Source organism: Clytia hemisphaerica, unplaced genomic scaffold (genome assembly GCF_902728285.1).
Source record: "Clytia hemisphaerica strain Z4C2 unplaced genomic scaffold, Clytia hemisphaerica genome assembly, whole genome shotgun sequence".
In the NCBI taxonomy this organism is placed as follows: Eukaryota; Metazoa; Cnidaria; class Hydrozoa; order Leptothecata; family Clytiidae; genus Clytia; species Clytia hemisphaerica.
The window spans coordinates 1-142,595 of NW_027103629.1; the positions used below are offsets into that span (position 1 = coordinate 1).

Sequence of the window (142,595 nt, forward strand, 5' to 3'; positions counted from 1 at the left end):
CTTTGAATCCACAATCTTCTGACTTCGTTTGTTCCTTTTTACAGCAATCGTTGTGGACTGGTGGCGAGAGATCTTGACGACGCCCATCAAACGTCCTCACGTCAATGCGGCTACTTTTTATTATCGCCAATGTGAAAAACATTTCGCAAAGTTTTTGGCCATCATTGACTTCTTTGATCTCCTGGAGTAAGTTAATTCATGTCTTTGAACTTAGTGCTTTTAGGTAGATTTTGCTGCTATCATAATTTCTGCACTGCTGAACTTGCTCAAAATGTAAGTTTCTTTTGTACTATTCTTTTACCCTTAGACAATGTGTAAAACGCTTGAAGTACAACGGAAGTGCAAACTTGGAGAAAACGTAAGTCTCAGAAATTTGATATAATTTCTGAACCTTTTTGTGTTCTTTTGATCGAACCTACAACTGTAAGAAGGTCTTTGGTTATTTCTTTAAAGTATGATCCTGATCCAGAAGTTAATAATAATCCATCTTTGCGAATGAAGCCACATTAGCTTCCATTGTCATTCTTTTCCATACAGAAATGTTACAGCAGAATCAACAAAACAGTTTTTCGAGAACAAATACGCCTCTTTGACTCGCCCATCACCTCGATTATCTGTTGGCAACTCGCACCGACGTCAACTAAGTAGCTGTGAGTATCTTTTTCTTCTTGCTGGTTGGTAAACCTAAGAAGTGTCTCGTGTTCTAATTATACTTTGTTTTTGTAGCACATTTTATGCAATTTTGTCCTAGCGTAAGTGTAATTTTTAAATAATTATCGAATAACCTTTAATTTTTACAGCCAGTGCAAGTCAATTTTCCATTTCTGATTATGAGTTGGAGAAGAAATCATTGTTAGAAGCCAACTTGGCGAACGAAGTTGCAGTCACTGTACTCGATATGATTGAACTCTTCATAACTCATTTTAAGGTTTGCATTTTGAATAGACTCATAAACCTATTTTGACAAAATAGAGGTGAAATAAAGCATGAGTAATGTGTCGGTCACGTGTAGATCGAATCTTTTTCAAATAGACAGGTTCTCCAACCCTTTTGTAATGTGATTTCCTCTATCCCAGCTGGTACGTGCATTGTTCCAACCTTTATCTAATGTTCACAATGTCCATATAACGCTGACTCCGGCAAATTATCCCCTTCTTAACACCCCCGCCCAACCCTCGGAGATTTATGATGCCCAATATTTTCATGACTTTTAGTTTCGAAATAATTTTTGACAAAAATGACAAAAAGTAGTATTACGATAAGATTGGCCTAATAATAAAAGAGTTGCGTTGTAAATTGATCAAATTTTCATTTTGAATATACAAAAGTACAGACAAATTACGCTTCATGTCGATCCCCAGCTGTCAAAAGGGATCCCCTTTCTTGCTGCGCCACTTCCTTGAAGAATACTCACAAACCGAAGTCTTAAGGTGCCATTCTATGTTTAGAAGGGGGGAGGTTACCAAACTATAGTTTTTGTTGCACACTTCGGAGATTTACAGTCTTGTTGCATTGTTGCATCCTTATCTTTCAGTTTCACTTGGAGCAAGACGATGGCGACAATGTGTTAATGAAGAAGTTATTTAACGTTTTGATGACGTTCTTACGGATCGGTCAATCAGAAGAAGTGATGAAATATGTATTCGCTTCACTTAGAAGTTTCATGCATAAATTCTCTTCTGTTCTCTTCCACGGATCAGCCAACGTCTGTGGAGTGCTTTGTTATGAGGTACGCTGCTTTTATTTTGTAGTTCTCTACCTCAGCTGAGATAAAATCTGTCTAATGTCTCTTTGTCCAAAAACTTGGCTTTGGTCTAGAGGTATTATTGCAGGTCGCACCTTCAGTTTTTGTAACTTGGTTGTAAAATGTAAAGTTACCAGTGATTGGTTGATTCACAGTTTCTATATTTCTTTTGTTTTAGATTTTACGACTTTGCAATTCCAAAATCGAAAGTGTTCGAACTCAGGTAAATGAATTTTTTATCAATTCTTTTTAAACTGTTTAATTCATTTGATTTTTGAAATATATTCCATGAAAATATATTCACACAACCTCTGATTTAACCATGTTTCCCTTCTTCTATTGACAGGCGTGCTGTTTCATGTACTTATTGATGCGAAGTAATTATGAGTTCAGTGGTAAAGGATGTGCAAGAGTTCATCATCAGGTAAAAATCGTCAAAATGCCAGTAGCAACTTTGAATTCGGTGGTAGTGAATGGAATGAAATTTAACTGTAGTTTTTTTTAATGGGAATGGATTTTAACTATTTCTTCACTGGTTAAGATTCAAATCAGCAATTTAAAAAAAAGACGAATAATTCTGACTTTACTAACATAATAATCTTTCATCTTTCATTTTTCTCTATTCCAGGTCATCGTAGCCGTTTCCAAACTGATAGCAGCTGGTATGAACAGACATTCCATGCTTCAATCACTCATTATCTTGAAAAACTATTCGGTTGATGACAAAGGAATGAAAGTAAGTCATTGTTCGGAAAAAGCATTGAAAATGTGATGTAAATTCTATTCTCAACTGCGTACCTAACAAATTCATAGCTTTTCATAGTTTAAGTCATTTTAAAAATCGCCTTGTGACAGTAATTATGACCAACTCTTATTAATCATTTTCATTCTTTTGGAACAGAGCACAGAGTTTCCAGCAGAAGTTCGTGATTTGATCAAGAAAGTACACACTGTCTTATTGGCAACTGCTCAAATGAAGGTACACTCAAATTTTCTCGTTAGTTATTGGTTCTCATGTTTATTGATACTCTTTGTTTATGTTCCACCTACCATAAAACTCGAGGTTTAAGAAACTAGAAGACAATAGCAGAATGAAAATATTCTCCCGTTTTAGATTCAGCTTAGTAACCGGCCATATTTCTTTCCATAGGAACACGAAGATGATCATGAAGTCTTGGTTGACCTCCAATACAGCCTCGCCAAATCTTATTCCAGTACCCCAGAACTACGTCAAACGTGGCTACAAAGTATGGCTCTTATACACGAAAAACATGGAGACTACTCTGAGGTATGTGTGTGAAATGAAATGGAAATTGTAAGAAATCAAGTGTAAAAAGACATACTTCCCTGCCCTTCTCCGTCGGAAAAAGCTTCTCGGACAGTTTTATGAGCAGAACATTCGATGTTCAGTTAAACTGTTTACAATTATCTAAAGGTAATTATGTTGTTGATATTAGCATCACTTCATAAATTTCTACTTTCAGTCAGCGATGTGTTACATTCACTCAGCAGCTTTAGTGGCGGAATATTTGAAGTCACGAGGCGAATATCCAGGCGGAAGTTCATTGTTTCGAAACATGTCATCGAATATTGTTCCTGATGAGAGTTTGACAGTCGATGATGGTGGAGATAATAGTGAGCTTATCTACAGAACTGTAAGTTTGTTGTTGACCTCTATTTGTTTCTGTTTCCAACCCATTTGCTCCCTACGATGTCCTTTTTCACATTAAACAAAGGCAAAAATTTGTCTGTTCCCAGACTGGGCTCTTTTTATAAACATTTGCATTCCCATAGCATACATCGTGTGTCAATTTAATAAACGAATTTGAGTAGAAAATGGCTTTCTGACCCGTGAATCAACGGTTTAAATGGAATCATGAATCCTCGAATGAATCCTCAAGTATCCTCCCACCCTTTGGTCAACTCATTCAGAAAGGGTTAGTTATTCCCCTAGACTGTACCAAAGTTTGCATTTCTTTTTTCACCAGAAAAACTTGATAGATTTGCTTGAAGTGAGTGCTGATCGAATCAGGATGTCGGAACGTTATGAACTAATGGGTGAAATTTACAAGATCGCTATACCTCTTTACGAGTTGGAGCGCAATTTCCCGGTAAGTTGAAGATTTTATCAGCAAAATGTTGGAGATATCAAATCAGGCGGTGATCCGATATACCTTCGTTTGTCAAACTTAAGATTGAGGGTTATTTTAGAACAAAACAAATTATATGGTCAAAATTTACACCATCAATAGATTCAACATTTATCAATATTTCGTTATAGTTATTAGCGATTGCGTACGGTACATTGAAAGAATCTTATGAAAAGGTGGTTGCCGTCATGGAAACTGGAAAACGAATGTTGGGAAGATATTATCGAGTGGCTTTCTATGGAAGGGTAAGATAGGAAATGCTTTGAAAATAACTTTTATTTTTAGAGATTATAACGTAAAGTATAATGTTGTCGTCTAAAAGAACTTTCTCTTTCTCTCTCTTTTCTTTAGGTTTTCAAAAGCAACGATGGTAAAGAGTTTATATACAAAGAACCCAAGTTGACTTCCCTACCTGAGATTTCACAACGTCTGAATGAAAAGTATGATCAAAAATACGGAAACGTCAAACTAATCATGGATTCTGCCAAGGTTGGTGATTTCTGTATTTCAGATGTCCACTAAAAATTTATCTCATCTCAATTTTCATCTCTCGTCATTTGCAATATGCAGCTAAAGCCGCTTATCCTGCTCATGGTCGTATCAACAACTTTTCATTTTTTAGTTGTGTTTTCTCATTTTGACAGGTCAAGCCAGAAGAATTGAATCCTGCTGTCAACTATATACAGGTACATCTTTTGTGCTCTCATCATCAGAAGAGATTCACCTTCAATCTTTTATTAGGAGAGCTCTTCAAAAGAAACACTAACTTCAAATTCTGAAGTACACTGGGTTTTAGCAGTATTTACCATCACCTCACACTTAGGAGCTATGTTTATCATAATTTGTTTATCACCTTGTTAACTTACACTCCAGAAAAAACTAAAAGATATCAGAGATTTAACAATGCTTTGATTCTTTTCAGAAGGTTTTCATCAAAGGTTTCTTGGTTTTTTCATTCTTCACTGACATATTGTAATCAAAAGTTGCCCGTTCTCACTAGCTACCTACATCACATGGTAAATGTTTTACTTTTACTTTTTGCCAGGTGACATTTGTCGAGCCCTACTTTGATGAAGATGAGTTGAAACAAAGAGTGACGGCTTTCGAACGTGAAAATAACATTCGAAGGTTCGTGTTCGAAACACCTTTCACATTGTCCGGTAAAGCACGTGGCTCACTGTCCGAACAACACAAACGGAAAACTATATTGACAAGTAAGTTTCATTTCTTTTGTCTTGGTGGTACTGAATTAAATAGATACCACGTCATAATATTGGAAATCGAAGACCATTCATTAATTTAGTTATAAACTTTCATAAGATTATTCCATTATCATATGCCTTTAATATTGTATACTTTCGCACGTATTTTAAGCGACACTATTCTACTCACGGGGAAATATTGTACTTCAACCGTTATGATCACTTGTCGTGTCATCGAGTTATGTAGAGAAAGCAGCGGCACTTTAATTATTCTTTTGGATATTTTTCAGCATCGCACAGTTTCCCATACGTCAAAAAGAGGATTTTGGTCGTTCAACAAGAACAATACGAACTTTCACCGATCGAGGTAAAAGCTTTCTCTCAGCACTCTCTCATTTTGAGACTTGATAATGATCGATTTGATCGGGTGGATTTTTGGGGAATTTCATTTCATTTCAATCAGCATGTTTTTTTCCTACAATTTTTTGGTCAAAAAGAGGAAAAGACTAATTTCTTCAATTTATCTACTTAGTCAAGCAAACAAGCTACCGTAATTAGAGTAAATTCAAAAGAAATTGACGTAAACACATGGCACATAACGCAAAATAGCTATGTGACCTAAATCATCAGGGCCACCTTATCTCATTAGGGCACCTAAAAACTTGACTGAAACCATATTTTCTTACTGAGATATTCGCTTTTTATTTCTAGGTGGCGATTGATGAGATGCAAAACAAAGTGATAGATCTGAACCAAGTGATCAATTTGGACCCACCTGACATGAAGAAATTACAACTCAGATTAGCTGGTAGTGTCAGTGTTCAGGTAAGGAAGTTTTCTACTTAGTTTGCTTTGTGATCTGACAAGTAACAATTTTAATGTCAGTTCGGTAATTTTGTCGAAAGAAAATCTCTTGTTATTGAATTGGTAGATGACTATCAAAAGGAAAGAAATCAGTCATATTACTAAATAAATTCATCTACAAAATACGTCAGTTATTTTCTTCTATGTACAGGTAAATGCGGGACCGATGGCATACGCTGAAACCTTCTTGGACAATGAAGTGGTGAAGAATTATATGAGCAAACATGTGGAAGCGCTCCAACAAACCTACAGGTTGGTGCATCAGTATTGCGCTTTAGACGTCGGTCTACCTTTTTTATAGCAAAAACTATTTCTAAGGAAAACTTTGACCTTGTGTGTAGCTAGACATTTATTTTTTAATAATTTCTTACTCATAGTTTTTGTTCAGTTTCGTTTTCAATTTGAGTTTCGAATGCACTGCACTCACAACTCGAATGTTTACTCGTTATTCGTTACTTCCTTGCAGAGATTTTGTGAAGGTTTGTGGGAACGCAATCAACGTCAACGAGATCTTGATTCAAAAAGACCAGACGGCCTACCATGAAGATTTGAAAGAACGATATGAAGTGCTCAAAACCAAAATTGCTGATTATGTCGGCCCCGTAAGTCTAATTCTAGTTCAGGGAATAGATCTTATTGGAATTTTTGATTTTTCTAAAAAAGCGATGCATTGTGGGAGTATTACAATAGAATTCCCTCGAGAAATTCCTAAGAGATTTATATTGTAATACTCCCGAAACAATCAAAATCGGAATAAGATCTATTGGTTCAAGACCTTTCATCTTTCACATTTATATTTCACAATTGCTGTCCCGAAAAATATTTCACATTTGAATTCACAACTTTGAATTTAATTGGTAATTCTCGTCAAAACAATTAAATCACTAGTGGGCACCAAGTTTTATTGAAGAAAATTTTTTTATTACAGGAAACGATGGAAGATTCGTTCCTTTTGTTGCCACAGCAACATTCTGAAGCTTAAAGCTATACCTTAAAGGTACGCCTCAAATATAATATTTTATTCAATTTTTAAAGTTATTTTTTATACGAAAATTTGATTTTAATTTATGATATATTTTTCTTTTAATTTGTTGTTTTTGTTTTTGTCGAAAATGGTGAGAAGATAATTTTAATTTTTTTATTTTGTAAAAACCTAAAATTTTAGTGATCTAGAGTTTCTTCCAATCTTTTAAACCGAGATTCGCCAACGTCCCCTGGTTGGGTCGCTAAATCTTTGTTTCTAGTTTAAATATTTTCTCAAAATAGAAATAGCTTAACTTTTACTTTATATTAGAAATTTTTTTTAGTAGCTTCCCTTTGAGTACAACTAAAAATGTAATGGGATTCTTTCCAAGGTCTGAACATTTCAAGGATTTTGTTTTGCCCGACGAAATGAAGAGACGTTTTTTAAATCAAAGCTTGAGTATCAAGAGCATTCAATGTGCTTTTTATAAACCTACACAGCAGAAACCAAAAAAATATGAAAAAGGAGTACATCGGCCTGTTTTTCAAAAAGAAATAGTTTTTCGCTCGGCAATTAGAAATTACACCAAGTGGAAATCTTGTCAATATTATACGAATATTATTACCCATGACAACTTGGAAATATATTTATGTTGATTTAAAATATAAAGAAGATATATTTCATTAAATTTGAAATGTATTAAAACTTTTGTTAGGTTGTGTTGAACCTGCCTTGGAGGTCCTTTGAATTCAAAACCTTTATTCGTTCTCACCGTCCCTTCATCTGTTACCAGCTTTTCTCGGGATTGGCCACTAGTTTATTTAGATTTTTTCAAACGATGATGCAAAATAACCCCAAAATAACGGGACAAGCTGGAGTTTTTACAAGCTCTTATTTGATTTGGTTGGTCGTTAAGATGTAATAAAAGAATCGTATTACTTTTTCTAAAGAACGCGTCATCTCTATCACTTTAAATGACCAATTAGTGAAGTATCTAGTAAAAACTCCAGCTCATCCCAAAATAACAGGACCCAAGAATGACGGAGCCTGATATTCGAAGAAGTTTTTTGCCAAATTTGGGCCAAAAAGTGCAAACATCGAAAATAGGTCACCGGTTGTTTTATGAAAGTACGATTGCGTAATTAATATTGTGATCATGATTTCGCAAGTTAGCAGTCACGTGTGCTTTTACGAGATTTGATTTTGCAAAAGGGGCTAAAAACTGAAGAACGTAATATTCAAATATCGTTTAGACTGAACGGATAATGCGTAAAAATAACTTTTGCTAGAACATTTCTCTGGTAGAATAGAAACAAAGTAATTTTAGCTATTCACTTCTGTTTGTGATTTTTCGGTTTTTCATCTTGAACTTGTGAATTTGAAGACTTTGTGTGATTTTTATTTTTCCCCATTGTGTTTTTATTTGATACAATTAGATGACGAGAAAATTGCTTTTGTTCACAAACTAGATAAATTGAGTTGAGAAAAGTAGAGTTTATAGGGTGTTTATAGTGTTTGGATTGATCCTTAAAGTTTATTTCGAATTAGCTGTCAGTGTTTTTTCAAACGAAGATGAAAAATGAAGAAGAAGAAAATCAACTTCTTGTAGAATAATGCTATGATCTTCATTTCTGTATCAGTAACTCTTCAATCTTAGAACGTCATAAATGCGAGAAAAGATTAAAAACATTCATTCAAGCAAAAAATACAGCTTCAAACTTTGCCCTGGTTGACTTAAGAAAGCAGATGAGATGGAGTTCTTATAAGATACTTTGATGATTGGTCAATTTGAAGTAATAAAAATGACGCGTTCTTTAGGTAAAGTAACAAAATTGTTTTATTACTGGTTAACGACCATTCAAATCAAATAAGAGCTTGTAAAAACTCCATCTCGTCCCTAAGAAAGGGCTCTTTTTTGTTGTTTTTTTGATGATTTTTGAAGTCCATCATTGATAAACTTTGGAAAGGTTTTTTCACATTAATGATGTTCTAAGATCAAAGAATCAATCACATTTGAGAAAATTATAATTATAGCACAATTATTGAAGAAGTTGAAGTTTATTCTTCTTCATTTTGATTTTTTCGAGTATTTTTTTTATGACATTATCCCACTCTGGATTATCTTTTCAACGAGCACAAATCGTTACTTAATTCAAATTCTATCGAAAGTTATTAAAGTTTGAAAAAACACTGCCAGCTAATTTGAAATAAACTAAAGGGCTCTGACCATAGTGAATTTTTAATATTTGCCACTTAAAAAATATAAAGTTCTACTTGATGAAGCCCACAAAACTGTGGCATGTTATACATACACCCCACATACACGTTTTTTTTTATATAACGTGTGTTTATAAGGAACTCGAGGCTGAAAATGGTCCAAAAAATAAAGAATTGTTTAGGAACTGCTCAGGCTGAGAATAAGAAAACAAGTTTTAAGGAATCCAATTTTTGCGAATCCAAACTTAGCAGCTATGTAAATAGGGACTCGATAAGGAACTTTGAGGCTTAAATTGTCTGTAAAAATAAGGAACTCCAGGCTGAGAGCAAAGTTAAGGCTCCTTATAAAAAAAAGAAACGTGTATTCTGTTAGGCCAATTATCCGCGAGTCTGAAAATTTAAGAATCGCAATGAAACAATTTGATGAAAGAAGAAAATGAAGACTTTTGCGAAGAAGAGTATTTCAACATTAAAAAAACTTAGTATCGGCGAAGAAAAAACATTTTGAAATATTTTTTGCGGTAGATGGTGTATCTTTTGTCGAACTAAAATTATTTTTTCGGAAAATTTTTCTAAAAGCTTATTTGCTTCAAAATTTTTCATACAAAAGCTGCCATAACTTTTGATTCATTAATTAGAAAAATTTTCCGAAAAATTTAAAACAGTTCAATACTTCGCGGACAGTTAGAAAAAACTTTGAAACAAAAAGGCTAATTACCCATTAAAACATTAGCACTTTTCATAAAAGAAGGTGATGCAACATATTATTAACGTATTTTTAAAGTTCATAACGTCATTTTTGCAATTAAATTCTTAATTACTCTTTAGGGATTTGATTAAAAATCAATTTATAAAGGGAATTCTTTGTTGACAGTGTTAAAGAACCTAAAACATAACTTTCATGCTCAAATACTAAATAAATTTTCCGACTATGGTCAGAGCCACAGATATCTGTAATGCCCGAAGGGCTAGATAGGCAACTTTAAGCTTTCTCCAGCAAAAAAAAGTGAAGCAAAAATTTGACTTTTTAAATTTCGTGCCGATGGATAGGATCTAGCATTTTAATTGTTTTCGGAGCGTGAGATCAAAAAAAGTAGGCGGCAAACGCTATTTCACATCTCTCAAACCGGTGAAATTGCATATTTTAGTCACGTGACTTTGGTAGGAAATCCTTCCAAACATAGGCTTCACTTTTCGATAAAAGCCGCAAATCTAGCCTTTCGGGCTTTACAGATCTGTGGTCAGAGCCCTTAAGTATTTGGCTGTAATTAATGGGTTCTTAGAGTATTCGACAGTATTTTGTTTTGATCTGAAATTATTCTACCTACAACAGACTGTGTGTTATTGTGATCCAAAAAGGAAGTAAAGTAACTGGTAAATCGATTTACTTGAGAAGGAAAAATGTTTTTGAATCTTAGGGAAGGAAATTTTCAGCAGATTGTTCCCTGAAGATAAAGTACTAAAAAAATGGAATTTCTTTATATTCGAACAGAAAGTTTAACATGAGAAAAGTGTAAAGTAAATTATTTCTTCACTCTTCACTACTTTTATTTCAAGGCGTTAAAATATTGAGTAGGTTTCTTTGCAATGAAAATCGCTTTGCTATTCTATTGACAAAAACATATGCAAAAGATCTTTCGGAACCAAAAATAACATTTTCCTCTTTTTATGCTTTGTTATTTGAGACCGAGCGTGTTAAGCGAGAAACCATTTAACTTCCTCCTTGACCCGAACTCCATGAAACACAGTGAGGTATCAAGCACGACATTTCTCTTCTTGTATTTTGTAAGCAAAACAAAGAGAAGGTGAATTTATTGCTTCCCGTGTATGAATAATTTCAAATCTTTCCATAATTAATTAGTGGAAAATTGGAATGAAATTATCATCAGGAAGTTGATATTTTGATGTATCGTGAAAATGTAAGAAATCAGAATAGCGGAGTAACCGTTTTGAATGGCGTATATAGAATACACAAAATATTTTACACTAAGCCTCCGTTTTTCGGGTCGAAAAACGGCTGAAAGGCTGACATCAATTAATAAGAAAATGTTTTTACAGATTTTTTTAAAGAGTCAAAAAGGGGAGAAATTTCTGATCTGATTAGCGTTCAGATCCTAAGAAATGGATACTCATTATTCGTTATTTAAACAAAAGTTTGAGTGAAGTAAGGTAAGGCCAAAGAGTTGGTTTACTGCGCCATTCAAGCTCGATATTTTTTCATATTCTTACATTTACAATGACTGGGCTGTTATAAGTATAAAATACTGGCTGTGATTAAAAGTTTTTGTCAAAAAAAATATAAGGTCCGTATTGAAAAGTTCCGTATTTTCTTTCACTGCTGGTATAAAAATTGCGTAATAATCACTTTAACAACGTTAAGGTATGCCCTTGTTATTTCCGGTTTGAGAGCTAAGTAGAAACGAAATTTTAAACCATAAATGCTACAATGTAAACGTTGTATTTGACAATAGATTTTCATATATTTGAATTCTGCAGGATTTAGACATCGAGCTTGAATCAACATGATTAATTCTACTGGCTGTATTTGTCATTAAACTTTCATCGTATGCAATTTAACATTTGTTTTTTCTCCGACAGATGAAAATTGAAAAAATATGTTGAACAACACGAGCTTGGAGATGTCTGTAGGCGTGAATGGAGTTTCGTGCCCGCCTTTCGGTTTACTGCTGGTGGGAACGCCCTTAGCAACTAATATTTATTTATCTATTGCAAGTGTAGCAACCTTTCTTTCCTTGTGTGCTATCGTGCTGAATCTTCTGGTTTTAATAGCGCTTTTATCATTACAACAATACCGTACAAACTTTTTACTCATCCTTTTAAACGTGGTTGACTTGTTCAGTGGATTGATTTTGCTCCCTTCCTATGCTTACTACATGTGGGAACTACATCAAGGAAGGTTGGAATGTATTTTTGGTAGAACATTAATGGTGATAGGGTATTGTTTGACAATCATTAGTTGCTCCACTATCGCTTTCATCACAGCACAACTTTACAGTGCTATTTTCAATCCGTTTGGCCATCACCGCTGGTCTCGAAAGTCAAACTGTCTACCTATCGTATTCATGTGTTGGTTTGGCCTTGCTGTTTTGGTGTTTCTGTTTGCATTTATACTGACAGTGTATTGGAAAATGTTTAAGTTGTGCGTTGGAGGGATTTTCTTTACCATCTACGTGATTTTAGTGATTGCGCACAAAAAAGTATATGCAGGCACTCAACGCATCGCCAAGTTTACGCATCACCAACAAAACGATCAAAAACTCGTCCTCCAACGACGTACATTTAAAATGATAACGACGGTTTTGATAGCATTCGGTTTATGTTACCTGCCGTATATCATTTTCGCTCTTTACATCGCTATCAAAGGGATCAATCCTGAAATAAGAAGTTTCTATGGACCATGGGTGGAAGTGATGGCTATGAGTAGTTCAGTTTTCAATCCCGTCATCTATTGTTTTCGTTTGAAATCCATACGAAGAAAAGTCATCATTCTGTTATGTTGTAAAAAGACATTGCGTCAAACATCTCGTAAATTCTCCGTCATCAAACAACAGACTGGCATACCACTGACCTCAATCAGTTTAAGTGTGCTGACGAGTAGCATTACGTCATTGTCCAGCATTAAGTTCAACCATCAGAGTAAATACCATGACAAAAACAGCAACAATCATAAAATCATTTGCAAAACACTCAGTCAACCCACAAATGTACTCAATCCCAAAAACAAAGACATTTCAACATTGGACGGGATTCATAGACATCAAGCTTCCGTATTGAAGCAAGCCCGCTATTTATATATTCCGTGATTTGCTTTTATTAGTCACATGGGATTAGTTTTTGGGAAAAAACAAATACAGTTAACGTTCTCTAATTCGATCTTCAAGGGGAATTGGATTTTCATCGGATAAGGGAGCTTATCGAATAAGGGAACGTCGTTTATGAGAGTTTCTTGTTGACAGGGACTTTAAATTTCATCGAATAAGGGAGCCTATCGAATAGTAGAACGTCGAATTAGAGGGCGTCAATTGTAGATATAAAAAGAGAATTCAAGTGCAGATATGTGTAAAATATAACGACAAAACATTTAGCTGAGACATGAATTGAAAACGCCTACAGGCTATAGGATGTTGGAAAATCCTTTAAAATCATTCTTTGACAAGATCTTGTGATTTTTAACTACAAGCTTGAAAAAGTCGAAAAATAGAACTACTCTGAAAACTGCCATTTGAGTAAAATGTCTTTTTATAATTTTGTTTAGTTCACTCAGAACTCGCTGTGTTCGCTGTGCACAAAATCGAGCCTTAGACCCAAATTTCTTTCCGCAATGAATTTACAGTTTGTTATCTCTCCTGTGTTTATGATGTCGATGTAAATGGAAATTTCTTTCTGCGTGTCTACGTCTACGGTCATATCTGTAAAAAGAAGCGGAAATTCGGTTAGTTTGACTGAAGTATCGTCAAATTAAGACTAGTTTTGCTGCCCCTCAGAAATTGCTTTGGATATACCAAAATGAAGCAGAGGGATAAATATACAGTCTAATTTAAATTTCATAAGATGGACCAGAAATGCTCACTAGAAGGAGAAAGCCAAAACTGTAAAAATGCACTTTTTCTCTTGTCTACACTTACTCGATATAAACAACATTTTTGTGTGTTTCTGTTTTAATCATGAAGACAGCGTTCGCGTAATCGATCATATTTTGAACATTTGGGTCAGGTTTCGGTATCCCTGCGCATGCGTGCTCGTCATCAATGTTGCATTCGTTTTGTTGTTCGTCAAGACATTGGTCACTTCTTGCTTTCCCATCTTCTGCATAACGACCTTCATCCGGTCCGGAATAACAATCTCCTGAAAAAATGATACAGAGTTTTTCAGTTAGTATTTTCTTTCTCGTGAAGATATTAAAAACAGTCACCAGTGGCATGTGCAAGACTAACTATCTGATTTTGGTGTTAGTGTACCGAGACTAAGGTCTAGGAGAGTTCCACAGGGAAGTTGTCCAACCTTTAGATTTGCTCTTTATTAAGAATATCAACCGATAAGTTTACCCCCATCACCCGAATAACGTCTTAAGAAGGTTAGAAACGCAAGTGACTTATCTCACTGCACTTTAAAACACCACGTGCACCATTTAGTAAAATATTTTGTTCAAAATCTCATATTGTAACATGTGTTATTCTTACCGTAGTTTTGAATACCAAAGGTGAACCAGCCTTTCTTCTGCGTCTCTGTAGCACATTCACAAACCAACTCTCTGATGAAAGTACTCCACCTTTCTTTATCTTTGAAGGCAGTTTTCCCTTCTTCCGATTTGCTGACGATATGGACAGGCAGAGGTTGTGGAATCTGTCGCGAGTCACGTAAACATCCTAGCTTGACCAGATTCGAGCCGATTGTGTATTGGCAGCTTCCTAAAAAAGTCATCATGAAAAGTACGTGACTCGCAAGATGAAAGAAACAGAAACACAATTTTGATCCCAATACTGAGGTGTGCCAAAAAACACTCTCTATGTATAGCACTTCAAAGTGTATGTTATGTGAATACATTCAGTATTTCAGGAATTCCAGAAACAGTTTAACTGCCTGTGATCTTTTTTTTACCGATCTTTGAAAGAATTGTTTGAAAGAGGAACCATTTCAACCATTTCAACCTATTGATCTAATTAAATCAATGAAAGAGAGGAGTAATCAAAGCTATATAAAATGACATCTCGAACATTCCCCATTTGACTTATTATTGATGCGAAAAGCTTTTCTGGAAGTTGAACCACTGAAACAGTCTCTTCAAAACCTCCAAAATCAAAAGATAAACTGCGTTCGAGTTATATAAAATCTATAATTAGTTTTGGCAAACTTATTCAATTTCTAACTGATGAAATTTTGTACCATTAGTATGCTGAGTGGTAGTTTGAGTGGTGTGGACCTCTTCTGTTGTGTTCGAAGAATTGGTGGCGGTGCCAAATACCCTGGTCGTGGCTGTGGTTGTTGGAAGTGTAAGTGTTGTGGGCGGAAGGGTGGTTGGCGGAAGAGTGGTTGGCAGAGTGGTGGTCGTTTCTTGCATAGTGGTCATAGGTGCAGCGCTAGCAGCCAGTATCATAGCTAAAAAAAGGATAACAGCTTCAACAAGGGGGCTATTAAAAAGCTATTAAAAGGATGTTGCACTACTAACTATGTAAAGCCATCCTTGTAACCCAATCTTTCAAAGTGATTTATGCAGATTTTTTTTTGATGGAAGATAGATTGGTTTTGTCTCTGAATGTATACTTGTTGAAGCAGTCAGTTACCTGAATCAGAGGGTTGCGAGAACTTGCAATCAGGGTCTGGTTGTCCAATTTTGGTGATGGTGGATTGCACTGCTTTGCCGGTCAGTGGAGATTGTACACACCATCGGTCACCAGTTCGTTCATTCTTTTGCATGGCCAGATAGTTACCAGCACTATCACATTGTGGTACGAACACAAACTTGTATACTCCTGATAACTTCCGTTGTTTTGCAAAATCCACTTCGATTGAACAAAGGTTGCTAGGGTTATCTAAAATGGAAAAGTTTTTTTGCAGTTTTAAGAAGAGTTCTATCAGATTCAAAAAGAATAAGAAACATGGTATGCTACCGTCAGATGGAGGAGGGTAGATACCGTTGGCGTGGACGTTAAAAAATTAACTTTGCTACTATGCTACTTACAGATATCGATATCAGGAGATTCATGTAATGGTTGTTGAGGAGGTGCACCTTCAGGTGAGACAGGTGGTGAGCCTGCAGAATACAGACCATTCTCTGGTGTCAAAGCAGGTTCTGGTTCTGGATACAAAGGTTCTTTTGGTGTAGTCTGTGTAAGTCCTTTGCCGTTCGTCTGTTGATAAGTCATGGTTGTAAAGGTTGGTGGTGCAGTCTGTGTAAGTCCTTTCCCGTTCATTTGTTGATAAGTAATTGTAGGTGGTGTAGTCTGCGTGAAACCTTTCCCGACCATTGTAAAGGTTGATGAGGTGGTTAATGGTTGGATGGTTTGAGCAGTTTGCACTGTGAAGGTTGAAGGTGTTGTTTGATAAAATCCTTTGCCATTCGATTGCTGAACAGGCGATTCTGTAAACATAATTCAGCAAAAGGTTATGGCCTTATAGTTATCCATTGAACCATAGAGAAAAGGTTAAAGAGATTATATGGTATGGGGTAGCATTTTCACACACCCGAAGAGGAAAATAAATTCCAGGTAGGCATGGAAAAGTGCAAACATTAACTAATATTACAATAATAAAACTAGACAATTTTGTGCCAAAATGAATCATTCAAAAATTTTCCGAGATCCTAACTATCGTGCACTTGATCGTGCAATCAATACCTAGACGATGTTATCGGCGGGAAAATATGGCGGTATGGCGTTATGGCGGTATATGGGGAAAATCGACGGGAGAGTTTCGAAGAAAATCGTTTAGTCTAAGACTGGCAACTCTACCGACTGTAAACTCTTTTCGGCAGAAAACCCGTTTGCGAATTTTCTTCGGCTTTGGGCTTTTTTCTTAGATAGTGATTCGTCTTAGACTATAACATAGTCTATCAATACCCTTCACTGACCTTCTCTTTCTTGACCACACTGAGCAACAGAATTTGGATGGAAAGTGTTAGCGATCATTCTACCATGCAGAGGGTCAACACACCAAGTGGAACCGTTATCAGCCTTCTGAAGAAGTTCGAACAAGCCTCCTTCATCACACGAAGGGACGTAAGGAACGTCGTGACCTTCTTCACGGAAAATCTCAAGGTTTGCTAATTCTCTTTGAATCATGCATTCTGTCACATCTAACAGAAACAAACACAGAAACTTTGATGTTTTATGAAAGCTTGGTTTTAAAGTATGGTTGTAATGTTGGATCGGCTGATAGAGACTCGTTTTAAAGAAACGCTGAACCCAGTTTTGAGGTCTCTTAGCCAACGGCTACCATTATTCGTGACGTAGAAATTTATCTTTCCCCGATATCATTTCTAACTGGGAGAGTGATGATGGTGTTGGAAAGAACAAAACTTAATTAAAAAATATAAATACAATCCTTACTTCCGCACACAGCTCGACACTCATCCAACGATCGAAACTCATTCTCTTTATCCGTACCACACGGGCTACCTTGCGCTTCTTTACACGTGGCCGTCTTAATGTCAAAGTAAAACAATGGACATAATGACTCGTTGCCCTTGACGACATGCAGATTTAAAGAAGTCAAGCAACGAGGATGGACCAAGCCTTGAAAAAGGAAGGATGGGAAACCGAAAGTTGAATGATAGGTGAAGGACAAACCTGGACAACCACAAAACACTATAACCAATGGAAACTTCTAAGTATTTTAACAAATTCCCTCCAAACTTACCATTATCTATCACTAACAAATCTAAACAAACTTCTTTAACTAAGACTCGTGAAACGATACTTCTTGGTATTGAATACAACAAATGATGCTCTATCGGGAAAATTCATACCACATTCCTACCTGGACATACAGGAAGTTGATCAGCGTGACCTCTAGTTCTAGTCCCTTCCACCTCTTTTCCTGTGTACTCGTCAACACACCATGCAACTCCGTCGGACATTTGCCATTGTACTTTATTGTAGTTCCCGTTCACTTGACAATCCGGAACAAAGATGGGACCTGGTGGTACTTCCGCATTACGGTAATTGTAAGTGATAGCTTTTTCACGTTCTAATTCGCACTGTGATTTTTCTATGAGAAAAGAACAGAAATGAGCCCATAAAATAAAATAGACTTTCATAATTATTCACCAAAAAATATCAAAAAATAATATAAATTACATTTGTTATATGATAAGGCAACGCAAGGCATCGCTCATATTATTTTGATCAACCGCTTGTGAATTTTAATAAGGAACTCACTGGGACATAAAGGTTTCAAATGGCTGCTTGTTTCTTCTGTCATTGTTCCGTTGATTAGTTCTCCCGAATATCGGTCAACACACCACGACCACCCGAAAGGTGACCATTGAATTTCTTCATACAATCCATCAACGGCACTGCAGACAGGAACAGGTAGGTCAGGAATCATGTGCATTTTCTTCTTCGCTTCTTCACGTTCTGACTCACATTTTGTTTTTGGTTGCTCGACGTTTTCTATAAATTGAGCATAACCATATGAAAACAATTTATTCCGGGAATTTTTTCGAGATTTTAGAATATTAAAAGGAAAATCATCCTGGTGTAGCAGGTAGGATTAAGTCGATCCAAAACCTTCATAATCAAACATTCATTGAAGGAGAAACCAAACAAGCAAACAATTGTTTTAAGAAAGGATTACTGACAAAGATCCTTACTATTGGTTCCAGCACATTTGACTGGAGCACCACCACTCAATTTTCGTGTGCCGTAAATTTCCAGCCCACTATCTTGGTTGACGCACCAAATATAACCGAGAGAGAAATCAGCTTGCAAAGCGGAAAACCGACCGTCAGCATCACAAAGGACGGGTGTTTGGTTGCGTTTCAATGAATAGTCACGCATAGAACGACATTTGGTTGGTTCGTGGACGCCATCTATACCTATCGATGGAAGTGCTTGCGGTGTCGGTGTTATGTGTGATGTGTTCTCTTCAATTTTGACACCTTGGAAATAGAAAACAATCTCATTTAAATAAAACTATGAAAATGGTATGGCTCATGAAAATTCCCCAAAATAAAGTGCAGCGTATTAAAAAAAAACATTTCGCAATTTTATTTGAAATTTTTATTATTATTATACAATGTATAGCAATGTGCACTCCCGGTTATTATTATTATTATATGAATTTAAGGATAAGACCAAATGTTATTACATTTAAGTATACTTTTTCGCTCAATTAAGAGACAAATTATTTGAGAAATCGGGAAGACAGACCTTTGCACTTCTCAAAGCATTCTTTTTCAGAAGGGAAATTGTTTGCGTTGCCACCACAACCACCGTAAGTGAACTTCAAACATCGCCCACTCTTTGCGTCGTAATAAAAACGTTCGAATGCAGCTTTACACATTCCCACAGCCAGTGGCAGTAAACAATCTTCGCGATGTGGCTCTGATGTGAAGGAGGGATGAAAAGCTTTTAACAGTCTGATCAATTACTACTTTGCAGGTGGCAGATTTCAAGTGTGAGTGTAACAGCACAAAGGAGAAAAAGCATGTTTCTACGATCAGTGGCATCAATCGTGAATTTTATTTGATGGGAAGTAACCTTTCTGCCTTAACCAGGCTGGCTTCATTTTCAAGTTAAAAGGAACAACTAGCCAACATTTTTGTCACTTACTCAAGAAGAGAACAAGAAAAGACCACGTTAAGAATGACTTTAACTTACCTTTTCCCGTGTCAGTAGTTTGTTCTTTCTCATCTAAAAAAGATTGAATATTAAAGTCTGTTCACGATAAGTGTGCACTCTTTTTTCTTTTACCTATAACTTTTGAAGGAATTATTCAATCTTTATAAATTTGGTATCGTTGGAGAGATATTTGTGAGTGGAACAATTTGAAAAAAAAAAGTCTTTAAAAAAATTCTAAAAACGAAGATGAAAATGAAGAAGAAAAAAATGAAGATCTTGTAGAGAAGTGCTAAAACTTTCATTTTAACTGGAGAGATTCTTTGATCTTAGGAGGTCATCACTGTGAAAAAATTTCACTAAAATATTTTTTCAATATAAAGTTATGATACAAAGTTAATAAGTGATTGACCCCAAAAAACAGCAAAAAACAGCAGAAAACAGCGTTTTTAGACGTCAATCAGCTTAGAACTTTGTTTGATATCTTTTGACTGAATGATTATTTTTGAGAAATTTTTTCACAGTGATGATGTTCGATAATGAAGGAGTCACTTCAGTGAAAATGATAGTTATAGCACCTTTCTACAAGATCTTCATTTTTTTCTTCTTCATTTTCATCTTCATTTTTAGAATTTTGATATGGATTTTTTTATTCCAAATTGTTCCACTCACTAATATCTTTCCAACGATACCAAATTTATAAAGATTGAAGAATTCCTTCAAAAGTTATAGGTAAATGAAAAAAGAGTGCACACTTATCGTGAATAGACTTTAAATCTTTTGCGCAAAACTTTTGTGATAGATCAAAAGAATGAAGCCTAAGAAGGATCACCGGAGAAACTTTTACAATACCGAGATAACGAAAGAAAGAGATTTTAAGCAGTAAAAAAGATCTAACCCTTCATTTTCACGGCGTTTGGTTTATAAATGAATGGTAGCTCATTGTTTGGGTCAATAATAGTGCCGTTGAAACCACCTGAAAAATATGGAAAACTCATTCAAGCAACCCGAATTTATTATTATACACGAAAATAATGAGACAGGGCTTTTTTCTCAGTCTGTTTCAAAGTCTGGTTCACTCATTTTTTGTCCATTTTTTTTGAAATATAATACCAAAGATTTATTATACACTGGATAAACGACTCACAAAACCATGGAGAGCGATCGTTGTATTTCCTTTGTTTTAGAAAACAATTGATGTTCTAGCTTTGTCCGCAAAGGACAACTGTCATGGCGGCTCGAAGATGTCTGAGTTTTAAAAATGTTTATCAGACTTATTTTTAAAATGTTCTCTAGCTCTTTCTTTTTGTACATTTGTAGCCTGGATATCCAGGCTGTAAACTATTTCACAGTCTAGTTTTTGATATTTTTATGTTCTGGTTTACAGCCTGGTCTCCCTAGAGCGATTTGCATTCTCTTAAAGAGAATGCAGTCCGCTTGCTTGCGCTCACATCGCTAAAGCCGTAAGGGCCAATCTACACAGCGCGGAGCAATTCTAAAGCAAAAATAGTATAGTCTTCCAGTTGCTAGTGAAGATAGGGCTTTCTGTTACATGAAAACATGAAAAAGAAGAAAACAGAGGCAAGTTCATTTTCCAAGAAAACATGGTTGGTCATGATAATGCATGCAAACTTTTTTATGGACTTTGGTGTAATCTTTGGATGTTTTAAATAGTTTTAGATCTTGTAAAACCCGCTGTTTATTAATTTCTGTTTCGCTGCCCTGGGTTGGCTAGGAAACATGGGTTTTCACTTTCATTCTCTAGGGAGACCAAGCTCTATAATTTTAGAATTTTGTATGTTGAGGTAAATTTTGTTTTTTCTAAAATTTTGAGCTTGGATATCCAGGCTAGTACATTTGCAGAAAAAAAAATGTTTGAAAGTAAGGCTAGCATTCCAAGCCGGATACATTTGTGAAATCTAATGTGAGAAAAACATCATTAGACAAGAAATTCAGACAGATTGAAAATATCTTTCCAAGAATGTCCCCAGAAGAGCTGAAATTAACATACATAAGACTTGAGTGTCTTGGCTCCACTGTGGTATGAAAATCCTTTGGAGGCACGTGGTGGCAGGTTGTTTTTTTGAGGTTGAAGTTTGAAAATTTCCGGTGTCAACATTAAATTTCTTATACACAGCACGTCTTTTGCATCTTTCTCACAGCTTGAAACGTCATAACGACTTATAAATATCAATTAAGTGGAATAATCTAACTCTCACAGGAAAGTTTTAAGTCTCTTTTGGGAATTGGATGAGTGATTTTCGATAAGAAATGCAATAAAAATGCTTCGAAAAATCATTTAATGAGGAAGGAGAGTGAACAATAATATCATTACTGCGGACATAGCTAGTACACGATAAATCGGCAAAAATCTGTTACTTGTATATCCAATGTATAATAAATCCTTGATAATACACCAAACCTGTGTTCGAGGATTCGGTTAAAAAGAGAACAGATCTAATTATTGTGTTACCTCATTGACACCCCTGTCTGACGGCCCCGGTGGAACTGTTTGCCTCAGTGGGGATAAAAAATCCTATTGAAATCCAAATGGAGATAGAAATTCTATTGTTCCAAGGTTAAAAAATCCAGTGGGGATGGGTTCGGAGGTCAATTTTTAAAAATTGAATGTCGAATGGGGATGAAATCAAAGTCAATTCCAAGTGGGGATTGAAATTTTAGGGCATTTTCCCACCGGGGATGGAATTTTTGTCAAATTTTCCAGCAGGTCTGTGACACAGGTCTGTTCATTGCTTAACAGAAGATCATAGACAAATAACGATCATGTTAAAAAAACTATGTTTGTGATTCAAACCTGTTTTGTTATTGTACCCGACTGCAATTGAATATCCACCTAAAATAAGACGTGAACAGTGTGTGTATGTGCAATAAATTACATAGAGTGTTTCTACTAAAACTAAATGGTGAATTGTGAAAGTTCTTTTTCTTTGTCATTGAATTGATATAGAAGAGAGATTCGTTTCTAAGGCAAAAGCTACCTGTAATGTTGAGAGTGAGAGCTTGGTCCAAATCATGCACTAGCTTGACAGGATGTGTCTCGTTGTGTGGTTTAGGGTTGGTGATGATTGGAGGTACTGGGTAGGGTCGTCCATTGCTCTCCCCTGGTTCAAGCACTAAGGTGAGGGGTGGTGGACGGACTGGAGGTGGAGTGACTGGAGGGGACGTGAGCACGGGTGCAGGCTGTACTAGTTTGATGGGGAGCGGTTGTGGAGCAAGACCGTAAGGTGCAGTAAAAGGGGCATCGTTTGGAGGTGCCAAGGTGGGCTGGATGTGTGGAGCTTTGTTGGGTAGTTCAGTCGCGTATTGTGATGGCATCGTAGTTTTTGTGGGTTCTTCTTTCTTTTGAGGTGCATCGCCTACTGCTTGCGGTTGTTGTGGGGAGTACAATATAGGGGGTGGAGAAAGTAAAGGCGTTCCTGGTTGCAATGGGCGGAATCCTTTTTGACTGTAAACATCTGTTAAGGGAAAATGATAATGATTAGATATGTTTTATGGGTATAATGGGGAAAGCTGAAGTTTCATTTTTGAAGAAAACCAAACCTTACATAAAGAAAGCTGAGAAAAGCTGGCACGTGTCAAGTGTCAAATCATGGTCAAGTTCATTTACTAGTAAAATGGTTAGAGTTGACATCTCAAAAACGAACGAGTCTCCACAAGTCTTGAACGAGCAAACTTGCCTGAAGATTATTGAGTGAAAGATATAAAAACTTATAAATATACCATAACAGATAGCGTCAGTCAAAGTGGGCCGTCCCAAGGGAGGTAGTGATGAGTTATTGTAGACATGATTGGACGAAGTGGCCAGCATCTTGATACCATCATGTTGGTAGTGATCGTTTTTCACCCCCACGACGTACACAGTAATGTTTTGTAGTCTCATGTTGTTCATCAACGACTGAAGTGGAAGAGTTAGAATATTTCAAGACCAGTTACTTTCAACGATTTTTACAACCTTTGAATTAAACCATTTTTCTAAGAATTCTAAAAAACTAAAACAGTTAAGATTCAAAATGATGATCAAAATTAGGGTGTTTATCAGAGTATCTAAAGTTCATATAATTTCTTGTTCACCTAATAAGCAAGGTGATCTTACCACAACTCCTTCTTTTTCTTGACCAGAAAATTCGCCATCAGTGAAAATAACCATCACTTTTGAAGAGTTCACTTTCTGTGGCATGGCTTTGGAGAAAATATCAGCAGCACGATCCAGTGCAAGTTCGGGCCATGTTTCTCCATTCTGTGGCTTGTTACGAATCTGTTCAAGAGCTTCATAAACTCTTTGTTCAGTGTTGTTAGTATCTAAAGCTTTGTAAACGTTGGAGACAGCACTGAAGTCGATTACAGCCACTCTTGCTGGTCCTTCTTCAGTAATTTTAAAGTTCAAAGCAAAGTGTTCTGCATCATCGATGACATCTTGGAGATCAGAGATCATGCTACCTGATGTATCCACAGAGATGACCATATCGATAGGTTTTTCGCATGATGGTCTGATCAAGAGAGGTTTAGGTTGAATGTCTGGTGAGGTTCTGGCGACTAAAAGATAAAACACATTACAGTAGACCAAGTATGGATGGCTTGGACTTTTAGTTGACCAAGTAGTTAAAAAAGGTCTTTACTACAATAACTGGACAGAGAAAATTTAAATGATTATTGTTTAAAACTTAGTCCACTTTTTCTACGAATTCAAGGATGGTCGATTGGAAAAAACAATGAAGCTCGTACATAGAAGGAACTTGGTACGTACCAGGAGCAACGGGCTGATTGTAAGGTAGCCCAATCACCATCAACACGTGACATGACAAAAATAAACAAAAACCAGGGATCCCTCTGCCCTTCATTGCGAGCTCAAAGTTATATAACGAAACAAAATAATATCCAAAATAATTAGAAGCCTGTGTAGTATACCATGATTCAAAAATCAAATTAAATAATGTGAATTGTTGTTGTAGACGTTCTTGCTACCCCAACCATATCTAAATGAGTTTGAAGATTCAGTGAAGCAAAAAATACTCCACCGTACTGTCTTTCTGCTGAAAAATAGAAAGATGTTTAGTAAACATTCGGTTAGAAGGAAGGAGAGTTGTTTTTACTGTTCACTGTGCACGCTTCATTACGCAATACTTTCTTTTATCAAACTTCACTTTAAAAATCTTCGAATTTTCGAATCGTATAGATTTAAAGAAAAAAGATTTTTTAAACATTTTCAAGCATCTTATCAAATTAAAGATCTAAAAGCTCAGAAAAGTTTGATAGTAAGATTTGAAAAGCTGGAAGAAACGAAAAATGTTCATTTTTATAATCAATCTTCAAATTCAGAACATTGCAAACGTTTGAAAACACTGTTTGAAGACGCAAAAAAATGTTTTAAACACTGATAGATTCTAAACCCAAACAAAGAATTTTAAATACTAGAGGAAGATATAAAGAAAAAAAATCGTAGAAAAATAGGTATAAAATAAAACTCAATGCATTTATAAAAAAAATATCATCAATTTGTTATCTATAAAAATATTTGCATGTAAATTAAAATAGCGTAGAAAAATTTGAAGGAAGTTTGCATCAGGACCCAAGAGGGCATATCAGTTGAACCTTGGTAATTATTCCGTGTGAGAAGGTTAACTGTTGAGAATTGTTGGAAAATAATTTGTGAGCCATTTGCCCCATTACCCTGTGTATTTAGACTAATAAACTAGTCGTTGAAAACAGACCCATATACAAAAAATCAAGCTCCAAATAAAAAGAATCGAAGGGGTGAAGTTGCGTCTCTTTTCTGAATTTCAACGACTAGAAGCTTCTTCCCTCAAAAAACGTTGTTTAATTTTACAACCTTTTTTAGGTTTTTGAGAATCCATCCAACTTTTTTGACTAAATGATATTTCATAGTAACATTAAACATGAGAACATATAAATAGATGAGCATTTCCAAAAATGCAATAAACAGAAAGAAAAATAAATGCAATCCCGCACGGGTCAGACATACAGAAATCTGTATGTCTCTCCTTACGATTTTAGGTGAAGAAAAAAAGGCGTTGGAAGAAGCTTCTAGTCGGTTATTTTCCTTTTCTCTCACGCGCGCTGAATATTTAATTAGTGTTTACATTATTTGATTGACAGTTTTATTATAAGGTTATAAGTAATAACCGACTAGTTTATTAGTCTACTGTGTATTGTGTATATGAATGTGTTTCTTATTATCCTTTTTAAAGCCCGTCACCCAACTGACTGGCACATCCCAAATTTGATAATTTCAATTTAAAAATAAGCAAAGACAACATAAAAACATGAACAATTCCAAACGCAGTCACATGTTACCATTGTTGGCAACCTTCTTGCTAACAGTTTCCCAGTACAATAAAAATAAGGTGGAATGCATTAGAACTGGATTTCTTCTCAGCGTGAGAAAGTCAACAAAACATTGAATTGAGTGAGTTTCAGTAACAATTAGGGTTGACCATTTCATTTAAATCGTTCAACAAAACTTTCAACGCTTCTTTCGATTGTTGGAATTTCTCTTCGGAAGATTTGGCTTTCAACGCTGTCGAGATCTGATAAACAAGGGTGAACGTTCTTTGGATCAAAAACCTACGCACATACTCAGGACCTTGCTTCTGAACGGCACGTTGACTAGGAGAAACCAACTTCTTTTTAGCAAGTTGATCTTTCAGTAAGGAGTTCAATATTTTATGGTGGATTGCCCAGTCATCTCCCGTGGAAAGGACGAACTTTTTCAACTCCTGGAAACACACGGCGTCAATCTCACTCAGCCGTTCAGCTATCTCCGTATCAAAGTCGTATTTCTCAGCTAGAGCCAATGCTTCGAACCCAAGCTGTCTAGCGGTAACATAAGTATTATTAATAGCCTGTGTATTGGTGTATTCAAGTAATTGTTCGAGTTCTTCAGCTGGTAGTGATTTATTCAAAGTTGATTTCAATTTCTTGAAGAGGTTCATTTGATCATTATACGAAGCACATTTGACGTGAACAATGTTTTTCATGATTCGAATCTCCGTAGGTGAAGTCAATTGAATTTGCTTCAAACCTTGGATGATGGCCGTGTACTTGGAAAATAAGTCTGAGATATCTCCTTGAAGTTTTGCAAAGTCCGTCACCTTGGATTCACCAGCCACAGTTTCGTACTGTTGCTCGTACAGATAAGCTTCCACTTTCTCTTGGAATCGCGGTAAGGTCGTTTCCAGCTTTCTTTCAACGTTTCTCAATCGTTCCAGGATGAGAGAGACATGTCCGATGTTCCCTTCTTCTCCGTCCACTTCGTTGATGATCAGGTGGAACTGCTGTACCTAAATCCCAAGCAAAGTTTTATAAGAATTGAGCGAATATAACAGTCAGTTTTGTTGTCTATCTGAACAAGCTGGAAAATGAATTTAGAAATATGTGCTTATAAATGTGACAGGGAGACGGACAAACATAGAAGTAAGGGAATACCTGGTACTCTTCTAGATCAGCATGACAGAGTATACAGACAGGGAGATAGGAGCACGTGGTGGGTTCTTTATCAGGACAGCCAACAACGTTGATCAAACGAGCTGTACTTCGTCCATGCTCGTCATAATACAACAACAGGTCGTTCTTGCAACAGAAACGACAAAATACTGACCCGCATACACTGAAAAAAAACGAGTCTGTTGATTAGTAATAATGATATAACTTTAAATACAAGATAATGGAACGCTCCTTCAAAGCTAGATTTGCACTATAAAAAGTCAGGTCGATATTGCTATGGAAAATGATGGGCTACACCTGCAAAATCATAGCACGTGAACTCTTGAGGCGATTTTTACGTGTCTTTTCTGCGAAGAAGAGTCAAGTACAAGGCTAGCAAAAAGATTGCTGTTGTTAAAGTGAACCATCAATACCAAAATATGGAGAAATACGGTTTATAGAATGCCTTCTTTCTAAAACCACAATTGATTTAGTAGAACGTTTTGACATTAGAAATTTTGTATCACAGTATGAGATATTAAAAAGCATGTCTCATTTTTTATGTAACAAGTAATTTTGCATTGTTTTTGCGAGACCAACAAACAGTTTCGTATATTAAGAGGCTGATAATGATAATTGCAAAATTTGGCTGAGTAAACATACCGGCAATGATGTTTGACATTAAAGATGGTGAATTTAGATTGACATTTCGTGCACCATTCAACTTCTTGACTTTCCTGAATGAAAAGAATTGCATGCAATTCATAAGAAAATTCCCTTCGCATCACACAAGATTTTATCACATGTTTTTTCCTTTAAAACTAACATTCGAAAGAAAAGACAACATACCAGCCACTTTTGAGTTTTCTGCCATTCTGGTACTTTGATGCCCAGTAGAGAATCCGCGAAGTTTTTCAACTTTTGGTCAGGACGAACGTTATCAGCAAACCCAGTCACCAGTCGATCCAACTCTTCACAAACAATGATGCGCTTGTTTTTACGACATTCAATGAATTCTTCAGTAAGGCTTTTACATTCTCCAAGTGCTTGTGTGTGTAGGTCAGAGCAATTGTAACATACCTGAAATGTTTCAGAATGCTCACGATTAAGATGTTGGGAATGGATCTACTGAAAACACTCAAGTTCAAGATGGTTATAAACTTAAACACAGTTGGAAAACAACGATAAATCAACAAACCCCACTGTTTATGACAGTACATACGACAAATTAAACGGCTTTTCATACTCCTTAAAATATACTTTAAAAAAACTATATATTCCTAAAGTTTCAACCTCCATTCCAGTTGGAAATGATAGAACACCTATCTTAAGGTCGAATTGTGGTTATAAAACGTATATCTAATTATAACAAACGCTGCTCTTAAGGATACGTATTTGTGAGAGACGCAAAGAAATACGGCATTGATCATAAATAATGTAGTTTTTGGATTAAATATAAAAGGATATAAAGATAAATTGATGAGATATGTTGGTAAGTTTAGTTGGTGTAACTTCACTGCTTTGTTTTCGATTTTTACAAACTACCTACCCTATGGATGTTTCCTTGAGGATCAGGTTGACAATCTGCATTCAACCGTTTGCGGTATTGACAACATTTCTCACAAAATACCTCCCCGCATCTAAAAAAAGTCGCAAACAAATTATAATAAAGACATTCTCTAAATAAGTATTTTGTTTATTAAGATTGCTCACATTCAAATCTGAGTATATCGGATCGTAGTCAAAAATGAAAAGGGTAAAAGTGACATTTCAAGCTGTATCCATTTTGTGGCTGTGCAGGTTGGGTTTTTGAGGTTACCCTTAGGTGATTGATTTAGGAGCCACCCGCTAAGGCCAAACAATTTTTTAAAGAAAACACGGAATTTTGAGGTTGCTCCAAACTAAGGCTATAGGCAAAAAATCAATGTTGGATTTTTGAGGTTCCAAAATCGAGGTTACCTTTTCTAAACTTGATATCTTTACTATTACAGGTCAGATTGTAATATAATTTGATATCTATGTAGCTAAAAGGCCAAATTTTCATTTTTTGTTTGTTCAATGAGGTTACCTTCCTAGGAATGTTGAGAAAATGAGGTTACCAAAATAAGATGACTTGTAAAGACAGGTGAGATATTATTTTATATCATTTCAACTGGAAATCAAGCAATGTGACCTGTTCATATCTTTCTTAACATGAACAAATTAAGAAAGAAGTAAATTATGTTGACTTTTTGAGGTTACTTTGACGCTATTTATGTTTTATGTTGTAGCAAAATTAACTCCATTTTGCTATTAAAAATATGTTTATTTTTTAAAACATAAAATAATAGTATTTTAGATTACTCTCATTATTATTTGCTAGTTATTGGTGAAGATCTCTCTTTTCCATTAGAAATAGTCTGAGAATTTGAAAAATGTAGGTTTTATGAGGTTAACGCACTTCCAAATGAAAATGCTGACTGTGTAGATAGATAATAGTAACAATAATATAAGACCAAACAGGAATGTTTAGCATTTTGCTTCTTATTTGTTTATGTTTAGAAGCTATTCCATTGCAAAAGATAACCTTGCATTGTCCATTTTTGTTTTGTGTAGATATAGCAACAATACATTTGATCAGAGTGAAAGCAGACTTTTTGTTATCAGTCAAACCAAATTGAAGCAATATGTTCTTTTTCTTTTTAGTGATGAAGACAGGTTAATTATAACTAATGTTTTTTTTCTTTTTAGTGAAGAATTAATGAAATAAGAGTTAATGAATAGTTATAATGGCACCTTTTTCTTGGAAGTGTGAGAAATGTGGTAAAATCATGAACCATGTTAAAAGTGTTGCAAGGCACAAAAAGAAACATTTGGAAGAAAATACTCAAAAGTTTAATTGTGACAAGTGCTCTAAAAGTTTTGACAGAAAAGAAAACCTAGCCAGGCATCATAAAACATGCAAGACAAACAAATCTGATAGACAGTGTACAATCTGTCTCAAACGTTTCAAAGAACCATGGCAAATGAAAAGACATTTAAAAACTCATGTAAACAAAAAAACAGTTAAATGTAACAATTGTGGTTCTTGGATTAAGGATGATTTTGAATCGCACAGTGTGTTGTGTTTGAGGGAGAAAGCAATTACAAGTGAAGAATTGGATAATGAGTACCCTTCCATGGTTCCAATTACAAGGTACAGCTTTTATTGAGACACTTCTGTCTCAGTGACTTTGTGAGAATTTTTAAGTGAGTGGGGATATGCGTGGACCTACTGGGGTATCTAAAGTAGTATTACTGTAGTACCAGTTTTTATTTGGATAAAGGATTATTTTGTGTTTTGTTCTTAGCCAGCTCTAGCATACAAGATTTAAGGCAATATTTGATTTTTTTTCAGTCGACCAGTTGTTGAAGAAATTGAACTTGAAGAAAACTTTGTTAGTGATTTGGAAATGAGTGTGCTAATGGATTTTCAAAGGTAAGCGTTTGTCAATTACATTAAAGCAAATTGAAGCAGTCCAGAATCAACTTAGAAATTATTTATACTATTATGAAATACTTCTTATAAATTCTTATTCATTTTTATATTGATTTTAGCTTAGACGAACAGCAGCATTTGGAAGAGTCTCAGCCTAGCAGAGAAACATCAACAAATATGGAGACTCCAGAAAGATTGAACAGTACTGCTATACGGTTTAGAAAAGTAAGAGTTTAGAACTATCAGAATTTCAGATTTTAACAGAAACCAAGTTATATGATAATCGATAGTTCTTTGCTCATCTTTCAGTTTCATTTTTATTTAGGTTAGGTCCTGTTTTATATCACAAATCTTTCTTTTATAGCAGCAAACTTCAACACCTGCAGCTGCGCCTTTGCCTAGAAGTGCTGACAAAACTCCAGAGAAGAATAACGTTAATGATATTGCCAATCATTCAATGACGCATAATACAAGAAAAAGAAAGAGCAGGCTATCTGAAGATCTGGCAACATTCATTTCTGAGCTTGAGTTGGATACTGATGACCAAGTTGATGTTATTACCCTCTCTTTGAAAAAGCTGGGCATCTTAGATCAATTCAACTTCACCAGAAAGCCAACAAAAAGCGGACGTAAGCTGTTACCTTTTGAAGTTCGGAAAGCAGTTTGGGACTTTTGGCATGAGAAAGGCACCGCTTCGACACTAACATCGAGACCTGCAAAGCTAAGAGCAAAAGATAAACCAAAAGTACAAGCAAATCTTGAATTTATACCTACAACCACAATGATTGTCCAGAGGAAGGTGGATTTTTATCAATCAAACTGGAGTATTTTGAATGAAACCTATAAAGTGTTGTATCATAAATTTCTTAACATCAGTGGCCTTAAGATCTCATATGGTGCATTTATATCATTGAAACCATTTTATATCAGACCAGCAACACCCAAAGATCTTGAAATGTGTTGCTGTAAGAAGCATCTTCATGCTCGATGGTCCATCAAAGCTTTAATCGATAATTGTAATAAACAAAAAATAGATCTTGGCGATGTTAAAGACTATTCCAGTTTCTTCACCTGTCTAACCAAGAAGTGTGGTAAAGAGGAAGAGTCGACATACATTTCATGGAAATGTACACCAGATAAAGTTACACTTTGCAATGACATCAAAAAAGATTGGAAGACTTTAAAGACGAAAATCCTTGAGCGTGATGACAAGAAAACATCAGTCCCTATGCAGCATTTTGAGCTGCTTGAGATGGTAACCCGAAAAGGGAAGCAGGTAACTCGGCTTAAAGCAGTCTCCACACCAGCGAGCCTTGAGTTCATCACACAATTTATCGAGAAGCAACTTGCCTCTATTATCCACCATCGTAATCAACTCAAACATTACAGGAAAACACTCTCAATGTTCAAAGAACGCTTTGACACAATCCTACTGGATGTAGATTTCTCTGAAAATCTTTCTATCCCAGTCAAATACGAGCCCCAATCGCTTCATTGGTCACATCAGCAGGTAACTGTCCATTCAGGCATTTCCAAAATCAGAGGTGAAAAATCATATCATGCGTATGTATCCGATGACTTAAAACACGACCAGCATTTCGTGCAAGTTTCGATAATGGAAATGTTAAAAAATGTGGAAGTCCAAAAAACTGATCAAATAATAATAGAAAGCGATAATTGCTCTTCTCAGTACAAATCTTCAGCCCACTTTCATAGTATGCAGACTCTTGCAAAAAGTCTCAACACCAACGTGATCAGGGTCTATGGAATTGCTGAACATGGCAAAGGGGAGGTCGACCACGTTGGTGGCCTCGCAAAAACAACGATCAGAAGAGCAGTAGCTGAAGGAAACTTCTTTGGAGATGCTAATGATATTGTTACATATCTTTCAGAGCATTTGTTGAGTAGTGATCATCTTAATTACGACATCAAAGAAATTACAACCAAGCAAGTCGAAATAGAACGTTCGAATGCTAAGCTTAAAGTCTTTCCAACTGTTGATGGTTCATCAAAGTTTGGAGTGATCGTATTCAAACCTGATTTTTCAGTTCGTGCTGCGAGTCGTCTGTGTATTTGTGACGTATGCAAGGAAGACTATGGATCATGCAACTTGTTTGAAGACTTTCAACTTGATATTGGGATTTTAAAAACAACAACATTGAGATCAGAGGCTTCCCACGACGATCATGTTATCAGTGAGGAATTGGTCATTCCTGATTCTGTTTGTGCTGTAGCAGCAAGCGAAAGCTCAACTGACAGTGTATGGTTCATAAAAATTGAGAGTGAGGAGCTGGTGGCAGATGATGATAATATTGAAGATGGTTACCAGCACAAGGTTTTGAAAGGAGAAAAATACATAAAAGGGAGGTATTTGGAAAGGGAAGATGCTAACGACAAAAAACAAAAATATAAATTGATGAATAAAGTGGTATATTTCTACAGAGCTAACATCGTTTATCCGTTCGTTTGTTTTGAGATAAAAAAGAACAGTTTTCACTTATGGAATCGAGACTATCTTGACGTTATAGCATACTCAGAAAGTATTCAAACCTTTTAGATTGTTGTTCATCTTCTATAATGTTAGATGTTTTCCTATATAACTGTTAATATATATATACAATTCTAGAAAGACTTTGACAGGCTTATGATAGTAACCTCAAGATGACAACATTTTTTGGAATACTTGATAGATAGGCTAAACCAATAACTCTATAGTGATGTCCTTTATAAGCTGATTATGATTACGAGCAAATCCTTTCAGTAAATACTTTCCCAAGGTTTTCTCTAATTTATTTTCATTTTTTAGTTTCCAACTCATTAAATATTATACTATATGATATGTTCCAGTTTCAGTATTTTAGAGTAACCTCAATTTAGCAACATTTTGTTTCAATTGTAATGTTATATTATGATTGATAGTTAGGAAAAGTACTACTACTGTTAGAATGCACTTCTTGCATTCTTGCAATGCATGACTTTGACCGAATTATGATATTGTGGAAAAGTTTCTGTTGATTTTCTCTTGGTAACCTCAATATGACAACATTTTTTGAATACTCGATTTGCGATAGCTCAGCTCAACCAAGAACTTGTGTGGCGTGGTGATTATCATTTTGCAGCAAATGCTTTCAGTAAATGTTTCTCCAAGCTTTTTTAGTTCATTTTCATTTTTTACTTTCCGGTTCACTAAATATTATACCATATGATATGTTCCAGTTTTAGTGTTTTAAAGTAACCTCAATTTAGCAACGTTTTAATTGTATAATATGTTATATTTTGATTGATAGTTAAGATAATTGATAGGAAAGATATTATATTGTTCCCATATGCAATCATAACAAAATTTTAACAGGTTTATGATGATAATGCAATGGTTTATTTGATTTTTCACAAGGTAACCTCAAAATCCCAACAAAATAATGATTCTAACTATTGAATAATAATGTCTTACACATTTTCGGATTATATTTATTCCAAAAGCTAGCAAATTTGATTCATTTTTCACAGATAAAGTTGGTTTTATGAATGAATGATTGGAAAATTTGTTTGAAAAGTAACCTCAAATATCCAACATTCTGCTGAATATATTGCCCACTTTTTTTGATATGTTGTTGATTGATGCTTTGAGAGTTGTGTTACAAAATTCTCAGTTTCCACGACTATCTATATGAAAATTATGATGAATAAAAGGAAGGTGTGTAGAATTGCTAGTAACCTCAATTTTCCAACATTTTTCAAAAATTTAAAAACAGAACACAAAATAGTAACCTCATGGAAACAACATATCTGAATTTCAATGTTTACTTTACACTGATGAGGTAATTATTGAATTTTTTTTTAAATGTGATTTTTTTTCGAAAAAAGAAATGTCACACTATTTTTGACTATGATCATCGTCAGGGTTGGCGCGGGCAAATTTGGGACAAATAGGGACAAATTTGAAACGAAAAAGCTTGTATTTTGTAGAGCCCACGAAAAGTTTATTCCATCTGGCCAATTCATGTTTGTGAGTGAGTGCACTAATTATAGTTTTGATTCTGCTGAAGATCCTCATTCCGGTGTTCGTGTTACTAGATGCCAAAACTGTCAAAGTGAAAGATCACAATATTTGGCAAAAGATAATTGGGAGGATGAAATTTTGCCAATTTTCTTTGGCAAAAATTCAGGCTGGGATAATACCAAGAACAGCACATATAGTCATCTGGGGTAATTACGGGACAGTTAACATTAAGGGGTAAATACAGGACACCCCTAAAGATGGTGTTATTGTTATAAATTTGGATTCAGATGGGGAGGATTTTGGAGATAGTCATTCTAGCTGCTAGAAAAATGTCTAGTTAGATTTTATATTCTAACATATACTTTTGATGTTTCAACAAAAGTTTCATATGTCACCATAAAAATCAATTTTCGTAGTTTTAGAAGGAACTTTTCAAGCTTTAGTGTCAGGAAGAGCTGCAATCACTTTGACTATATTTTGACTGAATTCTGGCATCAAGATACTATGGTTTGAGATTATAATAGTCTCATTGTCAAACAAAGCACCTTATCTCTAAAAAGTGTGTCCCATATTTACCCCATAGTCAAATCTTAATTTTGGGGTAATTATGGGACACTAAAGTTTGAGTTTCAAGTGTTTATTTTTTATAAGAAAAGTACAAACTTGATTTCCTAGTTTAATGGAATCATAACTACACTCTAAGTCTTTCAAAACCTTCAAAGGTTTGCATCTAAATTTACTTCAGTTGGTCTAGATTGCTCTATACAAATATTACTGTTTAAAGTGTCCCGTTATTACCCCAAAATGGGAAAAAAGCTGGGGTAAAAACGGGACACTGTCACTAATTTTGTTGCAAGTCCTTTAAATGATAGCACTTGGATTTGAAGTCATCAAGTGAATGCAAAACCTCAAATATCATGACCTTTTGGAAAGATATCTGGATTTTTCAATAACATTTTATACCTGTCCCATATTTACCCCGAGGGTGTCCCGTAATTACCCCAAAATGCGGGGTAATTACAGGACACCTTTAAAATAAATTTTAGGAACATCTACTAAATTTCAAGGAAAAGTAATACATCTTGTGTAAAGGTCATACTTTGACAAATAAAATATCAAAAGATCGGATCTCTAGGATTAATACTTTCAGAGTGATGCCCAAATAAGTCAAAATCGTCCCGTAATTACCCCAGATGACTATACTAAAATTTGGGATGATTCTGTTTAACAGAACTAAAGCTTTAAAAAACTAAGAACTTTTTAACAGGTTCAAAAACCCACCTTATTGGAACTTATTTTTGCGGGAATAAATTTTAGCGTTTTTCGTAAAAATTGCGAAAATTTGAGTCCACCAAAAATTTTGAGAGTTAAAAACCGCGAAAATCAATTCCCGCAAAATACAATTTTTTCCAATTTTATCGAAAAATTTGAAAAATCCCTAGGAAAACGAAATAAATTTGTCCAAAAAAGGGCAGAACCGCGAAAATTAATACCAGGGCTCGAAATAACGAAATAACATTGTCCGACCCAAATAACTTCATGTCCGATCGAATAATGATATTTTTCAAGCTAAAGCAACCCTGATCGGAAATTTTGTCTGACCCACTTGAAATCGTTATTTCGAGTCTTGAAAACCTACGAAAATTCCAGAATGAAAAAACCGGGAAAATTAAAACCTGCAAAATGCAATTTTTCGGATAATTTTTTTCGACCGCGAAAATTCGTTCCCACGAAAATTAGTTCCAATAAGGTACTTTCCCAAGGAAATGCGGACACAAGAGTGTTTGTTTACATCCTGACACCAAATGTTTGAGAGCTAAGAAATATGCACGCAGCTGTTGTACCTAATCCCGATCTTGTGTAGAATAAACTTCAGCTGACTCATGCATCATTATGTTGTTTTGATGATGGAATTTTTAATTACTAAATATGACATTGTGATATGGAAAAGGTCTGTATTATGCAGGGAAAATATGTCTCTAATTTTCTAACACCAATCAACCCTTAGCTATTCGATCAGCTTTTAAGGAAAATACATGGAAAATTCTTATCCATGACCGCTAATACCGAGTTTATGTATGTGTGTTTTTCTGCGCCTGAGACGGTAAGGTTCTAATTTGACTAGATCCTGACTGACTGAGGACGACGGTAAATCAGCACTTAAATTACTCGCTAATATTTCAGATATTTCAGATGCCAACCATCTAGTCCCATCGAAAAAAAGCTTGATAATACATTTGATGGTTGTGCAAGTTTTCCGAAACAGATGTTGTCCGGCAACGAGTGATATTCAGTAAAAACAACAAACAACATCAGTATGCACTAGCCGATCTCTGATTTTTGTTTCCGTAGTATATACAGGGAATAAAGCCTGTCTGCCTGTTAGAAAGGCTTATCAAAATACAACTTTTATTTAAAATTGTTCTTTAGTCGCAATTAGATCGGGTAACTTGTATCAGTGGAGGCATAGCTTTATGATAATGCCGCAGATCTATCAGTGGATAGTATTCAATTATCATTATCCCTCTATTTTCATTTCAATTTTTACTGCTCTATTCACATACTGAATTTGAATTTGAAAGATTGATTGATTTCTTGATATTTTTATCCCTGTTTTATATATATAGTATGAAAATAAAATGTGTTGATATCTGGCCTGTATTTTCACTTACTGTTAAATTTCTTTGACAACAAATTTATTTTGATAACTCCACCAAGTTTATCAATCATACTTTCTGTCATAACATGTCACAATAACTTTCACTGATAGCGCAACCTTTTTAACTCTTTCGTTTTCATTCAAAATTACCGGACGTCAATTGGAGAGTTATAGAACGCCCGCCGCCTGACCGCCTATCACCCGATGGGATTGACAAATAACAAGTGTGTAACTTGCCGCGCGAGTGACGTGAAACGAAAACCAAAATATGGCTTCGTTGGAATACCGGTTGAAACACTTGTGAGGCACGTCACGTGACCATCTAAATGTACCGCAAAATCAGGAATACACGCCACCCGGCCAGTACGGCACGCCACCCGGCCAGTACGGCACATCACAGTGCCAATAAGGCATATTTCACTATCTTGACGTGCGTAGCGCAAACAATGCACCAAGTCTGAGGCGTCCGGGGCACTAAGTTTCAAAATAAATGTTAAAATCCCTGGATTGTCCGGGCACCGGGGAATCGGCAGACAGGGTCGTAGGAAGCAATTAATGTTTTGGTTCAATTAGTTCAGTGTATCAAATCTCTCAGTTTAATTGACACTTTAATATCTTCATTGCATCACAGGGAAAGGTTCGCTGTTATTTTAGTTTGTATTTTTGAAAGACCCCATCGGATTTAGGCCACGGTATCGGTATAAAGTAAAGAATTTCAAAATTTCCATACCTTCTGCAGTTGTACTTCCTCTCTGCAAAGCCAAATGGCTTCGCACATCTATGACAATGATTGAATTTTGATTTATCTTTCCAATGAGCTCTATTTAAACGTAGAAATGAAGAATTTGCTATCAGACCACTCTGTTGTTCAACTTCCGGACTGCTTAAATTCCCTGAATCTTCAGACACTAAATTGTCAAGATCCTGCTGAATAGATTGATTATATGAAGGAATATAGTCTGCACCAGGGTCACTCAGCGTTCTACGACTCGATTCATCGTGGTTTTGCCCATTCTGTGTCGTTTTACTGACCAAATTTTTGAAGAAACCAGGGGTGCTGAATGTCAGCCTCCTGACCTTGTCGGCCATCTTTTTTTGACTTGCTTATCTTCACATTTACTCGTGGATTAGTCTATTCAGCGGCGGATCTGAGGGGGTTCAAATGGTTCAGCTGAACCACCCCAACCCTTTTAGTACATAAAAAAAACAAAGACCCTTTCTTCAAGTGAAATCTAGTTTTCTGATCGGAGCTGATTTTTCTTTTTGGTCATATCTCGACATTATTGCGAAGCGAATATACATGAGCGAAGCAGTTTTGCTATAGTGTGTGCGTACCTTTAAACTCTATATACCAGGGAAGCGCAGAAGGAAAATGAAAATTTAGTTCCCGTCTGTTAAATGTAGATAAGTATTTCGTTCAAGGTTCTGTTTCGCGTCCAAATATAGGTATCAATCTCGGTTTGGTAGATGGTTTCGTTAATAAAGTTGATCTTTACGGCACCGAAAATGTCCGAGTTAGGGCTTTTTTCCAAAAGAGACATTTCGTCGTTTCCGTATATTTTGTATCTCTTCCTTCACCTATGAGACAGCTGATTGGTTGATATTCTCGTACTATCAGACAACTGATTGGTTGATTTTTTCGTTGTTATGGTTTCGATCTTTTTATTTTTATTTATCGAAACCATTTTGTGAATTTTTTAATCGAAGAATATTTACTGAAAGAATTTTATCGACCTGGAAGCTTAGTGGAAGTTTAGTGAATTTATTGCTCTGCTGTGGCGATTATCATTTGGAAAAATCATATAATCAGTTTCATCCACCATAACATTTTGGATTCAATAAAACACAACTTTGTGCACCAACAAGGAAGACTTTTTCCTCACTTTTAGCAGTGGGAAGGAAATTGCACTCCACCTTTTACAGTCATAGTTTTCTTTTCACTTGGGGAAATTTTTCTTGACACAAGAGTTAAATTTCCCAGCATCCTGTCTGTCTGTCTGTAACTATCTGATCTGATTAAGAAATATCAACACCGACACTTTTTAGATAAAAAATTTGATGTCCGACTAAAACAGAACAGTCCTAAATATCCACTATTTCTATATTTCTCTCATCGTGTTCGTCAAAATATCAGGACAATCAAGACTTTTTCCACTAACTGGGCTAAAAAATTTGGGTCAATATGTCTGCTTTTTTAATTCTGTTATTCAAGCATTATATTCTGTCAAAAGTTTTCGTGACTTTGTTTATAATTTTGACATTAACTGTGGTAACTCAGGAAAGTTAATGATTAGGGAATTGTTTATCGCTATGTCAAATGCACCGATTGAAACATACCATTTGATTCCTTCTTTTTGTCTTGGGCCGGATTATGATCACAGTCACTTTCAACAGTTTGATGCTCAAAAATGTCTAATATATTTGCTGTACCAAATTTATGATTTAAATCTTAAAGTTCTGCACCAGACAAAAGAATCTGTTTTTACCATATCTAGCTTAGAGTGTATATTATGTCAAACATGTTATAATGCTTCAGAGAAAACTACATATGAAACTGTATGAAACTATCTGTCATATTGAGTTCTCTAATCGTTTTAACCATCATTCAATAAAGAATGAAGTTTCAAGATTAGTTAATGACCCACATGGACAGTTGCTTCAAGACTTGTATGATTCTGCAAATTGTCCATCTCGCACAATAGCTACGAAAAGTAAAACAATTGTCAACATATCTGAATATTTGATTGTCTCAATTAAAAATATTTTGCTATGATCAGGCATCAAACACTCCAAGAAAACTAGTTCCCAACCTCAATATTGAAACTCATTTTGAAAATGCATTACTAGAGAATCTAAATCTGTTTCCATTTTGATGGTTGATAGATTCAATTTCTTGATTGCGAAAACAGGACAATTTTATAACTTTCACTGACTTAGGTTAGTTTTAACTCAACCTTGGAGCAAAATGGACTGATTGATAATTGGATTTCACTGAGTTCTTCTTCTACAACATTGACTTAACTGGCAAGTAAATTAGAAAAAGGTGAACCGGGGGATGGAACCGAGATGAACTCATCTGGTAAACTGGCTGAATTGAGGTGAACCCAGAACCCAGCTTCTGCAGAACTTACTTTGAAATGTTCTTTGTGCATTTTTTGAATGTGGAAAAGTTTTGTTTAACTTTTGCCGTGAACTTTTGAACCTTCTTTGACATGAAAAACCTTTGTTGCTTATGAGTTAGTTCATCTAATCTTTCCAGCTCACCCAAATAGAGACTTACTCGCATGCATAATTTTGCGTTCTTTTAAACCATATGTAGTTAATTCCTGTTACAAAAAATGATGAATGAATCGTGGTACAGTCACTTTCGGTCGGGGTTGTGGATGGCAAAATATGTTGTTCTTTGATTAGTTAGGGTTTGTTGTTCTTTTTTTGGTGCTTTTTAATAGATATTTGAGTGTCGTTCTTTTTAGATGGACTGGAAACGTTAGATTAAAATAGTCTCTTTTCTCCTTTTTGTTTGCATACCTTTCAAATGTGGAAATAAATTCTGTTTTGAACTTGGTATAGATAATTGTGTTTTAAATGTGGAAAGCTGTCAATTTGGAAATTTTCTTCCACGTTTGTCTAATACTCTCGTTTAGTCGGGGGGTTTGGAATAAGCAGGGTGCAGGGGGGTTGGAAGAAATCTCAAAATTTAATAAGCGAGGGGGGGGTTTCCCTCCTTGCAATATGTTGGAAATTATGAATATGAAATTGCTTTGTCCTGTTTTGAAAGTTTTTTCCTTTTTTTAACATTATTAGTATATTATGATAATGCAAAATGACTTTTTTTTTAATTATGAAATTTTTTGTGAAGGTGAAGCGTGACGCTACAGATCAAATCTGTGTTTTGACTGGACTCACCAACCTTTATGATTATAAGGGTACAGTTTGTTTTTTATTTTTTTAAATTCAAAATGCCCTGAATGTGTTACTGTAGTGTTTTCATCTTACTTTTCTTATATTGTTGTCTTCATTTTTCATCAATGAGAGAATCTACAGATGTCACTGTTATAGAGAGGGACTATAAATTTTTTGCGAATGAAAGGATATTGGGAAAGACTGCAGCAAATGTATTAAGTAAAACTTCACAAATGCCATTGAATATACAGTGTTTGTATGTCTTAAATTTCTTGCTTGCAACTTGCGAATCGAGGAGGCTCTGGATCGCTTCGCAACTTTTATATATATACGGCTTGTTTTACCAGGGGTTGTATGGCGTGCGTTTCCGTGGTGTGCGCGACATACTTAGCTTTTTCCGCGCTAAAAAATCTTTAGGTTATGTGAGCTAGCTTTCCCGCACTGTAAAAAATCTTTGTTATGACTTTTTTTTGCGGGATTAATATCTAGCTGTGTTCTGTGCTAGGAAAATCTTTGATTTTGAACCTGGTTCAGAAAATGCATCCAGTGAAATGGCAAATTTGAGGTGGTTCAAGGAAATTTCTCGAAAATACGAGACCGACCGTTTTGAGCGTAAAAGATTCTCTTACAAAAATAACTTTCAGTCGCATGTCGTCGCCGGCAAAATATTGAAATTATTTGAAGGGTAGCCATTCGTACGGCAAACGACCTCACTTCTTTGCAAGCGTTCAATGCAGTGTTTTAAAGAAAGGAATTGAAGTCCTGAAAAGTGGTAATAATCAGGCAATTACTTATCTTTTTGAGGACATTTTTGGTTCAATTTTATCAGTAAATTTGAGAATCACACAACAATATCAATCAATGTATAATGATTTTGACGAAGACTCTGTGTGATGGAATTTTCATCTGCTTTTGTTTGATGTGGTGAAGAGTGACAAAAAAAAAGACTTTCATTCTGAGGAAACATTTTTGTTTTGGTTTATCTTTCGAAGAAAAGCATTCATACCAACAAAAACAAAACTTAAATCAATTTTGCTTGATAAATGAAGTTTGGAATTTATTTATGGGAAAGGACTTATTTGTGAATATTTGGTGGAAGTTTATCGTTGTGTCTTGAATATAATCACAAATTTACGTTTGGCTCTTCTCCCATCATCGGGCATCGGGAATATCACGGGGAAAAATTTATCTAGCTACATATTGATCAAGAGATTTGCGATTGGCTACGTTTTGAGAGATTCTTCTCCCATCATTGGACATTGATGAATTTCACATTGCTACGTTTCGAGAGATTCTTCTCCCATCATTGGACATTGATGAATTTCACATGGAAAAAAAGCTAGCTAGCTTTATTTTTGAAAACTATTATAGAAAAACAAAACAAAATTTGTTTTATAACAGAGACTGGAAGAAAGGTTAGGGAACAACATTTTAGCAATTTGATTGAATTTGGTTGAAGAATGAAATTTCTGGAAAGGTGAACCTTCATGCATGCTTCAAGATAATGTGATGCGAGGAAATATTTTTGGTTTCGCCATGTCATAAGAAGAGAGAGTTCATACCACTTTATACTTGCAAAACAAAACTAAGATTACTTTTACGTGATCATATGAAAATATGGTGTACTTTTATACAAAAAGAGACATTGGTGACCTCTGAAAAAATTACCCTCCTGTGCTTAATTGTAGGTGGACATTTTGCAATTTTTTGGAAAAAATCACCCAATTAGCATTTTGTAATGACCTCTAATTTATCAAATTTTCCTGATAAAGTGCCAAACCTTCATTTTCCTTGAGTTTTTTGGGAAAATCACCCCAAAATCAGTTAATAATGACCCCCCATTTTATGAATTTTCTCTGAGAGTACTGCCCCTGCATCTTCCACCCCCTACAAGTAAGCATAAAAGAGTACGATTGAATGCAGAATTTATGAAATGATATATAACAACAATCTACCAAAAGAATTATAAACAACACTCTATACAATTGTGAAAGTTGAAAAAGTGCTTTCCTACAGATTGTTGATGATTACTGTTAGTACCTTTAATAATGCTTAAAAACATCAAACTTTTTACTTTGAATGTAAAAAGTACTTTTTTATGGGATTATTCATCTAATTTGAGAGCTAGAATTTCTTGAGTCTATTTGCACATAAAACACATTATATCAGTACTCATGATGTACTCCACTTTTTGGCAATCTTTTATTTTTCCATCTTAAGAATATTGTATTCCCTTGTATGTATTATATAAATAATCTCCTTTATTTTTTAACTTGATCACTGTTTTCAAAATATTATCCATTTCTGGTTTTATAATGTAAACATACTCAACATGAAAAGTTTTTGCTTGATTGTCAGCCAATTAATTCGCTACAAAGAAATTCCATAAAAAAATGGTTATATATAAGAATAAGTTATCGAACTGTTTTACTATGTTTTAAATATTCACGAAATAAAACTGAAGTGTGTAAAGTATTTATTATTATAAATTGTCTTATTTTTTCTTCAAACTTTTCTTCAAAACTATTTATTTGCTCTTTTATCTATGGCTTTCTCAAAAACATTTTCTGCAAGAACCATGAATATATAAAAGAATATACACCAAACAAGCAGTTCTGAGCATGCTCTGGGTGTCTGTTTTATCAAAATAAAAAGTTAAACCAAAGAAATATAAGAAATATAATACTAACTATATTTGCGTTTTATGAACGTTTTGTGTGATAAGATTGAAAAGAAGAAACTAGATGTGCGCAATTGCAGTTAGGAATTTCCCAAGTATATANATCGGATAACATATCTTTGAATAATCGAGCCCGCAAAAACAAATGATCTGTACAAATTAATGACCCATGTACTTGGCACTAAAATTGTGTCCTCGCCATTATTTTATACCGGTCTCATATTTACGCAATGACAATACACCGTTTAGGTTTAGCAGTCTCGCTATTTCCACTGTGCTCCACCGCAGAGGTGGTAGGCAAAAATGCGAACTTTAGTACTGTGGAAGGTTAGAGGAATGTAAACATTGTCAATTCTTTTCTTTTCTTTGAAAGAGAATGATTTAGATATTTGAACATAATATCAATGATAATTCTATGGATCTCTCCTGAAAATTTCACAAAAATTCATCGAGAGGAAAAGAAGTTATGATATGATTAGAAGGAGGAAGGAGTTCTTTACCTACCGTTTCTCTGCTGGGTTTCCTTATGAGAACCGGATTTTTACCTACCGTTTTTTTACGGGGGAGAGTGAAGTTTCCCGCGGTCGCTAAAATCAAAACAATGGAAAATTGTTTGGACGCGTGCGCAGTTGACACTCCTAAACGGTGTATTTTCCCGTGGGGGTGAGAATTTCTATCAAAATCTTATTGCTAGACAGACAAGAGGGGCACAAACCCGGGGAGCAGGGCATTTAGGCAAAATTTGGTCACGTCTCCCGTCTGTTGTGTCAAAAAGTCAGTACCGCCCTCCCCGGCGCAAAATTTGTATGTGAGTGAAAGCAAATTTTAATGACACGGTTGACTTCTCCTAAAATTTAGAGATAATGTTAATTTATTCGAGCTGTGCTACTCACAGTATAAATTTAGAATGTTGCAAATTAGTAAATTTGGGACCCTATGTACTTATATCTTTAGAGCCTAAAAAGGGGACTGAAATGAAATAAGATATATATGGTGAAGATTGACAGAGATCTGACCTCAAGGAGAGAAAGTGTTGAAAATACTAAATAAAATAAAGATGAAACATAAAAAGGCACTAATATTTTTATAATTATACGTTTTTTTCCATTTTTTTCCATTTTTCTAAATATATAAATCAAACCAATAAGACATCTGTCAAGAAATGAGAATTTTATGCAAAAAATAACCAACAAACCAATAGACATAAAGTTTAAAGGGCTTTAAAAAGCGAAGCAGAAAAACACAAACACCAAAAGTGATTTTTTACTACCCTAAAATAAAGGGACTTTGAAAGGTCCAAAAGAGGTACCCTCGAGGGTAGTATATTCTCGTACCCTCCTCCATTTGTGCCTAAGTGCCCCCCCCCCCCGGCGCATTAAAACCAGCTCCCCTTCTCAAATTTTGCACCCCTACGCTATTTTTATTAGCGTCGTTAATGGAGATAGAAATTCTCGAATTCTATATTGCTCCTACTGCGCTGTGGTTCTAAGCTACGTTCCCTACGTTGCTTGTTGCTTGAGACCCCGGGAGGGGGTACTAGGGCAATATGGGTTACGGGGATTTACAGCTGGTCAGGGTTCCTTTTTTAACCTCCACGAGTCCCAGGTAGGGTCGCAAAAACACCAATATAGAAAAATCAGTCCCTCGTAGAATGTCTTTTTTGGAAAATTTGAGGAAAAAGTAGAAAATTTTGGAATTTCAGTTCCATTTCAGGGTCACTTTTTTCTCAAATTTCGGCAAAATTTTTGAAAAAACGAGTCCCACGTAGGGTCCATTTTTCAAACTTCAGCGGAGCACCCCCGTCGGTCGGCAAGGGTAGTACCCCTCCCCCGGGCTTGAGACACACTCTAGTGGGTACAGAGTAGGCAAAATGACAGAATTTGCCCAAGCACTCTACGTATATAATACTCTTAAGGGCTCTGACCATAGTGAATTTTTCATAATTGCCGTGTTTAAAATGTGTTTTCTTAGTGATGTAACCAACAAAACTATGGCATGTTATACATTTTCTGTTAGACAAACTATTCTTGTATCTGAAAATTTAAAAATTGCATTGAAAAGATTTGATGAAGAAGAAAATGAAGACTTTTGCGAGGAAGAGTATTTCAACTTTGAAGAGCTTAGTTTCGGCGAAGAAAAAGCATTTTGAAAAATTTTTCACAGTAGATGGTGTATCTTTTACCGAACAGTAAAAAATTTTGCGGAAAATTTTTGCAAATGCTTCTTTGTCTCAAAATCTTCAAAATAGTGGATTTTCATCAATTTTTCATCTGGATTTTGCTTAAAAAACATCTTTTTAGAAAAATTTTCCGTTCATAACGTCATTTTTGCAATTCAGTTCTTAATTACTCTTAAGCGATTTGATTAAAAAGCAATTTATAAAGGCAATTCTTTGTTAAAAGTGTTAAAGAATCTAAAACATAACTTTCATGTTCAGATACTAAAATCAATTTTCCGACTATGGTCAGAGCTCTTAAAGGGAAGTTTTGTCAACCTCATCCCTGAGTATCCCGCAGGCATTATTTATGTTATTGGTGGACCCAGGGAATATTCGAATATTACTATTATCATAGTATAAGAAAGCCACGGCTGGGGAATGATATAACATCTGAACTTTCTCTTGTTCTATCTCTGTCGTATTTGATGACTATTTGTTGATCAAGAAATCAGTAATGTAGCATCTTTAATAGTAAAATTTATGGGTTTGTCGTTAATACTTACTTCTTTAAAGGAAAATAAGAGAAAAATTTCAAAAACTATCTACCAATAATAAACTGAGCATCTTGATGTTCTTATAAAGCTCGGAGACAGAGATGGAACAGTAGTTAAATGAAAAGACAATGCGGTACATATTCCAGCCGTGGCTTTCTTATACTATGCTATTATTATCACGTGACCGGGTAGCTCAACTTGACCGGGTAGCTCAGTCGGTAGAGCATTCACCTTACAATCTAAGGGTTGTGGGTTCGATCCCCGGTCACCGCCAACTCAGCGGATGAGTAGCTTAGATTGGGTAATCTGATCTAGGCGGTAAGTTATATTGGGAGCTGAGAGTAGGTGTGGCGCTCCACCTCAGCATTCGATCTCCCAGGTCTAGCGCAAATAGAAAAGGGGATAGACTCCCTCACTCCCGGCTCCGCCGACAGCCACCAGATGAATATACTTACTTTTTACTTATTATTATCTCGTTGCGCTATCAGAAGTAAGCATGAAATAGCTGATAATTTGCAAAGAACAAGGTTTTGACAAAGACTTAGAGAAATTTATCTCCCCGGGAAATTTTCTTCCCTTTGCCAGCAAAGTTACTACCCTGTAGTTGGGATAATCAATTCTGAAAAGTCAATTTCAACAGTTGCAGACAGTAGGTGTGACGGGCGTCTTCATAAATTTTTGCTTTCAAAGCTTTCAATTTTTGATTATATTCCCATGTTACTTGCTTTACAACTTACTACACGCTTTTTTTTTATAAGAATGGTGTTTTTTCATTTCATCATGGATATTCTTAACTTTTCGGCGAAAATCATCGAATAATATTCTTACGGTATTCTTAGGTTAAGATCGAAATTGGTAATCTACAGGTTAAAATGCATCAAAAATGGCATTCTTAGGTTCAGTTGCTAAATTCCATGATGGTGATATTCTTAGCATATTCTTAATTTTTTGGCCATTTTCATCATGGACATTCTTATAAAGTGTATTCTAATAAGAAAAAGCGTGTATTTAATTACTTTCTTTATTAGTGTCCGTAAGAAGCACATAAAATTTTGAGTAAAGCATTCTTTGACTTCAGGACGCAGAAGGGGATAAAAGTCTATTCGCGATAAGTGTGCACTCTTTTTTCTTTTACCTATAACTTTTGAAGGAATTCTTCAATCTTTATAAATTTGGTATCATTGGAAAGATATCAGTAAGTGGAACAATTTGAAATAAAAAAATATTTTAAAAAAATCTAAAAATGTAGATGAAAATGAAGAAGAAAAAAATGAAGATCTTGTAGAAAATTGCTATAACTATCATTTTCACTGAAGTGAATACTTGATCATCGAACGTCATCAGAGTGAAAAATTTCTCAAAAATAATCATTTTGTCAAAAGATATCAAACAAAGTTATAAGCTGATTGACGTCTAAAAACGCTGTTTTCTGCTGTTTTCTACTGTTTTTTGGGGTCAATCACTTATTAACTTTGTATCATAACTTTATATTGAATGAATATTTTAGTGAAATTTCTTCACACTGATGACCTCTCCAGTGAAAATGAAAGTTATAGCACTTTTCTGCAATATCTTCAATTTTTTCCTCGCTTTATTTTCATCTTCGCTTTGAGATTTTTTTATTTCAAATTGTTCCACTCACTGATATCTTTCCAACGATACCAAATCTATAAAGATTGAAGAATCCCTTCAAAAGTTATAGGTAAAAGAAAAAAGAGTGCACACTTATCGTGAATAGACTTTAGGGTTGTGAGCTGATGGGGGCGCTGCCGCCCGACTTTCGACCTTGGACCCTTACCGGGACTAAAAGGGAGAAAAAAAAGGAAAATTTTGTGAATTTTACGACCCGTATCAGGACAAATTTGACCAATTTTGACCAAATTTCGATCTCTCCGGCCTAAAGACCCCCCGCCCCGGGACAGGGATATCTTTCTCAGTGTGTATTTGGACCTAGTTTTTTGCCGTTTTGAGTGCTGTTTGGTTGGGTTAGAGATCCATCAGATCAATTCATATGTTATCAGCGGTTCAAGAACAAGGAGTTTAGTGGTTAGGATAAATTCCTCAAATTCTCAAGCTGTTTTATGTTTTAATCTCAGAAACGTTTGAAAAGCAAATATATACATCAGATTCTTATTGTCTTTCTAAACTGACAAATATTTTCGCAAATAAAATAAGTTAGTTTGTATTTCAGATTTCATCTCTCTCATGGAATGCGATGTTCAAGAAGAGAGAAATGAGTGGAATACGAACTTATTATATACACAGTATAGCTGCATTATTATTCAGTCTTTCAGTACATTTAATGCCAATCGCAACGAGGAAATAATTAGAGGACAAACACAAATTAATGGGAGGAGAAAAATATTTGTCCCATTGATCTTTTATCCATGGTAACAGTCAATTGGCCTTACGTCGTTATTAATGACGTGACTTTGCATTTCATTTTTAAGAGAGGAGTGATAATTTTCGAAAAAAATTATAAACAGTTATCAAATGATATTTTTGTAATAGTGCTGTTAGATATAAAGTTTGAGTGGTTGAGTGGATGGGGTTTAACACTTCATCTCTCGTTTGTTTTGGAATTTTATTTCAACAGTTTAATCATACTGTACATAGTTTTATCTTTGCTTTGAATGGTAAGAACGATTACATATGCTTGTATTCGGATTTACCTGGATATCAGGTTATATTGCCGACCCAAAAAAACTTGCTTTGAGAGTAACTCAGTTTGGAATATCTGGGAAAGGAGCTCAAATATCACCGTCAACTGCTTTTCTTTGAGAAAATATTGGAGCGAAACTTGCTATACTACTTGTACTTATTTTCTCTCGTTTACAAGATATTTCTAATGACATTTTTTTCTTCCTTCAGAGACTGAATAAAGTGTAAAGAAAGATGGACAGCATATTGATGTACAGTATCACCATCTTGATTGCTCTCTTTTTCACCTCCTTCAACATCCTGACTCTTCTCGTCATTGCATCCAGCCCAACCTTACGGAAACGACATTCGAGTTTACCAACAATGAGCTTTCTGGTCGCGTCTGCCCTACAAGGACTCATACCAGCACCATTGTACGTGTACCGTAAATTAGCTGCACCGGATAATTATCCAGGATGGGCATGTGATTTATACCGCTTCCCGTACCTTTTCTGTGGACATATCATGCAGATGAGTATCCTATTGGTCAGTTTAGATCGCATGATTGCAATCAAGTTTCCATTTCGTTACGAAAGCAAAAGTGTTCGAAAGACGATGATTCTGGCTATACTGGTGTTATGGATAGTGACGTTGGCTGTCGATATCGTTCCTTTCTTAAACGGGATCAGGGATGTAAAAGAAGATTGCTTATTCAATCCAACTCGGTTTTGGGGTTTGAGTGTTATTGTGTTTTATAACATGCTACCATTTGTGATGGTCTTGGTCAATTATTCCATCATTTGGTGTGTAGCCGTCAAATTCGCTAGTGATGATCGTCAACGACAAGATTCCATTCGTGAAAGTAATAGGTGCTCAGAAGAAACAGCTTTCGTTAAACATAAGACTTCGTATGGTGCCATGAAAGCAAACGTCACAAAAACATTGAGCAATTTGAGGTTCTATCTTGAAATCAAAGCCACAAAGACTTCATTAATTTTAATCTGTGTTTACCTGATTTGCTGGGGACCATTGAGTGCATTTTACATCTTGGATCACTTTTGTAACGGGTGTTATTCTGAAGGAAATAAAAACAAAAATATTAGAGCGGTTATCAAATTGATAAACTTTAGCTCCAGTCTGTTGGTGCCATTGTTTTATTGCTGGTGGAATAATGACTACCGAACGACAGCTGGTAATTTCCTCAAACGATTTTGTTTGCTGTCAACGGGCAATAAGAAAGTGAGAAAAAATGGGACTAAGAGGAACACCAGTAATGCTACCCATCATACGGTAGACACCAGAATAGAAGAAAGTAACTTCAGTATTTCTTAAACCAAAATGGCGACGATGGGAAGAAATATTCTTGGACATTGAAAACTCTAGTCGCCCTGTATCAATGACCATCGAAACTTTCAACCTTTGCCTTGAGGGCTATTGTCATGATGTTCGTATGCTCGAGTTAAACTCCTCTGTCTCACAGACCCGCTTGGACCCCAGCCCCACATGAAAATACATTTCATCCCCGGTGGGAAAAATACCCTATAATTTCAGCCCCATCAGGAAATTGACTTTGATTTCACATCCCCATTTGAAATTCGATGTTTAAAAAATTGCACTTTGAAGCCATTCCCACTGGATTTTTAAAGCTTGGAACAATAGAATTTCTATCCCCATTGAGATTTTGATATAATTTTTGTATCCCGCTGTGGGAAAAAGTTCCACCAGACAGAAGAGTGTCTGCAATAATTATATCTGCTTTGTTTTAGGAAATTAGAGAGGATCAAACATTAGTAAATTTAGTATCATATTTATATTCACAAACACTACATTTTCCAACAACTCCTTAATTTCAATATTTTTCTCCTTGGACCAAAATCTAAAAAAAAATTCTTCCTATGTGACTGTGTATTTGTTACAATACATCCCTGTGTCACAAAAAGTTTAACTATGATTTTGTCCGCGGTTGGAAAAAATACCCTACAATTTCTGCCCAGCTGGTAAATTAACTTTGTTTTAATTAGGATTTAAAGCTCAATGAAAAATTGCCCTTCAAATCCATTCACATCTTTGAACTGAGAACAATAGACTATCAGTCCCCATCATTGGGATTTTAATAAAAATCCCCAATGTTGCAGGAAGGAATTACGACAGGCTGTCTATAAAACTTCGAAGATTATCGTAGGTTTAGATGCTATCAAAATCTTTGCTTTGTCCGGAGGACACGAGGGAGGACATCACCTTTATTATAAATGCCTTTTCAATTCTTGCTTTTTACAATATTTTATACTCTTTATAACGAATAATAAAATAAACGGTGAATATTTACACAGTGTTAAAGTTATTGCTTCTTAATATTTCCATATAATAATAATGCCATACATTTAATTAATATCCTAGATTATATTTTCTACAGTCTGTATTCGTGGGAAGCTTCAGAGAATTCTCCTTTCCCTTTACACCTGAACATTCGCCTTGCACAATGTCGAAAGTCTTTGTTCCACCAACAATACACCAATGGTGTCAACAGGCTGGATGAAAAAGCTAGAATCTTGACCACTCTTCTTGCAAAGTATTCATTTTCGGAGATACAGTTTTTACAAAAATGATCAGCCATAAACAGAATACTCATTGGCAACCAGCAAAACAAAAAGACAGCAGCTATTGCCATGGACTGTTTGGTAGCTTTGATCTCCAACGTAAATTGAATGGACTTTTGGTAACTTCTCATTGATGACGTATGCGTCTTGTTCCCTTCGTCGTCAATTAGGGAAACAGTGACCTGATTGCATTGTCTCAAACTCTCCGATCTTCTCCGATCAGCCATTGCAAACCCATAAGCTACCTTCCAAATGATAGCATAATTGATAACGACAGTCACAAAAGGTGCAATATTGTAAAATATGATGACCGATAAACCCCAAGATCTGCCTGGCACATATGAACAATTATCGTTACGATTATCATTGAAAAACGGGATGGCATCGACGCAGATTGTCACAAACCATGCAGATAACAAAACGAAGTTGAAAGTTCTTCTGGTCAACACTTTGGAATATGTAAAAGGATATCTGATAGCCCACATACGTTCACAAGCCAGAATCATGATGCTTATCTCCATAATGTGATTGCAAAAAATGTAAGGGAAACGATACAGATCGCACAACCAGCCAGGCTCACTTCCCGATTGGTGCACCAGGATTTTGTAGATGTAGAGTGGAGCCGGTAGACCACCTTGTAGCAAGGAACCAATCAGGAAGCTGATGACGGGTAGGTTGGAGAGGCGATGACGTAGTTTTGGCGTGAAGAGGAGCACAAGAAGGGAGAGAATGTTGAAGAATAACAAAATGATGGCTGTCAACACCACGATTGCAATAATGATCGCTTGTGCCATGATGTCTTGTTTGAACGCGTGTTATTTGTAGGTCTTCGTTGCTTCGTTGCTTGCAGTTAATGTATTTCTATCTGAATGAAAACAGAGAATATTTGAAAGCTGTGACAGCAAAAATCTCCTAGAAAGAAACTAATACAGCAAGCCACAATAAACCTCTTTACTAAAACGTTTTGTGTCTCGTCTACACTTTTAATCTACAGACAAAACCTTTGAATAAAAAGCCTTCTTAAAACTAAAATCTGTAAGATTTATTAGATACGAGCACATGCGACGATCTCGAGATTTAACTTATTCTTCTTGCCTTAAAACTTTCACTATTTATGCATATCATATTTTCCGCACTTTCCACAAAAGAAACGAAAGAAGTAATCGTTTGAACTGATAAGGATGTTTATCTTAATTTTAAAATGGCTATTAATCAGCTGGCTTCCAGAATATTTTCCCTTAAGTTTAATATCAATGAGACTAATCTCAACTAAGGGGTTTTGTATTAAACTATTTAGCATTAAAGATAAGCATTGAACTGCCGCCATAGCGATACAAAGAATGCGCTGATAGTCAAATTGAGAAAATGTAAGACTCTAGACGTCAATAAACTTTGCACCATTTTCCTTCTTTGATCATTCAAAACTGCAATCATATGTAATTTTAAAAATTCAGTCCTCAAAACCCCCGGGGGGGGAGGGGTACTTAGGCAAAATGGGTGCCAGGTATGTGCGAGCCATAAGGGTACCTTTTCTCATTCCTCAAAAGTCTCTCTCAAAGGGGTACAAATTCAAAAGTTAGTCTCTGAAAGGGTCCCAAAATCACGAAAATCAAAAATTTCTCTCTCAAAGGGTCACGATTTCCAAAAATTTTGACCAAAATTTGGTGAAAATCGAACCAAAATTTGGAAAAAATGGACCAAAATTTAGGAAAAAGTTTCTCGAAGGGTCCCAAAATCATCAAAATTTTGTCTCTCAAAGGGTCGATTTTCGATTTTCGGCTCGGACATACCCGTCACCTCGCAAACCTAGTACCCCCCTAGGGAAATTTTGTGAATTCTACGACTCTTATTGGGACAAATTTGACCCAATTTTGACCAAATTTCAATCTTTCCGGGGATAAAAAGTTGAAATTAGGCACTTAGTGGGACTGAAATTAGATTTTCTGATTATTCCAACCCTTAGCCAGGACTTTGGAAATCCAAAAAAGGTACCCTTAAGTGCGGCACATACCGTACCCTACATTTGCTTCAGCCCCCCCCCCCCCCCCCCCCCCGGGTACAGTACAACCAAATAGAGAGGTTTTGATGAAAATTTAGGGATTGAATCCGAGAAAATCAATCTGACTACATTTCATTAAGAATTTTAAAGTAATGTTTTCTCAAGATGAAAGTTGACACTCTTAATTACAAATTCAAATAAAGTTTTTTTTGTATCTTTGTTTTTCTATACTTTGAAAATCGAATTTAAAAAGCTGTTCAGATATAAATATCGCTCAAAACTTTCAAAGAATTTTATTTTCAGAAACTCAAGATCCAATAGATAAAATTCTTAATCAACTAAACAGATGCATATCTGCTTGATGGTGGGTTCTTTCCCGGGGAAGGGGATGGTACTTGGGCAAAAACGAGTACGGGGATGTGCCGCTGGTCAGGGTACCTTTTTCAAACCTCCATGAGTCCCAAGTAGGGTCGCAAAAACACCAAAATAGAAAAATATGTCTCTCGTAAGGTACCTTTTTAGGGAAAATATTGGAATTTCAGTCCTGTTCAGGGGCTTCATGCTCTACATTTGCTACTGATAACATTACCAACACACAGAAAAAAGTAACACACAGTCCTTATATTCTATTAGGTTTTCCAATGCGTAGATTCACTTACAACATCGCCCATGCGCTCCAGCTTCAACCCATGCAACACACTTTCACAATCCGAACACTATAATATATCCGATGACTCCACACTTGTATGAATCCACACAATAGTGGATTTGACTTTCTCCTTTCTGTCAAAATTGTGAAAAATAAACAAAAGTTTGGTCATGAATGATATTTGAGATCTATATTCAGTGTTGGTTCGCTATTTGTACCGGCGCTTCACAAAAGTTATGACATGAGAATTGTCGACAAAAAGATCAACCATCCCCTTTATGAGCCGATTTGTTTGTAATCAATCGCTTAACAACGATGTGAAACTTGTGAAGCTTACACTTAAATGCCTCAGGTTGTTTTTATTACTGTGACGTCATTTCGACTTACACTTTTTGAGTGAAACATTTACTTTTCACTGATTGCGTATTACTTAGACACTAGTCTAGCAAGCTAGACGACTAATTCAGATATAGTAGAAATAAAACAAAAAGTAATGGAGGGAACAAATATTATCCCGTAACAATTATCGTATTATCATATAACGCCTATACTACTGTATTACATGCATTATAAACGACTCCAGTCTACTTAGACACGTCAGAATGGCACTTGTACGCTAAAAAGCAAGTCACAGGTGACAGAGTAATGAAAGTGATTGTCGAGACCACCAACATCCTTCTTGTTGTGTTACTGAGGACTCTCCCTAATTTGAATTTCTGGTATTTGAATCTTCCTATAATTCGAACTTACTCTTTGTTTCCATCAATGACAACCCTTCTAAAAAGTTCTTTATAATTCAAATTTGTCTGTAATTCGAACAGAGTCGAGTCCAGACGAGCGAGATTTAACTGCAGATATAGTTCATTAAATGAACTGAACTGGAACTTTAACATTTGTGGCAACTTAAGATTCGCATTAGGACCTCTCATCAACGAAATCCAGCGCATGATGAGGAAGCAAGAATGGATGTCTCCCACATAGAAGATGAAGGAAAACACTTTGAATTAAGAATCCCGGACTAAAATACGTCTACAGTCTTCAAATTCTTCCCATGAAGAGAGTTATACCGGAAGACGAAGAAAAATTGGCGCCCCCATCAGAATTAGTAAAGGCAAAAAGTAGTTGAGCTCCAGCTCCTGGACTAGTTTATTGTATGAAAACCCAATATTATCTTAAACAGATTTTCTTTTGTAGACATAGTAAACAGTTGAGAAAAGTTTTGAAGTTTAATTAATTGATAGGATTGGACAGAAATTTCCCTGGTCGATTCGCAAGTGTGAGGAAAATAGGTAAACAGTCCCCCGCAAATGAAAATAACAAGGTTTGGAAAGAAAATATTGATTATAGAATCAAATCCTTTTTGCAAAGAAAAAATCAGAAAGTCAAACTTTACCCACCCCCTCTATAAATTATTTGCTTGAAAGATAAAGACGTCATTGATGGCACTCCCGAAATCTTTCAAATAACTTCATACACTGATAAGGCCAATTGGGAAGTACGGCTGGCATATGAGAAAAACTGATTTTTTCAGATATAAGTTTTTGGCAAAAATTGGCCAAAAAAAAGATTTCCATCTTTGGGAAATGTTTCAAGGTTAACAAATATAACAAATTATTTCAAAAGGTCGCTATGAAAATCTTCTATTTTGAAAGAATTTTACAGATCAAAAACTACCATTTTTTTTGTCCTGCTATTCCTAAAATCTTTTGCCAAATATTTCTTGACTTGGAAAAGATCTTTAATCAAAACAAGTTAGCCTTGAAAATCCTTTTCCAAGATATTTTGACCTCAAAAACATCTTTCGTCAAAACGTTTATTTTGAAAAATCTTTTCCCAAGGTTTGCGATGAAATATTTTTGCCATATATTTCAACGTTTCAACGAATACCTTGAAAATCTTTCGTCAGAAGAGTCAAAATTTCGAGATTTTTCTGAAATATTTCTAAGTTAAGATGTGAAAATATTTTTTCATAAAAACCCCGGTCTGGAAGGCTTTTGTTTCTTTCTATTGTTAACAGATAGAGCTTGTGTTCGCAAATCGACTTTATTTTGCATACTTTTTGATCATGTGATTGAAATTTAGACCAATCCCAAAAGGAGAATTTGGTAACGTGATCAAAAAGTATGCAAATCGCAACTTGCCTTTTATTTATAACAAAAGAAAATTCGACAATAAAGCTAAAACAATACATTGCCAGACCAGTGTTTTTTTATAATGACTATGGTGAAATTTAAGAAAGTACATGAAGAAAAATGAAGAAAAATGAAGACAAAAAAAATCAACTTTTAGTCGTATACCTTAGGTCGTATAAACGTTATTTTTACATCAAAAGCTTAAAGCTTGGTGATTTTAAAACATATACTATACTAATATAATTATAATTTGAAATTTGAAAGGCATTCTTATTCGTACAAAAAGCATTCTATTCTAAGCCTTTTTAAAACAGATGGTCAGGAGTTATGGAAGTTATGGCTTTGCTTGGGATTCAGTACATTGCGTGATTTTGAACGTATTTTCTTGTCTCTCAGGTTGGAAGGGTTAAAAATTCCGAAACAACAAAAAACTTTCGATTTTTCACGCATCGAGGATTTTTACTCGATTTTACAACAACGGATTTTATGTACTTTATTTCCACCATCACAAGCAGCATATTTGCCCGATCCACAGGATCCAGTCATTGCGTAACCTGTGGGACATTCAACATATTCGCCGTACAATCCACCAATCCATTGGCAAGTACTTTCATTCACCATCAGATTGGTTTGCTCACAGCATTTGATCGAATGTGACTTCGAACCTGGTAAAGAATTAAAGAAAGTGTTGTTGAAGAATATGGTCTATGAGAAGTCTGTCATTTTCTAAATTTCTCATACCTACTTCGTTTTCACGCTACCAAAGAAGAGATGTTGAAATAAAATCAAAGTTAGTTGTTCGTTTTCATAGATTACCTGCACAATCGTTGTTCATACCAGATTCACAATACTCAGTGACCAAGGTTAAACGACCATCCGTTTTCGGACATGTGATGTCTTTTCCGTTGGTTGTCGTAGCAACGGGTGAACACGTCTGCGAAGTGGAAGCCACATTGATCTTGCAACATTTCAATCTGGTTGATGCTCCAACACCACAGTCGTTCGATTTGCCACCTGCGCATGCACCGGTAGCGATGTAACCGGATGGACATTTGATATTGTAACCGTACCAACCGCGATACATCACACAATGGTCAACGGCTGAGAAAAAAAAGAGTGTTCTTTTAAGGCGTGCTACATTTCTTCCGGTGTGAATGTTTCTGTCAGAGTTGTTTTTGTTATTATAACTTTCCCACTGCAGCACTGTAGTTCGTTGTATACTTATTTAACCGCATGCTTATCGATTACATTTTCAGCCCATGACGTTCTAAATTTAGAACGCCATGTTTCAGCCCTATCGAAACTTTTTAAGCTTTTGGTTCCAGAGATCCTTGAAACTCAGAGTTACAACTCCACTCTTATTCGTGGTTCAGTTTTGCAGAGAATCCTCTACTGTCTCAAATAATGTGGTACTCATTTTTTTGAGTGAAATGGATAGAGGGATTCGGTAAAACCGAAATCTTTGCTACTTTCCAATCGGAAAAGACAAATATTTAACTCAACTTTCAAAATCATACGGGCGAGGGGAGAACAGATCAAAGTTTTCTTACCAGTAGTTTTTTGCAAGGGACAACAGAGAGCAGAATTGGAATGTCCACTACAATCTGTGCCCGTACCAGAGCCGCAACCACCTGCCAAAACTTGCCCATGGTCACAATTTATATTTTCACCACATTGGCCATGTTTCCAAGTGCATGAATCAGGGTTGGTTTTAACGGCTGGGAATTGACAACAATTATATTTATTCCAATATCCATTACAATCTTTTCCTTTTCGTGAACCACAGTATTGGGTGATTAGTTTACGTTGGTTACTGTCGATGCGATCGCATGTACGTTTTGCCCCATACCCCGCTTCATTGTACATCTTGCAGTTCTACAAAAGAAATATTTAATTTTCGTCAGTTGTTTGGAAATGTACGTTGCCGTTTTACGCTAAAAACGTTGATTATGAGCCAAATACGAATAGTTTGCCTGTAAAGTACTGCACCCTTTCCCAATCGAAGCAAACAGTATGAAATTCTTGGTAGACAAATCAATAAATATTACTAAATAAAATGAGGCCCGAACTAGGAATTTGCATGCTTATAGTTTTTCTTCAGTAGCAAGAAGTAGCAGAACATTATTTTTCTTTTGAAAAAAAGACTGAAAGCGTTAAAATCTCACTTTAAGGACCTACCTGGGTTCGTGGATCCTCTCGAACTTTACAACACAATAGCATGTTTGCATAATTTAGAGCGTAACCACAATCTGCGCCTTTTTGACTTCCACACAAGCCAACGCCAACATAGCCTTCAGGGCATTGCAAAACGTAATTTATGTTGCCTTTCAACAAGGTACAGTCAGCAAATTCTATGATTGAATAAGGAAAAGTGAAAGTCCAAAGGGTTGTTTCCCAAACCAGAGAAGAGTCTCGGCTATGGTGATGTTTCCACTAAAACACTTCACCTGCTATAAAAATTATCATAAATGTATTGTCTCTTTCTGTAAAGTCACGAATAGTAGGGAGGGGGTCAGTAAACGGAGTCCCGTCCATTCCATCTTGACCCAACCAATATTGGGAATGAGAAGGTTTCCAAACAATGAACTCTGGAATAACAGGTCCAAGTTTCAACATATATAGTTGTTAATTTAAACAACATACTGTCACAGGCAGATTGTTCTTCACACTCATGATGTCGATGTTGTTCCGAATCACCTTGACAACCATTACATGTTCGTGTTCGTTTCTGTTCCGCTCCTTTACCACATGTTACGCATGCCCATTGAGTCCATTCTGAAATGAATTTAAAAAAACTTCGAACCATCATATTCTGTCAAATAAATAAGACAACTCCATTTCGATGAATGGTATCTTGAACCTTTGTCGTCCAAAGCCTTTTATGTACGCGCTTATACACAAGAACACATTTGTCATAAACTCGACTCAATGGGTCAATGAAGGTGAATAAATCAAATTTTGAACATTTCAAGAGCATTTACTTCTGAGAGCCATCGAAAATAAGAACACTGCAGCCTTAGCCAATATTTACCAGTTCTTACAAAATATATATTTCAAGTACATAGACCGGCTATTTTGAGCTCCAAGAAATTAAAATATTTCACTACTTGTGGAAAGGCCTAATTCATATAGCCCTACAAATAGAGACATCTACAGAGCAATTCAAATTAAAAATGCATCATACACTAACCTGAACATTCGTGAGGTTCATCAGCAGTACCAGTACACAATGTATCAAAAGGACATTGATCGTCATAACCGCACCCTTTTGGTTCCGTACAATCTAATTCCATAGTCACGCAATAATCATAATACAAAGGAACAAACCACATTCGAATAGCTGTCGAATTGACAACTTCACCAGCGCTGTTGCTATATCCTTTGTCATCGATAAAGACTTTTTGGAAAAGGTTAGCTATAGGTGAGAAGCGATATTTCAAAGGGATAGGTGTGAATTCCTGAGTTGCCCAATCTTCAATGTTGGTGGGGTCAGATCCTTTGGAGACTATTTGGTGATTGAAGTCAGCTGAGGTATAGGTGTTCAGTTCGGATTGATCTTCAGTTTTGCATGAAGTTGTATCTGGTTCGACTGGGATTCCAAAAACTTTGGCACCTGTTGAATAAATTAATGAAAATTAAGTTAAAAGAAAATCTAGTATTATCAATTTGAGATAAAAAAGGAGTGACCTTTGATACCTTAATTGTATTTCCCGATTTAGCCATTTTGATGTGTTTCGCGGAATTTAATTTAGCGAATTACGCCCAAATTCGCGAAATTAAATTCCACGAAAATTTCTTCCGCGACAATTTCTTCCCTTAAGCTAAATCATAATTTTAAAGAGTATCCAATTAATAATCTTTAAAACAATTGGTTTTATATCGTTTAAATTTTACACAGGGCTCGACTCGTTGAAAGGATTTTTGTGAGTTGAATAAATTATTTTTCTAAACTTTTTCATAAGTTGTCAGGGAACTCATTTTTGGGCTTTGTGTCATAGGTTTTGTCAATGATTGTAGAAAATCTATGGTCCTATATAAGATAAGTTGATATCTTCCTTACCTGATACATAATTGCAATCCTCCAAAGTTTGATGGTCCATTTCCTTGCGAATATTTTGCGAATAACTAGACATTTGTGAGAAGGTTGCACCAAGTTGAACATCAGTCATGTAATGAGTACCAAAGTTTTGTACAAATTTCTTGAAAGCTGAGACTTGTTCAGTTGATGATAGTTTACTTGCGTCATGGAGTTCACCGAGAGCGATTGTAAAAGGATCTGTGAATTTCGGTAGCATGTAAGTGGATAAGCTCATTTCGTACTGGATACACACACCTTGGGAAGTAGACATCATTCCTGTTTCAGAGGTGAACAAAGAAGATGATTGTTTGAAGCTTTCACTTTGGCTCCATGCACGACTGAATGCTGGTGGAATGGTGGTGGATACATCAACTCCTTCCACGCCAGCTGTGACGTCAGCCTCCAAACCCACCTGAAGGTCTGTTCCTGACTTTGAAAAACTTTCGTACGAATTTCTAGGAAAAAAAACAAAGTCTCAAGAATAACACAATGTTGGTGGGAAAACTTCCACTACTATCTATCTAAATTCTCACCAGGTCAATGAGACAGGGCTGATTCTCAAAAATTTTACATGGCGATTATTTCCGTAAAAGTGTTTCAAGTTTTACCTCAAGCCACTGGTGGTGGTGTAACTGTGAGCAATCATAGATCGACGACAATTTGATAATTCAGATGCCGTGATCGCGGGATCCAAACTAACCATGTTATTATCTGTCATCATGGTTGGCAGAAAGATTTGATCAGAGAATCCAGGATCACTAAAATCCTTCATTGGATCGCCAGATGCAAGATTGTACCCACGAAGGCCAGATACCATGTTAGGAAAAGGAGTCCAATTAGGATCACATTGGTCACCAATGCACGTCGTTGGAAGGTCTTCTGTGTACACCAAAACGATGTGAAATAGCACAATAAGGAGAAGAGGTTTGGCCATTTTTCACTGAAAAAGATCAAAAATAAATAACTACAATCGGTGACGAAACTTGGCACAAAAAGGAAATCCACCGGGGTGTTTTGAGACCACAATCGATTTGCAAGTGCTCTAAAGTAGTTTCGAAGGTTAGAGTTTTAACTTTGAGTTTAAACGCTAGACTTAAGCCTTAGTACCTTAGGATCTAAGGATCCAAAAGTTCAAAAATAGTCCAGTAGGGCTTGAAATATAGCCTAGAAACCGATAAATCCCCCCCAGATCGAAATAATCGTTGAAATCAAGTTGAAGGCCCGAAATTGACATTCTCGCTCGAACTTCAATTTTCTGGTAAATTAGCCAAAAGTGCCAATATGTTATGGCACTGATTGTAGTTTAGATTTTGAGACAGTGAATAAAATTGAATGTTTGTTACTGAGAAATTGCTACTGGTTAGGAATTCAGTTTCAGAAAAAGGAAAAAAATATAAAAATAAATATATCTCACCTCTTGACCTAGTCAGGAACTCCAGTTGAATGACAAACTTATACACTCTACTCTTTCTATCTGCACCGTCTTTATTATCTGTATGAAAATGATCAATTGTTACGGGATAGGGATAATTGTTATGCAACTTATGGGAGTTCACGACGATATTCTTTATACTGTATGGTATTTGATTTAATTAGATTACTCCTACTGATGGATGCATTGTTTTTATTCAAACAAAGCTCACCATATCTCGTGTCTTTGGTACAATATATGACGATAAGCTAAATTATGTTAGGGTGTATTCACACTGAACGTTTCAAGCTAATGGCCATAGGCCGTGTTCAGACCTAGGTTTAAAGTAATTATGTCCGCATGCTTCTTTTATATTCCTTTTGTATTCAACTGCACGCTCCTCATTAGTTAAACCAAAGTTTAAAAAGGAATCACCCTCTGGCTTAAAAAAAAAGTTTTTACGATTTCGTGACAGTTTTCTGAATAGACGAAATCAGAATTCGCACGCATTCGCATGCTCCTTTTGTAAATTATGAAAGGAGAACGTGAAATTTATGACTTAGAGACGCTCGGAACGTATTTAGCAAGTCAGGCAGTTAATGGGCTTTTAATGAGACAAGAAGCCCAAGGGCATGAAGGCCCAGCATTAAAAGTTTTGTTTCTAAATAAGAGTGATAAAGTTTGCTTACTCATCATTTTTAATTTACAAGCTTTTTTATATTGAATTGGCACGAATGTGGAGCAAGATTGGTCAGAAAGAGGAAGAGAAAAGCATTTTTTTGCTTATATTAGCACGATATAACAAACTGATATGAAACATGTGTCTGACATGAAACGGGAACACTTATTTATGTAAAAATAAAACTTTTGAAAAATCTTTAACAAACATGATTGTGTTAAAGCTCTAACTAAAGGGAGCAAAAACAAATGATAAAAAGTAAAATTAAAAAGAAACCAGCATCGAAAAAATTTTCCTGCAACCACAGCGGCTGCAGCCTCAGCAGCACTCAAAAATGCAAAATTTTTATATAAAAATATCCATAAAAACTGAACAATTTGGAGTTATTGGCTGAAATTTTGTACAGTGACTCACTTTCAGATGCAGACCATAATTCAGTAAGTGTTTTTCCCAAAATGAGGCTATTTCAAGATGGTGTCTGACAGGGTGGCGCCGATAAGCCCTTTTGACCGTTTTGGACTGAAATGGCTTAATTTTCATAGATAAATGTATCAAAAATGTCCTTATTGTCTATTTTTTTAATCATTATATGCTGAAAAATTGTGTACAAAATTTGAGCTTTTTAGTTCAATTTTACCAGGAGAAACAGGCAAAAGAAACTTGCAAAATCAGACAAAACCGCGATACAAGTTGCAACATGGAGAATGCTCAAAATGCCTTGCGACAACTTTTTGTTTTGATTTCACTTTGTATTTTAAGGACCTGACAGGTCATTCATTTGAGGGCTATGCATGTTAGCCTCCACTGATGCAAGTTACCCGACTTCACGGTATATTGCACAAAAGATTTACTGTGGGAAATTTGAATTTATCGCTGTCCTCACTTACTAAAATAAAAACCCTATTTTGGAACTTGCGTTTTCTCTTAAAGAGTGTGACCGTTGAAAGAATTTGTTTTGTTTTCAACTTTGTTGAGCGGAATTTTTGTCAAATTTGTCAAACATTTCTTGTTGTCAAACTTTGTTGAACAGAGTTTTGGTCGAATTTGTCGAACATTTCCTGTTGTCAAAGTTTTAAAGGGACATAATAGTACTAATAGTAGAAATTTGTAAACAAACTGTATGCAGCGGATACAAAATCAAAACAAATGTCACATGTCAAAATAAAAAATCAAACCAAATACTGTATGGCTAATTTTGATTGTTCAATTGTTTTACAAGTTTGTTTTGGACACGTGATTTTAATTGTTCACTTTAATCACACGTGGTTCGCGCAATGTTTATTTTACTACTTTTATGTCCCTTTAAGTGGAACTTAATCGAATACTCACAATTTTAGTGCAGCAACCTTTGAACATTTTGATTAATTATGTCGTCTGGTATGTACTGAAACTAAAATAACTGAGCATGATCGAGACTCCTTTAGAAAAGCTCATTTCAAATATAAAATTTCACCATGTAATTTTATGCAGAAAAAATATCAAAATGTCCAACAATACAAAAAGAGGCTAGTCTAGTCAACATCTTGCTGTTTGAATAAATTTTCTTGTCGAATATAAAAGCCTTAACACACATTTTTTCATTGCACACGTTAACTTATAATTATTCTGATAAAATGTCTGATTCCTCTTAATCATCAAGGAGATAGCAAGAGAGTAATAAACATTACATAAGAGAACATACCTGTAATAATCTAGTTGGTGTTTGAACCTTCATTTTGAACAATAATGAGAAAACATTGATGAAAACCCTCTCAAGCAAAATCAGTGTAAAAAATGCAACTTTCAAAATAGTCTTTTAAAGCTTTTAGGTCAATAAGTATGAGCATTCACTTCTGTGGGTGCAAGTCAGAGCTACACTTAACTAATTGAAAAACATTTGAAACAGTAAACTTTCCTTTATAAGTCTCAAGATCCATAAAGAAATCAAAACATTGACCGACAACCAAACGTGATTCTCAGGCGCCATCTTGGATTCCGTTCGGAGGAAATAAACCCACGGCCGCAGTAGAATCGATATTCTTTACAGCACGCAGCCTAAGACGACCCGAGCAAATCGATTAAATTTTATGCGAATGCCCCCGATTGAATCGCACCAAAAGAGCAACCATGGCACGGACAGGAGTGAGAGAGGACATAAAAACATAACACGGCACGGACTGCGGACAGACAGGACAGGACAGACACACGGAAAGTTCCTCTTGAAAGGCCCTTTCGCTAGCGCTGGGCCAAATATCATGGATCGAAGTAGGGAGATTCCCTTACTCCACAACAAAAAAAATGAATTTGTCGATGTCTTACCACAGATCTCTAAAGCCCGAAGGGCTAGATTTGCGGCCTTGTTCAAAAAGTGAAGCTCATCTTTGGAAGGATTTCCTACCAGAGTCACGTGACTAAAATATGCAATTTCACCGGTTTGAGAGATGTGAAATAGCGTTTGCCGCCTACTTTTTTTGATCTCGCGCTCCGAAAACAATTAAAATGCTAGATCCTATCCATCGGCACGAAATTTAAAAAGTCAAATTTTTGCTTCACTTTTTTTTGCTGGAGAAAGCTTAAAGTTGCCTATCTAGCCCTTCGGGCTTTACAGATATCTGTGTGTCTTACTCAAACATTAAAAAGGGAATTCCTTTTTCCTCTCTTATGTAATCTATCTAAATGATGAAATAGCAATTAAGTCGTTGCATTTCTTAATTCCCATATCAACTTAGTACTACTTAAGCCTTAAACTTAAACTTTCAGGTCTGAACACGACCTATGTGTTTAAATCATAAAAATATTTTGTTGTAGAACGAGGAAAATTTTTCAATCAAAAAAGGGTTCAAGCGATAGTAATCATTACCTTTGTTTCTTAACTTGAATTACCTAACTTTTCGGAATACGACGAATTCACGTTGATATACAGGGTGTCCGGAAAAAAAGTATCGAGTTCGAACATGGTTGTGAGTAGAAGGTTGTTGCGTGTGTTTAACAAAATGCAAAAAAAAAATATGTCAACACAATAATTGTTTTTACAACAGTCATTATGATTAAAAAGAACTATTTTTCTTTACAATTTTCATGACGTTGAAGTTATTGAGAATTGTTTTTTGTAAAAGTTATTCATAAAAGATGACAATTAATAATGATTCCACAAATTGCAAATTTTTTCGGGACACATAAATGTCTATTCAAGCTAAATTCCGATCAGAGCCTAATCTTAGAAACGAGCAAGAATTTTAAATTAAGTTGTTCACCCCGAGGTCCATGAGGCTACACTCTATGGGAGATAAAGACTAGCAAACTAGTCTGTTAATTAATCATGTCAGAGGGCGGGAATATAAAGGCGGCGGGCGTTTGCTAGAATAGGAGCTGTGTAGGAGAACGAGCAAAAGTTGGTGAGAGGCTGTTTTCAGCCCTTGCCGCCGACAAAATTTCTTTCTACGCTTACCTAACTCCTACTCTCACTTTTTTTCCCGCGTGATACCGTTCCAGCCCGACTGGCGTGCCGGTCTATGGGAGATACAGGACAGAAGTATGCATAGAAATAAAAAGGATTTAAAATACTTACCAAGGATTCGCCTACTCAGGTTGTGCTCATCAGGTAAAATGTATTGGTTGGTGTTTTTAGACATCATGCAGTAGAATATGTTCACAGTTCCTGCAAGATCGTGCTTCACCAATTCTGGTAACTTCTTTTACCTCTGAGAAGGAAATTGAAAATTTCAAGAAAAAGCGTATATTTTGTTACCCGCTTTCACCAATACCGGATTTTAAAAGACAGCAGTCATAAATTTCAATATTAGAATCAGGGCTGACTTTCAGTCTGACCAGTTTTTTAATTAAAAAAAGTAAGTGAATTTGATTGGTTTGAGCGCATTGGTAAGAACCTCGTCAGATATCAACTTTTTTAGCTAAAGAAGATGAAATACGGATGTCCTAAAAGGAAGTGAAATAATCCCAAAGTCGACCATGTCAGATACAATGCAAAATTCAGTTAATTCGCAATCCTATCAGATATTTTCAGAGTTTGAAAAAAAGACCTTGACCAGAGGCAAATCTATGTACCACATCTCGCCTGAGTAGCCACCTCCCAAATTAAACCCTCTTCATCTCAAGATTCAAAGATGGTCATTTTCTAAGTGGTTTTTTTCTAGCTCAAAATTTTGACTGAAATTTTGGAAAATAGTCTTTCCAATGTAAATGGGTCTATTACCCTATAAAATGTGGTCTATCAACCTGACTTTCATTCAAGAAGGTGAAAATGAAAAATTCTGAGCGGGAAGACCTAAATGTATTGATTTATTCACTTTGCTCAAAACAATAAAAATGAACGCAGGGGTGTGTTAATAACTCTTTGCCTGAGACACAGGGGCACACAGAGGAGGAGACGAGAACAAATGAAACAAACAAAACAATAAACAATCATTTCCTTTTTCTACACATCTTCAGTACAAATAACAAAAGAAAATTTAGACAGATTGGAAACAAAAAAGTGAAACATGATAAATGTATCCACATGAAAATACGCATTGTTTATGATAGATATGATATAATATACAAACAATTTTAATCAACAGTACTGTCAATCCAACGCACAAGAATATTTTTGAATCAAAATGGAAGCTGTGACAGCAGGAAAGATAACGAAAAGAAGAATGGCTTCATCACAAGAAGCCTTCCAGTATTTACCGTTGAAAGAACAGTTACAAATACAATCAAATAAAAGACGAAGGAAAACAGAAAAGAAATTGCCACCGCCATTAATCAAAATCGAAAAGGGACAGTCACCGGATTTGCCATTACCAAAAAGTCTTCTTTCACCCATCACACCCGTCCGAAAACAACGCCTTCCACCCATCAATTCCGTCCAAAAGCAGTGTTCATTAATAAACAGCTCAAACAGAATTTCGGCAGGAAGTAACCCTATCAAATATGTCGTTCCACAGAAGTATAAACTGTCTTTGAAGAATCCACTTCCAGTACCGGAGAAGTACACTGTTATTGGGAAAGTATGTTATCCAAGTCGTAAGTTCGACTCATTGGTTGCAAAAGCCTTGGCTGACATCGAACAGGAACAAAGGTGGAAAGAGATGAAACATTAGTCAGTGATTTATTTCTTTAGAAGAAAGATAATTCACATTTAATCAAGGGAAAGTCTACGACTTCATCTTCCAGCCTGCTACGACTATCGAGCTATCTGTATAATATCCTCAAAAAAAATGAGATAGAGAAAATGGAAAACCCGGGGAGGGCACTCAATATCTTAACGACGGCATGTGCAGCCAAAAAATTGGCTTTCAAAATCGTACCCTTACAGTGCAGCCATTCAGCAGTAAAAAGGTAACCTTACAGTTTAGTATGATTTCATATCTTATTTTGCTGAAGCTGAAGCCACCTGAAAATGAGCCTGAGATGTCGACACAATGTGAAAACAAATCAAAATGTTCTAGTCAAAACCATAAAGATACCTCAGATTTGTATTGCCAGACTTGCAACTCAGCAGTCCCCAAACACACCCTTACAGTGTATCCAGCTAAAAGAAGACCCTTGCAGTGCATTTTATCAAAAGTAAACCCTTACAGTGCATTTTGAGGGTATCGAAAAACCTACCCTTAAGGGTGGGACATCTCGTGCGTCAAACCATATGAGTGCCCCCCACGGGTGAAAAACATTTGATTTTTTGAAACTGAAGTTTCTATTTATCTATATTCGTGTAATAAAACTTTGGCCAATAGGATGTATGGTTCTTCCAAATTTTGTCATAATAATTATCAAACATTTGCCGACGACAAATGAACGAAACGATGACAGCATCTAACTACTTTGTCTCATTTTCTTTTGAACGATCAAGGTACAACTGATAAGACAAGGTCGATTAATATTGGGTAGTCCAGAGGGTACAAGGTTTACGAGGTGACGAGTATGTCAGTGCTGAAAATCTATCCTTCGAGACCCTTCTTCGATTTGACAGTTTAAAGACCCTTTGAGAGATTTTAGTCAAAGTTTTGAGCAAAATCTTTTCGAAAGAAGTGACCAAAAGTGAGAGAAATTTTCAATTTTAGTGATTTTGAGACCTTTTGAGAGACAGACCTGTGAATTTGTACCCTTTTAAGGAACTTTTGAGGCATAAAAAAGGATACCTTTAACACCCCTGTCTCACAGCCTCACTGGAACTTTTTTCCTCAGTTGGGATTCCCCATGGGGATAGAAATTCTATTGTTCCAAGGTTAAAAAATCGAGTGGGGATCGTTTTGGAGTACAATTTTTAAACATTGAATTTCGAATGGGGAGTCATTTTCCAAGTGGGCTGAAATTCCAAGGTATTTTCCCACCGGGAAATATTCAAATATATATAAAAATATTCAAATTGGTCCACCATAGAAAAAATTGTAAATGATTGACCATCAGAATGAAAATACTTTCCGTAGAGAAGAATAGAGTCTTTGCGGGACGTTTCTTTTTCATTCTTCAGAAATGCAAAGTGACACCAATTCACCTTCAGTAATACAAAGAGTTTTTCCTTCAAAAATATCAAATTCGTTTCCTTTAAAAATACCAAGTGATTTTCCTTTAAATGACACTGATTCTTATCATTCCTTTAAGAAGACAAAAGGACAAAATATTTTTTATATTTTAAATATTTTTGCTTTCCAAGAAAGAAAAAAATTTTCCTTCGAAAATACAAAGTGTTTTTCTTCCAAGAACACATAGTTTTTCTTTCAAGAACAAACTGGGGGGGGGGGGGGAATCTGGATCGAATTTAACTCAAAATTAATTCCTATGATTCAATGTACAGTGGTAGAGCATCCGGCTATGATTCGTGAGGTTGTGGGTTCAACCCCCAACCGGGTCATACCAAAGATTCTCAAAATGGTACTTGATGCCTCTCTGCTTGATGCTCAGCAATTAAGAGAAGGATCAAGGGTAAGTGGAGCAATTCAGGGAGAAAGAGTGGCACCCTTCCCTACCTTCGGGTAGATAGCTATCGAAAGAGGAGCCTTCGGGTCGCCTCCAACTGCGGTCGCAGACTTACTTACTTACTTATTCAATGATTCTATTTTGACCAGTCTCCTCCTGCAAATAATTCGAAATAAACCATAACCATAGCAGGAAAATAGATGAAAACGAAATAGGAAGATATTATCTGACGCGCGTAAATAGCGACATTTGATTGGCTTCTTTGCTGTCCAATATTTTCGAATATATAGCTTCCATGGGGGCTACATATTTTATATATTCATACGTTACGTCACAAAATAAAAATAAGACTTTTGAATAAAAAACTACCAAGAAACCAGATTTACGAGCTTATAAATTGGAATTATGTTTGAAAACGAGAAATATTTTAGCGATGATCGGATAATAAACCATTTATTTGGACGCAGTCTCATCCAATATGAAAAATATTGGATTCAACTTTGTCCAATAACTGCTTATTAGGTATAATTTTAAGATGATAGGTATATGCAGACGGAACCCCCATAACCGATCCTTGGAGAGATCAAGTTTTAGTGAAAAAGTGACCCTTAGAGAGATTTTTGAAAAATATTTTTACATTTTTTCTTTCAAAACTAGAAAAGTTTTTTAAAAATTGTGAATTCTCTAACACTTAGAGAAAGACTGTTTTTACATAGACTTTGGAAGGTGAAAAAAACAACCCTTATCGTCCATAAATAACCAGCAACCATTTTTGCTCAAGTGCTCCCCTGAGTACGTAGTTACATTTGTTACACGTTTTTTATGAGTTGTGGCCTAGAAATATTCTTAACATGTTCCTATCCTATTTTCACAATTTTGTATTTTTGTCCATTTTTCTACCCACCCTGGACGAGACAGTTTAAAAATCTTACAACCATTTTGCATGTCAGCCAACCATTTCTCGCATGGAACAAGGATCAAATGGCAATACCTTCAGCCAGTTGTCTTATCTAGTAACCAGATGTGGAAATTTTTTCCGACACGCTAAAGCTCTGAAGGTCGGGAAAATTTAAGTTAGTTTGGCCCGCTCCTTCAGAGCTTTAGCGTGGGCGGCCGCCAAACCGCCATCGGAATATCAGATAACCAGTTGTCATTCAATGTTTCTTTGCAAGGCAAGGTGTTTCTCTCACCAGACCACCTATGTATTATATCGAGGAGCCTCCAAAGCTCCAAACCCTTTGCAATACTACTGTTAGACTATTATTTCACTGCACATTTAAAAACGCTGATTATGAAATGAAAAACACCAAAGTATCACATGAAGTGCGCGTGAAAATCATTTGCTCTCTCGTGATAAAGGAATCTACAGAGAAAAATACAGAAGGCACGTTTGTTTTCAGGCGAAAACTCTGGTGAGGTAACCATGGACTGATTGTCTGAAGGTGGAGAGTGAGGAAGAGCTCTCCTCCCTTGCTCCTAAGAAATAAACCATGTGAAGCGGTACCATAAACAAAGGAATTTCGTGATAAAGTCACAAATTTGAGAAAGGAATCGTTTTAAAGGGTCCTGTGGAAAGGTTTCTGAAAAGGCTATTACCAATCGATTTTTAAAAAAATCACAACGTCATAAGCATTTTACTTTATGTACACGACAAGCTTATAAAAACAAAATAGAAAAATAGAGGGTTTCGTGATTAGGTTACGTAAGTTAAGAATGCACTCTCGCGCACAGAAATCAACAAAGCTGAAAGAAGGAAATCTCCATTGATTCAACATCATCAGAAAGCAGGGCACAACAAAAACAGAGGCGAAGGGCTCTGAAAAGAAACGTGATTCGTAGCATGTAAAAAGGACAAAATTCAAAGGTGAGACATTCATTATTTCATTATATGGCCAGGCTTGTTTTCTCCGAGGCAAGATATTCGACATAGTGGGAGAAAAAAATGAAAGAATTACGTAAGTTAAACAAATTCTATGTTAAATCGTTAAAGAGAAAAGGTTAATGATTTAATTACCTCTTCTTGATGAATAACAACCATGCTTCAAAACATGTCCACAGAAACGGGGGAGATGGCTGCTGGTCTGACGAAGAAAAATTCAAAGTAATGGCAGGATATGCGAATACACGCTTTTTCTTATTAGAATACACTTTATAAGAATGTCCATAATGAAAATGGCCAAAAATTAAGAATAATGCTAAGAATATCACAATCATGAAATTTTGGTACTGGTAGCATTTTCGATTATAAATTGTCAATGACTCCCAAGTAAGGATCACTTCTTTCACAAAAATGCCATTTTATGCTTGAGACGTACTAAATGTTAAATCTAGTCTGAATTAGGAATCCTAACCTAGGAACTAACTGTAAGAATATTTTAGGATAATTTTCCCGAAAAAGTTAAGAATATCCATGATGAAATGAATTTACCCCATTCTTATAAAAAAAGCGTAATTCCTTTACATTACACTTTTTTTTTATAAGAACATCCAAAAATTTTGAAGCCCTGGGATCTTGGGATGTTCTTAACTCTTCTAGTTTTAAGCTTAAAAATGTTCTTAACATGTTCTTATTTTCACCATTTTTTGAGTATTTTTGTCCGTTTTCCTATGAAATTCGGTGTTCTAGAGTCCGCGAAGCCTTAAAATGTTCTTAACTTGTTCCTAACTTTTTTGGCAATGAAGCCTTATGTTCTTACATAGTTTGTTCTTATAAAAAAGAAACTTTTTTTATATTGAAATGAAGACTCTCCTACGTATGTAGATTGATCCGACTCTGCAAACATTAGGCCAAATGTAGTGCGAAATTTATTTTCAATACTATCATTCTGACAGTAAAGTACAAAACTGGGTAAAAATAATATGTGGTACGAAGCCGTGACAAAACTATAAAACGGCGAGGTTCAACTCAACATAAATTCACAACATATAGCAATGGGACAGTAAGTCCTGAATAGAAAATATTTATCAACCCTTTGCTTGAAAAGACAAACTTTAAATTGTAAAGTGTATTTACAAGTTCCAACTAAAAAACTACGTAAATTTTTTCCTTTGAAATTCCGAGAAATCTTTCTGTGCTCAACTCTTGGTAACCTATGTTACATGAATAAGTGGATAAAGGGATTTTAGCATGATTTATTGGACACTTGTAAGGGACATCCGCTTGGATAATAGTATGTTGCTTAGATACACCCAATAAGCCAAAGGACCATTCACGATGACCTGCGTTGGCGTTTTTTTTTATTTTACGTAAGTTAAGTGTTTAGAAAATTCTTTGTTTAGATGATTATAAACTTCAGTTTTAAAGTGGCATAGTTGCATAACTTAAGACAGATCGTCACGCGATCTATATCCTCCAGTGTGAAGGTGCATCATATGTTGATATCTTTTTAAATCTTCCTTTATACTGGTTTGGAGGTTTATCCATTGCTACCTTCATTCTTCGGGGGTGAGTATTTGCAGTTATGATGAGCTTCACATAATGGGGTTGGAGGTTTTCGGTGACACGTTATTGCCCTTTTATCTGTCCGGTATTTCGGTATTCAGGTAGTCTAGCAAGCTAGACGACTAATTTATACATAGTAGAAATAAAGCAAAAAGTAATGAATGGAACAATTTTAGTCGTCTAGAAACCTTTGTGCACTAACTCCAAACAAAAGAAAAGTGTCAATATAATTATAATTTTTTCCTGCTCAAAATAATTCTTGAGAAAAAAAATATGTGTGGATTTGTGTATTGAAAGTTTTTCATTTGAGTCGATTTCGTTTTGAGAGTTTGTTGTTGCTTGATAAATTGTTTTCTCGCTACGCAAGTTTCTGCGTAGCTAGCCCCTGTATCTATAAGGCTGGAACGCCGGATTCTTCCAGTCGTTTATACAAACTAAATCCCGTATTATTATTAGTATTGGTATTATTAGTATTATACGCATTATAAACGACTCCAGTCTAGTATTCAGGAAGAAAGATTTTTAACGGTATTTCGGTATTCAGAACACTGCCGGTGACGGTAAAATGACTCAAATTTTCCGGTGTATTTAAACTACCGTATTTCGGCAAGTTTCAACTAGACTGTTTTTCATAGGATAAACTTAAAACTCACGCCAGTCGGCGCTATATAGTTTTACTGTTTTCCCCGGGGGGGGCACTTAAGGTAAATGACCTACCAGACGTTCGGCCCTTAAGGGTAGGTTTTTCATAGTTCAGCTAGTGCACTGTAAGGGTAGGAAATTACAAAACTGCACCTGAACTGCACTGTAAGGGTAGGAAATTGTGATAAAAGGCCAATTTTTTGGTAAAATTGGCACAAAATTGGTCAATTTTGGAGGAAAAATTCCACATTTTCTTGGAAAATTGCAAAAATTTTCGCCCTTGCGGGCGAAAAATTTTGAAAAAGTGCACTATAAGGGTATGATTTTTCATGGTAATTCACTGCACTGTAAGGGTCCCATTTTAGAAGCCAAATTTTGGGCCGAACGTATGGTCGTTTTCAGATCGAGTGCCCCCCCCGGGCTGTTTTCAAAGTCAAAGAATTCTAATAAAATGTTCCACCTTTTAGCCATTATAGTATAAGAAAGGAAGTCTCCACAGGTTGAATTTCAGACAAAGCTAAATTATGTGGTGCTCACGGTAGACCAAATTGTCTCTTTACTTTTTTCAAAGGAAAATTTTCAATATTACTGAAATATTATTGCCACCGGAGGAAGCCTATTGTTTTATCATCATCAAAAAGACTTTTCCGGAGTTATTTTGATCTGATTACTCATTTTGAAATTTCAGTTTGTCTTTTTCTTATCCCTGGAGAGTTAAATGAATCTAAGGAAATTCCCTTTTCTGGGAAATTCCCTTTTTATACCATAAGTAGTTATTAAGCGCTCTTCATAGGTTAAAAATATTGCTCTATTCAAAGTATTCGAACAGTCATGTTGCTGAACGTGTACATTAGTAAAATAACATATGAAGAGCAGGATCTTCAGATATATACGTTTTTTTTTCAAAGTCTTTCAAAGTCACCCACTGCAGTCTAACCGCAAGGGCAAACCACAAGGGCTTGATTAACTGGCTTACACCAGTATCAAAACGCTGATTTTTTGCTTGTGGTTCCCTCAAAAGCAATTCAAAAGCAATGCAAAGACTTCAAAAGTGTTTTTCTTAACTTCCATCCCCTTTCAGACACATTGAAGGGTCATTTTGCTCTATTTCTCATCATTTTTTACTGAAATTCCATTTGTCTACAACCTTTTGTCCGGCATTGTGGATCTCTAAAGTCCCGCTAAGGTCGGAAAATTAGAAAATCAAATCATTAGAAAATCAAATTTCAGTCCCATTAAAGGTCGGAGAAATAGGAAAATTTCAACTTTTTACCCCCGGAAAGATCGAGATTTGGTCAAAATTGGTCAAATTCAAAATAATTGTTAAAAAGAAAGGTTTTTACTTCTCGTTTGTTTAAAAAATTTTCTATTGCCTGATAGTTACAGCTGACAAGAATAGTTTTCTCAGTTTTCCTTTGAAACAGAAAATTTCCCAAGCTTCTTCTTTCACGGAGATTTACAGCTGAAAAATATAGTGCACTGAAAGGGTACCTTTTCAGCCATATTGAACTACACTGTAAGGGTACGATGTTGAAAAGCAGATTTTGCGCGGCACATACCGTCGTTTCGAAATCGAGTGTCCCCCTGGCCCCGGGGCCTCAGGAAGAATTCTACAAAGTATGCATCTACGTTATTAGATGAACATTTAATTGAAGATGTATAATTAATAGATAGTGATCATTAAGAGAAGAAATTTTGTCGCGTAGAATTAAAATTACAAAAGCTAGAATTACGATGTTCTGCGGACGTTAATGAAGATGCATAACTTTAGAAGTGCTCCTTTAATTGGTCACATGATTCGTTTTATTGTTATTTTTGTGAACAATAGAACGAGGCGTATTGTCTTTTTGTCCACATGACGTGTTTGATTCTTGTCAAACTAATGGTATTCCATTTCAAGAGTGCATTCATGGACAAAAAATAGAAATGTTATCCCTAGGTGATGTAACTTTTCAAAAGGTTAATTAAAAAGCTATTGAGCGCTACAAAGGTTTTTCATCAGAAAAGAATAGTAGATTGACAAAAGGTTTGACGAGCATTTTTGTGTATGTGACTTGATGCACGATTTTCGAAAAGAGTATGTGACTGACTGCACGACTTCGCTTGCAACCATCTACAATCAAAGAAAAGTCACGTGTCGATTCACGCTTCGCACGTTTCGTTGGTAAGTATCAAACTTATGACCTCTTTATATTTTTCTGACCATTTTCTCGTTTTATTGTTTATTTGTGAGCCACACCCAAAAGGTGTTTCAATGACCTGCAGTCCAATTTTTCATTGGAAACGAATTCGATGATACAATAGTTAGAAAAAAACTCTGAAACTGGAACTGAAATTTTCCATTCTCTAAATACAAAATTGTTAGAACTCATAAAATTCGTATTTTCAATATTTAACCTTTAAACAAAAGAAAAAATGACCCGTCTTAGCAAGATACGACCTCGGTTTCGAAAATTTCTTTGGTGAGCAAGGGCCAGAAAACTTTTGATGAGTTTTTTCTATCATCCAAAATTTGTGTTCTTATTTCAGCAAATAAATAGAGAACGTACAGTACAAAATATATTCTTGCCAATGAAATGCAAATTAGTTTCTTTGTAATTTTGGTACGAATCGATAAAGTAAAAAATTACCGTTACTATTAAATAGTACTGTACAAATAATAATACAACTTTTAATATCTCTAAAATGGAGATTTCTTTCACATTTTTTATTTTAAATCAAATCTGGCGAAAACATATTCATAAAATTTTGAAGTAGAAGTAAACGTTAGACTCCAAGGCGTTCCAAGAAGTGGAATATTTTTTATTTTTAATTTATGTAACGTAAAAAAAATAGAAGCATTTTTCTTTCAATCAAATGGAGCAGAAAATAATGGTTTGTTTTGTTGTAATGTGCTTTTGGTGAAATATGGTCTAATAAAATATTACCGTGAAAAGCACAGGTCGAAATCATATATCGACGCTGTGCCGACCAATCCAGATTCTATTCAGCGTGTAATTTGAAAACACAACTCAGAAATGTCATCAATGCTTTTTCAAAAGAGTCAGTGATAGAGAATCATAACATAAAGTCTGTGTATTATTTCAATTCAATTAAAGTAACATTTCCATAATTAAAGGTTTAGTAATTACTGTTACACATTTGGGGATCATGTAAAAGATTTCTTTTGAAAGAAACTCGTTTCAATTACACTTGGAGGTTTCTGGGGAATTCGTAAAGAGTAAAATGCATACTGATACAGTCTGCTAGACATTAATATGGTAACATTTGCTCTTCATCTTTGATTTTTTCTACAGTGATTAGATTGACACATGCGCGATAAAATTTCTATCATTGGTCTTTAGAGGTTGAAATAATCTCAAGAAATACCCTAAAATTTCGCCCGGCTCGAAAACTACACTGAAATTAACTCTCACTGGGAAAAAGAGCACAGTATGATTTTGAGATAATGAAGTGAATGTAAGGATAGCAATTTAGTAAGTAAATATTTCTAACAAATGATTTTTTGGCTAACAATTTGATGATGAAAAAATACACATAAGCTATTCGACCTTCACTATCAAGCCCTATCAAGAGAGTTAGTTACAATCTGCAAATTTCTACAAGATGATAGCCATCATGGTGCTATGATTTCAGACTTCTGAACTATGTCTGTTGGAACTCTTAGTTTCACTGCCATAAATTGTAGTTACCTGGTTGATCCTGCCAGTAAATTTTATCCCAAAGGGATCATTTTAGCCATGGACCTACGCCACCAGGGGGGGGGTTAGGCCAAAAAAAGCTATTTTATATACTCTAGTTCAATGAATCTTTTTTAATTAAGTTGTTCTTAAATATCAATTTCAGCCCACAACAACTACGTACCAAAATTATTTTCTCAAACATCTAGTTAGTCAGAAAATCTACCATATGCTATCTTCGCTTTCTGATTTGAATGATGGTACTGAAATCACCAATATTCGCAATATATCACTAATCTTAAATTTTTGAGAGCTTTCCAAAAATATATAACAGGTCCTTATTTTCTCAAGCTAAAATTGTCATTAATTTTTGACCCTATAATTTTTGCCTAAGTCATATTTGTCCAAAAATCACACCAAAGTGTCCGAAAAAAAAATTGATTAAAAAAATTGAGCGACGAACGCTTTTGAGACGGGCAATTACCAAGGATAACGATTAATCAGAACATAGTATAAGAAAGCCGCGGCTGGAATATGTACCGCATTGTCTTTTCAGTTAATTGCTGTTCCATCTCTGTCTCCGAGCTTTATAAGAACATCAAGATTGTTAGTTTATTATTGGTAGATAGTTTTTGAAATTTTTCTCTTATTTTCCTTCACAAGAAGATTTTTTATTTCTAGATATCTTTGAATCTGTACCCAATGAAACACTTTAACTGATTGTGGACATATTTTAAGGGTATTTTGTGGAAACGATAGTTTTTCGCCAAAATTAAAATTATAAGAACTATATTTAAGATAACAACTTTCCTGTCAGTTTGAATGATAAATTTTGAAGGTGCTGGCTTGAAATTTTCACAGAATTATCTTGATGTACTATTTCATTGATTTCTAGAAAGATTTCACTGAAATATTGCGAAGGCATTTCGAGGCACCTTATTAATTTTTGAGTTCTTTCAGCCCAGCCATTTTGTGCTTGTTTAAATTTAACTTTCCTGCACAATGATATTATAATGCAAGTGTATTATCAAGGGCATATCATTAATGTCTAAAACGCACTGCGAAGTAAGTATTAACGACAAACTAATAAAGTTTACCATTAAAGATGCTACACTACTTATTTCTTGATCAACAAATAGTCATCAAATACGACAGAGATAGAACAGTAGAAATTCAGATGTTATCATTCCAGCCGCGGCTTTCTTATACTATGATCAGAAGTAAGAAATTCTGGTCTATTCTTGAACAATTCCCATATGTTCGTATGTGTAGAATAATTTCTTTTTCGAAATATCCTATTTCACGGTCGAAACGAATCACGAGGAATAAGGACTGATAAAACCTCGTAACAATTTCACGTTGGTTAGACGCAAAATTTTAGACCAACAGAAACTCGTTTATTAGAGAGCGATGGTCCTGACTGCAATAAATTCTCCAAACAAGGTCCACTGATGGCTGGTATTGTTTCTAAACGTATGGTTAGGATCTGTTGGGGTTCCTTAGATAAACCTTATCCAGAGTGTCAGGCGTGATGTATAACCTCCCAAATAAAAGTTCAAACAAAAGCGATACAAGGATCAAAAGCTATTTAGTTGTTTAGTTTAATTACATATCATATAAAGTAAAATTAGTTATAAAGTATCCCTTGTATTCTGTCTGTGAGCGAGCGACCAACCCGCAGTTTAATTTTTCCTTAAAACGATCATAGTTATTCAATCCCACCTGCAGAAATCACCACCTCACTGAAAATATTTATGCTGGAATTAACCACATCAAATAGCGGAATCGCAAATGCGATGCATACCTTATCGGGGAAAACTTCGTCGGAGAAAAATATTCGTCACTTGCTGGTAGTTGGTAAACGCAGTAAGGCCGGGGAAAATTTTCGTCGGGAAAAAATATTCGTCATTTGGCCAAAATTTTGTAACTTTTCCCCGACGAAGTTTTCCCCGATAAGGTATCGTACCAAACGCTATTAACACGCTTTTTCTGATAAGAATGGTGTTTTTCCATTTCATCATGGATATTCTTAACTTTTTGGGAAAAATCATCCTGAAATATTCTTACGATATTATTAGATTAGGATCCAAACCCAGCCTAAATCTAACATACAATAGATATCTCATGCAAGAATTTGGCATTTTCGTGTATCCTTTAAGCATTGCTTGGGAATAATTGGCAATTTACAAGCAAAACGCTCTAAAATGACATTGTCAGGTTCAGTTGCCAAATTTCATGATGGTGGTATGGGGCACCTTCGGTTGGGACAAGTTTTCCCCAAAACTTCTTATTCGAGGATTAGCCATAATTTCATGCCAAATTTATATCTACCGACTCACACTTACTTTTAAGTCGTCTGACTACTTAATTGGTTTCTACCCCTAATCTAGGTCATAGGCAAATGGAAAGTTAAATTTGGATTTAACACAGATTAAATCGCGGTTTAACTTTTATTTGATAAGCGCTATATACAGTATTCGAATGGCTGGGTGGCCGCCCTCCGCCAACTGAGTCTTCTTTGCTAATAGCCATGTGACATCATGTTCAAAATGGCCATCACATCTCCCTGTTCAAGTCGACGCTCTAACTGAAAGCTGACAGGATGAAATATTTTACCTCCCACCCTCCCTGCAGTTATGGTTGTAGGCGATCCTCACTTATTTATACTAATATTGTAGTTATCGGGAAAAATTTTCCCCAAAACTTCTTATTCGAGGATTAGCCATAATTTCATGCCAAACTTATATCTACCGACTCACACTTACTTCTAAGCCGTCTTACTACTTGATTGGTTTCTATCCCTAATCTAGGTCATAGGCAAATGGAAAGTTATATCTTAATTTTCGGCCAATTTCATCATGGATAATCTTATAAGTATATTCATGAATATTCTTGAAAATAAGAACATGTTAAGAACATTTTAGGCTTAAAAACTGAAAAAGGCTTCAAAAGTTTTGGATGTTCTCATAAAAAATCGAGGAAAGTGTCGAAAAACACTTTCTGTTGACAAAAATATCGTTCGAAAAGTATTCCAACCACGTATAGAAAAATCTAAACATGTAAGGCGTTTTAGTTGGGAAATAAATGGCTTCATTTCCCCTCCTGGAGATTTTTCTAAAGCCAGTGAATCGAACGTTTTTCTATAATAACAAAGTATAAAGAACATAAAGCTCTCAAAGCCAAATATTTTGAGAATAACGTAAGAAAACTTCAGGCTTTAAGCCTTTACGGGTTTACGCGCTCTAGGACTTGAAATTTGAACTAAAATACAAAATGCTGAGAACAAGAAGATTTTAAAATCTAACCCTTTAAGTGCCAATGTGGAGTATATTAGACATGGGCTATGTAGTCATGTAATGCTGTCCAGTTTGTGTTAGAAATCGTTATTTTTAAATTTGATTGTGCTTCATGGTCAAGTAAAAAAGAAAATTCAAAAGTGAGTCTTTCCACCTAGATTTTAACTAGGTTTGAACTAGCGATTTTCTTAGAAAACTTAGAAAAAAAGGTCCGTGGCACTTAAAGGGTTAATACTCAAAAAGTTATGAACACCTGAAGACCTCAATACTTTATTCCTTACCTTATCCAATTTAAAAAACGTGTACCGTGGCTCGCCTTTAGTTGTTGATTACAAAAACTTTGTTGGAGTTTTTCGCCGAAGTATCTGAGAGACAAAAAGGCATGCACTTTTGTTTAGTTCAACTGATAATAATCGAATCCTGACCCCCGGAAAATTACCACGGACTAGAAAGAACGAAAAAAATTGAAGGGGCGGAATTGCTGATTGAAACTAGTTTTCACCGTGTGGAACCCGTCAATATCCGATCATCATTAATAAACATCTAAATTCTTCTTACTTTCATTGGTTTGTTTTATTTTCATGTTTGTCGTGTATAAAATTTGTTTTTCTGACTGATCTACGCAGCAAAACCATAACATATATATTTTCTGTCTATAAGGCCAACCATTCCTGAATCTAAAAAGATAAAAAGGTAAAAATAGTGATTAAAAATTTTGATGCAGAAGAAGATGAGGACTTTTGCGAAGACAAGCATTTTAACTTTTAGGACCTTATTTGCGGCGAAGAAAAAAATTGGAAAAAAGAATTTACATTAGATGATGTATCTTTAACCAAACTAATAATACAATAATAGATTTTCGGAAAATTTTTGCAAAGGTCTTTTGTCTCAAAATCTTGAAAATAGTTTTTGACCAATTTTTCATCCCATTTTTTCGTACAAAAAGAGTCATAACTTTCGATACATTAATTTAGAAAATTTTCCCGAAAATTTCTAGATAGTTCAATCAACGGATTAGAATTCTAATCCGTTGGTTCAATCTTTTGCAGAAAATTTAAAAAAATTCGAAACAAAAAGATTATTACCCATTAAAACTAAGCACTTTTTGTAAAAGAGAGTAATATAACATTTTATTACCGTCTTTTTAAGGTTCATGACGTCATTTTTGTAATTAATTCGCTAATTACTCTAGGTAGAATAAATTCAGAAAGAACTTATAAAGACAGTTTTTTGTTAAAAGTGTCAAGTAGCTCAAAACAGAAGTTTTATCTTCAAATCTCATAACCGATCTTTCACAAAGGAATTATAAGAGACACTGGATAAATGACTCATAAAACGGTGGAGAGTGACCATTGTATTTTCTTTGTTTCAGAAAACAATTGATGTTCTAGCTATGTCCGCAAAGGACAACTGTCATGGTGGCTCAAATGTATCTGATTTTGAAAAATGTTTATTAATCTCATTTTAAAAAAGTTCTCTAGCGTTTTCTTTTCGTACCTTTGCAGGGAAAAAACTTTGAAAGTAAGGCTAGAATACCAAGCCGGATACATTTGTGAAATCTAATATGAGAAGAACCTCATTAGACAAGAAAAATCAAACAAAATGCTTATAGTAACACGAGATTTTCAATTGGGAATATCTTTCCAAAACTGTTACCACAAAAGCTAAAAGTAACAAACATTACACTCGAGTGTCTTGGTGTCACTGTGGTGTGAAAATCTTTTGGAGGCACGTGGTGGCAAGGTGGTTTTTTTGTGGTTAAAGTTTGAAAATTTCCGGTGTCAACATTCAATTTCTTATACACAACACATTTTTTGGACCTTTCTCACATAACTTAAAACGTCATAACGACTTATAATTGACAATTAAATAGAAGAATCTGACTCTCATAGGAAAGTTTTAAGTCTCTTTTGGGAATTTGATGAGTGATTTTTTATATAAAACGCAATTAAAATGTTTCGAAAAATCATTTAATCAGGGAAGGGGAGTGAACAATAATATCATTACTGGCTGCGTTTAGACCAGCCTGGCATTTGTAATTGCTTGCAGTATTCTTTTGAATTCTATTGTTCCGCGCAATTGTTCGGTTTGTCAAATGCCTAATGATGCCAGCGTGTTGGCATTTTGTTGGCATTTGAAATGCCATTTTGAGCAAAGGAATCCCCTTTTCTGGCATTTCAAATCAAACAAAGGAACCAAAACAAAGAGAAAAAATGACATTTTTGATTTTTTAAAGTATTTGCACGTTTTTTATTCAGTTCTTTCTATAGATTGTAAAATTTGCAAGATTTGCCATAGCCTAGCCCTACGGCAAAAATTTTCAGTCTTAATAACTGCAGTTTTTGAGAAATTCCATGCTTTTCATTGTTTGATCTGTCAAAGTTGAACTTGAGGGAATCACCTTTTCAGTAATGACTCTAAAAAGACGATTCCTTAAATGCCATGACAGAAAATACAATGGAACAGCTATTAAAATCGAATCCCTCATGAGCAAATGCCAAATTACAAATGCCAGTTGGTCTAAACGCAGCCACTGTGGACATATAGCTAGAACATAAGAAATCAGCAAAACTCAAGTACTTGTATATCCAGTGTATAATAAATCCTTGCTTTCACTATAGTCAGAGCCTTTAAGTTGGTCAAATTTCATCAACAATGTTCTATCCATTAGTAAAGAACCATCACGTTTTCCCGTAAGGTATTATCATGACCACTGAGCCAACTCGCACCAACATACCGGCCACACGACCCCCTCATTTGAAGACAGCTTAATTTTGTCATTTTGTAAGAAAAAGAAAAGAGGATAAACGAATTTGTTGATTGATTTTTTCTTTGATTCTTTTACAGGCACATTAACGACAAGGGACTTGACAATCACAAATGACGAAATCGTAATGATTGAGTGACAACTTCCAATTCCATATGGCTCAGTAGTTGGACAAGTAAAATCACGAAAACGAAAATCCTCTCCATGTAAGTCTTTCAATATTTGTTGTTTTTGTTTTTGTTTACTTTGTTGTTGTTTCGTCTCGAAATTGTACTCTTCTATCCAAGAAATGGTTTTTACCACTAAAAGCCTTGTACGGGGTTGCTTTTCTAAATTTAGTAATGAAGTATTTTTATTAAGCTTGTTAAAAGTAACTTAGTGGTTAGACTTGTTCAGCAAGTAGAAAGCAAGGCGGGCACGGTAAAAAGCTATCGTAAACTTTCGTGTGTTTTTACACGGCAGAATGAGCAAGATTGAGAGTTTCAGCTTCCCTTTCAGCGTTTCTACTTAGAAGATAAACAAAAGACCACTATGGCGATTCAAAATGCATTAATGATGTAACTTTTCATTCTAATTACCTTCTCAATGCACTTTAATGACAACATTTCCTTTCATTTTTTACCATTGCTCTTCATAACTATCATTAATAGATAGAGATCCCTCCAGTAATAATACTTGTGTGGTCGTGAAAATACACTTTCAGAAGTATTTCATAAATTGATAAAAAGCTCCACTCGCGGAAATAGTCATCGCGGTAACTGAAAAGTTTTGTCTGGAAAAAATAAGGGTCTGTCTGACAAGAGGCTAAAAAAATCATTATGTGGACAATTCGCTGTAAAATGCAAAATACCTTTTCAGTAGCCTCGAAAAACAACATTCAACGCCCTAATTTTGATTCAAGTCTTTTCTCTGTATTAGTTGTAACCTTAACATGAAATCAACAAAACAACGACTATTAGATTAAACGACTTGTTAGCAAAACCCGGAAGACCAAGCTTCTAACAAATAATACAGTACAGCCCCAAGAGAAACACTCGATCTAGCAATGACCGTAAATTCAGCCAAAAATTTGGCTTTCGACATTGGAACCTTACAGTGCAGAGAGAATTACTCCAAAATTATACAAAAAATTGATGCACCTTTTCTAGAAGATGGTGTCGACTTTTAATGTTATGATACAGTGGAACCTCCAATTAGCCGACACCATCATCGGGGAATGGAGTTAGTATCCGCTAATCAGAAGTGTCCAACTTTTAGAAACTTTTCAATTCTGTACCACTAAGGGCTAAGTATGTAAAATTTTGGTCCGTAGTGCTTCTCTAGAGACAATAAAACATGGAAGAGCAAAAGAATGATTATTCAAATGCAACAATTTAGTTTTTATGAATCATAGTAGTCTTGAGGTCCCTGTTATCATTTTTATGAGGTAAGCAAATTCACCGACTGGGTAAAGGGAGCGAACAATTTGTTCGATGAAACTTTGAAGTGTTTAAGAAATAAATAGTTTGGATAAATCAATCCTGTCTGTGACCAGTTTGACGCTACGCGCTTTTATATATCTATGATTTACGCTAATTAGAGAAGAAAAAGCAGGGTTTTGGCCTTTGTTCGCTAATTGGAGGATCCGCTAATTGAGTGTCTGCCTTTTGGAAGCTTTTTTATGAGGATTTTTCTAGGAAATGGCCGGGAAAAATAGAACTGACCGCTAATCAGAGGTGTCCGCCTTATAGATTGTCCGTTAATTGGAGCTTTTACTGTTTTTGGATTTCTAACTCTTATCTTTTTTTACAGACATTACAGCGTACTTTGAAGCAGCCTAAAAAGTGTATCCTTTAGTTTTTGACGGTCCCAGTCGGATTCTTGTACATTATCCTGGGTACAACTCGACTATCATAGCTAGATTAGCTCTGGCGTCGCTAACTACCCTAGGTGACGATATATTGTTTGAATTGCTGGAAGTTAATTTGGACCCTAAACCAAAATGGCTTAATAAAAATGATTATCTTTTACAAATTATACTCAAATACTCAAACATGTAAAGTTGATCTGAATTTTGAATAGATTCCCTTCAACCTTCAGCATCGGAAGTTTTATATCAGGAGAATTATGGAAAGAAAACGTAGAAAACGTAATTTCCCCTGACCTAGTGACCATAATTTCGTTTGCCAAAAGACACCGTCCTATAAAAATATGTATTGAATGAAATCAGGATCTGTCTTCACAGTGTGGTATGTAATATTCACACGCTGTGTACATACAAACTCTTATCCAACAATGCATGACCTTCAAATTTAGAAAACTTTATACAGGATTTTTATAACATGAATATACAATGTGGCGACAAACAGCGATTTCTGGGGGGGGGTTATTGGGCAAAAAAGGGGTACGGGGATGTGCCGCTGGTCAGGTGACCTTCTTTCAGTCCAAGGTAGGATCACAAACACACCAAAATAAAAAAATCAGTCCCTCGTAGGGTACCTTTTTGAGGAACTTGGAAAAAAAATGGAAAACTTTGAGAAAGTTCTTGAATTTCAGTACCATTCAGGGCCACTTTTTTAGAAAATTGTTAACAAAATTTTCAAAAAACGGGTCCCACGTAGGGTCCTTTTTCGAATTTCGAACGAATTAACGTCTTTTTCAAAAATCACCAGATTTAAAAACGACCGTAATGTAAAGTCCAAAATTAGGCCCTTCGAAATCGGTCCCTATCAGTGCAGAGAAAAATTGAGTAAATTTGGGCAAAAACCGACCCTTACGGAGAATTTTCTTAAAGAAACTTTTGTTCATCTCAAAGTAAAAAACACCCTTAGAGTGCACATCTTTGCTAATTTCTACTCTTACAGTTCACTTTGACAAGCCTGAGAAGCGCACCCTAAGGGGCCGCACCTACGTTAGGTCACTTACCTTGCGTGCTCCCCTCCTCCCGGGTTAGCTCGGACGATAAACGGCTCAGGATATTTGGAAAATTCAAGGACTCTTGCAATTAAAATATTATTTCTCGTGTCTCCAATCATGGATAAGATGTTTGAGGGAAAAGGGAAATTCCCTACAAAATTTGAAACACCATAAAGGTTTTTCAAGTGCTCTGAGTTACTTCTGGAATGTAGAGTATGTAGAGACTTGGGATTCAAAAGCTCTTAATTCCAATAAGGTTGGGAATATAGCCTAGAAATCGAAATAAATTAAAAGTACTAAACTCGCGTATCGTTGTCGTATCGTCAACTGTACAGTCGAGTTCTTTTTTTTTTTGGGGGGGGGGGGGAGGGAGGGAGTTATATTCCACCTTTTTACTGTGCCCTCTAAAAACTTCAAATTTGTGGAATCTAGAAAAAAGTACTGAAATTTAGATGACACCTATATATTTTCAAGTTGTCCAAGAATTGTTTTGACGTCAAATAGATTTTTGTAGATAATGGAAAATAGCTTTGTGCTTTGTTATCGTGCACGCACTATATTTGTAGAGCGAAACAAAAGAAGAGCACTGGTATTTCAACCCGATTAACCATCAAAACAGCAGAGTTTATGGAAAGGGTGACAAGATTGATATTCAAGCTAACTGCTTGTTTCACAAATAGAACAGACAGTCTGCAAAAGTGATGGTACCAGCTTGCATCACCTGGTATGGTGCCACAAAGTCCTTTTTTGTGAATGAAAAAAATTTAAAAGTGAATGCACAACGATCCAAAAACATCTTGAGAAACAGTTACTTGGATATGATTGGATCTTTGTAAAAGACTCAGCCCCTTCTCACAGGGCTAACTTGGTGCAAGATTAATCAGGAATATGTTATAGCGGAGCTGGATAACGCACATTTAAAAAAGCCTTGTTCTATCTCTGTTCCTGACATTAAAATTTGATATGAAATTTAACTTTTTTAATTACAAACTCGTGAAATTTGGATTTCCTCTTAGCCAATGATTCTGCTGCTGCATTTATCGTTCACGATTAAAAACATTGTTTTCATTAGTAAAGTTATAAGAAGTTTCTTCTCTAAGATTATAAATAGTACTTTTTCATTTGAAATACCGCGCTACACCGCGAGGTGCCTAGACTGGAGTCGTTTATAATGCATGTAATACTAATAATAAACACAAATAATGATACGGGATTTAGTTTGTATAAACAGATAAACGACTGGAAGAATCCGGTGTTCCAGCCTTATAGATACCGGGCCTAGCTACGCAGAAACTTGCGTAGCGAAAAAACAATTTATCAAGCAACAACAAACTCTCAAAATAAAATCAACTCAAATGAAACATTTTTAACACACAAATCCACACACGTTTTATTTTCAAGAACTTTTTTTGAGCGGGAAAAAATTTTAATTGCGATATTGACACCTTTTTTTTTGTTTTGAGTTAGTGCACAAAGGTTTCTAGACGACTAAAATTTACTTTTTTGCTTTATTTCTAATATGCTGAATTAGTCGTCTAGCTTGCTAGACTACGAGGTGCCTCACTTTCTATTTTATATTTTCAGATAGCAAGTCGGTATGTCTGATTATGGAAAAAATTTCAAGTCAATTGAAACAATATTTGTCAAAATATTTACATCCGAAATTTTTAAAGAGAAATCATGAAAGCTTCTCAAATTAATAACACACGCTGATAAAAATAGATTTCATTTACAAGGAAGCTTTTGGGGTATCTTCTACAAATATTATTTTGATGAAAAGCGGGAACATCATAGCAAAGTATGTGCAAACGTACTGCATGAATACTTTGTCTGCTTCATTTTTCTTATAAAAACAGAACACTCAAGGGGACAGAGATGGATTTCTATTATGAACAGTTTACAATAGAAAAGACAAAGAAGCAATCCGCTAAGGAATTCTCGTCCTTCATCCAGCTCCGCTATAACATATCCCTGGATTAATTAACCGAACAATTGAGACGTAGATACGTGAAATGCACAAATTGGCCACCCGCTTCCCCTGACAACCCCCTGGACTACTTTTTTTGGGACCGTGTCCAAAATAAAGTATATGAGAATCGTTTCAACCGGGATGCAGAGACCTTAAAGAGAAGAATCAGAAAGGTATATTGAAAACTTTGTGTATTATGACGTTTTTCAGAATATAAAGTTCAAATCCTCTAAAGATCGAAAATTATTTTAATGACTTTGTATTCTCCCAGGGGGTGGGGATACTTAAGCAAAAATAAGTGTTGGGTATGAGTGTGCGGGCGGTAAGGCTCAGTTTCTTTACCTTCCAAAGTCTCTCTGGGGGTAAAAAATAACAAAAAATCAAAGTGGTCTCTTAAAGGGTCACTTTTTCGCAAAAATTTAAGAAAATGCATTTTTGGCAGATTTCTAGCAAGTTTTTAAATTGAGACATTGGTTGAATAAGTGCAAGAAGTATAACTTCAGTGCACCCTGAAAGTGAATAGACTTTTTGAAAAAAAGTCAAACTACTGAAAATTGACCTCTGGATCAATATTAACCAGAATAACAGAATAAGGTCACAAAAACTAACTGTTATTCTTGAGGGAAAACTGCTCCCCTTTGGATAAGCAATAGTTGGTTTTTCATCCGATCGATGTAGAAATTTTCTTCCGGCAGGCTTTAAGTGCTCTGACCATAGTGAATTTTTGATATTTGCAACTTACAAAATGTAAAACACCCCTGTCTCAGTGCCCCGGTGGCCTGATTTCAGTACATGATTTCTTTCAGTACATGGTTTCAGTACATGATTTTTTCCTACGTCACTGCAGTAATCAAATTTTTATTGCACTCATTTGTAATCATCCTAAATGGCTTGGGAATTCAAGAACTGTTTTTTATTGTCGCTGTCTTTATTCAATTTATATCTCAATTCACAAATGAGTGCAATAAAAATTTGATTACTGCAGTGACGTAGGAAAAAATCATGTACTGAAACCATGTACTAAAAAAAACCATGTACTGAAATCAGGCCACCGGGGCACTGAGACAGGGGTGTTGTAAATTTCTACTTGATGTAGCCCACAAAACTGTGGCATGTTATACATTTTCTGTTAGGCCAACGACCTAATAAAATAGATAGACCAGTATCCTATTGAAATGATCCGCGTGCAAAAGCATTTTTTTAAGATTATCTATTGGTTGATATTGATCACATGACCTAAATTTTGTGAATATGTTCTTAATTTCAAGTCAAACTTTAAGGCTTAAAAATTAGTAAACATTGTTAAAATTATAACATTAGTATTTGGATAGTGTTTGTGTTTTCTATCTTAAGAACGCACCATGAACGCACGTTTATTTTCTTAGTTAGAGTCTTTCAAAAATTTTTATGTTCTTAAAGAAAATGCGCTGAAAAGCGCAACAGTGTTGTTGAAAAATATTGAAAAATATCTTGTGAGAAAGATGATTAAAAATGCGATCTGACGTAAGCAAAAAAAATCGAAAATTATGTTTATGGTAAGTAGAAATTCGATATAATTGATTTTACACCATTTAAAGATGCTTGTAAAAAGTATAATTTCTTTGTAATATGACTTACGCGGACTGCGGAAAGACGGCAAGATGAAAGAATACAAAATGAATAGAAAACAAAAGATTTCTAAGAGCCATTGTATGAAGTTCTTGGTCTATCTATTTTATTAAGTCGTTGGTTAGGCCAATTATCCTTGAGTCTGAAAATTTAAGAATCGCAATGAAAAAATTTGATGAAGAAGAAAATGAAGACTTTTGCAAAGAAGAGTATTTCAACTTTGAAGAGCTTAGTTTCGGCGGAGAAAAAACATTTTGAAAAAATTTTTGCGGTAGATGGTGTATCTTTTATTGAACTAAAATTAATTTTTCGGAAAATTTTTCTAAAAGCTTACTTGTCTCAAAATCTTGAAAATAGTGCTTTTTGACCAATTTTCCATCCCAATTTCTCATAGAAAAACAGCCATAACTTTTGATGAATTAAAATTTTCCGAAAAATTTTAAACAGTTTAATTCTTTGCGTACAGTTTGAAAAAACTTCGAAACAAAAAGGTTAATTACCCATTAAAACTCAGCACTTTTTATAAAAGAAGGTGGTACAACATATTATTAACGTCTTTTTAAAGTTCATAACGTCATTTTTGTAATTAAATTTTTAATTACTCTTAAGGGATTTGATTAAAAAGCAATTTATAAAGGCAACTCTTTGTTAAATGTGTTACATAACCTAAAACATAACTTTTATGTTTAAATACTAAAATCAATTTTCCGACCATGGTCAGAGCCCTTAATTATAATTATTTCAAAGAAAAAATACATGGCCCTCTCATTCCCCTGTCTCAATGAACCTTGGAGGATTGTGTTTGGTTAAACATGCAGTGCTCGTGAGCATTTTTAAAGCTTTTGTGTCTTTTAGGAGATTTTCCTTGAAAAATACAGATTTTGGTCAAAAGTAAGAAGTGACTTTTAAATTGGACTAGATTTGTTGAGAAAAGATCAACCCTTATGATTCCAGTTTTTGAAAGTTATTTGTCATTATAAATTTTTCACAAAAAACGAGTTTGGCTTACTTTGAGCTGGATTTTTGCTTGGATGAACTAGGTTATAAAGACTAACAATATAATTTTTCCTCGTAGAATGGTTATAAAAATTTTCCAACCCCCCCCCCCAATTCATGACTAAGCTTTCTTGTTTTCGTTAGAAGTTTATTTTGTTGAAAACCTGGTCAATGACGACCTGGTGGATTATAAAAACCAATGAGAAAGGGTTTTTTCGTGGAAAGAGGCAAAATTCGCATGTCATGGATTCCCTCGGGGGGGGGGGGGTGTTGGAAAATTTTAACCGTGAAAGGTCTTGCACTTTACATACAGTTGGCGCTATCTATTCCAATTTTCAAGGGAAATTAAATGTTTACAAATACGGGATGGAATTCTTTAATTAATGGGAATAGAATCCTTTAATTTGAACGCGGTTTACCCTCGAATAGGAGAGATGAGAAAAATCCTTGAGGGACTTCATCAAAAACAATTTATTTCGAACGTCGTTTACGAGTGTCTCTTAATTTGATCGAAAACTGGAGCTTATCGTACAGTAGAATGCCGAGTTAGAGATCCTGCTGTACATTATTTAATTGAAATTTTCTAAACTCCCATTTGGACTTGATTTCGCTTGTAACGTCAAAACCCATTGTATATATCTGCTTCAGATAAAAGAATTCGCTTTGGCACGCTTTACTCTGAAGGTCGGGCAAATTTTTTAATTTTTATCTGGTAGATTTGACCTCTCCTTTAAAGCTTTAGCGTGGGCAGGCGCTAATATGCTATCGGAAGATTGGAAAACGAAATCAGCGAAATATGTCTCACGCCAGATTTTAACTAAACACTTTAATACCCATCGGCTAAACTATCATTTTTGGTGTATAATGTAGATACTTTTTTGTTTCGAAAATAAAGTCTTCTCAGGTACGTCAAAAATTTTTCATGTGACTATTGAAAGATTTGAAAAACTTAAACTTTAGTTATTTTACTTAAGAATTTTCAGCCCCTTTTCACGATAAGTGTGTAGTCTTTTTTCTTTTATCTATAACTTTTCAAGGAACTCTTCAATCGTAATAAATTTGTGCCATTAGAAAGATGCAAAAAAAAAATATTTTGCACTCATCCTACATTAGCTTTTGTCTTCATAAAATGAAGCTAAAGCGAACAAAAACGGAGATGAAAAAAGTAGGAAAGATAGGAAGACCCTGAAATCCATTATGGAAACTGGCGAGTCGACCGAAATTGGGGCAAACTCGGGAGGCAATTTCGGAAAGTTGGGATTTTGGCGCCCCTTTTTAAAAGTAAAATATGTTTGAAAAACTTATGCGAGCGAATCGGGCATAAAAAATTTGGGGTATTTTTCTATTTTTGACTGAAAACTGCTAGTTCTAAAAAAGCAAACGGGCGCTGAAATTAGTAATCGGTGGCGCCTTTTTGCCCCCTTGTCTTTCGGCGCCCCCTAAAAAAATCAGCCACTGGGGGGGGACTACCCCCCGCCACCATGCTACTAGGCAGTACTTTTTTGGACAACTTATCAAGGAGCTCCTCGATATCTCTCAAACGCTTAAGTTTGCCGAATCAACCCTTTTTATGAACTTTAAAATGGTTATACCCGTCAGCTCAGCGGTTCGTCTAAACATTTAAACCACAGTTGACACTCGCCAATTCGATTGTTCTATAATGCGAACTAATTTTCAACTCCCGTCATTGGGAAAACCTCATAAAATACTTTCCATAATTCGAATCTTTCTGTAATTCGAACAAATTAATAATCCCGTTCGAGTTCGAATTAGTGAGAGTCAACTGTATTTCTTTTCTGAAAGCCCGTGACAGGCCCGTGATCAGGACTTAAAGATGAGCCGGGCAGTTTTTCAAAATAACGGACTAACTTGGGACTAAAACGCTAACGTGATCATAATCAACTTTTGTGCCAGAGAGTATCATCTCGCGTATAATGTAGCATTCGGGGGGGGGGGTCACTCGACTCCGCTACGCTCAAAGAAAAATTAGGGTACCTTAAGGGAAGAAATTTTCGCAGGAATTTAATTTCGCGGTTGGTCAAATTGTTTTTTTTCGCGGGAATTTAATTTCGCGGTTCATCGATTTTCGAAAAATTCGCGGGAATTTAATTTCACGGTTCATCGGTATTCAAAAATTTCGCAGGAATTAAATTTCGCGGATCACTAAAATCTTTGATTTTTTTTATTTGACTTCACGTTATTAAGACGTTTATAAGGAACCTGAGGCTGAGATTTGACTGTGAATCTTAAGGAAACTCACAAACTATACACGTATTTGAAATATTGAACATACAGAATGAAAGAGGACACTGACAAAAGCATATAATGGGGTATTTTGAGGGGTAGGGGGACTATTTTTTTGAAAGTATGGTTAATGATTGTAAATTTTAGAATGTACAATCAAAGACAAAATACTTGGCACAAAAGGGAAATTCACCGGGGTGTTTTGAAACCACAATCGATTTGTAAGTGCTCTAAAGTAGGTTCGAAGGGTAGAGTTTTAACTCTGAGTTTTAACGCTAGACTTAACACTTAAGATCTGAGGATCCAAAAGTTCAAAAATGGTCCAGTAGGGCTTGAAATATAGCCTAGAAACCAATAAATCCCTCCCAGATCGAAATAATCGATGAAATCAAGTTGAGGGCCTAAAATTGACATTCTCGCTCGAACTTCAATTTTCGAAAAATGGTAAATTAGCCAAAAGTGCAAATATATTATGGCACGGATTGTAGATTATGAAAAATTTCGCGGTTCATCGATTTTGAAAAAATTCGCGGAAATTTAATTTCGCGGATTGACAATTTTGTGAAATTTCGCGGGACTTAATTTCGCAGTTTTAGGCAAAATCCGCGAAAACCGCGAAATTTTCTTCCCGTGAAAATTTCTTCCTTAAGGTACCAAAATTGGACCCTTACAGTGCAGCGAAAATTTAGCAAAATTTGAGTAAATTAGGGCTAAAGATCAATTCTTACGGTGCATTTTCTTGAATACTTTTGTCCATTTCAAGGCAATATTAAATGGTCAGGTTTCTCGAATTTTGTCCAAAAAGCCTCGTTTTTCTCACTTTTACACCCTTACATACAGTGCATTTTCTCTCCCTTTCCTCATTTCCACGTCGGGCGTAGCATTAGCGAGTTTCAGCGAGTTACAGTGGAGTCTCCATAACTCGAACCCGCACGGGGAACAAAAAATTGTTCGAGTTAAGGAGATTTTGAGTTATGGAGATATTAGATCTAAAGTCTGTTCACGATAAGTGTGCACTCTTTTTTCTTTTAGCTATAACTTTTGAAGGAATTCTTCAATCTTTATAAATTTTGTATCGTTGAAGAGATAGTTGTGAGTGGAACAATTTGAAATAAAAAAGTCTTTAAAAAAAAATTAAAAACGAAGATGAAAATGAAGAAGAAAAAATCGAAGATCTTGTAGAAAAGTGCTATAACTTTCATTTTCACTGGAGAGATTTTTTGATCTTGGGAGGTCATCACTGTGAAGAAATTTCACTGAAATATTTATTCAATATAAAGTTATGATACAAAGTTAATAAGTGATTCACCCCAAAAAACAGCAGAAAACAGCAAAAAACAGCGTTTTTAGACGTCAATAAGCTTATAACTTTGTTTGATATCTTTTCACTGAATGATTATTTTTGAGAATTTTTTTCACAGTGATGACGTTCGATAATGAAGGAGTCACTTCAGTGAAAATGATAGTTATAGCACCTTTCTACAAGATCTTCATTTTTTTCTTCTTCATTTTCATCTTCATTTTTAGAATTTTGTTATAGATTTTTTTATTCAAATTGTTCCACTCACTAATATCTTTCCAACGATACCAAATTTATAAAGATTGAAGAATTCCTTCAAAAGTTATAGGTAAATGAAAAAAGAGTGCACACTTATCGTGAATAGACTTTTTTTTTTAGATAGTTATGGTTTATAAGGCATTATTAACTAAAGAGGCGAGAAAACTTGTTCGAGTTAAGGAGAGAGTTATGGAGGTTCGAGGTAAAGAGACTTTTGAGGACGGCGGTGCGACTGAAGCGATTTGAAATAACCCATAATTTTGACCAGCAAAATCTAGGAAGGATCAGAACCATCTCGCTTCAGTCAATCTGCTACCCTCAAAAGTGCAAATACATAAACTCTCTATGCCTCTACAGCGATGAATTTTCACATTTCCGTGGTATTAGAGCTGGTTACAAATACCGTGAAAAGCTACCCTGAGTATCAGAGGTTGAGAATATTTCAACCTCTGAAGACCAATAATAGAAATTTTATCGCGCATGTGTCAATCTAATCACTGTAGAAAAAAATCAAAGATGAAGAGCAAATATTACCATATTAATGTCTAGCAGACTGTATCAGTATGCAGTTTACTATTTACGAATTCCCCAGAAACCTCCAAGTGTAATTGAAGTGAGTTTCTTTCAAAAGAAATCTTTTACATGATCCCCAAATGTATAACAGTAATTACTTAACTATTCTAATTATTATGGTGATGTTACTTTAACGGAATCGAAATAATAGGCAGATCTTTATGTTATGATTCTCTATCACTGACTCTTTTTGAAAAGCATTGATGACATTTTTAAGTTGTGTTTTCAACGACGGGAATAAAAATATCAACTTTGAACTTCATCGAGATTCTATTAAGCACGCAATCAACGCAGAGAAAAGTAACCATGACGACAATCCAAGATCTTGGATTAAGTTCAAAATTGATATTTTTATTTGCGTCTAGGTTACAAAAGCCAACCTCTCAAACAAACTCTCTGAAGGTTTAGGGGACTACGAATAAAATATTTTCATTAGTTTTTGCAATTAGGATTTCCAGAACTGGTCTAAATTGGAGAAGATTGAGGGGCCAGCCAAAATCATTCTGTCAAATTATCTCGTTCATGAGCAACAAGCTGATGAAAATTAATTTTAAATAGGAATAGTCTTTCGGCCTGGGGGAGGGGGTACTTAGGAAAAATGGGTATCGGGTATTACCCTTGCCGATTGACGGAGGTATTCCGCTTACTTAGAATCGAAAAGAAAAATGGACCCTACACGTGGGACCCAATTTCTGAAGATTTTTCCAAAGTTTGCGAAATAAGTGACCCTGAACAAAATGTTCTTATAATGTTACATATTTCCTATTTTGGTGTTTATGCAACCCATACGAGGTCATGGAGGTGAAAAAAAGTACCCTGACCAGCGGTACATCCCAAGTACCCCCCCCCGGAACGAGCCCATAAGGGCTTACTTTCTACACCCTCGAAAAGTCTTTCAAAGGGTTTAACCTGGGGGGAGGGTATTAGGGCTACAAGCTGACGATGGTGTACCGCCCGACTTTCGACCCTCGGATCCTTAGCGGGACTAAAAAGTAGGATAAATTGGGAAATTTTGTGAATTTTACGACCTTTATTGGAACTAGTTTGACCAAATTTCAATGTTTTTAGAGGCAACAATTGAAATTCTTTTTTAGATTGAGATTTGATTTTCTAATTTTTCTAACCCCAACAGGGACTGCCCTGTCCCAGGCACCCTTATGGGCGGCACATACCCGTACTCTTCACTTGCCTAAGAAGGAGAAAAAAAAGAAAATTTTTGTGAATTTTACGACGCTTATTGTGACAAACTTGAATTTAGGCCAGATTTCGATCTTTCCGGCGGTAAAAAGTTGAAATTTTCCTATTTCTCCGACCCTTAGTGGGACTGAAATTTGATTTCCGATTTTTCCGACCCTTAGCGGGACTTTGGAAATCCAAAAAAGCTACTCTTAAGGGCGGCACATACCGTATCCTCCATTTGCCCGGGCCAGCACCCCATTTTTGCCTAGTGAACCCCGGGCAATTGAGGCCTTGAAACGGTCCCATAATAATTACGAAATATCAAAAATCGACTCCCTCTCGTAATTTGGATTAAAGTTTAAAAGAAATTTTGGCTGAACATTGGGTCGTTTTTTCTCAAAGGGTCGTAACCCCCTCCCCCCAAGTAAAAACGTCAAAAAGGGGCAACATTTTCGAAATTTTTGTGATGTTCTTGATTGTGTGTATCCAATTATGAACAAGCACACACGAGAATAAAAAGCAAGATATCAGACGTTCTCGGTTCTCCTTTTGCTTTTATTTGAAGAAACTTTTTAACCAAACGCAGAATAACCAACGACAGCAACGAGACGAGATAACAACTGAACTGCGTTGGAGGACTTTTAAAAGAACAAAGAATGATGCCGGCAAGAAAGCCCTCAGCAAGCCAGAATTGGGCCAGCATCAACGAAAGTCATTAAAAGTATCTCCCACTTACCATCTTGGGTGACTTGGGTGTTCTGTCCCTTGCTCCTGAGAACGCTATCAGCGATCAATGAAACCAATAAAACTCTCAAAACTTTGGTTATAATTGGTTCGTTGCAGCTGTGTCTTACTTTTCGTGTTTTTTTTCTCTGGAATGGAACACTTTTGACGTTCGATGCAAGCTCAGAGGAAACCCGTCTTGATTTAGTGCAGGGAAAACCCTTAAATTTGTAAATTTTAAACTGCGAATTTTTGTTTTTCTTCGCCTGGGACAAGAAAAATGGCGGAAAATCAGAAAATCAGTTGAATGGAAGGGATGAAACTGCCAGACGAAGCTAAAGCTTGGCCGCTTTAAACATGATAATTGATGCAAAACGGGACCAACAAAAAAAGAACTATATCTTACAAAAATGAGATTCAAATGTATGAACTGTAAAAGGTTAGTAGTGTTGGTTTTCAAGGGTTTCAAAGGTTTCTTGAACATATTGCATTTATAATTTGATTCTGCAAACAACGTATGTGTAAGGTTTTTACTGCCTGAGATATGGGGAATAAATCTTAAGTTTCCACCTGAAATTTGCTATGGTTCTCATTTTTTTTCACCATCATGAAACTAAACGCACAACCATGATGTATTTGTTTATTACGAAAAGTCAACAAAAAAGCCGAACTCCATTTTGAAAGACACCGCGAAGGAGTGCACTTCTATTCATAAAATAGTAGAGATATTTTCGCGACATAGATGAACGAGTTACAACGAAAAGAGTTATGAATACTTTATTTATATCGTCGTTGTCGTTTCCATTCTTCTCATATCTTTTTTCAAAGTTCATACTCCTCAATTATCCATCATGAAGGTAAGGCTCATTTGTAAAGTCTGTGAAAAGTGGAAGCTGGAATCATAAATGTTAGAATTGAAGTTTAACTATGAAAGATTTAACAACCAGGAATCACAAAAACTATTGGAATTTTTTAACTGTGTTTTATATAAAAGTACGACGAGGGTTACTTTAATCTTACTCGTTTTTGCTTGAGATCTGAATTATAATATTTACAAAATTCTATCTAAAATTATGTTCTATCCGCAACGGTTTATAGTATAATAATAAATATGTAAATTGTTTCAGTTGTTCGAGAAATATTCCTACTCTCTAGTCTGCTTTTTTATAATTGATCGATAGTTTTTGAATATTTTCATGCTTTTGTTATAGAGATCTAACGTACGTAATGATTTTCTTTAAACAAAAATAGCAAACAATTCAATGACATAAAATTAAATTTACAAATCGTTCTACTTTTTGAAGTTTCCAACCTCTTCCACCCTGTATCTAAACTGACGAAAGGAACCAGAAGGAACATCAATTTAGAACTCGAAAAGATTTTTCATCTAGAAATTCTCTGCCATTTTTATAAAACTTTTGATGCGTAAAATAGGCGTGGAATGATTGATAGTCTGTACACACACCCAGTATCTACGGCTTATTTCAAAATCCATTGCCGTAATTCATTGTACTACGAAGCAGTGGCGTGGTGGGAAAATTTCTCTGGGGTGGCCAAGGCAAATATGGCGCCCTTTTTAAAGATTTTTTATTTTTGGCGCCCCTCTCTCTATACGCTCATTATGAACACAAAAAAGAGAGTGTGCGAGCGAAGCGAGCCAGAAAATTTTGAGTTTTTGAGGTGATGAGGGGCGCCATTTTTGTTTTTTCATTTGTCAATCTTTCGATATGGGCGCCTGAAAAATCCTTCTTGGCGTCCCTTATTTTTGGGCGCCCCTTCTCAAAAGGGCTCCGCTGGGGGGGCCTGGCCCCCCTGGCCCCCCCCTGCCACCACGCCACTGCTACGAAGTGATAAACGCGAGATACACTAATGGTACAGAGTAAATGATTGAATGAAAGGAGATTTTTAACACGTAAAACAAAAGAAACTCATTATTTAAATTGCTGCAATTTAGATTGTTTCGAAAAGGCCGTTCGACAAGATCTCTTACTGTATAAATCTGCAATGGAGTATCCACTTTAAAAAAATAGTCGCTATTGCGAGTTATTTTTATGTTCATGGATGTGTTGCTAGTTTGGTGGAAATATGTGTTAGCTCTGTTGAATAAATAGTGAATACTGTAGTCTCTGCCAGTGTCATGTTTAATATTTCCAGTTATCCAGTCATTTTAGAAAGATTGGAATTACGACAAGTATTTAAAACAACATTCCAATTAATGCGGCCAATACCATAGTTGGAATTGCACAAAAATATGCAAATTGTTGAGATTAAAATTAGCGAGAGTTGATATCAAAATTATTACAAATTATTGAAAATAAATGGACGCCCGGGCCAAAACTTGGAAGAACTTAGAACAACGAGCTAGAAAAAAGTGAACGTGTCTGCTTTTATTGGTATCATCTGATATACCGTATTACTTCAAATAAATCACCTGGGTGTATATTAAATATTTTTGTTTTTAAGAGGGATGTTCATTCGAGGGGGCGGGTGTTTAAAAGAAGGGAACGTTTATTTATAACATTATTTTATTCTAATTTTTTGTTCGATTACATAAGTTGGGCAATTTTGAGTTTCTAGGGAAATTTTACTTTGAGAAAGCTTTTTAGATTTATGATAATAATTTTCGATTTATAAATTCGAAATCGGTCGTAAAAGTTTTCGCTGGAGATTGTCGAGTATGCAATGCTAAATTACTTATTGTGGCAAAAGGTTAGTATTTAGAACAGTTCCAAAAATCCCCTTCATTTTGGTTTTGTGACATTTTCTGTTTTACAATATTGGTTTTTCATAAGTGACATTTTTAGACTTACCATAAAGGAAAGGAATTTGCTTTCATATCAAGCCTTATCTTTCATCTCCAAAGTTGTGGGAGAACCAAAAAAATAGACTTAGTCTACAAGGAGATATGAAAGTTGTGTGACATTTTTATACTTACTTTAAATTAGACTTACTCTACTACTAGATCGTTGTTTGAATTTTTAGCAGTAGATCAAAGGGAGTTCAAATTTTTGGTTAGTGAAAAAATTAGACTTAAATATCTTCCATTTAAGGCTTGGGGACTAGAGAAGTTTTTTTCGCGTTGGTGCAATGCAACATGCTGCATCCCACCAACCTGAAACGCTTTCTCGTGTCTTCACCCCATTTTTCTTTCTACCAATAAAAGTGAAATCTGACTTTTGTCCCAGGGACAAAATCAGCGTGTCTTTTGGGTATTTCCCTCATTTTTTGTCCCATGAAACAAAAAAAGAAACCATGGGACACACATTTTTTCCTGTGTTGGTGGGATAGACCATGTTATATTGCACCAACGCGAAAAAATCTTCTCGTGTCCCCAAGCCTTTAGATTTTTCATATCCTTTTTATCAAAAGTCACAGCCCATCAAAAAGGGTATAAATAGGCGATAAGTTGATAGTAGCCATAACCCTAGATCTAAAGGAGATATAAAAAATCATATTTCATATTTATACTGCTAAAAAATATCGATGATGCTTTATTTTTATTAGCGCGTATATGTTATGTGAGTTTGCAGTATAATTGTGTCTTTAGATATCAAGTGTCGACAAAGCAATGTCATACCCGGTTGTTGGTGTTGTTGTTTTTAACGTACTTATGTCCGGTTCTAAGTTTACGGGTCGAACAAATAATTTTCTGCTAAACGGAGGAAGATGTACACCCTGTAATCCGATTTTCTTGTCTGATCTCCGGCTTTTAAGTAGGGAAAAACGGCCAAAATCTAATGGCGAAAAAGGATCTCCGTAAGGCTGTCCTAAAATGATACGAAAAATCAGCGAGGATCAGATATTCTAAAAGGACTTAAACCAGTACAAAAAATATTGTTTCAGCTTCAGTTTCAGTTTATCCCGTCCGTTCGTCCGTCTAAAAAAAACAGTTTTCCTCGGAATACACGGGTTGCGAAATTATATCAGTGCAGTCAAAACATGTGATTACTCGAAAAAGTTCAGTTACAACTGATAACTTTATTAGTGTCAATAAATTCGAACCAATCAGAATAAATGTCATGTAACAAGCACATAGAAATCTTGTCTTCAGATTTTAAAATTTTGCAGCCTGTGTATTGGCTCATTAGTTTTTTCCGGTTTTTGGCACAATGATGCAAAATGGCAAAAACGAAAAAGTCTCGAAGCCCAATTAAAAATTTTTTTGGGGTAAATTTTGGTTGAGAAGTGCCTTAAAATAAGGTATAGGCTATTTTTTGGCGAGGTTTCATAAAAGATGGCCGAAGTAATTTTTCCCGGAAATGTTTTTTCAACTTAAGATATGAATTTTTCATCAGAATTTATCACAGAATTAATAAGTCAATGATAATTGTAGAAGATCGACTTATTTTCAAACGATATCTCTCGATTTGAAAGTGCTATGATTTTATAGAAAATAGTAAATACAAATACAAATTATGCAAATTAAAATTCTATTGTTTTGATCCAGTCTTCTAATGTGTTGGTATTTTGCTGACCAGAATCTATATTTAGAGGAATTTAGTTTAATGCTTGAAAACAAAATCGTTCTATTTTAATTTTAAATGATACACTTTATCTTGATTGGAACGCCTTTTACCCCTCTTTCATATTACATTAATCTTCAGTAGGTCTATTCAGCATGTAGCTTGTTCATTTTCGTTTTTCTTCTCCATTTTTCACTTTTCCATAAATGTTTCACTTATATATCTATTGGAAAATATTTTTACGAAAGATGGGAAAGATTCCAAATGAAGAAGAACGACGATTTTCTTGTTTAGTACCTAGAAGACCAACCAAATTTATTTTTCCTCTAGTATCCGAAACGCTGCGATCAACTGTTTTGACGGATACGACTTTTCGGTGGTCGATAAAAAAAGTAAAGGTCAGCCAGCTACATCTTTTTTTGCCAATCTTTCCAGTCCAGCCAAGTTATTCGCTAAAACGAAGCTAAAAATTTGGCGCAGAAAACTTTAAAAAAAATGGTCCGATGCCCTTTAATTTACACACCCGGGGGAGTACTAGAGTTGGTGAGTGAGGGGTATGTGCGGACGGGACCTCCGAAAACCGACCCTTAGAGAGACCAAATTTAAGTGAAAAAGTGACCCTTAGAGAGACTTTTTCGAAAAATTTTCTCTGATTTTCAAAAATTTCCTACCCTTAGTGAGACTTTTTTGTAATTTTTTCTCTCAAAATCAAATTTTTTTTCTAAAAATCGTGATTTTTCCCACCCTTAGAGAGACTACTTTGAAATTTCCTGATTTTTGTAACCCTTAGAGAGACTTTGAAAGGTGAAAAACCCGACCCTTACCGTCCGCACATACCCAGCACCTATTTTTGCCTAAGTACCCTCCCCCCCCCCGGGTTTACACACCAATGCTTTTTAAGGGAGTCTTTCTTCCTATTCTTCCTAAGTTTTGCCCCTTTTGGTCTGAGAACCCTTTTTGCCCAAAATGAGGCATAGACTTTGGGCAGTTTTCTGCTAGATACGAAGTTCCCAAAAGGTTGGCAGTTTGCAATTTTCGATATATTGAAAAAGAGAAGATCATAATTTTTGAACATCACTTATCTCAATTAGATCAAAAGTTACAACCCTCGAACATAAACTAAAAGATTTCTTAAAGTAGTTGACAATGGGAACTAGCAAATAGGGCCCATTTACAAGCGACTTCAAATAACTGGTTGACGATATATCAAAAGGCTTTGTTAATTCTTAAGGCCTTTTTTTAGACTGAGTGTACATTTTGATGAGAATTTTTTTCTAAGCGAACATAGTGTTGATGCTATGGCATGATTCTACTAGTTAATTTTCAACATAATAATATTCCACTCGCAATTATCTTTTCAACCAGCACAGAATTGTAGTTGATTGGACTTGATTTTTAATATAATTTACATGTCAATCTGCTTTAAAGGGTTCCTCGTCATAAAAATGAGCGATGAGAGATTTTGTTCTCAATCTAACACAACAACAATTTTTGTTTGTATATTACATTTTGCTTTTTTTTCATCTCTAGTTATTAACATTAGCAAAAAAGATTTGTAACAAACTTCTGAATGCAAGTCAATTTTTTCAATCTGGGTCAGCAATACTTACTTAAAATAAACGCCCAAATAATCTACATCCAAGATCATTTTGATAATGTGAATTATCTTGCCTACCTTACTTTGCCTGTTCAGTATCCCTTTAACTGCCGATGTCGGCATGAGCATTTTCAATTTCTTTGCCGATGTCGGCAAATGATAACCTGATAACAGCTGTTCATAATTTTCTTACGTGCACGGTAAACCTCTGAAGGCACTTGAAAATTATACATCTGAGGAAAATAGTCCTCCCTCGGAAAATTTTACAATTATATTTAGGCTGAAATTCGTCGAAAAATTAAGAACATCGTAAGAACATGCCCAGCCTCAGTTTGGAAAAAAATGACAAGAAACTACAATTTTTTCCTCTTTTCAAGCAGTTTTAACCAAACTTAGGGATGGATTTTCTAAAATCGAGAGTCAAATATTGTCCTAATTTTACCAACTTTAAGTGCTATTTATTTTGCACGATGTTGTCGATTTAAAGTAGTCCGAAAAATTAAGAACGCATTTAAGAACATTTTAGGCTGAAAATTTCTAAAAAAATAAGCACATCCAGGCTCAGCCAAATTTTAGGTGTTCTAATAAAAAAAAAAAACGTGTAATTTTTTCACCGCCGTGGCTTGGAAATGTTGATATATCCATATATACGCCCCCTTTCTCACAGACCCGATGGCATTTTATCAGCCGGTGGGGATAAAAATAACGGCGCAAAGCGCGATGGGGATTTGAACTCCCTTGTTTTCTAGCCATAAAATTCAGTGGGGACGGAAAAAATGGCACAATCTTTTTATCGAGGATTTGCTTATCTAATTATTTTCAGCGGCTACGAAAATCAGAGTATAATTTTTTATTGGGAACGATATTTCGGTCATTTTTTCCAGTGGGAAGGGTTCTCAGTATATATGTGAGAAGGGGGTGTATAGAATATCCATAGAGTGAGTTCGTTTACAGCCGGTGGGTTTTGTTATTTATTTCACTGAGAAGGATGCGTACGTTCTTGATTTTCTTTTCTTTTTCATACTAACAATATTGATGATTGGAACTTGGTTTCTCTCCGTGGTGAATTGTGGGGAATAAGGAATTTTCGTCTATCCATCTACAGTAAACAGTAGAAATAGATACATATCCCCATAGGTAATTGTTCCGTCAATCCAACGATTTAGAACTCTGAAGTGAATGGAAAGATATCAGTCACTGAGACAGGGATTTCTTTCAATTGCTCAACTATTTGTAATTAGGGGAATTTGAAGGTCGGACACTGTTCGAATCGAACAATTTTCCAGCTTTTTATCAGAATTTTACGACTTTCGGGTATGTTAGAGGTACGGCAGCACATGACCAGTGTCTTTTGCCTGTTATATAATTTTGTACCCGATAAATTCGATATGCTACACGTTGCAATAGAGGAGCGATAAAACGCGTTTTTATAATCTGAACATTTTCTTTGCACAAACACAAGACGCTACTTTACTCTCGCCTTTCTCTGATATAGAAGTAGTATAAATTTTCAAAACGTTTCTCAATAACTATTTTGATTGGCTATCAAACAATAACAACAGTCAAGCACAGGCCCCGCACTGCAATTCCTTTTTTTGTTATTTTCTTAATTATGACACTCTCCTTGATTCTTTTATCATAATCGTTTGAGGAAGGTTTTAGTCGTTTCAAAGCACAACGGTGGAGTGCAACTTATTGTGGCAAATGGAGAAGCTAGAAAGAGAGAGAGGAGAAGAGAACATCCAAGGGAATAGTTTGAAAGCCTTCGAACGAACTACGACTACTGTGTATTCTATAACATCGTTCTACATACAACTACTATTAGATTTTTGTTTCTTTTGCGTACACAAAGATGTCCGTGGAAAAACTTTGTATCGTTCAGAATGAAACTTTTTTCTGTTTAGACTCTTGTCTAGAGCTCTGTAAGTCAATGATAAAGGCTAATTTGACTTTGATTGAATTATCATAGGTTAACGTTTTACTCGTTTCGCCAGGGACTCTTAGCTTTAAAACTGTCACCAATGAAACCCTCCAGTGTCCAGAGCTTTCTCTTCATAAAATAGGCCCTTTTTACACTTTTTTTTATTTTTCGAGATTTTTTTCTGCAGTTCAATATTTTCTTTTATCTTCCAATGTTTTTTTTTCAGTGAAGTTGAATTATTTTTCTTTTTTCATCGTTGAAGTCTTTATGAAAAATCGTGTTATTTCATGAAATTTTATCATTTAATTTTCCTTATAATGAAGGACTTTTCCAGGTAGGAAGGAATTTGTAAAATTTAATAATTTAAAATGTCTTCTGTTTTAATCCAAAAAAATTGGTCAATCTGTGCAATTTTTCAGAAAAGTTACATTTCTATCGAACCAGCTTTTACACGGCGAGGTTCTTTTAAATCAGAAAAGAATTTTTCTAGAAACGGTATTGAAAACTAACAGTTTTCAACTTTCGGGATTTATATTTCACAAATTGTCGAATAGGTAGGTTCAAAAAATCTTTTAATATTTGTACACGATTTATAGTTCGTTTGATACTGCTTGGGAAAAATAATTGATTACTTTTATCGAGTTCTTGTATTTTGAAATCAATGAAACAGGACAGTAAAATGGTCATTACTCAAACAATAAACGGGCTATAATTTCTTTCTCAACCAGTTTTGATTAAAAATAAAACTTATCTAAATCATTTCAAATCTTATTGCTCAAATAAATTTGAATATCTGATTCGGTGAATTGGGTCTGTGATAAAAAGGTTACCATTTTCTATCTGTTTCATTGTGACAAGTTTATGGGCTTAGTTCGGAAATAAGATACCATTCAAGCATAACAGACATGCTTTAAACTGATAACAAATAGCTTATGATCTTTTGGTTGCCTTTACTGCCAAGAGAATATGAAATTTTCCAACCTTTGAATTTGTTTGTAGTAGTAGCGCGTTAAAACGTTTTGAAACAGAGATCGATGGAACACAATTTGTCGAATAATTCTCATATTTCGTCTTTAAAACAATTTGTTCAGATGTTGAGGAGAGATATTATGCTAATGTTAAAAGTAAGTGAGATAGGATGAATAATCAATTAGTTTTACTTCTTTTGAGCCAGCTTTAATTGATTGTACGCTATGTTCGAAAAGAAATTTGGACAACTGCTTTTAAAGAATGAGAATAGTCTGTTTTGTAACAGATTTAACATGTAATTGCGTTGTCGTAAGAAACTGTTGGCTCAGACAAAAATATTTTTCAGAGACTTTACTGTAAAATTTCGGTTGTTCTCATTTTAGGATCGGGTTGCTGGTATAAACCGAAATTTTTGATTTCCCTTTTCGTTTCAACGAAAATAATTTCCTTATCCAATTTGACATTTTTATATTTTTTAACACTGCAAATTGGCGTCAATTTGATGTTTATGTGTTTCAAATCCAAATGAAATGGCCCAACGAAAACGATAATATACTCAATTTTTCCTTTCTTACTTATTTTTTGTCAGAATCAAGTAAAAGAATTAGTTTGTATCCGAAATATACTCGAAAATTGCTTCAGATTGTTTGTTCTTATTTGTAACCGGAGAAGGAATTCCTTTTGATGAAATTTCAACCATGTAGTTGTGTGATGCGTGGATGACATGTTGCACACCATACCTTTACACTTGAGTCATCATCAAGTCAAATATCCTTCATCTAAGTAACAACCGGAATTTTTGAACGAATTTCTCTTTAATTGATTAAGGATTTTCCTTGTTGAATCTTGGTAGTACTAGGTTTGATTTGCTCTTTTTTCAGCCCTAGAAAAGAGGTATATGTTTAGCACTCGGATATAATTTATGTTATGAAATGAATATAGGAATGGGTCTTCCAGTAAATGTTTCATGGTCTCTTCTATGAAGTTCTGATTTGATACAATTTTATCACTGTTTTAATCAAGTCTAGCAATAAAGTTGTAGTTAATTTATCTAGTAATTTGGGAAAGCAACTTCATTATGGGTTTCATTGCAAAAAGAATGATGAAATTTGATCGGCATAAATCACAAGTGAACAAACAATGTTTCTTGGATAGAAAAGGCGACTATCGTCCTGATGAACAAAATGAGAACTTTTCATTTTTTTTCCTTCAACAATGGGAAGGCGATGCCAGGTGCAAATTGCTCAATGTACGGATGTGGCACCTCTCGTAAACACAAAGATATTGGTATATTCAAACTACCCTTACCCAAAGATGATTTCCATCGAAAATGGCGGCAAGAGCTGATTGATATCATCTTGAGATATCGAGTACTTGACGAGAATCTTGAGCGACAAATTCAAGAAGATCGAATACATATTTGTCAACGCCATTTCCGAGAAGATCAGTTTTATATTTGTAAGTTTTCTTTTCCATTCATTACGCGAAATTCATTTCTCAAAGAAATTGTCAAGTAATGATGCTATGCAGATAAGGCTTACGATTAAAACCCTGAAATGGGCTACCCTAAATTCAGCATTCACCCCTTTATCTGAGAAATATTATTGTTATTTAAATTAAATTAATTAAGTATTAATATTATTACTATTATTTGGATATGGAATGATTTTTACTGTAAACAATGTATGCATCTTTTAAGCTAATAACCCAACACTTTTACCTCCCTTAAAACTGTATTTTTCTTTTCTTCAGATCCAAGCCGAAAGCTGCTGAAGGAAGGAGCGTTACCGACATTGAATCTTGTGCCTTCTCATATGAACAAAATGGTGACGTCAGGCAGGCGCAAGCTCTCGACAAGTCCGAACACATTTTCCACATATATACCAACTAACGATAGAGTTTCTAGCGAAAGTACACCTTCAGACGAAATACCAGAAACAAGTAGGACCTCTCCTTCAAAACTTTGGACTGAAAGATATTCTAAAGGGACAAAAAGAACCAGGCAACCTGGACCTCCTCCACTAAAGCTAATCCACGGTGAAGAAGATTACATCAACAGACCTCCTCCCTTGGAGAAAATCCAAGATGAAAAACTTTATTCTGAAAGCGAAAACATGCGAGTGAATGTGAATAGTGAAGAATTTCAATACCGAAAACAAAGCGAAGGTGGAACTCTCAAAGAATTTTATTCAAGACGAAGCTCAGAAACTTTCTCACCCAGACCTGATATGCCACTGTTGATTCAAGACACTATTGCGATTCCAAGAGAGGAGACATGGAGATATGGACCACATCACACAACAACAACAACAACCACCACACAAACAAACACAATAGCTACCTCCCATTACACGCCTTATCCGTCGTACTCAAGAGGAGCGAGTAAGGGTAGAGGCGACAGACACTTCAAACATTACGAAACACTCAATCACACCCACCGTACAAAACCATACAATAGATGTGATCATACGCGAACACACCTTCACGACCACGACCACATCGAGATACACCACGAAGACTATTCGCGCAACGTTAAGAGACCACACTTAGATAAACAAATATATGAAGGAAATAGTAGTAACACGTACAAACGATCTGCTTCCATTGCTAATGGTTCTCAGTACAGATACACTTCACCAAGACACAGTAGTAGTGCCACAAACTCCTTCCATCGTGGAAAAGATCCTTATACCAAAAGACGTATGGAAGACCATTGCGCTTTGGAAGACGATGACGTAATCGTTCCCAGGAATTTTTACGGAAGCAATAGCAATGTTGAGGAAGACCAGTACCAACTAGATACAAGAACACATCATGATTTTGTTGACGTCATCTCAGTGGAAGAGAGCAAACAAAAGAAAAATCACCACAAAAATTCTGAGCCTCGACCGATGTCTCCGGTCTATAGTTACCTGTATGAACCTTGAGAAGTGATTGGTTCGTGCGTTCTCTTTCCATTCAGTTATTTAGTTCGATTATCTTTTATACCATTCACGATATTTTTAAATTACGCATCATTTTAAGTAAATCCATATTATTAAAAGTTTGTATCATAATTTTTTTACATACCACGCATTATTTCCAATGAAGTTTAAAATCAATTTAAAACGATTGCTTTCATCTCTCCACACTCAACCATTTTGGAAAAGTTCAAATACCTGTTTTTTCGTCCTTGTTGACAACTAAACCTTTCCTGATTTCAGAAAATTGATAACATAAGATAGATAATGAGTGATAAAACAGAGTGGGCGGCAGATACCACCATGGAAGACAGTCAGCCCAAAAGTGAATACGTGGACAACGATCAGGGTATGTTATTTCATCATTTATCACACAAAAATTCCACCTTATCACATTAATCAACATCTTTATTTAGTTCTTGATTTGAAAACGCTTCCAGATAGTGGGAGATCAGCTTCGGTATGTGTATGCTCTTTAGAATCTCATCAGTGTTGGCCATGAGACAGGAGTGTCTATGATATGTCAGTCTATCATTGATCGTGAAAGAAATAGATAATCATTGGTTTTGATTACTAAACAGTAAATCTGTGATTAAAGCAACTACCTACTTGCTGTCTCCCGAAAATTGATTTAGAATAAAACATGTTTCGAGAAGTATACCCACACACACGCCTAGGATTGATGTTTGTTATTGAAGCATAGCTCACTTTCATTTTAGTCAAAGAAGATATGGAAATGACACAAAATAGTACAGAAGAATCGAAGATAAATGGAGCGACTGGTCGAAAGAAACGCAAAACCAAATCTAAGTATTCCAACCTTGAAGATGATGACCTCGAAAAAATGTTGAAATGGAAAAATGGTATTGGCTTGTTGCCTGGTAGGAATCTCTGTCCATCGTATATAGAAATTGATTTGGAAAAGTAAAATGGGTATAATCGAAATATTATTACATAGTTCAAAGCCAAACTTAAGGGCTATGAGCTCTGACCATAGTGAATTTTTCATACTAGCAATGTACAAAATATAGATTTCTGCTTGATGTAGCCAACAAAACTATGGCATGTTATACATTTTCTGTTAGGCCAACTATTCCTGAATCTGAAAATTTAAAAATCGTAATTAAAAAAAGTTGATGAAGGAGAAAGTAAAAACTTTTGCAAAGAACGGTATTTCATCTATGAAGACCTTCCTTTCGGCGAAGAAAAAAATTTTTGAAAAAGAAATTGCGTTAAAAATGGTTTATGTATCAAACCAATAAAAAAATATTGTCGGAAAATTTTTGTACAACCTTCTTTATTTCAAAATCTTCTGTTTCCAAAGCGGTTTTTGACCGACTTTTGTAGTAAAACAGTTATAATTTTTGATACATCAATTTAGAAAATTTTATCGAAAAATTTCAAAAGTTCAATTATTTTTTGACAATTTAAAAGTAATTCGAAGGAAAAAAGTGAATTACCCATTGAAACTTTGTATTCTTAATTACTCTTGTTATTGTAAAGGCAATTTTTTATTAAAAACCAAAAACAAAAGTCTTATCTTAAGTCCCTTAACAAATTTTTCTGACTATGGTCAGAGCCCTTAAACACGATGTTTTTAATAGATAAATACTGAAACAGAGATGCTGCGTTAATCTCAACGTAAAATGGCTTTCATTTGACAGGAAGCAATTTGAAGTTTCGTAAATCCTTGACTGGCGAATTAGAGGTGATCACACCCCTCAGTGATGACGAGAATGGCGAAGGAACTGTCGATGATTTGAGCCAAGAAGTTGAAAAATTTACTACACGAAGAAATCGCAGAGGTAATCTTTTGATTCTCCCCCCCCCCCTCTGAAATTTAAGAATCCTCCTGATTGAAGCGCTCAAAGTTATAACTTACGAAGATAAGGGTGAATTTTCATCATTTGAGAATATTTGAGTAGTATTTTGAGTAAATTTGATTTAATACTCTTAACAGACAATGACTTGACTTCCTTCCAGTTTTAAAAGGTATTTGAAAATGTTGGAATGTGTAAACAGGAGAGGCAGAATGTGAAAATAAGAGATTTTGGTGAGATTTCTGCTTGCGTTTATTGCTTAAATTCTGTATCGATAAAATTTGCGTTTGTTTGAAGACAATGACCTAAGCATTTTTTTGTGTAATTTTGAAGGCTGAGGAATAATGCTAATGGGGCTGGGAGCTTTTCTGGCCAATTGTTTGTCTCCATCAACAGATCATTATGTATGCTAGTCGTTTGATGAGTGTTCAATCAGTTTTTTGTTGATTGACATTTGAGCTAGATATATTCAATTATAACTAATTAATCGTCATCATTCATTCCATGTGTAGTGTAGGAGAGAAAGAAAATTTTTACATTAGTTAGTAAATTACTGAACATGACAATTACTCAGTCCGATATGCTGCACTCGATCTTAATAAACACATGCACTTCCTGTTTTCATACACAGGGACCACTTCTCGACAAGGTACGCCCTCAGGAGATACACCCTGTTCCACCCCTCCGCCACTTGCTGGCTCAGACACCGTTAAAAGTGATTCAGCGAACACGCCGACAGAGAAACGAAACCGTAAAGACCGTAAAAAGAAGAAGTTTGCGGAAGATGAACTTTTGAAATGTGAAACGTGTGGTTGTTATGGATTGATCTCTGAATTCAGATCATCAGGTATGTGTCGCTCATTAAGCAATTGTGTTTGTATCCATTTTAGCTATGCTAAAACTTAGCACTTTATTGTCGTTTTTGCGTTAATTTGTTACGTCTCCATGTAGATAAATTGTTTTCACGATGATCTATCTCTTGAACACATCTTTCGGGCCGACAGCACACAATCAGAGAACGGAACACGGACGTCAGTAGCACTGGGAAGTCGTGACAAGAAAGAACCCTCTTTTTTTGTTTTAGGGCGTTTTTGCAGCCAACGTTGCGTAGGAGCGTATGCAAGCAAGCGGCGAACACAATTGATTCAACAGCAACTGGAAAGTGGCGAACGTCCACCCACCAAACAAACCAATAAAAAGAGTGGTGTCAAGAAAAAGAAGACGGAATCGAAGGTATTTTGTCGCATTTCTCCCTATCTATGGGAAGTCATTCTAATGGATCTACGATACAGGAGATTATGCAACTGATTCAAACTTTTGTACCTCACTTACCTGTATTTATATCGACCCTGCTGGTTTTATTTTTCTTGCGTCGACAGCGATATCTGCATATCTTACAGGTGCCAAGGTTGGAGGTTGCTTTCATTTTAACACTTAGATTTGATTTTATTCAGGATGGCACTCCATCGTCACCTTCCCTCAACAAAAACAAAAAACAAATCAAACAAGAGATAAAAGATGACTCCATATTATACTTTCAGACTGGTGAGTATGTTTTCCCTTATTCTTTTTTTTTGTCGATCGTTTTATTGAAAACTTGACCACTATAGTTAAAAGCGAAAGTTTTCCATGATTTCCCTCAAAATTCCTCAAATATTTTGGTGAGACTGCTATTGTATTTTCTATAAATTTTGAAGGACTTCAGAGAAAGTCGAGCTTCAAGATGACTCAAGAGGATTGGATAGTATAATTTATGATAAAATGACACAGAAAGGATTTATTTGTTTTATCTTTAGTTGGTCATCATACAGGATTCTGTTGGGAAACTTATTTGCAAATCACTGCAACAAAATCTGTTCCCGTTGAAGCCTTTTTCAAAGTAAGTGCATACAGTCAGAATCGTGATTACCATGCGTTTGTATATTCAATATCAAGCCTCCCTAATTTAATGATACTGATAAGTGTTTAATTTAAACTTCTGTTTGCCATCCAAGGAGTAAACCTCACAAAATACTCTGTATAATAATTCAATAGATCGAATTCGCTCCGAAATTGCCAAACTTGACTTTTCTTTCCGCTTTCTGTAGGAATATGATGAACAAGAAATTCTACCACAAAGCACGACCAATCAATTTGAACAAGGGATGAAATTAGAGTGCATTGACCCCAAACACCAATCGATCATATGTTGTTGTACAGTGGTGGAGGTGCAGGGCGCACGGCTGCGCTTGAACTTCGATGGTTGGCCAGCCAATTACGATTTCTGGATCAACTCTAACTCTTTCTTTTTGCATCCTTGCGGATGGTGCAGTAAAAATCAACAAAAATTACAGCCTCCTAAAGGTAATGGTGAGCGATATTCATATTGAAAATTTCTGGTGACATCTTTTTTTGTGAACTTCGAATGAGAAAGGCTTTTCTTGCTCGCTGGCTCCAAAAAATCTGATGTGTCTCAGAAATAAACTCTCAAAATTTCTTTTAGACATCGATCCCAAAGATTTTGAATGGAGCACCTACCTCATGAAAACACAGAGTAAAGCCGCCCCTGCGAACCTTTTTTTCGACACACCACCTGTATCTCGACATGCATTTCGTATCTCCATGAAACTAGAAGCTATCGATCGAAAGAACCCTGACTTAGTGTGTGTCGCATCCGTAGCGAATACTATAGGAGATCAGATTCTGATCCATTTTGATGAATGGGACGATTTATACGATTACTGGTGTCGTGAAGATAACCCTTACATTCACCCCATGGGATGGTGTCAGAAAAATCAAATCGCCCTCGTCCCACCTACAGGTAAGACTCGTGGAGTAGTATCCATGGCAACTTTCAAACTCTTACATCTTGTATCTTCTACGCAACGTTGAAACTTTCTGAGATATCAAACTAAACAGTTGTAGAGTGTCCTATATAGGCCTGGTGAACATCAGTCAATGATGAGCTTTGCTGGCAAAAACTGAATGCTACTAAAGAGATTGTTTTAAGTCTGTCAAAGTGCACCAGAATAAACATAATAGGGATCATCCTTCGCAAACCAAAAAGGAATTTACCGAATTTTCCCCATTATCAGCAGTTCATTGCATTACTGTTTCTTGTAGATGAAATGGTTGGCAAATTTGTATGGAAAGATTATCTGAATGACAGTGACTGTATCGCTGCCCCTGATGAGGTGTTTAAAGAGGTAACATTATACTCACAAAATCTAATTCCGATGCTTTGAACAAGGAACTTTTGTACTATTATTATTGTGGCTTTGTGTTTACTTTTCATAAACTCTCTTTTCTATCTTTCAACGTGTAGCCAAAAAAGCTATTATTCGTTATTGGAGATAAAATGGAAGTCATCGATCCACGCAACCCTACACTTTGTCGCGTAGCAACTGTCAACCGGGCGGAGGATTTCAAAGTGCAAATTCATTTTGATGGCTGGCCAAGCATGTATGATTGGTGGTTCGATTTTGATTCCATGGACTTGCATCCAGTGGGATGGTGTCAGAAGACTGGTCATGTGCTGGAACCACCTCCTTGTAAGTTCTTCCTTTTATTTATTTTCCGATCGGTTTGCATTTTATTTTTGCCAAAAATATTCTTTTCAAAAATTAGTCGAGTATGGCAGGCTTTTGGCATGGTATGGTTTAAACTTGATAGCAATATGAAAAGAGTTCTAGCCTCAAATTTCATTCAATTTCACTTTTCCATCGGAAGAGAAAATTACTTTCAAAATGGTTTACAAGACGAGATCAAAAGAATCAAGGATTTTTAAAGATTTCTAGTGAATTATGAAACTTTTGAAATGTTACCACTCTTTTCTATGTTTTGTCGTGTATTTCAGCGGGGCAAGATGCGACACCGCCATGTGGTATCCAAGGATGTCGCGGTGTCGGGCACATCAAAGGCGCCAAATACACAACACATCACACTTCTTTTGGCTGCCCATACACCTCACAAAACATCCACCGCACCACTTCTCCTGTCGTGGATCGCCTGGTGATGGATTCTGAAGAAGTATTCGCTGGCTCAACACCTTCCAATAAATCGAATGAAAATAGCCCTACTTCCACAGGTGAGTCATCCCTTTCAGGTTTACTGATTTAAAGTGGGTTGTGATATGGTTATTTATTTCTTTACCCGTAATGTCAATATCATGTCCGAGTCTCAATGTCTCTTGATCTTGAACACTATGATTATTCCCCAACTAGAATCTCCAAATATTTGAATCAAAGGAAAAATGATAGTCGTCGTGAGGAGAATCTTTAAAAAACATTTTCTTTTCTCTTTTTCAGTTTTCCCTGATTCAACAACAAATTACAAGTAAGTAAATCTCCTGCACCTCACCACTAGAAAGAAGTGATGATCCATCTCAGATCTCGCATTATTTCCAACAAGAATCGAAAATGAAAAAAGCATGATCAGATGTTTCTATTAAGTTATTACTTCTATCAGTGAAGGTAGCGATGCGCAGTAGTTTAAAGGCCATGTTTCCCACTCGGCGCTATGATGGTGCTGGTAAATGAGTGTTAACTCACCTGGGCCAACCCATGTCATTTGAGGGGAATTTGGTACAATACTCTGATACACGAGTGTGGGTGGGGAAGTATGCCAGACATTGGGGTTGTTATGATGACCAACATGGATAAAAACTTGTAAGATACATCATGGCTCTTATGTCACGAGCACAGGATCAACAATATCCGCTAAGCGAAATGATTTCTCTACCCAACTGTTCCGTAACTGGTCCTTGCCGTTCGCGTTGGCGAAGTTATTATTATAATGTTTAAGGCTTTTGAAATTTCCCTTATCTATTTCTTTTCCAGAAACATGGTAAAATCTAAAAAGGCTAAAGACAAATCGAACAAGTAAGGATGTGACTTCATCACCGATGATTTTTCATTTAGTTGCAATTTCTGTACATTTTTGTCCAGTCAACTCTCTCTATCTTATGTTTTCAAAGATGAAATATCCCCAGATTAACTAATTGTTGTCGATTTTCAACGTGGAGCATAAATGTTCACCGTAAATGAAAGCATTTCATTGGACAAGAGTTTCATTTTTTTAGGGGAATGAATCGCAAACGGAAAAGAAGGGGAAGTGATGAAGTTTCATCTTGTAAGTATTCCCTTTCGTGGGCTGTTGAAAACATCAATGTGATTGCATTTATTTAGAATTTTTCAAAGTGAATTTTGATTTCAAAACCTCTATCTTGAGAACAACCAGGAAGGCAAGATTGTTGGCTGACATTCCTCAGGGCTAGGTGCTTCGGGCTTTCAAAAGTGTACTTTAGGATTGTTGAAATAAAACGCTCTAAAGTGGAAAGATTTTTTGTGTGGACTTTATTTTGCTAAATTTTCGCTTCGAGAATACAGTTGTTTCAAGATTTGTTTATGCTCCTTTTTTGGCTATACCCGATACTTTTAACGGACTGCTGTCTCTTTGACCGGGAAATATTTTTCCAGGAATCAATTCTCAAGAGCTACCACGTGAAAAGGATAAACTGAAATAACACAGCCCGTCAACACTGACGCAGTAACACTTTTATTCAGTCACATTCTCAATGTGGGAAGGGGATCTGATCGCTGTACAAGATTGCTGAAATTCTAATCTTTTTAAACTGATGAAAACTACAATGGAATTTTATTTATTCTTTTTAGCCACCAATTTTCTGCACGAAGAACGAATAACAAAACATGAATACTCTCCTATGGACATCCCCAAAAAGATACGATCTACACATATCCCTGCTGGTCTTTATGGCAGAAATACCTACTTTGAAAGGAAAAGCCAAGCGATTCCGTGGAATACACAAGAAGTTGGTGAATTTTTATCTCGTATCGGTTATGCAGAATACGTACCCATCTTTAAAGATAATGTAAGTTTTTCCTGTTTCCCGTTTCCTTGGCGCATGTTTTATAGCTCCCATAGGTCTCTTACATTGCCTCTGTCCGAAAATGACATGTGGTATGTTTTGGCTATAGTGAGTTCCATTGGAAGAAGATAGGGACTATGGTTGGCAAGTTTACGTCATCTCCTACGATTCTACAAAACCGCCCGTGCTATAATAAGTTGCACGAATCCTTTAGAGGAAGCCAGCGGCCTACGCACATGTAAGATTCGTTGACCCCGAGCCGTTTTACACGACTCAGCATATTGAGCTTGCTACCTCTCTTTTTTTAGCAAATTGATGGTCAAGCATTGCTCTTGTTAAGTCAAGCTGATCTTGTCCATCACCTCAATCTCAAACTTGGTCCAGCTCTCAAAATCTATAGTGAAATATCCAAATTATAATATTATTCGTCAGCTTGACAGAGTTAAAATTTACTAATTATTTTTTGTACATATGTTTTATTTATATCAACAAATTAAATATGGATACTTTATTGAAACTATCAAATGGGACTTCAATGTATTTTGGACGGTTTCAAACATTCGTAATTAAAACCTGGGCTTTATTTTCATAGTTAGTACACCCAAGGAACTTAAAGTTTCTTTATTTTTCGCTATTTCTTCGATGAGGGGTGCCGTTGGGGGCATTTACTAGTACCTGCCCTCCCGGGCTCCCCAGAGTTTAAATTTTGAAAATCAATGGAGATTATCTATACCAATGAAAGTCCAGATTTTGAATACAAAAGGTTTTCGCTCATTTTCGTGCAAAAGTGGAGACTGCATTTAAGGTATTGTTGAATTGCCCAGGGTACTAGGTCAGCGAGGTGACGGGTATGCCCGAGCCAAAAATCGAAAATCGACCCTTAGAGTGAGGAAAAATTGGTGTTTTGGGGACCCTTAGGAGACGAGACTTTTTTTAAATTGTTATCGATTTTCACTCGATTTTTGTCCAAATTTTGGAAAACCACGACCCTTTGAGAGAGGAAATTTTGAATTTCTTCGTGATTTTTGTACCCTTTTGAGAAATTTCGAGGGTGTGAAAAAGGGACCCTTAGGGCTCGCACATACCCGGCACCCATTTTGCCTAAGTACCCCAGAAGGAGCCGGTGGAGATTTTTTTTAGAAATATGTGTTCTTAAATCCTCTTAAACCTTTCTAGGAAATTTTTATCGCACTATTTGTCTCCCTAAATTTATCACTACTTTATGGTTTAATATGTTCTAAAATCTAGGAACGGTTTGCCAAGATAAACTTGTAAGGCTTGTAAGATATTTGTTTTCTCCACGAAAATTAAAATATGTGTTCTGAAGCTTTCTAGGGTTACCTAGACAACAAAAGAACACGTTAGATGACCTTGATTATATACCCCTGTCCCCCTGTCCAGAACAGATCATTATTTCTAGCTGATTAATTTTCGAAGATCTGATCAGAACAGATAAAAATTTCTAGCTGAAACATACTCTCAGAACACATCGGAACAAAAGGTCGCTTCGCCGGCTGCTTTCGTAGCCCCCCCCGGCTTAAATTCACAATTTTAAAAACAAATTTTTGTAAATTTCAAAACTAAAAAGAGAAAGAGTGAGAAGCGACTAAGCTAAGAGAACTTCTCATGTTACAGTTTTATAGCTATCTTCACTCTCCCCCGTAGATAATTTTTGCTTTGCAACCTTTGGACCTTCCTTGTTCCACATTCCTGCAAACCAAAGTCTGAGAAAAAGCTCGAGACCTCCTCTATAAAATTTGATCATTACAAATCAACAAGAGCAGCAAACTGGTAAGAGTAGCATTATTAGCCTGTTGGCATATTAGTAGCATATTTACATTTTAGATTATCTTTTCTGATTATATTATAATTTCAAGCACCTTCCAGATGAGTGACAGTTTTGCAAACTTGACTGCTTCGACTGACACACACCCCTTTTTCTTTTTTTATAAACCAGGAGACTCACCCACTTGATACGATCAATAACTTTTTCCAATTTATGACTAAACAATAATCAATCGATTGTTTAGATATCAATTGATTCCGATAATCGATAGGTATTCAAGACAATATCTAAATTTTTTGGATCAATTGGCTATTTGCTCTCTACTGGCTTTATTATCGAGTATGATTATAGTCCTTCATCTTTTTTAGAGTCGATCTATACCTAGCCAATTGAGCTTCCCTTATAAAAATCCCAATTATATTGTCTATTAATTATAGGACCCTGCCGACGCACCGGACTGTCCGGTGTATTTGTCAGGTGGCAGAAAGTATCCTTTCGCTACACCGGACGCAATAAGTCCGGCGTCAGTCCGGTGTTGCATACGGGGAATTCTGGCCGCCGGACATTTATGTTTTGATTGTCCGGTGGAAAAAAGTATGCTTTTTCGACACCGGACAACCGACTTCCTTTAGTCCGGTGTAGAGATGGTCCGGTGGTAAAAAATTCTCATTTTACACCGGACTTTCACGTGTCCGGTGTTCGCTAAGTCCGGTGCGTCGGCAGGGTCCTTTAATTATCAGAATCAATCCAAATCCTATTCATCGATTAGTTATCAATTGGTTATTGAAGGACCCTGCCGACGCACCGGACTGTCCGGTGTATTTGTCCGGTGGCAAAAAGTATCCTTTCGCTACACCGGACGCAATAAGTCCGGTGTCAGTCCGGTGTTGCATACAGGGAATTTTGGACGCCGGACATTTATGAAACAAAAAATTAAAAAACACAGGACGCACTGGACTGGTCATATCCGGTGTTTTGATTGTCCGGTGGGAAAAAATATCCTTCTCCGACATCGGACATCCGACTTCCTTAAGTCCGGTGGTAAAAAAAATTCTCTTTTACACCGGATTTTCGCGTGTCCGGTGTTCGTTAAGTCTGGTGCGTCGGCAGGGTCCTGTTATTGATTTGAAAAGATTATCAATTTATCGAAGTGGGAGAGTCTATCTGGTATAAACCTTTTTTTTAGCAGGACAGAAAGGCTATTGGTGCAGTGCCCCAGCAGTGCCGGGCACTCTCATATCCATGCAGGTTCCACTTTTGAGAGAGTTCCTTCAATACCGTGAAGTCGGGTAACTTGCATCAGTGGAGGGAGAGGCGAAACTTGCACAGCCATTAAACGACTGACCAATCAAAGCAGCAAAATTTCAAAACAAAAGTACTACACAGAGCTCCGCCAGGTCATTAATTTGAGGGCTAGAGCTATGCATATTAGCCTCCACTGATGCAAGTTACCCGATCTCACGGTAGTTGTTTGGTGGGAAAATGCGACAGTCTTTTGAATAACTAACTAAATATTACTCCAGCAGAAATGTTTTTAATGATAACTGATGATAACGTCATCTTGTGTTTCTTATTTGAATTTAGACATTTTTATATAGATTGACATAAAAAAGATCACAAATCATAAAATATGTGCACATGTAGAAAGGCGTCATCGGCACTTTTTTGAGCTCTCTGTTTAAGCTAATAAGACAGTGAAAAGGTGCTATGAAAGAATTCCACAAAAATGTTTTTTCTAAGACAGTTTCTACTTTAGAGTTAAATCAGACCAGATGGCTCAGATCAGTTATATACAGATTTACCTACATAGCAATAGTTTCAATATTCCTCTGATGTTTCTATTTTTCCAAAAACGAAAACTTTTCTTCTTACACCCCTGCCTCAGGCAGTTAGACACACTAGCGTCCCGCCGAAATGCGTATCAAAGATTAATGCTGCGAAAGCGCTATATCGTTTACCTGACTCTTAAGGAAAAAAATGTGTCACAAAAATTCTAAAGGGATTCATGAAAAAATAACACGGCGCTTTTTAATGAAATTAACTCTCAAAAACTATGAGAAATTGCTTAAAATTTGAGAACTAATTTGAAGATCAACTTCCCAAGAAAAAGATCTATGGGGGAGACAGAACCCACCTAGCTAAATCCGCGCACTGCCAGATAGGCTATTTCCTGGAAATTTTGCCGGACCTCAAACACTGACCCATTCACATGTGCAAAATTGTTTTTACTTGGCGTTTAACCCTATTCGAACTAGGGGGGGTTCTTTCTGTTCGGAGTTCAAACTATTGGTAATAGCTCCTGAAATAATAGAGCTTTTGCCTTGAAATTTTCTGTAAATTCCTAGCTTTTATTTCAGCTTCAAAATAAAAAAAAAATTGACACCTAAAAATTTTCACACCTTGTGTATGATGACATTTCTGACAATAAGGTGTCACAAAAATTGACACTTTTCCAATACAAATTTATTTTTAATGTCAAATATATCGTTTAAACCGTAATTTATTGAATATTTAGGATAAAATAAGCATTTTAAACTCGGACAACTTTTTTCTAAAGATTTTGTTAGAATACAATAGCTATTTATAAGAACAAAGGAAATTTTCGGTTTTTGCTCACTTTGGGCATGATGAGTGACGTCATCAAAATTTTTTTGTCAAAAGTTACCTTACGTGACAAAGATCTTGTGTGCCAAATTTCATCCAAAAAGACCCACTAGATCAAAAGTTAAGGGGTGGTACAGGAAAAGTCCCCACCCCCCCCTAGTTCTGAGCCCCTAAAAGCCTAGGTTGAATAGGGTTAAACAAGGCCTTAAAAATCAAAGCGCTGTCTAATTTTGGTTGGTGGATTTTGGCTGTGGCACGTTTTATATTGTTTCAAACCTTCAAGTTTTAATTAATTGTTTTGCAAACTTGATTCAGGTAACTCTCATCCTTGTTGTTGCAAATACATCCTGTAGATGACTGATGTTGTTTTTTCTGAAAGCTTGATTTCCTAGTGTGACTAACTGTCAGGTACAACTACAGTGCATTTTACCCAATGTTTCTGACCCTTGCAGTTGTAGTGTAGTTTGATATCAAATCTTATTTCTTTGAGGGCACCTGAAAATGAGCCCAAGATGTTGACACAGTGTTCAAAACAAATCAAAATGGGTGCAACTGAAAACTACCTTAATGGTATTAAATTTCGCGTGTTACAAAATTTTTACGTGTGTTGAATTTCGCAATTGTCAATTTCTGGAAATTTTCATGTGTATTAAATTTCCCGATTCACTACATTGGGCATTTTCAAGAAGTAGGAATAAAGAAAGATGACTAATTTTGCTTAAAAAACATATTGGGTGTAAACATATCAAAGATAGTAACAAAACTAGTGACAAAAATAGTAACCAACAAAAAAATTCGCCATTTTCTGTCTATTTAAAAAGTTTTAGCGTGTATTTAATTTCGCGATGTTGAATTTTTGAAAAATTTAAACGACAGAATTAAATTTCACGAAATTTGACCTAAAAAATTACAAAATAAAGTACCCGCAAAATTAATGACCATTAAGGTATAAAGATACATCAGATTTTTACTGTCAGACTTCCAATTCAGCAGTCTTAAAAACACCCTTAAAGTGTATCCAACTAAAAAAAAGGGTCTCAAAAAACCTACTCTTAAGGGTGGCACATGCCGTTTGTCAGATCATGAGTGCCCTCCTCCCCCAGGTGAGGCTTTCAGCAAAACTAACAAACGAGAAATAGAATTTCTATTCTTCTGCAAGTAGCACAATTCTTTTCTGACTATAGTTTTTTGCTCAACCTCTATAATCTCTTGTACTTTCCAAGGAAAATCAACCAATATAATACATCCAAAAATCAATCAATCAATACAACCAATCCAATTTCTTGTATTTTCCAAGGAAAATTGCTTATAATGTTCCAAGAGATTAACTAAATTATTTCTCCAGTTTTCTAACTAATTTCTCCAGCATAAATTTTTCTAATGGCACTTTTGATTCTTTCAAAAAGATTCTACCATTCTTTGCCTTTTTTTTAAGACAGTGATTTTTGTAGAAAAGTATCAGAAATTTTCTTGTAGATAATTTTCTTTAAAAATTTGAATTATGTTAATATTTTTTCCCTTGAAAAATACAACAAATTGTATTGGTTGACTTCCTTGAAAAGTACAAGAATTTGCTTGTAGGTTGGGATCATGTGCAGTTTACGGTGCCCATGGTCAAATTGTTGTCCAGTGGGTTTCACTAGTCCAGTTGTAATCAACGTCTGTAATTTTTGAGGGACTTCTAATTCTGAAGATTTGTGAGAAATAACTTTGGTATACAATTGTATAAAATATGATCTCTCGCTTACCAGGCTCCTTTTGTTGAGCGCTATCTAATATTTTTACGTGTAAAAATGAAATACAGGATTTCTCATGTTAATGATAAAAAATATATCATTACTCATTTTCCTTGAAAATAGTGAGAGCCACTATGTTCTGAAAACATCCTTCGTGTGCACAGAGTTGTTAAAAGCAAACTAACTTTTTTAAATGATCAATTAGGTCCATAAGATCACAAAAACGAGTGGTGAGAAAAATTTTGAACATTTTGCTGGTCCCCATGTGACGTCATCACTTTTGCTGGGGCTTGAAAATGAAAGTGAAAATCAGAAGCTCATATATGGCTCAAATGAAAGATATTTACCTAAGGATTCCAAAAAATATCATAACATATACCTGAAAATCAATATTTGAGAAGCTATAAAGGAAAATAACCCAAAAAATGACGTCATCGATGACGTCATCAATAATCAAAAAATCGTCAAAATCGAAAAATTTTTGTTTCGTTTGAAAGAGTACCATCTAGTGAACAAAAAATATTACTACAAAAAAATCTGAATTTCTCCTTATAAGCCCCTTTCAGCAAATTTGTAATTCATTGAATTTGCCTGCGAACGGTTAGCTTCGGGCACGCCCAAGAATCTTTAAAAAGCTTGAGAGTCAAGTCAAACGCATTTCACAGCTTAATTTCCTATCAAGTGAAATTCAAGATTTTCCGTAGTAATATTTTTTGTTCCCAAGAAAGTCCTCTTTCAAATTAAACAAAATTTTTTCGATTTCGATGATTTTTTAATTGCCGATGACGTCATCGATGACGTCATTTTTTGACGAAAAACAAAAAATGTGTTCATCTAATTTTCCTTGGAAAATACAAGAAAGTTTACAGTTGATTTTCCTTAAAAGTATAATGCATTTTCTTTGCATAGTTTTTCTTGGAAAATACAGGAAAATATTTTAATTTATGTAACTTTCAATGGGTTGTTCCATAATATTTCCTTACAGAGAGGTGGAAGAACCTTTTCAAGTCAAAACAATTCTTAAAAATGACAAAATTTATTGCAAAAGACCCTTGGAAAAAATTATTTTCATGTCTTTAAGTGAGGGTGGGCGAACTAAAATCAGTCGTTCACCCCCCCTTGGAAATTTTTAAGAAACACTTCTTTTGACTCCCTGGAAATTCTTCTTGGATTACCCACTGGAAATGTTCGTCCACCCCCCTGAATGGTTATAAAATGGAATGGGTCAATATAACCAGAAAATATTATTGTTCATTTCCCTTGACAAATACAAGAATTTGCTTTAGGTTGTTTCCCTTGCCAAATACAAGAAATGTGATGTGTGTAATCTAATTTCACTTGGAAAATACAAAAAATTGTTTACGCTAATTATTAATAGTTATTAATATTATTAATAGCAATGCCCACCATCAAGTGTGTTCCAATTTTCAATGAAATTGATTTTTGAAGCCGGAACTATTCAAAAATCGCCGGAACAACCTATTTTCGCCAGAAAGACAGTATTTGTTGAATTTCTCGAGCTGTACTTTATATTTTTTTATGAAATTTTGCACACTGATGCAAAATGACAATACCTAAAATGAAACGGAGCCAGATTTTCAAAAAACATTTTTTTCCAGCCGCCGGAAAAACTGTTTTTTTAGCATTTTCTCGAGATTTTATCATTAGTATTTTCTGATTTTTTGCAAAAAGATGCGTATTCGCAATGCTCAAAACATGGCTGAGTCCGATTTTTGAGAACAATTTTTTTCTGGCCGAAAATCGCCGTTTTTCTGGATTTTATTGGACTTTTTCTTTACAATTGGTTGTTTTTTTCATTCAAAAAAATTATTATTAGCAATATGCCCACCATCAAGTATGTTCCAATTTTCGATGAAATTGATTTTTGAAGCCGGAACTATTCAAAAATTGCCGGAACAACCTATTTTCGCCGGAAAGACAGTATTTCTTGAATTTCTCGAGCTGTACTTTATATTTTTTAATGAACTTTTGCACACTGATGCAAAATGACAATACCTAAAATGTGACCGAGCCCGATTTTCGAAAAACATTTTTTTCGGCCCAAAATGCTGGAAATATGCCGGAAAATCCATTTTTTTTTGACATTTTCTCAAATTTTCATCCTTATTTTTCTATGATTTTTTGCAGAATGATGCGTATTCGCAATGCTCAAAACATGACCGAGTTCGATTTTTGAGAAAATGTTTTTTTCCGGCCAAAAAAGCCGGAAATTTCCGTTTTTGCAGATTTTCATTGGATTTTTTTCGTTTAATGTCTTTGTTTTTTTCAAACAAAAACATGATTTATAAGAATGTCCACGATTAAGCATGGTTCAATTTTCAATGAAACTGATTTTGGTACAGGAACTTTCTAAAAATTGACAGAACAGCCGAGAATCGCCAGATTCCATGAATTTCTCGAGTTGTTCTTGTATTATTCTGCATTTTCATACTATTGTTCTCATTTTTCAATTTTCTTATTACATCAATCTTCAGGTAGGTCCATTCAGCATGTAGCTTGTTAAATTTGTCATTCTTTTTGGACCTACCGGGAGGTCCTTTAATTTGACCGTTGTCCGTTCGTCTGTTACAAGCTTTTCTCGGGATTGGCTCATTAGTTTTTTTTAATTTTTTGCACAATGATACAAAATGGCAATGCCTGAAAAGTGACGGAGCCCGATTTTTGAAAAAAAATTTTGGGGGGCAAATTTGGGCCAAAAACTACCTAAAAATAAGGTTTTTTGGACTTTGTGAAAAATTGCTTCATTAGTTTTTCCTGATTTTTGGCAGAAAGATAGAGTGCAAGGTACCCTAAAATGTGGCTGAAGTAATCTTTCTCGGAAAATTTTTTTTCGTCGTCAAATACGGATTTTCGCAAATTTGGGGCCAAAAACTACCTAAAAATAAGGTTTTTTGGACTTGGTGCAAAATTGCTTCATTAGTTTTTCCTGATTTTTGGCAGAAAGATAGAGTGCAAGGTAGCCTAAAATGTGGCTGAAGTAATTTTTCTCGGAAAATTTTTTTTCGTCGTCAAATACGGATTTTCGCTTTTTTGGGGAAATTCCCTTTTACCATTTTCCTGTTAGCAGCTTTTCTCGGGATTGGCTCATTAGTTTTTTTCAATTTTTTGCACAATGATACAAAATAGCAATGCCTGAAAAGTGACTGAGCCCGATTTTTGAAAAAAAAATTTTGGGGGCAAATTTGGGCCAAAAACTACCTAAAAATAAGGTTTTTTGGACTTTGTGCAAAATTGCTTCATTAGTTTTTCCTGATTTTTGGCAGAAAGATAGAGTGCAAGGTACCCTAAAATGTGGCTGAAGTAATTTTTCTCGGAAAATTTTTTTTCGTCGTCAAATACGGATTTTCGCAAATTTGGGCCAAAAACTACCTAAAAATAAGGTTTTTTGGACTTGGTGCAAAATTGCTTCATTAGTTTTTCCTGATTTTTGGCAGAAAAATAGAGTGCAAGGCACCCTAAAATGTGGCTGAAGTAATTTTTCACGGAAAATTTTTTTTCGTCATAAAATTTTCAAAAAAAGACGACCAGGTTACAATGATAAAAGAAAATAAATCAGACGTTTTTGCATTGTTCTAAAACTTATTGTGTTTGCTCAATACCAATAGTAAAATGTAGAACACCTACTTTTATCTGATTTTGATTAACAGGTAGGTCCATTCAGCATGTTGCTTGTTATCTCTTTTAAGTAAATGCGGGATTCTTATTAAGATTCACTCCCTCTCTACTTTGCATATGTTATCACATGATAACGAGTGCAATTCGAATATAATTGCACGAGTGATTTTTTTGTTATTAATTTTCCGAGTCCTAAAGGACGAGGAAAATTCGAAACAAAAAAATCACGAGTGCAATTTTCGAATTGTACGAGTTATTATGTGATTACAAGCTAATCGCACAATGGCTTTCACTACTTTTTCCCAGTTAGGAAAGTAAATTACAGAAATTACACTGAGAGTTTTATATTTTTCTCTTCTCTCTGTGTCTTTCTTTTATTGTTGTTTATTGATTTTCTTTCTCACAAAATAAATTCGAATGCAATCAAAACCTTCGTTGTAAAAAAAATGTAAGCAAAAACATTAAAATCAATTTTGTAAACATTGGTAAAGAGTGTGATTAACGATTAATTGCTCTCTACAGAATGCTAATAACAATTAATTGCTCTCTTTGAGGGCGCGCCAAATAAGAAAAAATAACCCATCGTGCGATTAGTATATGTAATCACATGATAACGAGTGCAATTCGAATATAATTGCACGAGTGATTTTTTTGTTATTAATTTTCTGAGTCCGAAAGGACGAGGAAAATTCGAAACAAAAAAAGTCACGAGTGCAATTTTCGAATTGTACGAGTTATTATGTGATTACGAGCTAATCGCACAATGGCTTTCACTACTTTTATCCCAGCTAGGAAAGTAAATTACGGAAATTACACTGAGAGTTTTATATCTTTATCTTCTCTTTATGTCTTTCTTTTATTGTTGTTTATAGATTTTCTTTCTCACAAAATAAATTTCGAATGCAATTAAAACGTTCGATGCAAAAAAAATGTAAGAAAAAACATTAAAATCAATTTTGTAAACATTGGCTCGGCATTGGAGTGTGATTAACGATTAATTGCTCTCTGCAGGATGCAATTAACGATTAATTGCTCTCTTTGAGGGCGTGCCAAATAAGAAAAAATAACCCATCGTGCGATTAAGTTGCAAGCAGAAAATTATAAAAGGACCTCTATTTTGAATGCATTTATGGCTTTTGAGTAACAACATTACTTAATAGAGATACTACTTATTGCCCTTGTATCATTTGTAATTTGAGACCAAAATAAAGTAAGACATAACTTAGTTAATCACAATCCTTTATTACTCAAGTCTTAAAAATTATTTAAAATCTTTTTACTTTAATGATAATCTGCTCAGATAAATGCTTAATATTAATGATTTGTCTCTACTTTTTCCATTAGTTACTATTAAAACATATCTAAGTTTGTCCTAAAATTCGTTTTAAGGAGCTACTCTATGTTTTATAGTGAGTTGATAGTTTAGAATGAATGAACTCCTCAAACATTAATCAAGGATACTTCAATGTTGTGCATATTTCCTATAGTATTCAACCAATGGCGAAACCCTATTCATGATTTTGTACCATTCTAAAATCACTGTTCCAGGTATTGGAGACTCTTATAAGTTAAAAGATAGGTCCAGTGGAGGAGGGGTAGGATTTGTAGAAAATCAGCTCGTATACTTGTGTTTATCAAGTCCAAAGATATACATCTCCCGTATTTTTTGTGTGAAGGATCAGAGCCTGACTGTTAAACAATACAGTCCTGTATTTCTGAAGGACTGATATTCTTGCCTTTTAGAAACTAAATATTCCAGGAAAGAAAATGGTTTGAGCTTTAGAACTTTGGAAAATAGAAAATTTCTAATGAGCTTATTTATCAGTCAAAATTTTCTGATATATCGTGCTTGAAATAGAGTTGTTCTATTTCGAAGTCATGTTTTTTTCATGTTATTTTCTGTGTTTTATATCCACAGGTAGATGAGTTCTTGTCATTGCAATTATAATTTACAAACAAAATTCATCCGACACGTGCGACGAAATTCGAGAATGTATCACTTAGCAAGCTGCTTGGCAGCAGCTGCCATCGGACAAAAATATTTTGATCTTCCATGGTTAACTGCATTAGCCGGCGGTGCTGCCGCATATATTCTCACTGGAGGTTGGAAATGGGTACGCTTGTTTTATCTGACTATCGGTAGAGATCTGCAACTTGGAAAAGTATTCATTGGTGTAGAAATGTTTATCCGTAATCTATCCAAGAATAACATGGTCGTAGCTGATGTCTTCTCCGAAACTGCAAAGAAATTTCCCAACAAACCAGCATTCGTTTCAGTTGATACAGGAGCCTCCATGACCTACCAGGAAGCAGAAGAATTCAGTAACAAGATTGCAAACATTTTCCAAGAAGCTGGCTATAAGAAGGGTGATGTAGTTGCTTTATTGATGGAGAATTGCATCGAATACATCCCGATTTGGATCGGATTGACTAGAATTGGTGTCACTGTATCTCTTTTGAATTACAACGTCAAAGGGGAAGGCTTAAAACACTGTATCACAGTGGCTGATTGTAAAGCTGTTATCTATAGCCCAACACTTGAAGGCTCTTTGAAGGACATCGAATCTTCTTTGGGAAACATGAAATACTACATGTTTGCAGATAGTGCTGGTGAACTAGATCGAGCACAAAGTTTGAAGAAGTTGATGAATTCTGCATCTTCTTACGCTCCAAGCAGACATGCACCACTCTCAATCACCGATAAAATGTTGTTCATTTACACATCGGGTACCACTGGATTACCTAAAGCTGCTGTCATCCGAGGTACAAGATTCACATTCATGAGCTATGCGGTCGCCCATGCTATCGGAGCGAAAGCGGACGATGTTCTTTACAATACTTTACCACTTTATCACAGCAATGGCGGTATTGGGCTTGCTGGACAAATCCTTTACACTGGCAGTACTTTGGTTATCCGTAAGAAGTTTTCAGCAAGTCGATTCTTTGAAGATTGTTATAAACACGATGCGACTATCGTCAACTACATCGGAGAGACATGCCGGTATCTTCTATCCACGCCACCAGGAGAATTCGACCGCAAACACAAAGTTCGAATTGCTACAGGAAACGGCCTACGACCTTCCATTTGGGACGACTTCAAAGATCGCTTCAACATTGGTATGATTGCGGAATTTTATGGTGCCACGGAGGGCAATGCAAACATGATCAATAACACTGGCAAAAGTGGAGCTGTTGGATATAATTCTGTTCTCTTCCCTTTCGTTTACCCAATCAAGATTGTCCGTATCGATAAAGAAACTGGTATGAAGATTTTTTAAATTAACGCCGGACTAATTACAGAAATCCAAAACACAATTGCAATGTTGCTTTTGTCACTTAAATCTTTTAGTCTTCAACTTCAACTTTTCAATCAGATTTTCTTCTCCATTTCGGATACCTGATTATTTTCTTATGACCTTCTTCTTAACTCTTATCAGGTGCTTTACTTCGAGGACCAGACGGTTTGGCCATTCCATGTGGGCCAGGAGAGATAGGGGAACTAGTGGGTAAAGTAAAAACAGACGCCATACATCAATTCGATGGATATGTTAACCAAACCGCCACTAAGAAAAAGATCGCGTACGACGTCTTCAAGAAAGGAGATTCAGCTTTCATGACCGGAGATGTTTTGTACCAAGATGAATTGGGATATTATTTCTTCCAGGATCGTATGGGAGATACCTTTAGGTTAGTAGCACTCTTCTCTTTTACACTAAAGATCATGTACCTAGCAATCTCTTTATTTATCTTTATCTACATTGAATCAACTATTAACAAGTCGACTTTAAGCCGAAAATTTCGCCTATTATGTGAAAAATAAGTTGAAGTTAAGTTAAGGTTCATAAAAATGCGAATCGCTTTAATAACGATACAATCCGTTGAAAATGATAAAAAATGAAGAGCTTTGGTATTTTGACTATATACTTGTATTCTTTTTATTAGAACGATGAGGCTTTAAATTGCCAATTTCACCCTAATAATAACATGATCAGAACAATTTGAGGCTCAAAGTGCCAAAAAAATGAGAACAGCCGAGCCTCATCAAAAACTTACTAGTTCTTATTAAAAAAAAGCGTATTATAATTAGGATAAGAAGAAGAAAAATTTTACAATCAATATCCATTAGGTTTGTTTCAATTCAATCTTATGTTAACTTTCAACATGCGCGTTATCTTTTAACAGATGGAAAGGAGAGAACGTGTCCACCAATGAAGTTGAAGGAGTGATCAGTAAAGCATTGGAATTGAGCGATGTTTGCGTTTACGGTGTCGACGTTGATGGTGTGGAAGGAAAAGCTGGTATGGTCATCATGTCCGACCCTGAACGAAAGGTAAGATACATTGAGTCTGCTTTCTCCCATCTGATTCTGGCTAGTCCAAGTTTTATCAGAGAAAATCGTAAAAAATTCGAAAAAAAACAAGGTGTAAAAGAAAAGAGCTTTATGCGTTGCTATAAAGTTTTGGAAAAATAATAAAATTACTTTCTAAAGTATTAAAGTATTAAAACATTTTTCCAAAGATAGAAGAAAAAGCAGTGAAAGTGAGATTAATTTTAGATGATCGTTAACGAGGTGTAATAAAAAACCCTTTTTTCCACAAAATAAGAGCTCATAAAATACCATTATTCAGATGATAAGGGATGAGCTATACCAGAATCAAAGATAGATTTCACTATCGCCCCCTTTTATGTTTCAGGTCAAGATCGAAGATGTGTACCGCCTTATAAGTCGTTCATTACCTGCTTACGCATGCCCCATTTTCCTTCGTATCACGACTGGCGACCTGGAGAAAACGTCAACGTACAAATACAAGAAAGTGAAATTACGCGAGCAATTTTATGATCCCTCGTTGTGTGGAAGCGATGAATTGTTTTATTTCAATGGAAAGGAAAAGACATTCTTACCCATCACTTCCGATGCTTTTGCCCAAATTAAAAATCGGGAAATTCGATTTTAGGTCTTTTTTTATCCGCGATAGTTTTTTTACATGTTGTGCAGTAAAGGGATTTTTTTATCAATTGCATTTTTGTTAACCTTTGTTATATTTTTTTGTATTTAGTATTTTATATCACCATGTTAATCCTGGAAAATTCATGAATATCACCGTTAACTCAAGTTTTGGTTTGAAATACTGTTAATTAAAAAATGTAGTAAATGACCAGTTTGCAATGATTATTTAATTCTTTTGAAAGTGGAACATACACAATCGGTGATATTCAAGGATTAAATTTTTTTTTTTTGAATACATCTTTTCGACCGTAGCCGCCGGTTGCCGCGCGGGCATTTTTTTTTCCACCCTAAAACCGTCCCAGTCTTTTTTCGCACCTATAGACAAAAAAAAAAAGACGGGGACGGTTTTAGGGTGGTAAAACGGACCAAAAATACCTGCGCGGCAATTGGCGGCTACGCTCGAAAAGGTATATTTTATAATGGGAAAAATATAAATGAAAATATAAAGATCCAGCATGAATTAATTGAAGTCTGTCTCACAATAATTTACAGCAGAGAGAAAGGATAGGGTATTTAATTTGCATCGGTGGTTTACGGTGGTAAAAAAATTTATTAATAAGCAAAAAAAAGCAATCTGTAAATAAAAGCCCTAAAATAGCACAAATTTGAAGAAAAAAATTAAATGAATCGACTTTTTCGTAATGTACAGTATAACCATGAAGATAATAAAAAGAGACGTCAACGCCTTTTATTCTATTCTGTCTTAAATGTACTAACACACTTTGTAATACCTGACACAATTTGTATTACACCTTGACGCACTTTGCAATAAAAACTGACACACTTTGCAATAATTGATCAGTCATACTTTGTAATAAAAATCAACGCACTTTGTAATACGAAAAACTGACACACTTTGTAATAAAACATACATTCAAATCAGCGAAACCGGATCTTCCGCAAAAAGAAGATTTTTTGTACCTTTAGAAACAAACCCTTCCCAATCTCATTCAGGGTATATCGGGAAAAATAGCGGAGAAGTGACTAGATTTTTAGTGCAGAAATGGGAAACTTATAACAAAACTACGGTAGGGTAGGTAAACCACTGCTCGACCCTGCCAGTGCCACCCACCGGGGGAGGAAGCTCTGAAAAAGAACCCTTTAAGGGCCGCACGTACTGTAGGTCATTTACCTTGAATGCCTCGGGCCCTGGCCCTACCAACTCGTGTTCGCGATACACAGGGCTGCTAGAGTGTATAGTCAGTCTATATAATAATACTCGTCGTACGACTCGATGGAGCTAATGTTGGTCGGAATCTAGACTAGAGTCTACTTCTGGCTGAACTTTGCTTTTTGATAATTTTTGATGACGCTGAGTCCAGTGAAGAAGGAGCGTTTGGCGAGGTCGCCATTTTGAAAAAGAATATTTAAAATCCAAATAACAAAAAAACTACTTGGACTTATATAATCAAAAATGAGAAACAAACATCAATAACAGATTTGCAATCCCTTATTCTCAAATAAAAACATTGCACTGTTTTTACCTTCCAAAAACAACTAAGATCTGGCGGACTGTTTTACAGTCCGCCTAAGCAAAAGCATCGGGCCACTTAATCGCGCCATCCAGTAGTCTATCAAAAAGCTTTAAGTGGACCCTGGGCTAGTCGCAACCAGACAAGTCTTTCTTAGCAATCGTATCATAGAGCCAGCCATACATCTTGTACCAGAATACGGTTCTTAGTTAATTCCCCTCACATAGGACACGAAGGTACATTCCACACTTTAGCGAATTATTAGCAGTGAGTGGGAATTGAACCCCGATCTTTCGCAAGAATGTCAAAGCTGATATGATATATGATAACCGCTCACTAAGATAGATCTTGTGGTGTAGCAATCCTTTGTAAATCGAGAAGAGGAGCCTTTGTTACACGAAGCTATTGGACTTGTCGTTGATTTCAATATGGCGGCGACTGGGCTGTCTCGTTCGCTGAGATCATGTCTCTGTTTTACTGGAAAGAACCTGGCCAGAACAAATTCAAGGGATTATAATGTGAGTGTTTTTATTTCAAAATTATCTTTTACTATTAAAGCATACTTTATGAAGTTTTTGATATGCATCCATACAAGGAAAGAGCACACTCTACAACAACTTTTGGTTCAGGTTTTCAACAAAAAAGCAGTTTGGCAAAAATCATGTGTTTTGCTTTTGATATTAACCTTTCCACCACACTGTTTTGTATATTTTCACGCTGTCCCCACGCAACATTTTTTGACAAAATGGACATGTTTGGTTATTTTGTCATAACTCAAGAACTAGAAATCTTTTGATAAAAAATTTGCTATCCCTGAAAAACTAATTAAATTCTGCAGCTTTTAGGTTGGGTACCAATTAGTCTGGAGACCATACTCTGTTACAAAGATATTTCTATCCTGTTAAAATCCCAACAACTTCACTGAAATACAGAGTATGGAATTATTGACTCGATTCAAATCACTTCAAATCACAAAAGAAAAAACCGTTATTTTTTCAAAACAATTCAAAAGCTCGCGCCACTTCTTGAAACAATAGAGCTGTTTGACGTCATACTTTTGTTTATCAAATCATAACAATAAGATATTAGCCAATCAAATTCTGCGATTAATTCTTGCATCTTGTATAATTCCCGGCTACTACCAGTCGAGGATTATGCCCTAAATAAGAGAATACCCAAGTTAGAGGATTACCTTATTTAGGAGATTTTCAGTCTCTTATTTAAGAGAACGTTACCTAAACTAGGAGAATTCTGCACGTTTCACAAATTTACTTCAGAGCAGACTATTTGCGCAATGTGAAAATAAGATCACGTGAAAGATCACGTTTCCGTGATTCCGATGACCCAAAAACCAAAATAAAATACCTTTTCATTCTTTTTCAAACTTTGAAAAACCATAAATAGCCTCATTTGCATGTGTTGACGTAAATTTTTAATAATGAAGAAACACCCTCGACCTTCAAAACGCGTTTTTTCTCAAACTCCCTTATTTAGGAGAGACAAGAGCGACTCACTTTCTGTTTGACCCGCGTTTTGACCGCGCTTAAACGCGTTTCTTAAATATGGCCCGATCTATATTATTACTTTTCACGAAATTCTCATGATGTAGATCGGCCTTTAGATTGATAGACCCTAACCATCCTAGGTCCACGAAACAAAAGCAGAACTCAACCAAATTTTGCCAGAAGGGAGAAAAAAACGTACTGAGTCGATCTATGAAGTTCAAAACTTGCGCAAAATGATGAGAAGGCCAAAAATTAGCGAAGAAAGAAAAGTCTCCTAGTTAAGAGAAAGAAATCTCCTATATAAGAGACCTTCTCTTAAATAGAGTATATCTCTTATTTAGGGCATAATCCTCGACTGACTACTGTCTATACTTTGATATTTTTTTGAAACCACATAGACAGAGAAGTCGGGTCTCCCAGCTAGGTACCAATCAAAATAAAATACTCTAACTAAAATGGTAGCTCCACATTTACCAAAGTTTTTTTCCTCATTTTTCGGTAATGTCACTTTTTTGGTATTTTTCACTTCCTATGCAAACTCCTGAAGCCATATACCAAAAATTAGCATCCAAAAAACATTCTACTGCTCACAATGGCTTTCCAAGCATCAGTCACTTTTCTCAGAAATCAGTGTTTTTCCGTCCGCCATTTTGAATCAGTGTTTTTCTTTGAAAAGTGCTGACTCACCACGTGATCATAACATTACATCATTATATATCAACGGAAAGCTTAGACTCTCTACTTTCTTTTTCTTTTTTTCTGAATGATTACCAAGCAAGCCAATAAAAGATATGGCTTGAGAAAGACGTGTCTATCACTTTGCGTAAATGTACGGCATTCGGAACGTATCAAAGACGTATATGTACGGCATTCAGGGTGGAAAGGTTAAGCGCTCATGTTCTTTTAATGCCTCCCTGACAGCTGACATAATACAGAAGCAGCCGCCAGTCTGGAAAGAAGAGAATGTGTACGCCAGAGATTTCTTGGCGTAGCCTTTGAGTAAGTCTATGAAATCCAAAGTCTGCGCCGGAGATATCCGGCGTAAATGCCTTACTTTCCAGATTGGCAGCAAGCCCATTCCCCCCGAAATATCTGTTTCCCTTTTCCAGGAGAGAGCTTTTTTTGAAGAATAGAGGGAAACAGATAGGGACACTGCTAGTATGGATTTCACGAAATCTCGCGTCAAAGATATTTTTCTGTACAGCAAGCCTCACGCCAAGCAAAATTTCTTTTGTACTACATTCAGTTTTTCAATAAGAGTGCAAGATGGCAAAAGAGGCGCATGCGCTAACATGATTAATAAATTGACGCTAGCGTAAGCGAGCGTAAGCAAATTTAGCCAAATGAAAGCTACAGTAAAAAGCGATGGATTATAGAGTCATTCGCGCCGAGCTGGAATTATTACTTTACGCCCACTAAAAATCAAACAATCTTTGTAAGTACCCTTACGCCAATGCGCCAAAAACGTTTTAGTTGTACGCCGAAGATCTTCGGCGTTAGTTACACGAAATCCATAGATCCGATTTTCTAGGAAAGACATTTTCCTTAAAACGATCTGTTTCCTCTCTCCAGCTAATGACATCATCAGAGAGAAACAGATCAATCTTTCTAGGAGATGAAATAATAACAAATAGATGATACCGTGAAGTCAGGTAATTTGCATTGTGGAGGCTAACATGCATATAATAGGATAGCCCTCAAATGAATGACCTGTCTGGTCATTAAAATACAAAGTTAAATCAAAACAAAAATAATAAATTTTGCTGCTTTGATTGGTCAGTCATTTGATGGCTATGCAAGTTTCCCTCCACTGATGCAAGTTACTGGTTACCCGACTTATGGTATTGCATTGGAAACAGATCGAACTTTCTGGTGGAAAACAGATATCAATCACAAAAAGCGAGGGAAACAGATGAAAATTTCCAGGAGAGGGAAACAGATATCCTATTCCTTACCGTTAGATTGGGTAACTTGCATCAGTGGAGGCATAGCCCTCAATAGCCTGGATATCCAGGCTGTAAACTATTTCACAGTCTAGTTTTTGATATTTTATGTTCTGGTTTACAGCCTGGTCTCCCTAGAGCGATTTGCATTCTCTTTAAGAGAATGCAGTCCGCTTGCTTGCACTCACTTCGCTAAAACCGTAAGGGCCAATCTACACGGCGTTGAGCAATTCTAAAGCAAAAATAGGATAGTCCTCCAGTTGCTAGTGAAGATAGGGCTTTCTGTTACATGAAAACATGAAAAAGAAGAAAACAGTGGCAAGTTCATTTTCCAAGAAAACATGGTTGGTCATGATAATGCATGCAAACTTTTTTATGGACTTTGGTGTAATCTTTGGATGCTTTTAATAGTTTTAGATCTTGTAAAACTGCTTTTTATTAATTTCTGTTTTGCTGCCCTGGGTTGGCTAGGAAACATGGGTTTTCACTTTCATTCTCTAGGGAGACCAAGCTCTATAATTTTAGAACTTTGTATGTTGAGGTAAATTTTGTTTTTTCTAAAATTTTGAGCTTGGATATCCAGGCTAAGCCCTCAAATGAAAGACCTGGCTGGTCATTAAAATACAACTACGCAGCTCCGTTCGCAGCTCTACTCTACTAATTTTGTTTTGATATAACTTTGTTAGCTGTTCCAAAGAGCATAGTTCCCGTCTTTCCCTTTTTCAAGTTAGCGATCAATTCAATGTTGTCGAAGTATTCAGAATCTTTATTCAAGTCATGATTCAGATCACTTTCGATCTACGTTTTCAACTTTCCGTTGCAATATATTAAGGTGTCGTCTGCGTACATGATGACTTCTCTAAACATTCTGGGAAATCGTTGAATAAGATTAAAAATAGCCGGAGGACCTAGTATAGATCCTTGGGGTACGCCAGTGAACAATGGTTGTTTGTTTGATAACGATTTGCTGATACAGACTAGCTGATTTCTTTTAAATAAGTAACTTTTAAACCATTTCAGTTCTATGTCGGAGATCCCGTATTCTTGAAGCTTTTGCAGTAGAATAGCATGATCAACGGTGCCAAATGCTTTTGTCAGATCGATGTAGACAGCTCCTACTAGTTTTCCTTTTTCAATCGAAGATCTAATGTCATCAAACAGTAGAGCACTAGCAATTTTAGTTGATCAGTTTTTTCTGTATCCAAATTGACGATCGGTCAGTAGGTTGTTATTTTCGAGGAAGTCAGAAAGTTGGCTTCTAACAGCTTTCTCCAATATTTTTGAAAACGTTGGCAAGATCGATATGAGCCTAAAGTTTTCTGTTTTTTTGTCCCCGGATTTGTGAATAGCTTGTTTCTAAAGTGTTGGAACTTCTCCTGAAGTGATGGACATGTTGATGACGTAAGCAAGTGGTTTGGATATCTCGGTGGCACAGCCTTTTAACATTGCAGGAGGTAAATCATCTGCACCTGTTGCTTTGTTGCGCTTTAAATTTTCGGTATGTAGGTGAAATTAAAAAGGCTTGAAGAGTTTGTGGTGGACCAATTCTAGGTAGTCTCCAAATGTGGTCGGTGAACACTGAGAAGGTTGATTTTAGCTTTTTGATGACTTCGCTAAAATAATTGGAAAAGATGATAATTGCTGTTCGTTCGTTTTCGATCTTCTGGGTAGAGAAAGGTACATTTGATTTTGACAGTGTCCCAAAATTTCTTTGGGTTTGATTTGTTTTCTTCTAGAATTTCTTTGTAGTGTTTTCTTTTTGAATCTTTTAATTTTCCGTTGCATTTGTTTCTAAGTTTCTTGTATTTCTCGTAATCGTCTTCGGATTTTATTCGACGTGACTTTCATAAAGCTAGATCGTGTTGGTTCATGAGCAATGTCAGATCTTTTCGTAGCCATGGAGACGGTTTTCCTTTTATTACTTTAGTAGTATGAGGAGCATGTTTGTCAAAAACAGTTTTTAAAGTGCTTGTTAGGAAAATCTTTGCCTCATTGGTGTCATGCAGTTGGTACAAAGGATTCCAATCAATCTTTTTCAGGTCATTTAAGAGTGCCAGAGGGTCATAGTTTTATAATCTCTTGTTTGTTTAAAGATTGGTTCATATTTTGCACAATTTAATTTTCTGTTGCAACCGATTATGTCGTGATCTCCAATCGATAAGGGATAAACAATTGTGTCTTTGATGTTTGATGAGTTATTTGTGAGAATTAGATCAATCAAAGTTTCTGTTGTCGGAGTGATTCTCGTTGCAGTTTTAACGATTTGTTCAAAGCCATTGGCATTGATAATTGCTTTCAATCGTTTATTGTTGTTTTTGTCGAGGTAATTTGTATTGAAATCGCCAAGTACAGGCCAAATTTTAGAAAGGCAAGGCAGCGTCCATTGGTGGCCAAAAAGGGCACTTTTTCCTGTGTTGTTCAACTAAAAAGGCTATTTTTACCAATATTTTAGTAATTTCAGGAGGGGAAGCGTCTGATAACCAGACGCTTAACGGGCATGAAAAATGGCCTGAAGTGCTAAAACTTCCTTTTGTTCTTTTTGTGCCGCAATTAAAGTGTTATTGAAAGCGTTGTTGAAATCTTTTGTCAAATAATCTGATGTGTTAGGAGGATGATAATATGTTCCTATGAGAAGTGATGTTGTTTTTTGAAAAAAAGTTCAATCCATATACGCTCCGGTGAACCCTTTTCTAAATCGAATCTCCTTTCATAGTTCAAGCCATTTTTCAAGTAAACACCAACTTCCCCTCTCTTCCCGACAGTTCTTGGTTTCGATATAAAAGTATAATCATCAATTTCAAATAAATTCTCATTTTGTTCCTTCGGTATAAATGTCTCACTGATGATGATGAAAACATTGTGTTTACACAGGTGTGTTTAGGTTTTTACCAATACCTTCACACCCCCTTTTCACAGACCGGGTAAGATTTTTTCAGCCAGTGGGGGTGAAGATAATGGACCAAACTCGCTGGGGATTCCCCCTGTTTTTTACCAGCAACTACCAGCAACTACTCTAACTTGGGACTATATATCTGACAAAACAAGGGACAGCAATTCAGCCACCATTTCACCGAACATCCAAAGTCATTTAATTTGAGTTAATGAACAGCCTATTAAAAAGTACCCAATTTCTCTTTTGCACCGGCTAGGCTTTTAAATCAAAATATGAAAAAAATCCGTAGTGGAACACATGCGAGTGTCTGGAGCGAAGAAGAACAAATTAGTGGCAAAATAATGGAGTTTTTGACATCACTCGCTCGACGAGTTACACACTCATTATTTGTTCATCCCATTGGGCAATAGGCGGTTAGGCGGCAGGGGTTCTCTAATTCTCCAATCGGCGTCCGGTCATTTTGAATGAAAATTAAGAAGGGCACGCTATCAGTGACATGTTATGACAGAAAGTATGATTGATAAACTTGGTAGAGTTATCAAAACAAATTTTTTGTCAAAGAGATTTAACAGTAAGTGAAAATACAGGCCAGATATCAGCAGTCCCGATATCAACAGTCCCAAGTTAGAGCAGCTGGCATTATGGCATGGAATTGCAAGTATAGTAATCTGGGGTAACAGTCAGGAGTTTTTGCCTAATTAGGAAAGTATTTTATGATTTTCCCGACTTTCCTAATTAGGAAAGGCTTTCCTAATTAGGAAAACTTGAAACTTTCAAATCCTCTGGAGGAGGTTAGTATCTATCAAATAATGTTGTTGCGTGTTGGAAATATGCGACGTTTTGTATTTTTTACAAAATTTATGAAAATAGTTTCATTTTCCTAATTAAAAGTTCAGTAAAATAGTAAAAATCTTTCCTAATTCAGGCAAAAACTCCTGACTGGGAAATTACAAGACAATTTTGACTTATTTGGGCATTACTCTGAAAGTATCAATCCTAATCAAAATTGAAAAATTGGTCCCCCCCCCCCTTTATAAAGGGGGAGGACACTATGGCTGCTTAAAAAACTTTTAATGTGTGGGAGGGGGTGGACCTATTATGACTTTATTAGACTGTTATGATTTCAAACCATAGTATCTTGATGTCAGAATTTAGTCAAAATATAATCAAAGTGATTGCAGCTCTTCCTGACACTAAAGCTTGAAAAGTTCCTTTAAAACTACGAAAATTGATTTTTATGGTGACATGTGAAACTTTTGTTGAAACATCAAAAGTATATGTTAGAATAATCTATACATGATATGCACCACTGCAATGTCTTCCATTCCACCCAATAGCTCATTGGTTGTAAGTGATGTAAAATCAGTCAATACGTCACTTTCAACCAATTAGCTATTGGGTGGAATGGAAGACATTGCAATGGTGCATATCATGAATATAGACATTTTTCTAGCAGCTAGCTAGCAGCTCCAAAATCCTCTCCATCTGAATCCAAATTTATAATAATAACACCAATTTTAGGGGTGTCCCGTATTTACCCCTTTATTTTAACTGTCCCATAAACATTAACCCTATATACATTGTTTTCAAGTCAGAAAATTCAGTGGGGATGGATTTTACAGTAGGATTTATTAAAATTAGAGCTTAGTCTCGACTGTGGTCATGGAATGATAATGCTGAATATAATTTTTCACTGGGGGACAACTTTTTAATTGAAATTAACATTTTCAAAAACTATGAGAAATTGCCTAAAATTTGAGCCATAGATGAAAACATTTGAGCCAAGCCAACCTTGAAAACTAATATGAAGATCAACTTCCCAAGAAAAAGATCTACAGGGAGACAGAGCCCACCTAGATCTGTGCACTGCTGGATAGGCTATTTCCGGGAAATTTTGCCGGACCTCAAACACTTACCCATTTACATGTGCGGAATTATTGTTACTTTAGCGTATAAACCAGACCTTAAAAATCAAAGCGCTGTCTCGGATATTGGAATGACAAAATTTGGTTGGTTGATCATTTTGAGTTATCAAGTTTTAATTGTCTTGGGAACTTGAACTTGATTCAGGTAACTCTCATCCTTGTTGTTGCAAATACACCTTGTAGATGTTTTTTTTCTTCTGAAAACTTGATTTCCTAGTGTGACTAACTGAGTAATACAATCTTTGTTGTAGAGATCATTTTTGTTTTTGCAGTTTCTGAGTTGATTTTTTTTGCTTATATACTTCTTTACTTGTCAGTACAAGAGACACCTACTACAGCCTTTAAGAGTGCACTATATTTATTTTCTGTTAGTTATGGGGGACACCCAAATGGTTATTAGGTTTGCTGTTTTTATTGTTTACATTTACGTAATAAAACTTTGCAAAAACTATTACGCTTTCCTTGCAAAGAAATATTTGACTCTTGGTAAAAATCCACTTAGACCTGTTTAGATTGTCTGAAACTCTTATCAAATCATACTCAACATGCTTATCCTTATTGTTCGTTATTTGTTGGTTAAAGGGGGGGTGTATACTTCTTCAAGCAGTGAATTATCAGCTACTCTACCGTGGAGTAACTGCAAGGGTGGTGGTGTCAGCAAGAAAGGTCAAAATTTGCAGTTACTCCGCCTAGTGTCGTGGAGTAACTGCAATTTTATAGATTTTTAAGGAAGTGGTCAGAAAGTATCTACTAGGGCTCCTGGAGGATATTTTAAAAAATCAAAAAAAGATTTCGCACCACCCCTAACCTGGAAAACTTTTTCGAACCCCCCTCAAAAGGATTAAAAAACTTTTGCAAACCCCCCTCCCTGCTAAATCTTTTTTCCCTACACTCCAACTGACTGATTAATAAGATGAGGGTTATACTTACTTTTGGAAAAGGTTGACTTGTCACATATAAATCGGGTTTAAATACTGAATTTCCAGATTGGAGGGATCCTATAAGCCTCATTATCAAAATGTTGTACACTCATGTGGAGAGAACTACATTATCATATATAAGGCAGCAAGTGGCTTGATTTGAATTTTGCAGGGGCAAAGAATTTAGTGACGACCAAGGAGGTGCAACCAGGTGCAACCATAGTTTATGCTGACAGGAGAAAATTTTGATTTTGGACTCCTGATTTGCTTTAAACATAGCTCTTTTTCGGACTGATTCTGCCCAGAAATGAGGCTTTCAATGTCTGTATCATAGGGAATTTAAAAGTAAAGTTTTTTTTAATTAATATCTCAGCAGTAATATTTTGAGATAAAAACATAAAAATCAAAAAGTTTATCAACAACAACAGCATTCAAAGGGAATGTGTACGTCATTTTACATATTTAAATTCAAAAAGTTGTGACAATTTAGAATTGTTATTTTTTTTAATCTGATAAAAACAAAGAGCTGCACTATTCTTTGTTGCATCCCCACTGTTTCCTGAAGAATTGTCATTTCTGCATTTCACTCCTCTACTGGTATGGTAT

General features: G+C 35.6%; 12 protein-coding genes across 16 annotated transcripts in view; 8 read left to right on the forward strand and 4 right to left on the reverse strand.

Moving 5' to 3' along the window:
- The first annotated feature begins 47 nt into the window (after positions 1–47).
- On the forward strand, positions 48–7,580 carry LOC136802548 (dedicator of cytokinesis protein 9-like). The gene is made up of 21 exons (XM_067059281.1): positions 48–186; positions 308–358; positions 538–650; positions 801–928; positions 1,535–1,729; positions 1,923–1,967; positions 2,091–2,168; positions 2,373–2,480; positions 2,646–2,723; positions 2,895–3,032; positions 3,229–3,399; positions 3,733–3,855; positions 4,026–4,139; positions 4,246–4,383; positions 4,539–4,580; positions 4,940–5,108; positions 5,387–5,463; positions 5,808–5,921; positions 6,112–6,212; positions 6,427–6,562; positions 6,889–7,580. Exons 4-21 carry the CDS (start codon positions 899–901, stop codon positions 6,940–6,942), a joined length of 1,911 nt encoding a protein of 636 aa, XP_066915382.1. The 5' UTR covers positions 48–186; positions 308–358; positions 538–650; positions 801–898; the 3' UTR covers positions 6,943–7,580.
- A 4,175-nt stretch (positions 7,581–11,755) lies between these two features.
- LOC136802549 (short-wave-sensitive opsin 1-like) lies at positions 11,756–12,985 on the forward strand. Its single transcript, XM_067059282.1, has one exon. The coding sequence runs from the start codon at positions 11,757–11,759 to the stop codon at positions 12,963–12,965; it is 1,209 nt and encodes a 402-aa protein (XP_066915383.1). The 5' UTR covers position 11,756; the 3' UTR covers positions 12,966–12,985.
- A 285-nt stretch (positions 12,986–13,270) lies between these two features.
- LOC136802550 (uncharacterized) lies at positions 13,271–24,425 on the reverse strand. Of its 4 annotated transcripts, XM_067059284.1 has the most exons (19): positions 24,205–24,425; positions 23,554–23,993; positions 23,181–23,355; positions 22,439–22,915; positions 22,255–22,293; positions 20,338–20,415; positions 19,482–19,514; positions 19,032–19,205; positions 18,473–18,760; positions 18,039–18,272; positions 17,638–17,868; positions 17,208–17,393; positions 16,730–16,954; positions 15,842–16,240; positions 15,444–15,692; positions 15,046–15,258; positions 14,343–14,570; positions 13,788–14,007; positions 13,271–13,571 (listed from the first exon to the last, which is right to left on the reverse strand). In XM_067059284.1, the coding sequence occupies exons 1-19, from the start codon at positions 24,296–24,298 to the stop codon at positions 13,490–13,492; spliced, it is 4,065 nt and encodes a 1,354-aa protein (XP_066915385.1). In that variant the 5' UTR covers positions 24,299–24,425; the 3' UTR covers positions 13,271–13,489. The 4 variants fall into 4 exon arrangements, with proteins under 4 accessions (XP_066915385.1, XP_066915386.1, XP_066915387.1 ...); XM_067059285.1 differs by lacking the exon at positions 19,032–19,205 and having other exon boundaries at positions 24,205–24,383; XM_067059286.1 differs by lacking the exons at positions 16,730–16,954; positions 17,208–17,393 and having other exon boundaries at positions 24,205–24,396.
- A 1,200-nt stretch (positions 24,426–25,625) lies between these two features.
- Positions 25,626–38,381, reverse strand: LOC136802551 (uncharacterized). Its single transcript, XM_067059288.1, has 6 exons — positions 37,747–38,381; positions 28,450–28,540; positions 27,750–27,980; positions 27,564–27,637; positions 26,904–27,084; positions 25,626–26,758 (listed from the first exon to the last, which is right to left on the reverse strand). The coding sequence occupies exons 1-6, from the start codon at positions 38,103–38,105 to the stop codon at positions 25,892–25,894; spliced, it is 1,803 nt and encodes a 600-aa protein (XP_066915389.1). The 5' UTR covers positions 38,106–38,381; the 3' UTR covers positions 25,626–25,891.
- On the forward strand, positions 30,447–32,914 carry LOC136802589 (uncharacterized). The gene is made up of 2 exons (XM_067059343.1): positions 30,447–30,582; positions 30,722–32,914. The coding sequence occupies exons 1-2, from the start codon at positions 30,535–30,537 to the stop codon at positions 32,912–32,914; spliced, it is 2,241 nt and encodes a 746-aa protein (XP_066915444.1). The 5' UTR covers positions 30,447–30,534.
- A 10,377-nt stretch (positions 38,382–48,758) lies between the features above and the next one.
- Positions 48,759–51,272, forward strand: LOC136802552 (D(1A) dopamine receptor-like). Its single transcript, XM_067059289.1, has 2 exons — positions 48,759–48,947; positions 49,183–51,272. The coding sequence occupies exon 2, from the start codon at positions 49,207–49,209 to the stop codon at positions 50,281–50,283; it is 1,077 nt and encodes a 358-aa protein (XP_066915390.1). The 5' UTR covers positions 48,759–48,947; positions 49,183–49,206; the 3' UTR covers positions 50,284–51,272.
- Positions 51,273–51,282: 10 nt separating this feature from the next.
- Positions 51,283–52,409, reverse strand: LOC136802553 (D(1B) dopamine receptor-like). The gene has a single exon (XM_067059290.1). It carries the CDS (start codon positions 52,340–52,342, stop codon positions 51,359–51,361), a length of 984 nt encoding a protein of 327 aa, XP_066915391.1. The 5' UTR covers positions 52,343–52,409; the 3' UTR covers positions 51,283–51,358.
- A 4,081-nt stretch (positions 52,410–56,490) lies between these two features.
- LOC136802554 (uncharacterized) lies at positions 56,491–66,171 on the reverse strand. The gene is made up of 10 exons (XM_067059291.1): positions 66,044–66,171; positions 61,821–61,898; positions 61,015–61,346; positions 60,389–60,861; positions 59,519–59,941; positions 58,972–59,103; positions 58,507–58,679; positions 57,879–58,203; positions 57,145–57,429; positions 56,491–56,993 (listed from the first exon to the last, which is right to left on the reverse strand). Exons 3-10 carry the CDS (start codon positions 61,338–61,340, stop codon positions 56,788–56,790), a joined length of 2,343 nt encoding a protein of 780 aa, XP_066915392.1. The 5' UTR covers positions 61,341–61,346; positions 61,821–61,898; positions 66,044–66,171; the 3' UTR covers positions 56,491–56,787.
- Positions 66,172–75,507: 9,336 nt separating this feature from the next.
- LOC136802556 (uncharacterized) lies at positions 75,508–109,008 on the forward strand. 2 transcript variants are annotated; one of them, XM_067059293.1, is made up of 4 exons: positions 75,508–75,641; positions 83,301–83,426; positions 107,139–107,373; positions 107,668–109,008. In XM_067059293.1, exons 3-4 carry the CDS (start codon positions 107,142–107,144, stop codon positions 108,840–108,842), a joined length of 1,407 nt encoding a protein of 468 aa, XP_066915394.1. In that variant the 5' UTR covers positions 75,508–75,641; positions 83,301–83,426; positions 107,139–107,141; the 3' UTR covers positions 108,843–109,008. The 2 variants fall into 2 exon arrangements, with proteins under 2 accessions (XP_066915394.1, XP_066915393.1); XM_067059292.1 differs by lacking the exons at positions 75,508–75,641; positions 83,301–83,426 and having other exon boundaries at positions 104,044–107,373; positions 107,668–108,999.
- Positions 109,009–109,118: 110 nt separating this feature from the next.
- On the forward strand, positions 109,119–117,078 carry LOC136802557 (lethal(3)malignant brain tumor-like protein 4). The gene is made up of 17 exons (XM_067059294.1): positions 109,119–109,224; positions 109,595–109,756; positions 110,540–110,680; positions 111,327–111,542; positions 111,780–111,928; positions 112,150–112,240; positions 112,492–112,574; positions 112,783–113,038; positions 113,178–113,495; positions 113,798–113,880; positions 114,000–114,225; positions 114,531–114,761; positions 114,982–115,009; positions 115,513–115,554; positions 115,755–115,804; positions 116,347–116,564; positions 116,870–117,078. Exons 1-17 carry the CDS (start codon positions 109,143–109,145, stop codon positions 116,978–116,980), a joined length of 2,487 nt encoding a protein of 828 aa, XP_066915395.1. The 5' UTR covers positions 109,119–109,142; the 3' UTR covers positions 116,981–117,078.
- Positions 117,079–118,275: 1,197 nt separating this feature from the next.
- On the forward strand, positions 118,276–131,795 carry LOC136802558 (long-chain fatty acid transport protein 4-like). Its single transcript, XM_067059295.1, has 5 exons — positions 118,276–118,352; positions 128,242–129,584; positions 129,761–130,010; positions 130,506–130,653; positions 131,018–131,795. Exons 2-5 carry the CDS (start codon positions 128,246–128,248, stop codon positions 131,276–131,278), a joined length of 1,998 nt encoding a protein of 665 aa, XP_066915396.1. The 5' UTR covers positions 118,276–118,352; positions 128,242–128,245; the 3' UTR covers positions 131,279–131,795.
- A 1,374-nt stretch (positions 131,796–133,169) lies between these two features.
- The window catches only part of LOC136802559 (succinate--CoA ligase [ADP-forming] subunit beta, mitochondrial-like), a 23,002-nt gene continuing 13,576 nt past the window's right edge, over positions 133,170–142,595 (forward strand). The window contains exon 1 of the mRNA XM_067059297.1: positions 133,170–133,321. Within this exon, the coding sequence (XP_066915398.1) occupies positions 133,232–133,321 (90 nt within the window). The 5' untranslated portion in view covers positions 133,170–133,231. The remainder of the gene's footprint in view (positions 133,322–142,595) is intronic.

What these genes read in the sequence shown, in the direction of transcription:
- LOC136802548 (XM_067059281.1), top strand. Translation starts at nt 899, where the DNA reads ATGATTGAACTCTTCATAACTCATTTTAAG. An exon ending in AACATGGAGACTACTCTGAG is followed by an intron (nt 3,033 to 3,228) that starts GTATGTGTGTGA and finishes TTCTACTTTCAG; the next exon opens with TCAGCGATGTGTTACATTCA. An exon ending in GAGTGGCTTTCTATGGAAGG is followed by an intron (nt 4,140 to 4,245) that starts GTAAGATAGGAA and finishes TCTTTTCTTTAG; the next exon opens with GTTTTCAAAAGCAACGATGG.
- LOC136802549 (XM_067059282.1), top strand. Translation starts at nt 11,757, where the DNA reads ATGTTGAACAACACGAGCTTGGAGATGTCTGTAGGCGTGAATGGAGTT.
- LOC136802550 (XM_067059284.1), bottom strand. Translation starts at nt 24,298, where the DNA reads ATGAAGGGCAGAGGGATCCCTGGTTTTTGTTTATTTTTGTCATGTCAC. An exon ending in TTTGAAACCTTTATGTCCCA is followed by an intron (nt 17,869 to 18,038) that starts GTGAGTTCCTTA and finishes CTTTTCTCATAG; the next exon opens with AAAAATCACAGTGCGAATTA. An exon ending in CTTTGGTATTCAAAACTACG is followed by an intron (nt 14,008 to 14,342) that starts GTAAGAATAACA and finishes TCATTTTTTCAG; the next exon opens with GAGATTGTTATTCCGGACCG.
- LOC136802589 (XM_067059343.1), top strand. Translation starts at nt 30,535, where the DNA reads ATGGAGACTCCAGAAAGATTGAACAGTACTGCTATACGGTTTAGAAAA. An exon ending in CTGCTATACGGTTTAGAAAA is followed by an intron (nt 30,583 to 30,721) that starts GTAAGAGTTTAG and finishes TTTCTTTTATAG; the next exon opens with CAGCAAACTTCAACACCTGC.
- LOC136802551 (XM_067059288.1), bottom strand. Translation starts at nt 38,105, where the DNA reads ATGGCCGACAAGGTCAGGAGGCTGACATTCAGCACCCCTGGTTTCTTC. An exon ending in AGGAAGTACAACTGCAGAAG is followed by an intron (nt 28,541 to 37,746) that starts GTATGGAAATTT and finishes GACTTTTTTTAG; the next exon opens with ATGCGGGGAGGTATTTTGTG. An exon ending in AGAAAACTCAAAAGTGGCTG is followed by an intron (nt 27,638 to 27,749) that starts GTATGTTGTCTT and finishes CTTTTCATTCAG; the next exon opens with GAAAGTCAAGAAGTTGAATG.
- LOC136802552 (XM_067059289.1), top strand. Translation starts at nt 49,207, where the DNA reads ATGGACAGCATATTGATGTACAGTATCACCATCTTGATTGCTCTCTTT.
- LOC136802553 (XM_067059290.1), bottom strand. Translation starts at nt 52,342, where the DNA reads ATGGCACAAGCGATCATTATTGCAATCGTGGTGTTGACAGCCATCATT.
- LOC136802554 (XM_067059291.1), bottom strand. Translation starts at nt 61,340, where the DNA reads ATGGCCAAACCTCTTCTCCTTATTGTGCTATTTCACATCGTTTTGGTG. An exon ending in TGAACCTCACGAATGTTCAG is followed by an intron (nt 59,104 to 59,518) that starts GTTAGTGTATGA and finishes AATTCATTTCAG; the next exon opens with AATGGACTCAATGGGCATGC. An exon ending in TATGAACAACGATTGTGCAG is followed by an intron (nt 56,994 to 57,144) that starts GTAATCTATGAA and finishes ATTCTTTACCAG; the next exon opens with GTTCGAAGTCACATTCGATC.
- LOC136802556 (XM_067059292.1), top strand. Translation starts at nt 107,091, where the DNA reads ATGAACAAAATGAGAACTTTTCATTTTTTTTCCTTCAACAATGGGAAG. An exon ending in AGAAGATCAGTTTTATATTT is followed by an intron (nt 107,374 to 107,667) that starts GTAAGTTTTCTT and finishes TCTTTTCTTCAG; the next exon opens with ATCCAAGCCGAAAGCTGCTG.
- LOC136802557 (XM_067059294.1), top strand. Translation starts at nt 109,143, where the DNA reads ATGAGTGATAAAACAGAGTGGGCGGCAGATACCACCATGGAAGACAGT. An exon ending in ATACGTGGACAACGATCAGG is followed by an intron (nt 109,225 to 109,594) that starts GTATGTTATTTC and finishes CTTTCATTTTAG; the next exon opens with TCAAAGAAGATATGGAAATG. An exon ending in CTCTGAATTCAGATCATCAG is followed by an intron (nt 111,543 to 111,779) that starts GTATGTGTCGCT and finishes TTTTTGTTTTAG; the next exon opens with GGCGTTTTTGCAGCCAACGT.
- LOC136802558 (XM_067059295.1), top strand. Translation starts at nt 128,246, where the DNA reads ATGAGTTCTTGTCATTGCAATTATAATTTACAAACAAAATTCATCCGA. An exon ending in CCGTATCGATAAAGAAACTG is followed by an intron (nt 129,585 to 129,760) that starts GTATGAAGATTT and finishes AACTCTTATCAG; the next exon opens with GTGCTTTACTTCGAGGACCA. An exon ending in TGTCCGACCCTGAACGAAAG is followed by an intron (nt 130,654 to 131,017) that starts GTAAGATACATT and finishes TTTATGTTTCAG; the next exon opens with GTCAAGATCGAAGATGTGTA.